Genomic DNA, 137,043 nt, shown 5'->3' on the forward strand with positions numbered 1-137,043 from the left:
AAGCACTCACGCTTCAGCGGCAATAATAGGAATGAAGTGGGATGGGACTCTAAAGAAAAATGGACATTGGTTTAACAGTTAAGGAGGCGAAACACAAGCATCTTCCCTCTTGATTTCAGCAGATTAAGGCAACAATGTAAACACGTGTATATTTGAGGCCAGAGCATGTGACCAATTGTTGAGTGGTGCACAATTATTTATGGGATTATTTTATAATGCAGTGGTTGGTGTTGTTAAGGGGTTGTGGTCAGTCGTGGATACCAGCACTGTCTCTCTGTGTTTTAGGGTTCTCAACAAGTCAATAATGCAAAGTTATGTCTTGCTTATGCCAATGCCTGATATCTGAGAGGGCTGACATTAGGTTTTTGAATACTGCACAGTGGACGGACACATGCAGGTTATTGGACCAATTTAGAGCATGTTGGATTAATTTTACTGTCTTCTGCAAAAAAGGGCTCTCTGTGAGTCCTAAAAGCAGCTTTGTAGTAACATTACATTTCATTTAGCTGACGCTTTAATCCAAAGCGATTTACATTCATACACCGTAGACACAGCTACGGGAAGCAATTCGGGGTTAAGTGTCTTGCTCAAGGACACATTGACATGGGCTGGCAGAGCCGGGGATCGAATCACCAATCCTCTGATTGAAGGACAGGTGTAGTGTGGTGTGCTCTGTCTACAGGTGGCACCTGTTCTGTAAAACAACTATTCAGCAGTCACTGCTGGGAAATTACGAGTTGTATTCACTGCTTGTGTAGTTCAAGAGAGAAACTGTTCAAATATATTCTGATGCATGCAGGAGATACAGAGACATTTTAAATTAAAACAAATGTTACAGACTGTAGTTTGTTTGTCCTTCAAGATAATAAAGTCACACAATGTCAGTTTTGTTTGCATTGAAAAGACTTGGCCCTTCATTATAGCAATACTTAACCATCCTGTTGATGCCTCTAGTTGATCTTAATCTGTTTAGCACATGCAAGCCCTCAGCACGAACACAACAGGGAGTTCCAACACTAAATCTCACAATGAGTGAACTCAGTGAAGCCATGACGATTATGCCTGAGAAATATATGTTAGACATTAATGAAGAGTATTTATCACAGTGGCGTCAGGATGTTTTGGTGGGCAAGAAACTGTAGCATCGCATTAGCTTTGTATCAAAGGGAGCAAACAGAGAGTATTTCCACTGATATTTTTATTATGTTTGAGACGTGTCAATGGATAATGTGTTGACCATTTGTGTGTCCAAAAAGTATCCCAAAAAAAAGTTATTGTTTACAAATTTAGCAGTCTTTGCTGAGCTTTTTATATTTACTATGGACTGAGGTTTGGACAGCTGGCATCTGAGTCCATCTACCAGCACTGATTCAGTTTTGGCCAGCTGAGCCAGTCTATACTCGGGCTTCAGCAGGGGGGGGTGGGCTGTACCACCACACACATATACACAGGGGTGTCAGGGATGAGCTGCAGCACCCGAGGCAAAGGCCCAGTCTGAGTCAGGTTAGCTGTCCTAACAGTGTTGAAAAGTTGCCACAACTGTGGTGCTATTTAAAGCAGTCCCCTTGTTGTAGCCCTTAGAGTTCACAGAACAGACCAAGAGGTTTTTACTTTTTTGCAACCAAATACCTTCAAGTAGTCTTTCTATTCTCTCATCAATGTGGTCCCCGATGTTTCTATTTATTTCTCTTTCAATGATGCTCTGGCTCTCAGATTTCACTTCTAAGTATAGCTACAGTATTAGCCTGGGCTTTGACCCTCTTGTTGGGGGGGTTCCCAAAGCTTCAACACTCTAACTGGACACACTGAGTATTGCTGAAATTAAGTTATTAAAGTTAATAACGTTAGCTGTCTATCCATTTAAACTGTATCACATTATCATTTTCAAGCGAACCATGTAATACAGTGTGCCAAACAAGATTTTCAGTATATTACAATTGATTATTTAGGCAGCGCTGCAAAGTACCAAACATCAAGATCAATAAAGAGGTGCGCCAACTCTCAAAAATCTCTATTGCATTCCTAGAATACTTGAATTGGAACTTTACTTGGTGGATTTTCTGCCTGCAGTCTGTTTGGTCAGTGAGTCAGCAGCTGTGCATGGAGCCATTAAAGTAGACAAAATGTGTCTGCTGCAGAGTTTCTATTTACATCCACAAGAGAAATTTCTCGTCTTAAAGAAGACTCACCAGTGTGGTGCAGACTTGTATACGGTATGTTTTCCTACAATTGGTGATAGGAATGTATATATAATATATAATGTATATAATATGATCTCTGATTAGATGTGACCATATTGAAAAACTGTTTTTCTGAGGTTCTTGGCATGACGATATGAGTTCCAACCGTCACTGCATAGCAGATTGAGAGCAACCTCTAGATTAGGCAGGAACAACAAAGGACAAGTTGGTGTCCCTCTCAACTGATAAGTCAGGAATGTCAGCTCTAACAGGCCCATAAGCAGATAATAATGTCTGGTCAAGTCTGTTCAACCCAAACAGACTTGACCAGAATTGTGCACCACACGAATTAAACTAAATATTATAAAAACAGGAAATGAAAAATGCATGATGTAGCATGGCAGGTAGGTGAGGGTATAGACAACAAATGCACGGAATAGCCTATTTAAATGATTCTTAAATCTGCCCGTAATTTAAGATAATGTCCTAAATTAGAGGATACTTATTAGTCAACTAACAACTAAACAACAAATACATTATATTATAGATTTCACAGTAATATTAAGTGTTATGGTCACTGTAAACTCACTGATAGCAATAGCTATCATACGTTAAAGTTATTAAAGACATACTATAACTTTGCATCGTGGCCATAGTGATCAGATCATAAAAGTATCACTCAAGCCATTATAACGGTCATTAACCTGATATTAGAATAAACACTGAAACTGTTAAATAAATTACTGCAAATTAACCATTAAAACACAATAATAAGACCTACAACTATTAACAGTGTTTATGCAGCTGCGACTGCAAATGATCTCGATGAGTCTTTGTGGGTGTGTGTGCGCGCACGCACACACACCCACGCGCGCACACGAGGCAACAGCTGAACCTGCGGCAGCCGCGCGCGGAATGCAGTATCCGGTTGAAAGTAACGGTACTTTTATGGAAGCGTCTCACCTACACGCAGCCAGCAGCCAGTCGAGTTGGTGCAGCCGGGGGTCTCATCTCGGATTGTCCTGCGTTTCACTTCTTCTGGTTTCTGTCGAAGCCAAGGATTTTTCCCAAAAGTTTAAAACAAGAGGACGTCAGCAAGCTAAAGAGGTAAAATGCCATTTTTTTTTAAATAAATTGCGTATAAGAAGAGGTTTATAAAACCCACATGTAGATCTGTTCATCCTCATGTAGCAAGGTCAACGCTATTAGTTGAACCACAAGTTGCCACAAACAGATCATAGCCTGCTTCTTAATTTAGTCATCACGATGGCCTAAAACAGTTAACTATAAGTTATACAGCAACATGTGAACAGACACACAGAAACAGAGGCACAATCATTTTGATTGGCTGTAGTCCAGTAGTTGATACATACTACATTCATCTATCTGTATTAGTGTCAAACTCATTTTTTTGTATGATACACTGTGATCTTGTGCCAGCTGAGTACAAAAATAGGACATACCCACCCAAAGCTAAAGTTTGTCATTTAACTAGATTTGTTTTTGTTCAGAGTAACTTGCCAGATGTGACAATGAGTCTATATATATATATATATATATATATATATATATATATACATATACATACACAGATTCATTTGATATTTTTTGGGCTGACTTTCTTCAACATCAGCCCAACGAGTAAGTTGATATCCTTCAAGTCACACAATACTTATTATGAAAGGTTATGTAGTTGTATATTCTGAGTCCAAAATGTGTGTAATGGTAGGTGAGGATTTGAAACAGCTGTCTGTTTGTGCTTCGGTCGGTCTCCTGACATTCACCTCCTTGTCCCTGGGTTTGAGATTAGAGTCAAAATAACCCTAATTAATAAGGAACCTTTCATAATAAACATTTAGCAAAGTAATATGAAATCAGATGTACTGGCCTAGTTATAAAATCAGCATTTGCATTATTATTCTGATGAAAAAACTCATGTCCTAATGCATTGAATCTAAAAATGTAATGGGTAATTATAAGATCCACTGACTGCCACATAATTCTACATTTCCACTTTTCATTCCCTTCAATGCTGAAATGTCAAGCTCCGTATCAGCGGCATCATGTTGCTCTATGATCTTCATGCATGCATATCAAAGGTATTTGAGGACAAAATATCAGAGGATGAACAGCAATACTTTTTTGTGTTGGATGACTAACAGTCCAAACAGCTCTCGTTCATCCAGTTGTCTCGCTCTTTGTCTGGCCATTTTGTCATGGGCCTGAAGGGCGACATGTGGGGGCCAACTTGAGCTCTGTCCCACTGCCTGTCACTCTTCAGAAATAGCCATGATCACATGTCCTGGACCCACAAGTGAGCTATAAATAGAGGGCTTCCATTGCACTCTTTCTTAACATACTGGGAAATAGAACAGCTTTCCTTGCCCTAAACTTCAATAGTTGCCTGTTGCACATCCCAGCACCAGACAATGAGAATAATGACATTACATAATCATTTATTAATTAAGAAAAGTAGAGGATATGCATGGCCTTTCAAATGGCTGTAAACTGGTTGGTTTATATCCCCGGTTAAAATAGAAAAGTAGAATAGTAATTAAATAGAAAAGAAGTGAATCATGTGTTACATCTTTATTGTTGAAAAGGGTGCCAAAATGAAGGCACTGTTCACTAAAACATTCAGGAAACAGCCAACAAATGTTCTGGTTACATTCCGCAGTGAATGCAATTATTAGAAATAATAATAATAGTTTTTTTTTTTTAAAGTGCCAATCAATAACATTTTGCAAGGGGTAAAGATACAGTGTTGGAAAAAAAATACTTCTGAGAATTCAATGAAAATGTGATTGTTTATGTCAGATGGGGAAATTCCTGTTGCATTCTTCACCTGTGCATAATGTAACAAGGAAGTTGACATTTGAACTCTCCTCCTTCGCCTTGCAGGTAACATTGGAACAGAGCCTGTTTGTCAACTTGTCATTGTGGTACAAAAATGACTGAGGTGGCGCAGGTTGCGGCTGTAGTCGCCCACGACATGGATGATGTCACAAATGAAAGCGAACTCAACATGAGCGACAGGGAAGAGGATACGACACAGGAGGAAGATGACGTGGCGGTTGATGACGACAACGCAGCCGAGGAGAAAAGCGAGAAGACGTCACAGATAGAAGACAAAGAGCCTTGCGACATGAACGATGAAGAAAGTGGTGAGACTGACAAGACGCTTGTGAACGGTGTGAATCATGAAGAAAACACGGCCGAGGAGAAAAATGAATGCTCCGAAGCTGTTAATGGTGAAGAAGAGGACACAGAGACAAAGGAGGATGCTGACGATGACATAAATGAAGACCAGACTATTTCTGAGGTGACGCTGAAGAAAGAGGTGAGTGAGGAAACTAAAGTTTACAAGTGATGAGATCCATTTTTGTGGATGTGATTCTTGTCCACACGGATATTTCCCATCACAGAGAGCATTTCCCAATAACGTTATCGTCCCTCTCACTGTAAAAACCACAGAGACTCCTCCGATCCAGAAAGCTGGTGGCCAGAAGCTATGTGCCAAAGCTGAAAGACAAGGGGGATGTGACGGGCAAGTTTGAGGCCATGCAGAAGGCCAGAGAGGAGCGCAGCAGGCTGAGGAACAAGGACGAGCAGCAGAAGAGGAAAGAACAATACGTCAAGGAGAGAGAGTGGAGTCGCAGGAAGCAGCAGGTCAAAGACCGATAACCCCACTAATCTCCGACCGAGACCTGCATTGCATGATGAGGCATGACGGGCTGACGAGGCGGCCGGTTTGAGTGAGAACTCACTGTCTTCTATACACCACACAGTATAGTTTTATCGAATTACCCAGTTAATACTTATCAATTTGTGTAATATTCAACTTTGGTTTGGCTTGACATCAAAAGGTTGTAATTGTAACTTTAATAATGGACTAATACTAAAGGACTGAACCACACTGACTCTAGAACAAATTCTCCATAATTCTAAACGCATGTTTAGAATTATGGAGAAGATGTCGTTCATCTCATCGAACTTTATTTTATTTTGTATTCTATGTCGCCACATTTTCCACACACCAAATATACCAAATGGAATTACCGAAGAAAGTATGTAAAGTAGTGCTAAAACAATTGGTGGAATGACAGAAAATGGGGAACTCCACCTATTGTTATGCTGTAAATTAAAACAAACTTTTATCATCATACATTAAATTGTACAAGTACAGCGAACTTTGCATTTAACCCTTCCTTAGAGCGGTGGGAAGCAAACTGGCTCCTTCACACTGTTAATACTCTGTACTTTGTCCTCGCGAGGACTTGAATTGGTAACCCTGCAATTCTCTGACCAAACTGTCAGTGATCACATTGCATTGTGGGTAATGTAGGCACCAGGGTTTGACAAGGAGGAAGACTGTGTTGAGAAAAAAATACTTTCCCCTTCTTCTACTGCATCACATTTTAAATTATGTCCAACAGGTGTCTGAGAGTGTGGTAGTGCGCTGCTAAATTATTATTATACTCGCAACAATTTGCGACAACAGAGACAACAGAGTAATCTTTTAGGCAAGGAAAAACGACATATTATTATTTGGTTCCAGCTTCTCAAATGAGATGATTTCCTCTGTTTTATATCATTGCAAATCGGTCAGACAAAACAAGACATTTGAAGACATCACTTCGGGCTCTGTGAAATTATAATGGCCATATAATATAATAATAATTAGCTGCACCTCTAGTATACAAAGATGCAAATAACATCTATATTTTATGTAACGTCAAACCGTTAAAAAATGTTGTCTTGGATTTTCTTCAGTGGAGGAAATATTTTGGTGACGGAGAAGCTACATATGAGAAAATGAAAGGGGAATGTCAGAGATCAAGAATTCTTGGTTAAGACAGCTTTTCTTCTTTGAGATTGACTGCGGTGAAATAAACACAGTGATATGGTGTTGTGTGAGTGGATTATCAGTGATACTCAGAGAGAACCACCTCCCTGTGTACAGCCGTGCCATAGCTGGCCAGGCTCGAGCACTTGCTCATCTCCTGCCTGCATGTGCAACAACCCCACGGCCCAATCAGAAGCCCTCCTGCAGGTCATATGACCTGGCTATTAGAAGCGATTAGGCCCTTGTTCTTGCTGGGACCAGCATGGCTCCTGAGTGCCAAAGGAGATGATCTCAGCTAAACCGTAACCTCACCACCACTCTTTATCTGCTCCGCCACAGATAAAAGAACTGCTCGCTTCCAGTGATGAGGAAGAAGAGGTGAAGCCAGCAAAGGTAGAAAAATCCTACGTCCCTAAAATCACAGGTAAGAAGTGCAAACGGGAGGAAGAATAGGTATTCAGCGAGGGATTCTGGGAGGAAGACGAGGCTGAAGGCTTGTGTTGTGCTCTGTGAAACCCTCAGGTAGTGTGAAGGGGAAGTTTGCAGAAATGGAAAAACAAAGACAAGACGTGGAAAGGAAGAAGATGGAAGGAGAGAGAAAGAAGAGGGAAACCCAGGACAACATGGAAAAAGCCAAAATAACGAAAGATTTGGCTAAGAAAGCATCGGAGGTAAGTGAACCTGGCCTGAATTCTTTGTATAGGGTCTTGGTGGGAAGTGGAGAGCCTGTCTAGATGGTGCAGTGCTACCTTACTGATGGAAATGGGTTAGTTGTATCTGTAATCATTCAGGTAATCCTCAGCTGCCACTTGGATGAGTTATTTTAGGTCGCACAAACAGTTGGCAGAGGCTGGATATAGGTTTGAAACTACCAGTAGCATTGTTGACATGACCAGAATGTGAACTCCAATGGGTTATTATAGCTTACCGTCTCAGGCTTTAGAAAACAATGTGTAAATCAAATGAATATTTAATTAAGTACAGAACAGATCGAAGGCCTTCATACCTTCAGACAGTGTATCTCTTGGGAATGGTTACATAATGTTTTCTTGTGCCAGATAGCCAATTGCCTGCTACGTCTTTGCCCTAATTCTGCTCTACTGTAGTACAGTCAAACGTTAACAAAGTTGTATATGTTCAACAGCAAGACAAAAGACTTAAACAGGACAGTGTAGTAGTAGTAGTGTTGTTTATGTCTTTTCTACTCTGCCTGTATCATCATCAGTAACGATCAGGGCGGTAGCTACGATTAAAAACAACTGTTTAATTAAAATAAACAATTGCAGAAAATAAAATCTAAGAAATAACTTATGGACATTTTGGGCCAATGACTGATGAGCTCAGTAGTTCTAAAATCCTGGCAACCACTCTGGCAATGGTGCAGGCCGCTGTGTGCAACATCAATTCTTAGAAACGTAGTTCCTTCTTAAGGGTTACTCGTCTACAATTATGTAGACTAGAGTGCTTTTATGTGTATTTACTTTATACATGCTTTATACAGCAAATAACTCCCCCGTTTTCTTTTTGCTTGCCCTTTGACTATTTTCATATGAAGAAAATGAAAATGAATTATGCTTTATGCATCTTATCAGAAACGAAGCAATGTTTCAAGATCAAAATTATCCTGTTTGAATATACGGGAGGCATGAATTGAGGACTAAAAAACAGCTCACTTTCAGTCTGCCAGGTGGAGACAGCATATGACTGGCAACTGTTTCCCACACCTCCCAGTAACTAAATTAGCTCTAGACCTCCTTACTGTGACTAAATTAGACTCTGCTATCTTAGACTGACACCCAACCCCTAACCTGCTGCAAAGGGCGACATTAGGCCAGTTCAAAGTAGCATAGAGTTTAATGGAAATACTCAAGTAAAGTACAACTTCCTCAAACCTAACTGTGTGCCTTTGTCATACCTCGTATAATCCGACATTATCAAACATATTTTAGGATGGAGATGACACAATCCTGGTCCGGGTGGTTCCATCGAAGTCATCACGACCTCCAGGCAGAATCAAGGTGAACTTTGAGGACATGGAGAAGAATCGAGAGGAGGAAGTGAAGAAGAAGGTAGAGGAAGAGAAGAAGAGACGGTACGATGAAAACAGACTCTCCTTCAGGGATGCCAAGCGGCGCTCGGTTGTCCAGGTAGAGATATGAAGAAATAAACGTTATTGTTATAATATTTTGTTTTGGACCAATTACGACAAACTTAAATATTGTGGATCATATTTAAACAATGCATTCTGACTCTCATTTGGATGTAGGATGAAGACGAGAAGCCTTCAGACAGGGTGCTGGTGACTCCTGGAAAGCTGAAGATGACATTTGAAGAGTTGGAGAAGGAGAGACAGGAGCACAGGAAGAAGCAGGCTGAGGAGGAAGCAAAGCGACGCCTGCTAGACGAGAAGAAAGCCTTCAAGGAGGCCAGGCTGGGAATGGTAAACCAAACTTCATTTAAATGGAATGTTGAAAATTGTATTAATCGCTTTTTATTTTTTACAATACACAATATCAACATCCTCGTATCCTGATCCTGATTCCAACAAGTACCGAGTATAAATAGTAGAGTCTCCGGTTTCTCCGAGTCTCCGGGTTCCGATTACTTCCAAAATATGTTGCATTGGGAATGTTGATGTTTGATCGGTGCTTATAATCTGTGTGTGTGTGTGTTATCAGGGAGAAGATGAGGAGGACACTCAGTCGGCTGAGGACGACAAGGAGGAGGTCCGACCTGGAAAACTGAGGTTGAGCTTTGAAGAGGTGGAAAGGCAGAGGGTCGAAGAAGAGCGCAAGAAAGCAGAGGAGGAGTACAAGAGACGAATGGAGGAGGAAAGAAGAACTTTCGCTGAAGCCAGGCGGAGCATGGTCAGCATGCTTCCCATAAATAAATACAAAATTATATATGAAAAATGTATAGAACTCAGAAAGATTTCTTAGATAATGAAAATAATCTTGCAGTGTGAAACACCTCAGTTACTTAACATATCTAGTGATAATATCCATATAAGTTAAATATATATTTTATCTTAAATGGCCTTGAAAGAATGGTTAGACATTTAGAGAAATACAGTAATTCCTTTTCTGGTAAAGTTCAAGTTCGATGAGAAGATTTGTACCACTGTTATGTCTATACGCCAGATATAATGCTGCAGCCAGTTGCCTGGCAACTGCTCAGAGCCAAACAATATTCAGGTTCATGACCCCTTGTAAAACAGGGAATTGTCATCTTTACACTTACACAAACAACATATATCATCTTAATTAGTGAACTTTAGAGGTTTAGGTTGATTATTGTTGTACACAGTGACGTCACTACTTCTTAATTCCAGTCTTTGTGGTAAGCTAAGCTAACCGGCGGCTGGCTATAGCGTCATATTTATCAGACAGATATAGGAGTTGAATGCTTTTGTCATCTAATTCGTCGCCAGAAAGCAAATAAGATCTAATTTCCCAAAATGTCGAACTATTCCTTTCGGGAAGTTTTCACCTGACCTAGCGGTCCTTAGCAACCCTTTTATCTCCAGTACACAGAGCTTACTTACCTTGCTGTGTTCTGGCTCAGCTTGTAGATGAGGACGACGATGTGCTGATGGCCTTACTGAACCTGGAGGGCAGCAAGCCTGGGAAGATATGCGGCAGTTTTGAGGATCTGGAACGTCAGAGAAGAGAGGAGGAGCAGAAGAAAGCGGAGGAGGATGCCAAGAAGAGATTAGAAGAGGAGAAAAGGCTCTTTGCTGAGGCCCGCAAGAGCATGGTAAGTCTACGAGACTCAGAAACCAAATATGTGTGTAGCTTCCTGATATATAATAACAGAGCACGAATGTTTGCTGCTCAGGCTTTAACTCAATTCGCTGCTCCCGAACTTTCCCGAGTTATAACTACATATTAACATGCCCAGAAACACATACAAACAGCACATACATATGCTTATGATATGCATGTCATTATGAATAAATGAGGTTAACTTATTACAAAAGCAATTTAGTTTTATGTCAAGCTGGTTTAACTTTTCCCACTGACTGCCTAAATGTGATCTACGATTGGCTCTAATTGGGTGACAATTAATGGACTGTATATCATTATGATGGGCTCAAATGGTACACCTGCATTGCTGTTCCCTTATCCAAATTATTTCTTAAAGAGCCCTGGCCTGGATCAGGAAAATTCTGCATATGGAGATGAAACAGTAAGATATTTTAAAATTTCAGATGCATATTTTTCACAGATAAATCAGAAGAAACAACAGTTATTCATACTTGAGTGTATTCCATATAAGCACAAGGGCAAACAGGTCGAGGGATGATGATGGTGATGGGATGCATGTTGTTGTTCTGAGCAATGGCTCCTGCTTTGTGTTCGCTGCATTATTTAATGTTGGGTAAGTAAACATGAAATGTGACGCAACCAGTTACTTCACCGCTACAGAGAAATCTTGTCCTTTGTGTGTACTTGTTTGTATAGGTACTAGATGAAGAAGGAGGGATGGTGAAGAGTGAATCCCAGGAAGCACTGCACCCCAGAAAGCTGGAGATGAACTTTGAAGAGCTACTGAAAGAGAAGGAGGAAGCTGAGAGGAGACGCAAGGCCGAGGAACGCAAAAAGAAAAGGGAGCAGGAGAAGGAGGAATTTGAACAACTCAGACAAGAGATGGGCGAGGTCAGTTTGGAGCAGATGAAAATTTATGTCCATCGCACACTGTATAACTTTATCAGCCAATAATGCTTGATAGAGTACTAACATACATTGACCCATCTTAATGCAACAACAAATGTAACCTCTTGTTTTTTATGCCACATTGTTACATTTCCATCATTTACGGTGTTCTTGCAACAATGCAAAAGAATGGTCTTCTATCTCACAGGATGAAGTGAATGAAAGCTCAGATGTTTGTAAGCAAAGAGTATCAAGAACTGACCAAACTCAAGAGGACCGGCTCCATCCAGGCCAAGAACCTCAAGTCCAAATTTGAGAAGATCAAGCAACTGACTGAAGAGGACATTCAGAAAAAGATAGAGATGGAGAGAGCACGGAGGAAGGCCGTTGATGATGAAATTAAAGAGAGAGAATCGGAGAGGTTCCAGGAGGCAAGACATTAATAATTCAAGATGTTTAAATTACCAACAAATGTTGAACTTCCTGCTATTTTGTTATATTAATGTATCTCATATATTATAATTGCTGTGTTTTTCAGGAGGATGGGGAAAGAGAAGCAACTTCAGTGAGGGCCGAAGAGTCACCATTCAAACAGAAGGTGGACATGAAAGCCAGATTTCAACAAATGGCTAATGCCAGAGAGGAAGAGGAGAGGAGGAGGATAGAAGAGCAGAAGCTGCAGAGGATGCAGTTTGAGCAGCAAGAGATTGATGCTGCCCTCCAAAAAGTAAATGTTCCATGTTCATGACCACATATGCAAGATGGTTCCTTATGACAGCATATTAAGCATTTGGTTTCAGGTGGCTTTGTCCCTGGTAACAGTTTCTTATTTCTTTGTAATCTGTTTGCAGAAGAAGGACGATGATGTGGAGGACGAGGGTAGCATCATCAACAGCTCTGCAGCCTATGAAGATGAGGAGGACCATGCCAGATCGGGGGCTCCGTGGTTTAAAAAGCCTCTTAAAAATCAATCAGTGGTGGACTCAGAGCCAGTTCGGTTCACCGTTAAGATCACAGGGGAGCCCAAGCCAGAGGTAACCTGGTGGTTTGAGGGAGAGATGCTCCAGGACTGTGAGGACTATCAGTACATAGAGAGAGGGGAGACGTCCTGCCTCTACCTGCCAGAGACCTTCCCGGAGGACGAGGGAGAGTACATGTGCAAGGCTGTGAACAGCAGAGGCACAGCAGCAAGTACCTGCATCCTCACAATAGAAAGTAAGATCACCTTGGTGTGACTGCATGCCAGCATGATACCTCCTGTGTGGATTTCAACCTCTTTCCATGAAGTGGATCGCATGCTCCCAATCCTCGTGAACTCATGCAGATTTGGATAACGGCTCTTCTGTTTCTTTTTTGCAGCCTATGACTACTGATGCCCTTCCATGTTGTGGAAACTTTTCCTGTTGTCTCTCACTCCTTTTGTAAAACTTCATTCCTCATGGTATGGTCAAACAGCAGAGGGAAGAAAATAGCAGTATGCTTGGCATTCCTAAGGGAGGGATACACAACACACACAACAATTGTTGTTTACGTTTGTAAAGCTGCACTCCCGGATGATACTTGTGCCAAAACCAGACACGATTCTTGTTACCATGCCGAGGGTTATCTTTGCTGCGAGGCCCTTACGATATTTGTGAGACCGGTAATTTTTAAGTATCGTAGTACTGTATTGTAAATATCACACTTTAAAGTCCATACATGGTACACATTATGGTTGAGGCATTGAAATGTAAACAGTAAGATATTCTTGTGCACTAATCTTAAAGAACAAGGTACAAGAATATCAGTAAAACATCTTGCTTCAGTATTCTACGACTGCTCCTCAACAGTTTTCTGTAGTCTCTGCCATATTAGTAAATGGTACTGTGATACTTGCCTGGTATTATATCAAGGGGTAGCGTCACTTCATTGAAAATCCACAGTGAAGCGTGTGTTGACAATATTACAGAAACAAAACGTATACATCCTGTCTTTCAATAAAACTCTTTAGGCCAAGATTACATGTTTTTAAACTGCAGCATATAAAAAAGATTAATATGTAGATTTTTCATGTTCGAACCCCCCTTTTTTTCTTTTTGAGTTAAATGTAATACTCTTGGTACAACTGTCATACTTCAGTTGACAATAGGTAACTGGTTTATGGTTTGATAATGAAAAAAATAAACATAGGCTAGCCTGAATAGTTGTCATATATTATGAATAAAAATGTTTTAATAAAATGAACAAAAAATTTACTTTTGTGGCATCTCTTGTTGCATGGGGAAGAACTTAAAATTTGAGGCCTACTGTCTGATCTGTCGCACATTTTACTTGCTCTGTTTTGGGTGAACTGTTCCTTTAAGGATTACATAACTTTATTGTTTTGGGTTTACATTGTGTTCACTTGATGCATTTTCTTGATAACATCGTATTTAAAAATGTATTTCAGTATTATATGTTGCAAAGGAGTATTGGTTGTTCCACTTATAGAGGAGATAAAGATCGTACTGTATTGAACACAGGGTGTTGGTTCGGGGACCGATAGGTGGTTACATTAGTTCACCAATTGTTACTTGTTTAATTAAACTTAATTGTCCTTCAAATCAAACAAAAATAGTATTTTCACAAGTACATAATTCATTAGGGGCTGCACGGTGGTGTAGTGGCTAGCACTGTCGCCTCACAGCAAGAGGGCCGCGGGTTCAATTCCCGGTCGGAGCGGTCCTTCTGTGTGGAGTTTGCATGTTCTCCCCGTGGCAGCGTGGGTTCTCTCCGGGCTCTCCGGCTTCCTCCCACAGTCCAAAGACATGCTGCAGGTTAATTGATCTCTAAATTGCCCATAGGTGTGAATGGTTGTATGTCCCTACATGTGCCCTCGATGGACTGGCGGCCTGTCCAGGGTGTCCCCTGCCTTCGCCCTATGTCAGCTGGGATAGGCTCCAGCGCCCCCGCGACCCTAATGAGGATAAGCGGTATTGAAAATGGATGGATGGATGGATAATTCATTAGAAAAATGCAAAGATATCTTTCTATTCTGTTAATTATCATGAGAGCCCGTAGATTTATCTTGTTGATCCAGACCCTAAAATTGAGAAGCACTGAATATAGCCGTAAACGCTATTGCAAACATTGGCAAACATTTAAGTATGGAGGGACTGAATAAGTTGTGGATGTTACTCAATAAAGTTTGGAAGAAGGAAGAATCACCGAGAGCCGTAAGGAAGCAATAATTATACTGAAAAGGAACCAGGGAAGGATTCCAGTAAACCAACAAACTGTGTACCTATTGCCTTGACATCACACATCTGTAAATGTATGTAACAGATGGTAACAGATGAGAGGCTCATGCAATTCTTGGAGAAAGGCGGTAATGTGGTCACACACCAATGTGGATTCAAGAGAGGAAAGGACACTATGGATCAAGTGTTGTGTCCGGAGGATGAGAGGAGCTCAAGTACAAAAAAGGAAACAAGGCAGTGAGGTCGTTTCCATTTGGGTTCCTGCTCACACAGGCATTCTGGGTAATGAAAGAGAGGGCAACCCAACGAAACAAGCTGATACAAACAGAGAGAACACAAATGAGTCTCTCACAATCACAAGGGAAGGGCATGGCATTATATTGAAAGAAACAATAAATAGTGGCTGCAACACTGGGGTCAGAAGATGAGAGGAAGACATTTAAATGACACGCAAAAGAGAGTTGTGATTGTGAGAAATACTGGAGAGAAAAAAAAAGACTATCAGGCTTAGATTCAGAATAAAACAAAAAAAATCTGAACAGCATCTTTCACATCATAGCATCCACACGGTTGCTGTGACCATAAAGGTACCATCAACTTTAGGAAAGGAGAGAATAACATGCTGGAGAGGAGTTTGCGTCAACTAACGTTAACTCCAAAAGATGGCAGTAGTGCAGCGTTAAGGATACAGGCTGCCTTTAAAAAAAAACAAAGAAGAAGACCCGCTTGCCCATCACCATGGTAATGCACATCGCCGAAACATAATACATAGACACTTGTTGTAACGTATAACTCACACAGATGGCGCAGCACACCCCGCAGCCGTGTAGCGGTTCACCGGACCGTTAGCTAGACGCCCCCGTCAGAGCCGCGTCTCGTCGGTTATCTTTGGCACAAGGAAGGTCGACCCACCACCATGGCCGTGTCCGTCGAAGAGGCGTCTTCGTCCGTTGTCCGGGAATACCTGAGCCGGAAGGTGAGTTGAGCTCACGTGAGTTAAGTTAGTGAGTGAACTCAAGGCGGGGCTGAGCTAGCGTTAGCCCCCTCCCAGCCCAGCAATGTGGGGTTAGCTCAACGTTAGCTCAGGTGTTACGATGACGTCTGTGATTCTGCACGCGCTGTGCCACCAGCAGCACGAGAGTTCACGCTGAGATAATGTGTGACTCTGTTTAGGAACAGCTGTGGTCACAATGTTGTAGCTCGCTGCTAACTTTAAGTGGTACATGTGTTTCCCCCCACTATAAACGCGAGCATGTTAAACCCTTGTGGTGTTGCATAATAGGGTGTAACACGCTCTCCATACGCAGGGACTCAGGAGGACGATCGCTTGTATGGATGAAGAACTTCCGCGCACAGAATCCAGTGTCAACAACAGATCACATTTGAGGCAGATCCTCAACATGGAGGGTCTCTATAGAAAGAATAAAGTAAGTCGTGCAGCTGGAGGCTGGCTGCTGTGCAAATGGGTGACATTTAAAGAAAAGTCTGCTGCACACCTCTCTCTCTCCGTGTCTTTACAGGCTCAGCTCTCCCCCCTGAAAACATTACTGGAGATTATTGTAAAGCATCAGGTTGAGGGCCTTAAGGATGACCAGATCCCCATCAGTAAAAGTGATTCCCTGCACTACGCTCAAACTACGAACTTGATTGCTAATTCTCCTGCAGTAACACCAACATTGATGAGTGACTCAAAGACAGAGGATCACACAGCTTGTGTAATCGGCAAAGACACCAACTTATGGTATTTCTCGAGTGTGCTTTTTGATACATTATTTTGTGCTGTTTTGACTTTTTGGTTTGATCATATATTTATCTCTCTAACAGGTCTGATATAGGAGAGATCTGCCCGTCTCAACCGATGCATACATCATTATTGCCTGAGACGGATAGACTCTCCAGTCAAAATAAAACAGGTTTCAGGTCTCATCACTCAGAAGATCATAAACTCCAGCCACTGATTGCTTCCGTCCAAGACAATGAGAGCTTCATCAGAAGAGAATCAGAAAAAAAGACTTCCACCACTGAGAGCACCCAACGGAGCAAAATGAATCGAATTAGACGTGGCATGATTGCTGGACCAATAGCTAGCACACTTCAGGTACTAGACTACTGATGGAGCTCTTAAAAGGGTATTGATTCATTATATTACTCGCATTCATCATACTCTGTTCGATTACTGATGTTTTTCATTTCAGGAATCAAACAAAAAAAGGCAGACTCGAAGGCTAGAAGGGCCCCAGCAGCTGCTCAGAAGAGAAGAAGAAAACAAGCAGTCTGTGGATGGACTTTTAGTGAGTGGCGTACATCAAAAAAGCTCAGAGAGCGGAATCAATTCAGCTGACTGCTTAGGAGGGCAATGGGAGTCGTGGAGTGCACCAGACAACTTTGAAAAAGTGCAACAAGACATACGGACAACTACAAAGTAAATAGCTTTAATCTAATTATAATTTGTCTATGGCAATCTCATGGTTTTATACTGTTGAAGTAATGTCTCAGAGATGTATTCACGAGTGTATATACATTGTGTGTGTTTCTTAGAGTAAAGTCTTTGACCAGGCCAAATGGGGCTGATTTGAATGTGGCTGAGATGGTTTTAGGTGAGTATGTAGAAAAAAAGGCTGCATCGATTGTATTTGCCTTTTATAAAAAAAAATTGTATTTGTCAAAGCTGGTGGTGTATTAATCAATTTCCAGATGACATCGATGATGAGGATCTGCGAGAACTCTCCAAAGTGTCCATCCAGAGAACTGTCGCAGAGCGTAGCTTCGCGGGCGGCCCGATGGACCAACACACTGCCGTGGTCGGTGATTTACACCAGTGCGCCTTTTAGTTGCTCTATGCTGGTAAAAGTCACTGTGTCTGTCATAGATTTTTGGTTTGTTTTCTGTTCTTGTTTTGCTCCAGGAGTTGAAAGTGATTCTGATTGGTTCCAGCCTGAATTGTTTCAATGTTGAGTGGAGGAATCAAGGTTTCCCATTCTCAGAAATGCACGACCTGAGATATGGAATTGTGCAGAAAAAGGTTGTCATTACTGAGCCCTCCTTCTAAGATTCTGTAGTGCATTCACTTCATAAGCTTTATTTATGATATCATGTACCGTGTTTTTATTTTCTAGGGGGGTCCTTGTGGAGTTCTGGCATCCATCCAAGCCTTTGTTCTAAAGAAACTGCTATTTGAAAACGTTGAAAGCAGTAACACAGGCCTTCAGTACGTTATCCTTCAGTTCAGAGCTTTGAGCCATCATGTTAACCACTGGGTGCCCTATTGTAATCACTTGGATGCTTTTTACAGCCGTTAGTTCACATCAAGGCATGCTTTGTAGCCACTGTTAAGTATTGACCTCCATTGCATTTGGTATTAACTGTATTATTACACCACACAACTCAACTGCCCCTTTGTTCTCAGGAGGTTAAGACCTTCCAACACAACCAGAAGAAAGTGTTTGGCTTTAGCGGCGGCTGAAATACTGTGGAGGGCTGGCGAGGAAAAACAAGCCACAATTGCAATGTAAGATCATACTTTTATCCTCTTAATCCAGACCGGTAGACATAAACTCATTACCAGTATTCAAGTAGGTTGATTGCACGTGAATACCTGGCTTAGCTGTTCACCCAGTGAAGCCAAAAATCAAACCCATTGATTTCTGAAATGCCTGATAAATCTGATCAAGCATCGATTTAAACTATTTCTTTTTTGTTTTACCTCTTATTTCTTTTTTTAAAACAGAAATTCCGGGAGAAATCATTTCACCCCAACTGGACAATACAAATCTGAAGGAGTGCTTGAAAAGGTTGAGAGATGCAACACACACCTCCTGACAGACAAACATTCTTCAACAGTATTTTATTGAGCCGTTTTTTAATGGGGTTGAAGTTGTGGAATATTACTGTCTAAAATATTATTGTAGGAGATTCATACATAATTGGATTCACAATTACAAGTACAAAACGCATTTGTACATGTGTTGGTTTTTATTTGAAATTAAATTAATAATGGTGTAATAAACAAAAAGTAGCTTTGTCCATACTATCAATTTACAAAATGAACTTTTTACAAAAACAAATCTGCTCTGGAAGTTTTCTAATCACACTTTGTTTTAGATAACATGTTTCACGGTGGATAACGTCAAAGACCTGCAGTATCTTCTGGAGCGGCATATCAATCAGGCAAGAAAATTAATATTGACTTCCTCAGTTTAATTTTGCCTGTCAAATGTACAATTTAGTGCCAACCTTTTTGCTGTAATCTGTTGTTCCACAGTTTGAGACCGGGGTGTTGGGATGCATCCTACTCACCATATCTGCAGTTCTCTCTCGATCCATTGAAAAGTATGTCGTTGTTTTTTTAGCTGAATAACTGAACTAGATGTGCTGTGTAACAATCACTATTAGTAAGATGATGAAACATCACTCTTATTGGTCTTTCTCTTTCTTCTGTCTTTAGAGTAAGGGACGATATGGACGTGCCCACCACCACACTCATCGGAGCCCACGGCTACTGCACTCAGGTTTGTCATGAAACTAGAAATTGCGGGGTTAATAGCTTCAGAGCACTTGGTATTGTGTTTGGTTTGTGATTTTAAGAATGACACATTTGAATGAATAATGGAAGTGCAGGAATTGGTATCGATGGCATTGGTTGAGGGACGTAAATGCATGCGGGACTTGGAGTAGGTTGTGCAATAAAGGGATCTGAGTGTAAGACACACAACAAGAGTAAGAGGAGTAATACTACTTAATGTTACTGCTGTATACACAAAACATATTCTGGTTACTAAAATGTGTGTCCACCAGGAGCTGGTCAACCTGTTGCTCTGCGGCAGAGCAGTTTCTAATGTCTTCGACAATGACATGGAGTTGGACTCAGGCAATGGCAACATGACTCTACTGAAGGGAGTCAAAGGCCACTGTAACGTTGGCCTGATGTCCTTGTTTGAACACTATAACATCTGTAAGGTGAGTAACATTGGTGGCTGACTCTGCTCACTCAGTGATGAACAAAACTGGGATCAATAATGGAGCAAACTTGACGAGCCTCATTTGTCCTTTTATTTGAGATGTACGTTGAAGACAACAACAATTCTGAATTCAGAGAAGATTGGGGTACAGCTCACATAAAGTAACGGGACATTCACTTGGCTTTATACAGTACATCCCGGGGAGCAATGCAGAGTTAAGTGTCTTGCTCAAGGACACATCGACTAGAGTGGGGATTGAACTGCCGACCCCCTGATTGAAAGACGGACATGCTAACCACTGACCCACTGTCGCCCCACTTAACCCCCAGAGACCCAGATTCTCCTCAAATATGGCACTCAAAATGTTAAGGACTCTGAGGATGTTCAAAATATCAAACGGACGACAATGAACGAATATTTAATTTCTTTATCTCTAAAGAAATTGCTACAGAAAAAATTAAAACACAACCTCAGGGGGCATTCTTTACTGTAATTATGTAATCTGTGCTTCCCATAATTACAGGAAAGACTGTTCTTCAGCCTATTCTGGGCTTTATATGATAGCTAACAACACATACACTGCATTAACATGTTTATTAAAACTACTTTTCTCATAAGAGAAGGCTAACTGGAGAAAATGGTGAGTAACAGGCTATATTGTTATCAAATCAGGCTCTATTGTTGTCAAACTGTAGCATTGCAACAAATCAAATTGACTGTGTGAAGTGAAATGAAATGTTTACTGGAAGCAAAAGTTGAGAGGAAGTAGAGCTATGAACCTCCCTCTCGTTTTGGAATGAAATTTGTCTGCTTGACATTTTCTCCTCGCTATATTTGTGGGGTTTGTTTTGCCACTGTGTCCGCCATTATCGTAGCTTCCTCTTGAATGCATGCTTTCCATTTTGCCTTCTCCTTGGTTGCTATGTTTTTATAGCGGTTGACCCACAGCAAAATGAGGAGAAAAGAGAAAAAACAGGCAGCGGGCCGCCTCTCTGCAGACACAGCCACATACTTGCTGATTGAGAGGGATTACGACAATTTCTGTCTAGACATTGTTTTATTTTTTTAAGAAAATCCTTCTCATTGTTCCCTTAATGGAAGACCTTGGAAAAAAGAAATGCTAAATATCTTTCACATTTTCAAGTTTTCTACACATTATTATAATAGACACAGTAAACACCAAAACATGTACAGGATGTATTATTCCAAACAAAATGCTGTTCTTACACCCTGGAAAACTGTGTCTTTACACTGGCATGCACAAATGACAGTTTTGATTTGACTGCTCTCCCAATCCTGTAGCAGGAAGCAGCTTGAGATTGTGTGCAAGGCATTTAACACGTTACCACTCACTGGTCCTGGTATTTAATAAAAGACTTTGCTCTTTTGCATTGTGCTTTCCTCTCTCTCAGGTAGGAGCTTACCTGAAGACTCCCCGTTACCCCATTTGGGTGGTCTGCAGTGAAAGCCACTTCAGCGTGCTGTTTGGCCTGCAGAGGGAGCTGTTGACCAATCGGTGCCAAAGCCTGGAGTTTGAACTCTACTATTATGATGGACTGGCCAATCAACAGGAGGAGATCCGCCTCACTGTCTGTATGTAACATCACTTGTTCTGCAGTGCACGTGTCCTTTTTCTTTTGGTGGTGGTTTATGTTTCTTGTCATCCTCTCATGCCAGTTAATGACCACTCAGAATAATGTGTATTAGGGTATAGTTTCTGGGATTTATGATTTGATCTTGTTTACCTGCAATCTAAATGATCTGGGTCCTTCTCTTTTTGATGCTTAAGTAGGGTTCAGATTCTTTGCTGTTGCCCTAATTAAATATCTTAACTGAAAATGTTAATTAGGTATTTGCATTTTTAGCTGTTGGCGAATCGGCCCTGAGCTGTCATGATGCCGACACAGATCTCATTCCTCCACTGGAGCACTGTATCCGAACAAGGTACCGATGTTTTGGCATTTCAAACGCACAGACCAACACCCGCATGCACAGTAATGTCGGAAGATCTTATACACAACCAAAGAATGTGTTGCAGTTCAAATTCCTTGCATACTTTAAATACAGCTTGAAGATGTAAGTAACCATGCATGATGTACTTGAGTCAGCACTAAATGCCTTAAAATGTTTGTTTTGTTTCAGGTGGAAAGATGCATTTGTCAATTGGAATGACACGGAGCCTATTCTCTGACTGATCACATTTGCATCACCAATAAACACTATTGCATACATATTCTTCATATACAACATTTACTATTTACCCATATAGTTTAGCATTATCATGTTTTTTTCTCTTATTAGTGAGACCCAGTGTCGTTCTGCCAATTGTTTACATGATAGAATGGCGTCACACACTGAATGTACGGCTGGAAGGGGTTGGGCCCAAACTGGGATATAGAATGTCATATCAGCCATAAAGTGTCATGCTGTTTGCTTACAAAACAATGTTTGAGATAATGCAATTCATTTAAAAAGTAATAAGCATGAGGTAACTTTTTCCTAAAATATACAAGTTTGGAGGGAAATATACTTTTGTTGCTGATGAAATGTAAATTACTGCCAGATGCAATATTGACCACAGTGGCCTTTTACTTTTTTTTTTACAGAAAGATATAATGGATTATAACTAAATTAATGAGATCCCTTGTAATATCATAAGAACACACAAGACTGGTGTGTGCGTTTGTCAAAGAGAGTGATTGTTATGATAGACCTCATGTGGAACAGAAAATAGTCAAATTAGGATTGATTTATATTGCGACAAATCAAAATAAAGTTATCTCATTACACTTTTCATGTACTGTCGCAGATCTCGACTGTATTCTATATTTCAGAGTTAAAGAAAGTCGTTCGGACCTCTACTGTCTCCACACAGTGGTTGTTGTCTGGGTTCAATTCTGTCCTTTTGGTTTTTGTCCTGCTTTTAACTTCCAACACAATAGAGGAAATATTGAGAAACTACTGTTGTGTATCCTCAGTAGTTTTAGTGTCTGTGGCTTTATAGGGACAACATTTTTTATTTAAATTGTCTGAGCTGGGTCAATGTAATATTAGTGTGTTTTCCAAAAGTCGAGGGCCGACCCTGCTAGAAACATCCCTGTGCTTGGTGCTATGCATGTAGGACTATATGTTCATGAAGAAAAAACACCCCTTTGTGCATTTGAGGAACTCTTTAATAGTTGAACATTTATGTGAATCTTACACATTTTCCCAAATAAAGAAACAGACTCTAAGCTAATTGTGAATTAATTCAACTGTGTCACATGTCAGGGTGAAAATACAAATTCAGCTGAAAGATGCCTTGCAGTTAATGGTGCATTTAGTCTTTTTGCCATGGCAGGCGTCAGAGCACACACAGTGTGGGGCATGCAGAGTGGGTGGCAGGGAGACCTGTGCCAACACCTCCAGCACACGGGATCAAAGACACTTCAGCTGGCACACAGACCGCTGCATTAATTTCCACTTCCCATCAAACTGTCTTGTTGTGCAAATTGGACCAGAGTCCACATAATATCTTGGAAATGCATTGTGGGGAAGTCAACGCATACAAAACATATTGGCAACAACAGAAGCTGCTTTCTTTATTACATCTGTCAAGTCCATAATATGCATGACATTTCCATTTTGGTGCGATGTAAACGCTAGAAGAGCTCTGACGATTACAATTCATTCATCTTTCAACTGTCAAATTCCTAATGGAAGCTGTATTATCTGCATGTATATCATTGGTGACTCATGTAGGGATTCATGCATTTGAAAAAAGACATAGGAAGAGCCATGAATTAATCATGAGACATGGAGCGAATCAATGAGCCCATAACAATTTTACAGCCATCAAGACTACTGCAATCACTATAAATAAGGTGGCTTGTTGAATGAGGCTTTGGGGTCCAAGAAATTGGATTAAAGTGTTTACTTTTGCAACAAAATTCTTGTGCGGATGGAGGGGGGGGTTGATATACGTCATAAGGGAGCCATGTTTAGGTCTTGGGTTATATTCTAGTCATAATCTTCCCTGAATAGTAGAATGTAATATTTTAGTAAGTGCCAATAGGCTAATCAAATTACAAATGTGTGTATTATTGCAAAGTCAATTAAAGGGAATCTGGGAAAATCCATTTACTTGGAGAGCTGTTGTCAACTCAGAACAGTGTTTTAGCTTGAAAAGGTCCAAAGTCTACTGTAAATCTGGTGTCTGTAACTCTGGTGTCTGTAACTCTGTCTCTTACCCGATGTGTTTCACAGTGCGCTTGTTGAAACATTGAGGGGTGTGTTCTCTCTGCGGCTGAGCTTTGGTGCATCCGGGTGCAGTCTGACAGGAAACAAATGGCCCAGCTTTGGTCTCTATTTACTATTTATCGGCCCAGCCTTCCTCAGAGGTTTCATAGGAGGGATTTAGTGCTTGTGTGTAATTGTGTTAGAGTCCTCCCACATGCTGTCCCCAGTGCATCTTCTGTCTCCTCTCCTAATCTATGCTGTTTGTCTCCAGATAAGTGATATCCTCCTTAGATTAGGATCCGGTGTCCCTGCCTTGCCCACCTGGAGGGGAAGGGATCCCCAGTGCATCCCTGTGAGGTGCAAGCTGTATTTTTAGCTCCCTAATCCTTTTATAGCTCACGCCGAAAACACCACCCGCTTCCATTAATTGTCCACGGTAATCATGATACAATATGACGGAGAGGAAGTGCGGGTTTTTGCAGGTTTGAAAATATTCAGGAATTTAGGCTGTTCTCATATCAAATTGGAAACCCTGCATGGATTGAGTTTTGCATATCTAAAGAAAATAAGTTCTCAAACTCAATTACAGTTCATCTTCCTCAAAAGCCCTTTAAATGATCTCACAACACGCCACATTTTGTTGAAAAACGCACGGTCAGATTTAATAAACTGTTCCTGCTTAGTCTGTAGAGACATGCTGGCGTGAGAACTGAGCTGCTCTAATCTTTGGTTGAGCGGATGTTTCCTTCAGAGTCTGTGAGCATCCCTGTGTGTGCGTGGCTCGATATTTATTGCACTACCCTAAAAACAATCACGGTAACTATTCCCCAGGGACATGTCTCAAAACAAGATGATACAGCATGACAAGAAGAAGAATGTTGGATCCTTTTTATTGTGTCAGGACTGTATAGCACTGGGTTACTGTGAGAGTAAACACCCTGCAGAAACGCACAATGATCAACAAGTCGCATTAAATAGCAGCTCTGACGCCTTTATCGACCATCAGAACGCCACAGAGGGGAAATTATAGCTTTTTTATCTTTTCAAGTTGGACGTTATGTTCGCCGCATAATACTCATGTCAAGTGGTCTGAGGCTTGAGGTCAGTTATATCAGCACACTACATTCACTGGATTATGTTGATCTGGAAAAGGTTTGCTTAATATAGTTACGCCTCTTAAATGGCATTCATCAACAAGAAACTCTTGCCAAAGCAATTTTGAAAAGTCAAAAAGAGCTTCTCAAAAAGGAAACTGATTATCCATTTACATTGAAATATGGTGCATCATTTGATCTCAGAAGAATGCTAATGTTTAAATTGCCTTGCACGTGTGAGGAGTTTGTTCAGCTTTTGGCGATCTTATCCAAAGTATTGTATATTTCGTGCCATTGACCTTGAATTGCTCGACATCTGTTGAGTCCTGTAGTCCTAGATATAGGACAGCTTTGGTTAATTGCCTAATCATTGCAACAAACTCCCAATAGAGGGAATACAGCAATGGAAACATCATCTCAGAGGAGCAGGGACCGAGAAGGCTGCATCAGTAAGGTGCTGAAGAATATTCCAGTTTTAATTAGTGCTATTTAAATGACACTGAGCGGAGGACAAGCCAGTAGAGTTTGGGATACATGTTGGGTCGTCGTTAAAAGACTGCACACACCTAATCTGAATCCTCTTTTATATTGCCCCTCATTCCCCTCATCTCCAATAATATTCAACATTTGCTGTGCTTCAATATTCTTTATTGTTCAATACTGCAGTGCATAATCACCACTGTTCCATATGTTTTCATTGTCAGCAATCACTCAAGTGCCAAATAAAATGTAATGAAGACAACAAAGGAGCATGACAGATCTTTCAGACCAGTTTACAGAATATAATATCAGCATAATAGTGTAAAGGTGAGAAAAAAACCAAAATATCCTCTCCATCAGATATGACTTTTATAAACAAAATAATCTGATGTCGAATGATTGTGAAGTATACATACTATAAATAAATAGGTGTATTTAGTTTGATGTTTCACACAGGTACATTAAAATAAAAAGCACATCCATTTAAAAACCAACAATGTCCATCAGCATTTTCAATAATGACAAGAACAACAAAAATAGAAACGCTTTAAACACAACAATGTTCATATGACTGCTGTGGATTTGAAGGCACTTCCTTGGCAACACATTGATCCCTTTTATGGACCTAAAATAAAATAAGAAAAACAGACTTGATAAGAGTTAAACATTTCTGCATGCTTTGAGGCTGTATTTTAGAGAAGAACATATAACTATTCTATCTAGTAATGGCAAAGACACATCTTGACATCTCAGCCTTTCTGAGAAAGTTGTGTTGTCGGCTTCTAAAGAGAGTTATTACTGTTCTGCCATTACTGGCATTGCTCGATGTTATGTCTATTATCAGGAGGACTAAATAATAGAATAATTAATCACGCTTTCAAAAGCCCCTCGATTGCGACATACATTTGTTAGATTTCTCAGAACAGTACAGACAGGATTATCCGATTCACTTGAGAAACTGAATACCTGAGAATGTGTCAGCCTCTCTATTTTTATAATCACCAGAAGTCCTAAACCACCAAGAACTCAAATTAACCTAAATGGACACTTGTGTAGAGGAGCTCTCTTGCAGTAATCACTCAGTAGAGCTAATTGCGTTCACTGAGAGCACATGTTGGATTTAGGACTAGATGGTAGTGAACCCATCAGACCTGCTGTCATGGAAGATCTCCTTAACAAAGGGATCTGTCCAAAACCACTGCACTGACGACCGTCTGAGTCCTCGCGTTGTCCTGTGAATGTCTATGTTGAGGTTTAGTGTGTTTCATGTGAGTCAAAGAAGCACGTAGCCGGGTTTTTCATTAATAAAGAATCCACCCTCATCTGTTGCTGTTCATCTACTGTTCTCACTTTGCTCTCATAGTGTGTACTTATAACATGTTTGATTTTAAAGCCACTGATAGATATGTGTAATGTTTATAAGAATCAGAGATCAATAAAAATCAATAAAATACTTTTCGTGTCAGTCGACCAAAAGGTGGCATGACATTGTGAGTGGCATTAAAACACATGCAGTAACTGTCGTGGAAAACAAATTTCCAGTTGAGATGAAATGGTTGATTAGTCACTTAGTCAGTCGACAGAAACAGTCATTAACAATTTTAATAATCGATTAATCATTGCAAGTAGGGGAAAAACACGAAACATTCACAGATTCCAGCTTCTCCAATGAAAATATTTTCATTATAAACTGAATATCTTTAGGTTTGAGCTGTTGGTTCAGATCAAAGAAGACATTTTAAGATTTTAATATTTCACTATCATTTTGAAATTCTAAAGACAAAGAAAATTATCAACAGATTAATATATACGGTATATATATATATATAAATAGTCTATCTTAATTAACCATTTTACTTTACCGCAGGGGATGTTGGCAAGAAATCAGAGTGATATGAACCCCACCCAAGGAGAAAAAAAACACACTTTTACTCACATGAAATATCTACGATTGCATGCAGAGTGGACTCATTGCTAATCGTGTTAGCAATCTTGCACATCTTTTGTAATCTGAAAAAAAAAGAAAGTGGGGAAAAAAACATGAATATGTTATCATAACATCTTGTCTTTCAAAGGCCCAAAATATAATTTGCCTCATCTTGAAAATTCAAAGCAAATGACAAAAAAAATCCAAAATAAAGTTTTGAGGTCAGATATATTTATATTTACACACGTGTCTGATGTTTATAAATAATGTGAATAATATGCACTACATAGTACTCAATAGAACTGACGTCAGTGTTGCAATGTTTCTTTAACAGAGCAGCTCTGCATGTAAAGTACACACTCGCTCATGTTTTCTAATATCATCAGCAACATTAGCGTAAGAGATGAGCCATACATTCAACAATACTCTGCGTCATCCCAATCCAACAGACAAATGAATCCTGATTGTGTCCACCATGTCAGTGTGTCTAGCCCAAACCACTGAAAAGGACATTTATTGCTTGAAGTCTGACTTGATCACAGAGGGCAGTAAAAAAGAGGTTCTTATTTCTCTCATTCACTCTGTCCTCAATAAAAGTGTAACTAAGACATCCATCTGTGACAACGGAGCATTGTCTGCAATAATTCTCCTATGTCTCCTTAATTCCCAAATGTATAGGAAGGATTGCTCCATCAGTTGCAAACTGTGGTTATAGATCTGGTTACTTCTAGTCCTACGCTGGGGTTCAAGACCCTCCATCGGGTTGCAGGGTAAATATACTGTGGTATATAAGTGGTATATACATGGAATATGCTACATTTCTTCCAAAAGGATAGAATATGAACTATTTATTTTATTTTACAAAAGTTTTGAAAAAAAAGATCCTAACCTCCATCAGAACTGTGTGGGTGTTTGATTTGATTATCAGTGTCAAACAGACCAGCAACTGTCATCAGATTTGGAATAAAATATTGCTAAATCCTGATATAGTATGTGAGATATACTATTTTCAACTAAGCTCAGCAAACATACAACCAATAAGAAGAGCATAAAAAGGGTAGAAGCAAAAACTCCCACCTCAATAGAAACAATCCAACCAGGTGTCTGAAAAGTAAAGCCAATGCGGAAGTGCCTTAAACTTGCATTCTTTCTAATAGCCAGCAGGGGGAAACTCTTCTGTTTGTATAGAAGTCTATGAGAAAATTACTTGATTTATTACTTCAGTAAACATTGTAAACGTTAGTGTATGGTCTCAATTGCTAGTTTTCAGTCTTCTTCAATGCGGTATGATGTTGATTTAGTAAATTATGGTCTCATTTAGAGTAAATTAGACCATAAAGCAGCACGGCTTTCGGGCGTGGCTACCTTGTGATAGACGGTTGCTGTTATGGTGTGTTGTCCGGTCTGGGATTTGTCTATCTTAGAACTTTAACCCTTTCACAGTGCGTTTTCATTTCTAAAAGGGTATTTTTCAATGTTCGGTTGTAATAATCTCCACCCTCTCGTGTCACTTCAGGATGCAAAAATCCAAGATGGCGATGGCCGAAATGGCAAACTCAAAGCAGAAGTCCACAAACCGATGGCCGACGTCACAGTGATTAACGTCCACTTATTGTATACAATCTCCAACTCTGGCAATGTTTTTTTGTTTGTTTTCACTCACTCAAATAAATGTTCTGGGCCTTTAAAGCACATTGAGCACATTATAAAATGAGCAACAAGAGAGGCAAAGGCATACATACATGCTGGTCTTGAGCAATCCCTTGTGTTGTGATAAAGTCTATGAAAGTGTGTTCTGCACTCCGACGAGAACTTGACTGGTCCTGCTTAATAGAAAAAGTCTCATCAGGGCAAAATTATGAATATTTCAAGTATTATTTCCTCTTTATCAACTTTACTAGCACAGTAAAACTATTTAAATAAAACACGAGAAGGTGACAGTTTAAAAAAAAGGCATACAGAGCGTTAAACAGCAATATTAATAAGGGGGTGTGAGAGTAAAATGTCCTACTGACTGTGGTTATTGATACGACAACAGTCTAGAATGTCATAGATGGTATTGCAAACACAAACTCAGTTGTATCTTGTCCCTCCAAGCTGGTAAATTTATCACAAATCGACAAATTGGAAAGGTGTGGTATCAGAGAGTTTGTGCTGAATTGGGTGAGAAGCTATAAAGAAACAAGCAACAATTTGTACACATAGGTGAGCAAAAATCCACATGCATGGATATTACTTGAGACTCCCTCAGGGGTCAGTATTTGGGTTTGACCGAAATTATCATTATATTTCAACAAAACCATGCTTATGCTGTTTGGAAATTGTAGGATAAATCTTAACTTACACGTTATGATAGACAATGTTATCATAGACAATGTTATCATGGATGATATTATCATAGAAAGGGTTTACGAAAATGCAAAATCTGCTGGAAACCTCATTAGATATGCAAAGTACAAGCAAAGTTGGAGCATTGCACTTCTGGGAAAAACAAGGCAAGTTCTGGATCATAAATCATTACACCCTCTGTATTGTTCACTTGTATTACCGTATCTGTGTCACGGTTTTGGGTAATGCATACAAAAGCATGTTGCCTTTATTATGCATCCTACAAGAAAGAGCCATACGGATAGTAAACAATGTATGATATCGCAAACACATCAACACGTTTGTTTAAAGTCACAATCTTTGAAGTTCTTGGATCTGGCAGAATTTAGGACAAATGATGTACAAAGCAAGAAATAAAGTAGTTTCTTATAATAGCATTACACACTAACTTATTGAGTCTAAGTATTTATTATTTATTATGGCATTGTTAAATAAGCTTGTGTATTGTTTTATTAAAATTAATGCATATCTTATTATGCATTTATAAGCTGTTAACTATGCACTCATTAACACTAACAGTCTTAACACAAAATAATGTTGATGAGCATCCTATAAGGATGTATAAGGGCCTTAAAATCAACTACCTTTGTATGAAGCGAAAGGGAACAGTGCAATAGCACACACATGGTTAAGGAGTCAGGGTTCAGCTGGACAGCACAGAGGACACAGCGTAGCCCTCCTCTGACCCACAGGAGTGCCAGTATTCATGAAGAAGTATGTTGGCTTACAGGAATGATTTTCTCAAAGGGGTGAAACTAAGAGTGTTCAGCCAAAGTTTGCATAGGGAACGTAACTACTGTGCTCCAAAACATGTCTTGAAAGTAATCTTTGCACTCTTGATACGGTCTTTGATTTTAATTTTCTTACCTGTGAAATGCTGAATGAATTTGCTTTTCATGTTCACATCTCTAGGAACAATTTCTGAAAAAGAAAAATCACTGTTAGCTTGTCAATCAACAGTCATTTGACAACAATTGAGAGAGTGAAAACAGTTACACAGTCATCATGATAAATACGATGATGTCAAAGTCGTCATCCTCCTCCTGCATGCATTATTGAAATGCAGGGAATTTATCAATATATCCCCTTTTAGGTCAACATGTGGCTGCACTAATATTATTCATGATTAATGTGCATTAACATATTTCTAGCACTGCATCTTACAATGTCTAACTACAGCAATCTAAATGAACATGCATCATTGTGAATCATTATTCTCTATGGAGATCTGTATTGTCAGTAAAGTCTCGATGGGGTTATTACATCCAGTTCTCCCCCTGTCCCTCAATGTCCATGCAGGCAGCTCACAGAGGTGTGTGATAACACACTGGCAACTCTAACAAGCTAAAGTGATTATTGTATGGGAGTTTAATACTCATCAGATTAAGTCCTTGCAAGTAGTTACTGGGCTAACATTACATTAGCCCCCAGACCCAGGACCAGACTACGCTACTGCAGGACGAAGAAGAAGATTTAGCCAATTTGAAAGCCAGCAGAGGAAGTCATTTTGAAATACATATACATTCCAGATATACAGTAAAGCCAAAACAAACCACCCTACCCAGACTAGTCAAACACAACTATATATTTTAATATTCTACAAAGAGTTATGGACATGTAAGAGCAGACTGTGTCATCAAGCTAAAACCGAAATGTGAGGAGTGAAAATGGCAGCGAGGATTACACAAAGCCAGCTAACATGATTTATACTGCACCAGTGTACTGTATTTCCAAGGCATTCATAAGCACATGTCAACACAAATAAAACAAAAGTCTATAGCTTCCAGTCTAAACATGATTTCTTGTTCATATACAGTACATATGACAGAAAAAACTGCTTCTGAGTAAACATGCAAAGACAACACACACTCACATCAGTGGATTTGGAGTTGTTTCTCATTCCCCCTCAGTGTGTTCAAAACATCTATCCTCGCGTGACCATGGATCTTTTGGTAGTGTCCCACGCACCATTTGCTAATATGCTGCTTTTTATAACCTCAAAGATAAATTCCATCTAGTCAGTGGTCTGAGAAAGGTACTTTTCCAATTGCATAAGCTGGGGCCAACACTTTGAGCTTTACGATGCCTGTGCAACATCACTAAAACATTATCTAACTGACAGTGATGGAAAAGATAATCTGATATGGCAGACAAACAACACTGTATGTTCACTCTGCTCTTAATAGACTCCAATTGCACATGCCACTGAGGCACAATCCTACACCAAAAACCTCAGATGATTGAAGAGGTATGCGTCAAAGACTTTGTTAAATGACTTAATCCCACTCTGAAAATAATGCTTCATTTAACCAATAAAGGCGAAGATGCACCAAACTTAATCTCACTCGTCAGAGACCTTTGATATGGGTCAACGATCGTTTATGAGAGGAGAAATTAACACCTATCAATTTTATTGAGAATCATTTTGAAGGTTTATTGAAGGTTTATTTTTGTAGGTAATATTTAGAGCTGAAAGTCTGTCAGCTGGACTGGACTATTCTTAAGCCTCCTCGTATGGACTTATTCCGTAACTACATTCACAAAGAATAATCTACATGAATGTGACTCGACGACAGCCAGTCCTGTGTCTCTGCTCTGCTGGATGCGTCTTGCAGGGATGCTCTTGATTGGAGATGCTTTCTGAGTCGTCACAGTGCGTTTGTGTGCGTGCAGGGCCCCTGGTCATCATTCATGTTTAAGATTCCACAATGAATCACACTGAATGAATCATTCACAAGTGTGGCACATCGATGCTCCTCCCACATGAGTTCCTAGTACCCATCATGTCTCAAGTTCATCGATCAATCGCAGTTTGAACGATGGAGCAATATCGGGTGAAAAGGAGAAGAACACCATGTAAGATGAATGTAACACACTTTCTAAATGAGAGTCTATGCATATAGCCCTTTTCACCTACACAGATGAAGTATACCTTCATTGCATGCATTATATAACTAAACTGAGTTGGACATTTGAGGACAAAGAGATCTGGATGCTGTACTCTGTCTTTTAAGCATATTCTTGCCAAATACCATTTATGGGAGGCAAACATTTTTTCATTCATTAACTTGCACACACTAAGTTCCATATGGCTCTCATAAAGTATACAGCACAGACCAGACTAAGGACAGCTGTCTCCAACGGTAAAATGGGGATTATGCTTTCATCAGAACCTAAAAATAAATCGTATCAGCTTACCTATGAGTCTACTGTTATCCAGCCTAGGAACATAGAAAGGCTTTTCATGGGAGGAGAATTTCATGTCTTGGGCTGAAGTGAAGAGTCCACTGCTACAGCGCCTGGAGATGGGTTTGACCCGGTGCTGGCGGTCTCTGATAACCTGTAAGATTAGATCCAACAGGGTCCTTCTTTCTTTCTGCTTGACGTCCTTGCTGTCCATGCACTGGCCCGAAGTGATGAGCAGAAAGAAGATTGTCAACAGAATGTGCCATTTCCTCTCCACCTGCATGACTTCACTGTCTGAGAACATAAGCAAATACGTTTTTCTTTACACATGCTATTGAGTTTATCTAAGTATGACAACCAAAAAGAAAGCTGTACACTTTGCATCATGCTGAACCCCAATTGCTTGCCATTTCAGATCCTTGACATTCCCAACATTACTCCAAAAATAAAATCAGTCAGAGAGAACATATACATATAACCTCTAAAAGTGGAATTAATCACCAGAATGCACTTCACGCAGCAGCCGCATTTCCTCTAGAGTAATACATGGGGAAAGTAATTCAGTCAATCGGACTTTGGACTTACTTTAGGAGTTAAATGTGCGTATGTCCTGGAGAGGGGACACAGTTGTCTTCAGAAAATCCTTCCAGGCGGTGTGTTCCGGATAGAAGAGAGAGTACAGCCGGCAGATTGTGCTCACCACCGTCTTTCTTGAAATAATGCGTCCCTATTTATACGAGGAGCCACCTTCTTGAAGGTAATACAATCGATTTCGTGTGGGTGGTTAAGCAATGTTGACATCTTTGGTGAGATTTCTTCCAGCGGCATTCGCTCACTTTGCCACGCGCCCCTCCTTGACGCACCAAAACATCACTAGTTGTAGTTTTACAGGACAATTAAGCTGCAAATAAAAACTATAATTTACAGTTAAAGTAATGGTTAAACATCTAACAAAAAGAGCCCCACTGAAATGTCCATTGAACAAATGACTCGATAAAGACCGTGGCGCGGCAGCGCGCAGGAAAGTAGTTTTCCAAATGGACCAACTTGTTGAACGTTGGATGCAGAGAAGATAAGAATCTGCGGGCCTGTAAGCTTCTAGCTGACCTGTCAGCGTGTCGATGTTTTTGCTCAACGATGTCCAAGTCTTGTGACCGCCAGCGCTGCAGAGAATGCGCCTCCAGGAGCAGCCATCCGGCCGTTTCGCACCCTTCTTGGATAGCAATATATAATTGTGATAGAGCTTTTAAAAAGCACGAGATTTCAGGGTACATTTAAAAAGACATTTGAAGGGAGTTAAACAAAAAAGTTGGTGGACTTCTGATTCTGAATTAAAAGCCCAATTTAAAACACAATCAAACAAGTGCAATGTAACCAAAATGAATACGATATTTAATGCAATCTTTGAGTCTGCAAATTGATTCATATTTTCATCCTTTATTTCTGCTTAGATGGCAGCTGGACTTTGCATGCATCCTATTACATTATACAGAGAAAAACTCATCTTTACGAAGAGACTTTTATGTGTCTGTAAATCCGAAGGAAGGCGGCACCTGGTGTCTCACTTGGTCACAGAAACAGTTGGCCTATAATATTACCACATGCGCAAATTTGATAAAGTGGTTAAATGTCCAACGGTTAAATTATCATTACTATTTCTTGAATAAATAATACATGTAGAAGCTTCCCCGTATACCTCCAATACATTCATGTAATTACTCATCCGATACAGCAGAAGTTTTCCTTGGGAAAAATGAAAGGCGTCATTCCTCAAGTAAATGAGGATTTCAGAAACGACTGAGATGCAGAGCTCTAAAATAAGTGCACCACCTCTCTTCCGCCTGCAGTTGCTTTAGAAATACTGTCAACAATTTAAATATCGAACAATCGAGTGCCTTTGAAAACCAAATACTCGTAAATAAGTTGACACATGATCAAACTTGTTGAGCAATTTCCAAAGGCAATTCCGATTATTGAGATTTACTTTCCAATGCATCAGTTTCACTAGTTACTGGAGTTGGTTGAACAAGTGTACATTGTTAGCTTTACACGACTGCCATCTCGTGGCGGAATATGGAACTGCCGTTAAAACGACATGTAAATACTCAAGGGTGCATATTACAAAGGATCCAATATTACATTATATTTATATTTGGAACAGAAAAGAATGAATGCAAATCTAGGTTATGACATTTTTGGTCGCATTTATATGTATGGAAATACCTTTCAAGGTGCCTTATCCAGTTTACTCTCTTCATATCTTACAAAAAACATGTAAGCTACATTTGGAAAAATAATCAAATTATTTGAAAAAAGCTCCTCGGTCTTGTCTTCCCTCTGCTGTCTTTCAAGTTTCATTCATGTTTATGTTTTATTATTACTCACATTTCTCTCGTTTCAAACCACTTCCCTTCCTGCCTGTGTGTGTTTTCCCTGCAGTTTTGTTTTGTTGTGTTTATTAGTTTCACCTGTTCTCCACACGCTTGCTTCATTCGGTAGATTAAAAGAGCCTGCAACGTGGCGCTGATGTGTGTGTATTTATGTGCTTTCAGAGAAGTAAAGACGTTCATGCACGCTTGGATGTCCTCTGTGTCCCAGATGAAGCGACCATTACATCCATGCAATCTCAGAACAAGCGTCTCCACCACCGTGTGGAAGACCTCCAGGTCCCGACGGGCCAACCTCCGCATGGTGAACGCAGCAGAGGGCAGTGGAACTGATGGAGACTGCAGGGCCGGAGGTGTTCAACACTGTCTATAGTGCAGCAAAAATAAAACTGGATTTCTGTGTAATACTTAATTTATTTTACATAGTTATTTGTATGCATAAATGTATTTTGACACAACCCCAAGTGGTGTTTTATGAGAGTATATTAGCACTATAGAAATCACAAACGTATATGCTCTGACAAAGTGGAACAACACAACTAAATAATATTGATGCCTTTAAGTAGAAGGGTTAGGGTTCATTTGGTGTTTTATTAACATGGTGTGCACTTTATTCTAAAGAGCCCTAAGCCGCTCCTCCGAGATAAGGAGCCCCGGGTCTTGGGGGTAAAGAAGCCATTTTACAATACTCTTGTTATTATCTGGGATCAGTTCACACTTTTAAATTCGTCCCCTAGAATAAGTTCGAGTCGACAAATAAGGCAAACATTTTACTTTCTTTAAAAAAAAAATAAAATAGTTGTCCCTTATGATACAATCACGCTCTAAATGTGTTTTTTTATTGAGCATACTTCGCGTGCACATATTATTTATATTGACGTGATATACATGTACCACTTCCGGAATGACGGTTACTATGGAGACGGGGCGAGTGCCATGTCAACTTGTTGAAGCTGACCTCGCGTTTGAAGGGCCCCGCTGCTCACGTCGGTGGAGCTTCACGCGTTGTAAATTGCGTGGAGATTTGATCATAAACAGGAAAACATGTCGCAAAGGTAAGAGTCCCAGCAGCCTCCGTCGTTATTGCACCGTGAGACTCCTGGATTCATGCAAACAGCACGAGCAATAGTGTGTAGTGAAGCAGGCAGAGCATAACACGTACACATAATACGTTACATTTCACATTAGTCATGACGCCTAACGTTACTTACGATAGTGACGTAATGTAGCGTTTAGAAAACCACGCGTACAGTTATGAAACTGCAATTTGGAAATGTTAAATGAGTTAAACTTAAGTTCAGCATCCAACAACACCACAGTAATCAATGCAGGTAAATCATAACATGAGCAATGTACCGGTATTTTAAAGTATAGCAGCAGGATCTGTGGCAACAATAATGACAAGTGCCACACTGGCTCTCCCAGTTGCTTAAAGGAGACAGACTCCTGCTGGCTCCATGTTTGTTTCTGTTTCATTGACTACTGAGCAGTCTGGCTATTGTTTTCTGGCTTTGTTGCCCTTTACATTCCTCTCTGTGTTACCTTTTATGAAACCAAGTTACAAATACCACAAAAGACACACACAAGGTACAATCTTAACATGCATATCTTCCATCTTGGCTTATTTCCCCATGAATAAGGTATGGCCTGCAATAATAAGATTTTTGACTATCGATCACCCACCATTGACAATCGTTTCCCGGCCTCAGCTCATCATATGGTTTTCACTATTCCAGGACATACAACCAGCTGTGGGCAGATGCTCAGTTAGAGTTGAGCCGTCTGCTAACTGAGGAACTACCTGCTGAGCCCCGTCGCCCAGAGAAGGACAGGGTGGTGTTCTTCCAGCGGCTGGCCATGCTTTTTGTGCGCTACATCCAAGTCTTCAGACAGCTTGAGAAGGTCTATGACCAAGTGGTCCACCCTCAAAAGAGAAGAGTTATTCGGGCAATTCTTGAAGGTGTGATTGGGAGGGTGTTAGAGCTGAAGAATGAAATGGTGGAAAAGGAGTTTTCAGAGTACCACTACATGGATGATGTCCTTCACGATTTGAAGCTTACACCTGTGAGTTTTTATGATATTGGATTGCTGAGATCATCCAAGCAAAATGATGTTTACTCATTCACAGCCGGCATTGACGTTTATCTGGGACGGCGCCTCAATAATGATGTTAACTCAACAGCTATTATTTTCTTTGTTGTCCCTCCAGACAGACCTTGAGATCCCGATCCCTCGCTATTTCATCAGTGATCGCAGCAAAGAACTACAAGAACGAAAAGCGATGCTGACAGAAATCCTTAAAATGGTGTCAGTCACTGAAAGCCCAGAAGTGAGTTGAAAATAAACCACATCTTCGTTAACATATGTGCTTGATATTCTTTGACTTCATTTCATTTTAGTACTTCAATACAATATGATAAAAGCTTAAGCCATTTAGGTACACACAAAAACAAAAAATATTGTTTTAATTCTTTAATTGTTATATATATTATATAATATAATAATATTTAATTAATAATGTAATACAATTGTTTCAATCATTTTGTCCCTAGCCTCTAACGACCAAGGACATGAGTCAAGAGGAGGCCATTAAGATCATTCAAGTGGCGGAGAGGGCCCGTCAAGGACGCGTGAGGGCCAAGTTGAAGGAGGAAAGCAGAAAGCTGAACAGGATGCAAAGGACCAAGGACCCTGGAACAGCTGACATTGAGTTGGCCACCGTCAGCATTCAGAAGGTTACCAACATAATCCGACTCACTTCTTTCTCAGCCTCTGTCTTTGGCTTGTGTCGTCTTTCATGCTGATGGATTTGTGTGAATGTGATTTGCAGGTGTGGAGGGGATACATACAGAGGAAGAGGGCCAAGATTGCTCGGGAAGAAGAAATGATTTTTCTGGGAATGGTGAGTGAAATGGGCCATCAATTTGACTAATGACCTTAAACTGTGAAAATAGATTGCCACTTTTTACTAAACCACCGGTACTTCTACTTAATCCAATCTAAAAGCTGAATGATATATACTTTAAGACCTTTTTGTGTTCCTTTGTCTTAACAGTAAGTTAAAACCTGCCATTTTTCCAATTTGGTTTTCGGTCAAAAAAGGAGCAACTAATGAAAACTGTAAATAATCGCTGTATTCCACTTCAGTATATAAAATGATATAGCACTTTGCTCTGGTTATTTTTTTCCCTGAAACCGTTGACTTTCTTTTCCGTGATTTATCATTTCCTTTTTGTTTTTAATATATAAAGTATGTTTGGTCTCTTTAATGCCATAGGCCATGGATCCAAAATACGAGGTGCCATGCTCTGCAGTAATCAGTGCCCAGGCTAGTGAAGCTTGCACACGGATTAAACGGGAGGAGCACAACGCGGATTATCAGAAGTCTGTGGTGGCGGTCACAAACCAACTACGAGATGTAGAGGGTCATGACATGAGCAAGTCCATGAAAGACCAACTCCGGCAGTGGTTCATTGAATGCCGGTCAGGTTTCACAGAGGGACTTTTTATGAATTTTAATATTTAAGAGCATTTCCACATTTAATAAATCAAATAGTTCTCTTCTCACTTTCTTCCTTTTCTGTTTGAATAATAGTGATGCAACAGGATCGTTTCCAGACTACCCAGATGACGAGGACGGAGGCTCGGCCCTCATTTTTGCTGAAAAGACCCCTACACAGGTAAAATACACCGTCAGAAGTCAGATAAATTATTTATTGCATGTTTATACTGTAGTTTGGTGTGCACGTATGTTTTTCAGTTATTGGAAGAAATTGCTGCAAAGGAAGAGGAGGATTCCAACAGCAAACCAAAAGGAAAGGATGAGAAGAAGGAAAAAGGGAAAAAAGACAAGAAGAAGGAAAATGAGGAAGTAAGTTGTATTAAATAGTTGTTTATTGGTTGATATTATATTCAGCAAATTCTGGTGATTAGAGGAATTTCTCTTATTCAAACCAATCCTTGTCGACAAATTCAGTGAAGCAAGGTAACTTTATTCTGAACCTTAGGAAGAAGAAGCAGGATTGAAGATGCTACCTTCAGCTTTTCTGTCAGACTTGGAAGTGGAAAACAAAACCTTTGCAGGTATGTTTACATAAAAAAAGTTACAAATAATATATATTAGATTTTATTATCATTAAAGTGTAGCCCCTCGACTAAATAAAAGTAATCACTTGTAGGATATTCACGAGCACTTAAGGTAGAGAGAAGCTCTATAAATGCATTCTACAGACTCATTCACAGAAAGCCTGGGCTGAATGTTTATCGTCTTTAGATTTTTGGAAAACCCGCAATGAGTCCAGCAACTTCAACCAAAGGCACGAGGTGGAGCTGATAAAGGAAGAAAAGAGGAAAGTCATTGAGGCAGAGATTCGAGTACAGGTAATGCTGATTACAGGAAATAAAACATTTAAAATTCTAAACAACACGTGTTAAAAATGTAACAGGAAACCAATGCTGTAGTTTGAACCATTCAGTGCCCGGGTCACTGGTGTTTAAAAGTGATAACTGCACAACATGTAGTTGATGTTACGCTTCTTGGTCGGTTCTGCTTTCATCAGGTAGATGAGCAGATGAGGCAAGAGTTGGCTGAATGGAAGCTAGCTGTGGATAAAGACAGGGGAGGTAAAACCAAAGGAAATGCCAAGGTAATGAGTGAGAGGACAATCTACAGTGTATACGTCTGGGAGTCGGTCAGATGGTTTAGTTGAGATGTGTCCTGATGATATTTATTTTCCTCCACAGAAAAAGAAAGGATCGAAGAGTGGGAAGAAGAAAAAAAAGGAGAAAGATTTGACAGCTGATAGGTGAGGTCACACCGAGGAGGCACTTGTGTAATACATTGTTTTCATTAGATAATTGATTCGTATGAAGTCAATGAATCAGTAAATACAGTTGCTGGAGAAAGCGATTAAATCATGTGTTCACGTCTGATAGGACTCTTGAGTCTCTGTGTCAGGAGCTGGTGGAGCAGGGCTTGTTGAAGCAAGCAAATACTCTTCGGCTGCAGGATTACTTAGGTAAGATTTTGTATATTGATTGTACAAACTAGTGTTCCATCTTTCAGATGTCTCTTTTGATCATTAAAATCATAATTGTATACAAGCTCTTAATCTGATTGCAATCAGTGTGTAGAGGAAGTGCAGAACTCTCTCAATTGAGCACTTTGTGACAGTCAAGGTAACTGGAAACTGTATAGTAATGATGTGCTGCCCTCTGCTGGTTTGTGGTTGCAAAAACACGATGAACAATTTCTAATTGGCACAGTAATCTTTGCGGTAATATATTTTAAAGTCCTTTCTTGCTATTTTCCCAATGCTTCACTGTGCAGATTATGAACTAATGGACTAATAGTTGTTCCACCCTGTTGCTAGGTGACTATAACTACCTTGGGACCACACTGAGGCAGAATGACATTGAGCCCATGCCGTCATTGTCGGATGTGCGGCAGGTCTTATCTCTATATGCAATTTTACCATTAGGTATGAAGGTTATTTAATTGATATTGTAAATAAATATAGCTAAACAGATTGTTTGTGGATTGAATAGAAGATGTGTGTTGTTGCAGGCTCTCAGGTGGTACATGAGAAGGCAACTCTGATAAAGGCCATCCTACTGGCAGGGCCTGCAGGTGTAGGCAAGAAGATGTTGGTCCATGCAATCTGCCAGGAGACAGGTGCCAACCTGTTTGATCTGTCTCCTCTGAACACGGCAGGAAAGTATCCGGGCAAGAGTGGCCTCGCCATGATGCTCCACATGGTGTTTAAGGTAAAACAGGTATTTCCAGGAAAAGACTCATGTGCCATTGACATTTAAGTTCATAATGGTGGCGGTTAAGTTCTTTTAATGACTGCCGTTCAACCATTTGAGTATTCTTTCTATTGTTTATTTTCACCTACAAAATTGAAGCATAAGTATAACCCAGCCTATACTGTACATGCAACACTTAATCTCGTCAGTTTTTCATGATCACTTTCACATAGGTTGCAAGATTACTTCAACCTTCTGTCATATGGATTGAAGACGCTGAAAAAATGTTCTACAAGAAAGTTCCCAAGGAAGAAAAAGAGGTGCAGAATAAAAGCTGAACAGCATTATCATGTTGTTTAAATGGAGTAGTTTTTTATTTGCATGGTAATTGAAACCTTTTGTTCTGCGTTTGCAGTTAGACCCCAAACGCTTGAAGAAAGACTTGCCCAAGTCTCTCAAGTTGATCAAAGGGGAGGATCGTGTTCTGATAGTAGGAACCACTAAAGACCCACTAAGTGCTGATATCAAGTCACTGTGTAAAATGTACAGCAAAATCCTCCTCATCCCAAGACCTGACTACGGCTCAAGATACAGTAAGAATAGACACCGTGGAGAACACTTTGAGATTTAGGTGTTGGGATGAAAAATGACCTTTGACTCTGTTGTCCTTCAGTGTTGTGGAAGCAACTGATCAGAAAGCAGGGAGGTGATGTAACCAGAGCGCTGGACCTCAGCTCTCTCGCGAAGATTTCTGATGGCTACACACCAGGTCACATGGTGCAGGTGGTCCAGAGCATTGTCACCAAGCGTCGCATCCTTCAGCAGGCAAACAGACCCCTGAGTGCTACTGAGTTCGTTGCTCCATTAGCGAAGATTGACCCTGTGTTTCAGCAAGAAGAAGAGGCCCTTAAAGTACCGCAGATATATCATATCTTGTTTTTATTTTTATGACTGTAACTGTTTGTTTGCATATTAATTTAGTTTTTTTTTCTGTATCACCAGAACTGGTACGCAAAGACCCCCCTGGGAAAGAAGAGGATCAAAGCTGCAACAGGAAAGGAAGAAGAACAGGCATCAGTTAAAGGCAAAAATTCAAAGAATAAGAAAAAATAGGTTTGTCATGTTTTTATCACAACTAAAGGTAGTGATATATTTATTGAAGCTTGTATGTGAATTGCCATCTGATGGCTGTTCGATTTACTCCCTACAAAATAAATACAAGTAAAAGCAGTCTATATGTGTTTGTTGTGTGTTTTTAATTGGAGGATGCAGCAGACAGAGCAATGAACTGCTTACACTAGTGTCTGGTGTTAGAAATACAATGGTGAAATCTTCTTGGCCACAGCTTCCATGCTTCACAAAGGACTTTGTGCAGTCTATAAGGAAGGGTACTAACTCCTGTCTTGTAACCATGAAGAGTTATTCTCAGTACGACAAAATTACAATTTAGTCCAAAAATAGAACACAATTAGTCACTCTATTTCGGCTGTTAGCGATACTCAAATCCAGAGGCGGCTGGCGGAATTTAGTTTTTGGTAGGGTCCTCCAATCAATTTCAACAAACATCCCAGTATGATTCACTGCAAAAAAAGGATCAAACACACATTTCTATTTAACATTTATTCCAACACTGACATAATAAGGACATCTTATTCATACAATCCAGTATATTAATATATATATATATATATATATATATATATATATATATATATATATATGATATATAAATAGCATCTAATGTAAATATACAATATAAATATATTATAATAAAATATAAATATTGTATAATATAAATCACAGATCTATATATATATATAAAATAGAATAGAACATGTATATATATTAAGATGCCCCTATGAACCTTGTTAGGGTTAAAGTGTGCCTGTTTTTATCCACCTCCTCATTGTGTTTCTTCACCGTAATCCTTTGTCCGTCGTCCAGCTGGTAGCGATGTTCACTTTGCCCAATATGGCTGCTTGACGGAATTCTGCATGTGTGTCCTGGTGTTCATGTTTTCATAATTTTTCTGACAAGTGCTTCATGTCCCTTACTCCCGTAACTGTCCATGCTGGATCTGTACCCAAGATTTTACCGGGTCGGGTCTTCTTGGAAGAGAAGTGCTCTTCCAAGAAGGGTTAGGGTTAGGCTCACGCTCGCTGTTGTCATGTCTTTTAAAAAAGCGCCTGATGAGATCACTCATTTATATATTTAATCAGTAATAGGTTAAACTGCTGTCTCTTCTAGGCCAAAATGATTCGGCCCCAGCACTGCTGAGACATGCAGACAGGCAGAGAGGACATGCAGGAAAAGCATATATTTTACACAGATATCCTATTTTACAAATATTACTGGGTATATTCCATATTTCCAAAACACAAATATTAACAATTTGTATAATTTATAAATATAATTAATATTATTATTAGAATTTCTGTATACTTTTTTTTGTGGCTCAAGGTGGGTGGGACCAGACCCCGTGGCCCTCTATTCGCCAGCCGCCACTGCTCAAATCTCATCTTTGTGTCCCATTTACATGTTTGCTTTATTTTTAGTCTAAATCTTGCATTACGTGCTTCTACTACATGTTATTTTGCCTGGAGTTGACTCTTGAATTGAGTTGAAATATTTACCTCTATAACGTCACCCATCGCAGACGCTCATAAGCAGCCAATCAAACTACGAGCTATTTGAATATGAACTGAAATAAATTCTGCCCGGCTCGGGTGGACAGAGTCCTATGATTGTTATACTCAAGGCCACACTAGTTAGACATACCAAGACTGTCAAGGGCATCTAATGTCATTCTGCTCTGTGGCTACCTGGTTATATGGTTACATATAACACTACATTTGGAATGTGGCTTACAGAAATAACACAGAACTAACATCATGGTGTTACACAGCGTCTGGGTCATCTAATCTGTGCTCATGATCAGATGTCAACTCTAGACATGTTTTTGTTATCAAATGTATGTATGGAACATTTCTATTTTCCTTTACTATGACCCCTGTCAGGTGTAGAGAGTCTGGACCAGAGGAAATGTGACACACGGGAGGGAGGGAGGGGGGTTTCAAACAGGGTTCCAGAGGCTTAGGTGGAGTGTTCAGCTGTTTTGTCGAGTTCTAAATTCACTCAGCACATCCTCACATTGCCTTGGTCCCTTTCACGTCACTCTATTTCTAGCCTATGTGCAGCATCAGTAGGATGAGAAGGCCCACATTTCACAATATCAAGTTGATCCGTTTCCACTGTGACACGATTTGGGGCATTTTCTCAGATCAGTTTGAGTTCAATCTTGATATGACGGCCCGTTTAGAAATTAGCTTTGAAAGCCATTAAATGCCCCGATTTCTAATCCAATATATGGTTTGTTGGTGATTCATAAATCCAAAGTCTTCAAGTATATAGTCTTTATCTTTTCCCACTCAAATGTCCAAGAAAGCTGTTAAAAGCTTCATAATGAACGGCTGCTGGAGACCGATCCCCTCTCTGTGACGACAAGCGTTTTTTTGTGCCCCAAGAGATTATACTGTCAAGTTTCACTGGACTTAGAAGTGCTCAGTGGCACATGGAGCTGTCTATCAATGCGAGGTCAACACAATGCTGTGTAGTGCTCCTTTTGTTCTGTCTGGCTGTGTGAATTAGGGAATCCCACAAAATGAAACCTTGTTGTTTTAATTTAAACAAACCCCTCAGCTCAACATATGTTCGAGATGGAGTAGCTGGAGGAATTAATATAAATATTGTACGGGTGTTATGTCACGTTGGATGTTTTATGTGTATTTTTGGTATCCAGAGCTCTGCAATACTGGTTTGCAAACCACCTCGTCACTTACTCTGATGTCAGTAAATGAGCTCACACAGGAGTGCCCATCAAGGTTATACATGTGTGTCTTCATATATATTGTTTAATCTTTTGTGACCTTTTAACCACAGCAGTGGTGGAAACCCACTGTGGTGATCCATGGACTAACCTGAGGTTTAAGACACTGACATATATGGGTCAGCATTGTGGGGAGCATGTGATTAATCTGCATCTAATGGACAGAACGCTCTACTTCTGTCTTGGGCCAGTCGTTTTTGGTGGAATAGAGATCTAAGTTCAAGCAACCTGGTAGTGAATTTGATTGTAAACAACAGACAGTCAACATGATGTAGACACTCACTTACATCCCGGTGCTACATGAAGGTAACTTAGCTTCTGCACTGAGATGCGTTCAAGTCATTTGTACTAAGCTTGTCTCTCCCTCACTCAAGCCCACCAGAAAACCATCAAACACACTCAGCCTATTGTATACATTTTGATGGTTTTTGATAGTTCCATTGATGCTGGACATGAGTTGCCTCACACTATTACAGCCAAAGCTATCTTTGCCCTCGTACTGACAGAAGGCTATTTTGGAAGTTAGTATGTGAGGAGAGATATGTCAGCTGTTCAGCACTATCCTCCATCAAAGCAAGAAAAAAAGAGTAAGCGCTATAGGCTGTCTGCATTGGGGACGGGGACGCAGCTTGCAAACCTGGGCATGCTCTCCTTTGGCTAAACGTTTGTTGTTGATCTTAAAGGCTTTGTGTGAAACAAGACGAGACTCGGACAGATCCGTTGCCATGGTGGAAGTTTTTAGTCTTGTTTTTAAGTTGAAGATTTTTGGTTTTCTTGTCATCGGTGCAACAGGAGAACACGCAAGGATTTATTCTCCCTAGAAAACCGTTGTTTAAGTTTAAGGTGGGTGCATTGCTGCCAGTGGTCTGATATAGATATATATACATATATATATGTATTTATTCTTGTTATTTCTTTGTTTGCATACTTTAATATGAGAGGCCCAAATCGTCAACTCTCAGTTGTTTTAAGTTTGCTGAACTAATGTCAAAGATGGCATTTGTTTTATTTGTTATCATATTTAGTCATCTTTCATGCCATCCTGGAGAAGATCTCCCTGGTTACCATAAGATAAAGGCCTCTAGAGGTGGTCTAGATAACAGTTGGTAGATTCAGTGTCATTGTGTGACGCATTATGAAATGTCATTTTAGCGGTTAGTTAATGAGAATGTCCCTCCTCTTAGAATACTTAGAAAACCTCATAATGATAGTGGGAGGAGGCGGAGTCTAAAAAGTGTGCCATGATCTCACATCTCATCATATTAATCAGTTACAGATTGTCAGTTCTCATTTGGTCTCTTGTTTGTTTTTTTAAAGCTTCCCCTTCTTCTCCGTTCAGTGCATGCAGCCTGATCACAGCTGAGTCTATATTGGTGGTGCTGAGCTAAGACAAGTGAGGTGACAGAGATTACTCTGCTCTTCATAACTGAGGACTGGCATGCCATCGCACCAGAGATCTACCACATCAGAGTGATGCCATGTGTATCCATTTTGATGGGTACATGGTCCCATTTTGGAAGTCATGGTTTATGTCATTATTAGCCTGAAAGGAATTTATTTGGCATGTCAAATTAAGTTGTATCCATTACCTGAAGTAAGCTGAATAGCAGCAAATGTAAATGAGGCTTGAATGAGAGTTTTTACAGCCAGATTGAGTGTCCTTGAAAACAATTAAACTCATTTTGAATTTTGACCGTTACCTGACGTATATATTTTCCTCATCACCATTCTAGTTGTAGCGCTGCTGTGATAACTGTGGTCAAAAGCAAACAAGATCCTCCAATCATAGCGAGAGAAGAGCTGGAGGCATGGGAGACAATATACCTGGAGGAATAGTAGCTGCTGCAAGTAAGTTTTCTTCTCACACATACATTTTGGTATAGGAGCAAATAAGCTTTTGAATCTCTAATGCTGCATGTGTTTATGTGCCAGAGAACCGTCTGCAGGTGGTCAAGGGCTTGGAGGATGTGGAGGTGTCCGAGTGTGAGATCTGCTCCTTTGAAGTGAACCTCAACCTAGCCTATATCGAGGGTCTGTGGACCAGAGATGGGATGCCGCTTAAGTCCAAGCCCAACTGTCGCATCAGCACGCATGGGAAGAAACACTCCCTCCTACTGAACAGGGTGGCTCTGGGAGATGCAGGCTTGTTCTCTTTTCAGGCCAACGGCATTCAGACCTCAGGCAGACTCAGTGTCACAGGTAAGCTGGTTATGTAGACTGTGCCATGTATTCTATTGTGTCTATGTGACCAGGACAATGGTCAAACACAGTTTAAACGTGTCCAATACATTGTTTTATGGTCCTAATTACATTTCCATCAGCCTCAGTTGTACTTTATGTTTAGTGCTAATTAACAAATGGTACCATGCTGATCTGCTAAACTAAGATGGTTAACACGGTAAACATTACATCTGCTCTACATCAACATATTAGCATCATTGTGAGCATGTTAGCATGCTGATGTCAGCATTTGACTCAAGGCACTACTACTGTTAGTACCGTGTCTTATTCTTGTTTTAACACTGTATAACTTATTCATCACCTTTAAGAATGAACAAGCAACACTAAAAATACGAAAAGTCATTACAGGGCTATCTTACAAGCAACTTTTCCAAAGATCTGATTAGTTGCATTTAGTCACGGTTTGGTTATCTTTTGCCAGCTAGGGACATCCACATAGTGAAGGAGCTGGAGGATGTTGACACGATGGAGCGTCAACCCGTGAACTTCCTGTGTGAGGTTAACCAGGTGGATTTGGATGGCCGGTGGTACAGAGATGATGGCCGAATTCGACCTGGAGACAATATCAAGATCAGACAACAGGGTGAGAGACCAACCCTGGGTTTTACAGAAACTAATACGCCTCAAGAGTATAAATACTCCTGGGCCTTGCACTTAAGTTTGCTAAGAAGCTGTGTCTAAATGGTCAAAGTGGTTGTTTCTTGGAGTAAATGTATAAAAAAAGAAAATAAATCACCTGGTTAAGCACACTTTATAATAAAGATAAAACATTTTGATTTGATCTGATTGCAGGTAAAACTCACAGCCTGTTCTTCAAGTCAGTGAGGCCACAGCATGCTGGAGAGATCAAATTCACTGCAGAGCGTGTCTCATCCTACGCAACTCTCACAGTGAAAGGTGAGCCACACGATTTAACATGGGTTTATGGAAAAAATAATTTCAGGTTTACAGCCTGTGCCTCCCTTCTTCAGAGCTCCCAGTCCAAATAGTGCGTCCTCTAAGGGTCAAGATAGCTATGTATCGCCACCGGGGTCTGCTGGAGTGCCAGGTGTCACGGCCTAATGCTCAGGTCAGGTGGTACAAGAACAGGAAGGAGCTCCTGCCCAGTAAGAAGTACCAACTGATCAGCCAAGATGTCTACAGGCAGCTGACCATCGATGACATCTGCTCTTCAGATGAGGACACCTACACCTGTGATGCAGGAGATGACAACACCTCTTGTCAGCTTCTGGTGGAGGGTGAGATGGCTGCGATCACCGTAATCAAATTAAAGAAAATAAGGTTTATGGCCTGTTTCACATTCATGTACCCACACAAAAATACTTAGATTATGGGTAATGTGCACATGTTTCTAATGTGCCAACTATGCCATTCAGAGTGTTTTTTGTCCTGTTTTTAGTCAAAAGTTGGGTCAGTACTGGTTAATGTGTTTTATGGCTGTGCATGCAGAGCAGGCTATCAAAATAGTGCGAGGGATGAGCTCACTGGAGGTGATGGAGCCAGAGCCAGCGCTGTTCCAGGTTGAGACCAGCCTGAAATCAGGAAGGCCTCCACGCTGGACCCTGAACGGTGAGGTGCTGGAGCCTTGTGCAGCGGTGAACATGAACAGGGAGGGCACCCTCCACAGCCTCTGTCTCACCTCCACGGAAAGCTCCATGTCCGGGCCCATGGTCTTTGTAGCTGGCAAGAGTCGTTCCACTGCTCAGCTTACTGTCAAAGGTGAGTTGGCTAAACCTTTGTAACAGAATTGTATTTTTTGTAATTTTAGGATTATTTTATCATTATTATTGTACAGTAACAATGTAACAGTCAGTAAGAACCACACTCAGTGCAGTTTGGATTGCCTTTTTTATTGAGGTAACACTATATTTTAATTCTTCTTATTTAGCCATATACAAATATATAATAAATGATTCATAACACACTGTAATGTATACAGTTGTGCACCATTCTATGAAGAGCTGAAGTCTTCATTTATGTACAGTATTTGTCAATAATAACTTTTCCTATGAAGATATATTTCACATTTTTACAACAAAGGAGTTATAGGTGATGACAAATATGTAATAAACACTTATAGCTACATTACAGTGTGTCATAAACAATATATTGAGTGCTTATATACCGCTTATGAATGCTACATAGAGGGACTTAAATAAAGTGTTGCCGTTATTGTTCCTTACAAAAATGTCCTTTGTCCCACACTGTTGGCCTACCACAACCACATCCATCCATATACATAATATAATTTAAGTTAACATAAATGGGTAGAGTGAGTGAATTCATGAGTGTTTCATTAACTGGCTGTACATCTCTCTCCTCTAGAGCGACCTCTTCGGGTTGCCCACCACTTGGATGATGTGCAGGCGAAGGAGAACAGCTCTGTGACTCTGAGCTGTGCGTTTGCCCCCTCTCCCAGAGTGGTGCGGTGGTTTAAAGGCCGTACGACTCTGAAGACCTCGAACAAGTACAGCATGAAAAGGGAAGGGAAACGAGCACAGCTGACCATTCATGGCTTGGTAGGGATGGATGCGGGGCAGTACCGCTGCATGGCTGGGGGTTCACAGAGCACGGCACATGTTGAGGTTGAAGGTAGGCTAAACATGGTTTGGGGGAAATTGAGGTGGAGCAATAACACGTTCTGTATTGGATATTCATTATTTTCAGATGATAATTTATATCCTCTTTCATTGTAGTGCGAATGCTGAAATTGGTCAAACACCTTGAGCCAAAGGAAGTTGAGGAGGATGGCATTGCCACATTTTCATGTGAGCTCAACTATGTGGTCGCCAACGTGGAGTGGCTCCTCAACAATGTTCGCCTCTATTGCAACGCCATCAACAGGATCCAGCACATGGGCACGATGCACAGTCTCACGATCAAGAAGCTGCGGCCACAGCAGAGCAGGGTCACCTTCAAAACAGGACTTCTCTCTGAGACAACCACTTTAAATGTCAAAGGTCAGCTCAGGGAATAACTGAAGTGTATGATTAGGATTTTTTTTCTTGCATTTCTGTTTGTTCAATTCTGAGAAACATGCACACTTATGTATGATGATCTTGGCTCCAGAGCGCCCAGCAGTGTTCCTGAGATCTCTGGAGGATGCAGTAGGGGAAGAGCAAGGGAATGTCTGCCTGCAGTGTGAAATTTCCAAAGAGACGGTGACCCCTGTTTGGAAGAAGGATGGTATGGTCCTGACCGCTGATGATAAACACGAGTTACTCCAGTTTGGGAAGTCCATGGCACTGATCGTCCATTCCCTGAGCAAGGATGACGCTGGACAGTACACCTGTGACCTGGGCACCAGCCAAACAAAGGCCAAAGTTTCTGTACATGGTGAGTGGTAGTGCTCTCTGTATTGGTTCTCTGTGAAGATCTATTTTCTGTAATAAGGCAGTGTTGTTATATTTGCCAACAGACTTACACATCACTATTTTGCAACGTATGAAGACAACATCTGTTCTCGAAGGCGAAAACTGCACTTTTGATTGTCACCTCTCTCATGACGTCGATGATGAGCCTTCCTGGATTATCAATGGCCAGATGGCGGTCACCAATAGCCGTATTCAAGTTATCAACAATGGCCGTAACTATAAGATGACCATTAGAGATGCTGTCCTGACCGATGCTGGAGACGTGGTCTTCACAATTAAAGACCTAAGTTGTAGGACCATGCTCTTTGTTAAAGGTAAACACCTGGTTGTCTCAGATAAAAGGGTTCGCAATGTTTTATCAGTTTAAAAAAAAAATATCTCTGTGTTTTTATTTTGAAATATATATCTTTTAGAGAAGCCAGTGCACATCTTCAGGGAGCTATTGAATGTCAAGGCGGTCCCGGGCGAGGACGCAGAGCTGAGCTGTGAGATCACCAAACCAGAAGTCGTCATCCGTTGGCTGAAAAATGGCCACTTGATCAAAGAGAGCCCCAAGTATGAGATGAGTGTGGAGAAGAACCTGGCACGATTGGTCATCAAGAATACCATCATCAGAGACTCTGGAGAGTACTGCTGTGAGGCCGATGGCGTTGCCTCGCGTGCCAAGCTGGATATTAGAGGTAGGTGAGGGCTGTTAAAATAAATGTTGATGATGGTTATGAACACTACAATGTAGTGTTCATAACTGTAGTGGCATGCAATACTAGCTTCAAGTGATATGTCCCATTTTGAATTGTGGATCGGTGACTGGTCGACTAAATGTGAAGCTTATTATTGCTTAATAAAAACATTAATTCTTCATTATTCCTTTCAGAACTCCAGCACACATTTGCAATCGAGTTAAGGGACATGCGAGCAGAGGAAAAGGGTAAAGTGACCCTGGAGTGTGAAACCAGGCGGCCAGCCAAGCGAGTGACCTGGCTGAAGGGCATGGTGGAGCTGAGGTCTGGTAGGAAGTATGTCATCAGGCAGAAGGGCGTGGTGCTGTCCCTGACCATCACCTGTCTGGACAAATCAGACACAGATGTTTACACGTGTGATGTCGTTACCATGCAGAGCCGGGCCCAGCTGACTGTGCAGGGTGAGAACATAGTGAAGGGAACACTGGGCATTGCATCACTGTGGTTCACGGACATGGTAGTCGAGCTAAAGGTACTGTGTGCGGGCCACATCAGGACAAATACTGCACGTCAGCAAAAAAGTATCTTTACTGTGGATATACATGCTAAGCTAAACTTATTTGCCAAAACAACCCTTAAAATAAGTTTTATTATTCAAGGAGATGTATTTAAAAGCCTGAGCATGAATATGGCAGCAAATAGCTTTCAACAGATATCTACCTGAGCAGAGAAGGAAGACGCTCTCCCTCTTTGTGTGTTATTATCCAAACTTCCCTGTGCTTTGTTGACATAGCTGTGCATTGTTTTAGTGCATTTTCGTGCACAGCTGATAAATGGAAGCGTAGCACCCCTCCTCTGGTTCCTTCAAAGGGAAACGCTGTTAGCTCTGTCAGCACTTCCGCCAGTGTTTGCTCTGTTAGCGCTGCTAGCACTGTTAGCACCTGTAAGCTGTAAGCATTTGCCATGTTGAGTCGTACCTTTAAGTGTAATGCTTAGTGAACTACCAAGGCCATAATTGATGTTTATAAGAATTTCAACTTTTCAATCTGTTACATGTTTCTCTCAGGTGAGAAGGTGTTGATCCTGGATGAATTGGAGGATGTTGAGTGTCTAGAAGGCGACACGGTCACATTCAGGTGTCGAATTTGTCCCAGTGACTACATCGGAATCAAGTGGTATCTGGACGAGACTCTGCTGTACACCAATGAGCTCAATGAGATCCAGATGGTGCCCGGAGGCTACCACACCCTCACATTTAGACAGCTTGCTCGCAAAGACACCGGCACTATCTCGTTTGCAGCAGGGGACAAAAGATCGTATGCCTCACTGCTGGTTAGAGGTGAGTTTTTAATCTGCCAGAGTGTTTTATTGTGTGCTTTCACGGCACATTCCTTATTTGGGGTTCATTTCTTCATGTTACCAGAGAGGCGTCCCACCATCACTAAAGCCCTGGAAGACTGTGAGGCTTTTGAAGGAGGCGGTTTGGTTTTGTCTTGTTTGGCCTCCAAGCCATGTCACATCCTGTGGTACAAAGATGGCTGCCTGATGTGGAACTCCTCAAGGTACTTTGCCAGTCGTTCTGGCTGTGAGGCCCGGCTGACAATTCGGGAGGTCTGTAACAACGATGCCGGAGTGTACGAGTGCAGTGCTGGATCTGTTACAACTAGGGCTGTTGTAACTGTCAAAGGTATGAACAGAATTGTATTGACCAGTTATTACAGGACTGGTATTGCTTACAATTGCTCAACATTAAATGCCAAAGAGATGTGACTGATTATAATGGGTTTTACAGTTAGTATTTGTAATATTATTGTTGAAGAATTAGTATTGTTCTATTTTTCCTGTTTGTGGTTGTTTTTTTAGCCATCCCAGCAGAGTTCACCCAGTCTTTAAAGTCTGTGGAGGCCAAAGAGGGGGAAACCATGACCCTGACCTGTGAATACTCCCTGCCTGGGGTCCAGGTCCACTGGAAGAGAGGTTTTGAAAGTATCAGGTCTGGAGACAAATACCTGATGAAACAGAGGAAGACAATCAATTCTTTGACCATAAAAGCCCTGAAGCCTGAAGACTCAGGAGAATATACATGTCAGTGTAGAGACCACCACACTGCAGCAAGCCTCAAAGTACATGGTATGTCTTTAACTTTTCCTCAGCTTCATGTGTATTTTACCAAACCTAATTTTACCAATAAGCTACACAGTGCACAGTTTCATCAAAGTGTATTTGAAAGTCAATTAATCGTCTGATTCTCACAGATTTGCTGTTGTGCTCTGCAGTAATATTGATGCATGTACATTAAATCAGTCTATCGTTTATACTGTGGCCATTTGTCATGAACAGCAGCCAATGGAGCCAGTTCACCAGATTATTTAAACTAAAACCACCAGTGACATTTTTTTTTCACCTTATAGAATAACATACAACATTGTCGCTATGATTGTGGATGCTTGATTCTCTTCTCGGATCTGTCTGTATTATGACACTACTTTGATTGTTCAATATTTCCATTACGCAGAGGGAAGTTGTATTCTGTTATGAAGGGTTAAGGTATTTTATTGAGTCCTGTGTTGTATTTTCAAATGTTTATGCTGACTGGCTGCAATAGTATTCATGCAATGCATCCCCATGGATCAAACCTTGTCATCAATACTGTGCATAGTTTCACCATTTTCACTTTGGTCTTTACTGTATTATTTTCCAGCTATTCCCATCACATTCATACAGCAGTTAAAGAACATGCAAGCAGAGGAGGGAAGCAATGTCCTACTGCGCTGTGAGCTGTCGAAACCTGGAATACCAGTGGAGTGGAGTAAGGGACACGAGCTGTTGAAGAATGGAGTTAAATACCAGATCAGGAAAAGAGAGATCACCCTGGAGCTTCTGATCTGGAAGCCTGTTTCTGAGGACAGTGGGGTGTACAGCTGCCAGTGTGCTGATCAGGTGACATCCGCCACTGTCAAAATCACTGGTAAGATATAATTAACTAATGGGCTAATGGGTTTTAGGGACAAATAATGTTGATAATTATCAGTAATTTTGAATATACTTACCTGTGACTCCTCAGCTCTCCCAATAGCCTTCAAGCAGAAGCTGAGGAATGTGCTGATTGAGGAGGGCAACACCGCAGTGCTACGCTGTGAGCTGTCAAAGTCCGGTCACACCGTGGAGTGGATGAAGAGCGGGACTGAACTCATCAAGAGTGGAGATAAATATCATATGAGACAGAGAGAAGTGCTAATTGAACTGAGGATATTTGATGTTATGCCTGAGGACAGCGACATCTACACATGCATCTGTGGAAGCATAGAGACCACTGCAACGCTGACTGTTAATGGTAGGTGTTTGTGATTTAATTAGTTTTATTGTGTTTTACTTTTGAAATGGAGCAGGAAGACATATTAATAAAAGACAGAATTAGGTAATTAGGTAATTATGTTCTTTGTACGATAAGTTACTCAGGTAGCATTTATTATAACAAAAGGTAATTAAAAGAGCAATACAAAAACTGAAATATATTTTCTAAACAATGTGCATACAAGCCTTGCCAACTGTGCATGGGAACTTTGATTGCCACAATAAACTAAAGGTTATTTTTTTTAAAAGAGTTAAAGTGTAAAAATATTTTGGTTTTGATATCGAATCATGCTACAGATCTGAGCATTTATGAAAGGAAAATATAATAGTTGCAATGACAACTCTCAATCATTTAGCAAGATGCTAAACTTTGTTTGCATTCTTCTCATCAAGTCAAAGCACACCATTTAGTTTTAAGCAAAATAGCACAATAATACACAAACATAGATGGCAGTTCATTAAATTCTCGTGATTATCCATTTATTTCTCATGACCTGACTTCATCTTTGCCTGTCAGCTCTTCCCGTCACCTTCAAGCAAAAACTGAAGAACGTCCAAGTGGAGGAAGGACACGGCATCTCGCTGGATTGTGAGATCTCTAAAGCGGGTGTCCCAGTGGAGTGGAGGCTTGGGGGAGATCTGGTGGAGAACGGAGAGAAGTACCAGATTAAGCAGAGGGGCTCGGCACTCGAGTTGATCATCAGAGACGCTGAACCAGAGGACAGCGGGGTCTACACCTGTGTGTGTAGAGAGCAGAGGACAAAGGCCACTGTTAAAGTTATTGGTATGTTCAATGTGTGAGATGAGTGAAGTGAAGCACACCTTCTCGTTTCTTTGTTTATTGTGAATCTATCCTTTTTTACAAGTATTTTGAGCTACTTGTAAATCGCTTCAGACCAGTGGGATTTCCGTCCGACATTAGGACATTGAGAGGCTTTCCTTGTAGCAGGCTCTGATTTAAAGCTAGAATGAAGATATTGAATATGAAACTAGATGACTTCCGGCAACCAACCAAGCAAGTCCTAGCTAGCTTACCAGAAGGAGGCTAAATGACGTTTCAAAGTAAGGCTACATTTTAGCTTTCCAGACACGCCCACTAACATACAATTATGCTAATCGAATGCAGTTTGGGAACAAATCCAAGCAGTTTTTTGCACGTGGTATAAAAGTATTATTTTTGCATATACTAAAAACAGTGTATTTGAATATATCTAAGCAGTCTTGAAAGTGCATACATTGAGTAAGACTGGAATACTATGACTCTTGTGGATCCAATGAGCCCAATTGTAAATGTGATGATGTTAGTCCCCATACTAGCCATTTCATTGTAGCGAGGCTTTTTGACCTGTCATGACCTCTAACATAATCATAGCCTCATGGAACTTTACAACAATAAACTAGAGATCTTCAGCATTTAGAGGATGTATAGCCTTCCTAGGTATAGTGACAATAAGGGGGTTTGTGAGCAATTTCCAGAATAAAGACATAAAGGAGCACAGGGATGTTCTCAGCTTTCAGATGATGTAATCCACTTGTATGTGGCTTATGCTGTTGACCTGCTGTTAGATCCCCTGTCTGGGTGTATGAGTCTCTTGGGGTTAATGATCTTGCTTGTGTTCTAGTTCACATGTATAAGAGAGTATTTTTATTTTGCTCCACAGCTGTTCCCGCCACATTTAAAGTAAGTCTGAAGAGCCTGGAGGCTGAAGAAGGGAACAGTGTGACTTTACGCTGTGAGCTGTCAAAGAAGGGAGTCCCGGTGCAGTGGCAGAGAGACACTGAGCTGATATCTGAGCAGATATATCGGGGGAAGTATCAGATGAAGCTAGAAGGAAAGACAGCGCAGATGACCATTCTCAACGTCCAGCCAGAAGATGCAGGGAAGTACAGCTGCATCACAGGAGATCAGAAAACCACCGCTGAAGTCAAAGTGAAATGTAAGTTTGAAGCGTGCAAAGAACAATGAGAACACATCTGTTGGCCATATTAGATTTGCAGTACATTTAAGATAATGATTGTATGGTTATAAACAAGTCATTGTGATGAGGATATCTAAAAAGCTGTTATGGGTGCCGCTCTTGGATAGTCCATGACTGAGCTGATCTGTCTCAGTAGATCTCTTATTTACTAAAGTGACTTATTGATACATAACTACACATCTCAAGCACACAATTCCAAAACCCATACATATGATACCAAAGTGTTGTTTTAATGGTATTAAGGAGAAGTAGGAAAATGGAAGAACGTACTTCTTGTTTTGCAACAAAAGAAAACAACTCTAGGAATGAGAGAAGAGCATGAGGGAAGAGCATTTGATCAAGAGGAAGCGACAGCTAGCAAATCAACGACAGCTATCAATGAATACAGAGTTTTCTACTTTACCCACAACAGCACTGCCTGTGACATTCAAACGAGAGATCCAGCGCCTGGAGGTGAAGGAAGGGGACAGTGGAGTTTTCTGCTGTGAGCTCTCCAAACCCGGAGCTCCAGTGGAGTGGAGGAAAGGCAGGGCGATCCTAAAGCCTGGAGACAAATACCAGATGAAGCAGGAGGGACCTTTCACCAAACTTATCATCAACAACACTGAGGAGAGCGATGCTGGCAAATACATCTGCAAGACTAAAGACAGCCAGTCGACTGCTGAGCTCACTGTCCAAGGTAAGAGAAATTCAAGTCAAAACTCCCCAACATTTGTTGAATTCATTATTTTATGAAGCACATTTCTTGAATATATATATTTTGTAATTCTCCCAATGTATTCAACAGAATCACCTGAGCGCAGACGCCAAAGAGGTCAGCTCTAACGTAGTAATACAAAATAGACCCAGTGTGTATTAGCACTGTGTGAGCTCCATTATGTGGCTTCACTAAAGCTCAATGGAGAGATCGTTTCATATCTTGTCCTGCTTATGGATAATGTTACAGTACTTGGCGTGTACTGTACATTACTTCTCATCAGCTGGGTGAACAGATACAGTCGATGGGATGTGGATTCATGTCATGTGGGATGTATAGGCAATAGTTTGCAATTACATGCATCCCAAACTGTAACTAAATTCGAGCATCAGTATTAGCTTCAGTGTTTTTCACGTCAGTGATATTACATGTTTGATATGTAATATCATACCATAAAATTCATTCCACCGTCCAGTTTGAAATGAGTTAGTTTAGTAGAACAACTGATTATGAGCATGTCAGATTGTCTTGTGAACATACCTGATGTGTTGTTTACTTCACTGCTACAATGTAACTTCCATGTAATATTGATTATGTTCCTTGTCAGACAAGGAAATGCGTTATTGAATGCAGTAGAATTGTGCATGATCATATGACTATTACCATGTTTCCTCTTTAGCTGTTTTGGTCCAAATTAGATTAGCTCTCCAATCTTTATTTGGCTCTAAATCTTTATTTTCTGTAAAACGTTAAGCTGTTCAGGCTGCAAAAAAAACATTTTCATTTTGAGAATGAATTCTCATGTGATCATTAATTATAAGTGTCGGAAGTACTTTTCCTGTTTTTTTTCCATTTAGTTGATTTCAATTTTTTTTTAATACAAGATTGTACTATTATTGACAGATTTACCAGCACGTTTTAAGATGCCACTAGTTAACCAGGACGTGACGGAGGGCAACAGTATGGTTCTGCGCTGTGAACTCAACAAACCTGCCCCTTCGGTGGAGTGGAGGAGAGGAGGAGAGCTGCTGAAAAATGGAGACAAATATCAGATGAGGAAGAAGGACCTGCAGGTGGAGATGAAGGTTGCGGACCTTAGTCTGGATGATGCTGGAGATTACACCTGTATATGTGGAGAAGAAAGCACAAAAGCTAGGATCATTGTGAATGGTGAGTACTGCATACACTATTACAAGAAGTTACATTATTTTTGCTTTGGTGCTTTTGAATGCACTCAAAGAGCTCATATATACGTACAATATATGAAAAGCTAAAACATAAACATGCTAAATACAACTGAATCAGTAAAGAGTAAAATAACACATAACTAAATTGACAGAAGCAATGCACAGTTATTTTTGTTTCAGTGGATTTCACAAGTTGCATAATATTTGATTGGTTGAAAATTGTAATATATCAGTAAGTGGTAGAATAAGGGATGCATGTTGTTGGTATTATAGCACAGCTAAAAAAAAGTCAAGTTATTTTTGATGACACTTTTGCTGCCGTTATACTTGCCAGAACTTGGAACCATTGTGTATTGTATACGAGCTGTGTCTTTGATACCCTTTGCTTTTCTGTTTATGATGATGCTTCTGGCGTTTTGGCTCGTAACGTTGCAGTACCTTTTGTGTTTATCCCAAAGAAACCAACACCTAAAATGAGACCACGTGACATATATCTGATGTCAAGGCTTTGGTTGCGCTAACTTGACAACAAAGCAGCAAAACAGACATTCCTCATATGAACATGTTTCCAATCATTTAGATATTTCCCCCCTGTGGTTTACTCTAGAGCGGCCCATCAAATTCCTTCAAGAACTGAGGAATGTCCAGGTGCAGGAAGGCAACGGAGTAACACTGTGCTGTGAGCTCTCCAAACCTGGCACTCCAGTGCAGTGGAAGAAGGAAGACAACGCGTTGACCAACGGAGAGAAATACCAGATGAAGCAGAGTGGCTCCACCTTGGAGTTCCTCATCAGAAAAAGCCAGCCCGAAGACAGTGGCACATACAGCTGTGTCTGTGATGACATAACAACTACGGCCACCATCATCATCACTGGTGAGAGCCATTACGTAATCAGAAAATCTTTAATTACGCTTTGGCAATTTGCACATCTTATGCAGTATTTTCGCATTCATTCCTCAGCAATCCCGGTAACGTTCAAGCAAAAGTTGAAGAACCAGGAAGCTGTTGAGGAGGGCAGTGTGACACTGCGCTGTGAGCTTTCTAAACCCGGAGTCCCAGTGGAGTGGAGGAAAGATGCTCAACTTCTGACGGAGGGAGACAAATATCAGATGAAACAGGAGGGCAGGATGGCAGAGTTGCTGATCAGAAATTTGACTCTCACAGATTTGGGGGAGTATAGCTGTTTTGTTGGCACTGTTGTGACTTCAGCTGACATCAAAGTAAGAGGTATGTTTTATATGAAAAGACACTGTGCAGCTGGTTATTTGTTCTTTCCTAGAAAACAAACATTTGAGATGTTTTGGTCAATTATGTTCTGTTCAAATTAAAGTAAGAGTGCAGTATTCCAATTTGTCTTAATTTGTTTTCCCTCAGCAATTCCTGTAACATTTAAACAAGAGGTGGAGAATTTGGAGGTGAAGGAAGGGAACAGTGGAGTTTTCTGCTGTGAGCTCTCCAAACCTGGAGCTCCAGTGGACTGGAGAAAAGGCAGAGTCATCCTCAAACCTGGATACAAATACGAGATGAAACAGGAGGGACGTCTCACTAAACTTATCATCAACAACACTGAGGAGAGTGATGCTGGGAAATACACCTGCAAGACCAAAGACACCCAATCCACTGCTGAGCTCACCGTCAAAGGTAAAGTAGAAACCCCCACGCTGAAAGCCTTTCTTAGATTTAATTAAATTGAGAGAACTGACTAAAATAGGGTAAAGTAAAATTAGATAAATCAATAAAAGATGTTATACAATTTAAAATTAGGAATAAGAATTTCAAAGTAACCGCTACTGATTAACTGAACATTTACAAAGAAAACTACCAGTCGTTGGTTCTTGTCCTTGCAGCTCCTCCCATCACATTCAAGACAAAGTTAAGGAACCAGCAGGTGGAGGAGGAGAACAGCGTGACGTTGAACTGTGAGCTGTCGAAGCCCGGCCTTGCTGTGGAGTGGAGGAAAGGACAAGAAGTGCTGAAGAATAACTTTAAGTACCAGATTAAAAATCGAAACAGCACCATGGAGCTGACCATCAAAAACGCACAGCTGGAAGACAGCGGACTTTACAGCTGTGTCTACGGGGACGTCAAGACCACAGCCAACATCACCATTACACGTAAGCGAAGATTGCAATTACATGCGAGTGTTGAGGGTTTTGGAATTTAACAAAAAAAGGCATTTCTGATTATTATTCTTATATTATATTTTGTATTTAAAGGAATGAGGGAGTAAAATAATGAACATATTATCTTTCAAGGAAGCAGCCTACCCTACCTCTTGAAGTGTTCTTAATTTGTTGTTGTTGTTATTAATTACTTTTTTTTCCCCATGTGATATTGGCCATAAATATTGGCTATTTTTTCTGTTCTCAAAAGTACAGTGTTTTCACCTCATGAAAGTCAAAGGAAGGCTAACATAAAAGCAAACAAAAAACAATACAACACAAACTTTTTCCACAGCTATCCCCCTCACCTTTAAAATGGGTCTGAAGAACCAGGAGGCCCCCGAAGGAGGCAACGTGTCCCTCCGCTGTGAGCTGTCCAGGGCCGGGGTTCCTGTGCAGTGGTGGAAAGCGGAGGACCAGCTCCATCATGGGGGAAGATATCAGATGACACTGAAGGGGAAGACAGCTGAGATGAACATCAAAAACATCCAGCCCGAGGATGTCGGGGAGTACAGCTGTGTATTGGGAGAGCAGAAGACAACGGCTGAAGTCAACGTGAGAGGTATTTGACACGTTGCCATTTGTACTTACACTTCAAACTTTCCTTGTGTTTCATAGTTGTTGTTGCAGTCATCTTTAATGATCCATCTTTCAGCTTAAAAGTGTGGGAATAAAGCCGAACATATTTACGTCAGTATTTTGTATTTTCAGCAACACAACGTTTCCTTTCCTTCTGTTACCAGCGGCAGCATCAGTGTTCTTTGAAAAGGAGCTGGAAAGCCAAGCGGTGACGGAAGGGAAATCTGTGCTGCTGTCTTGTGAAGTTTCCAGTGCTTCTGTTCCTGTCACTTGGAAGAAGGACAACACTGTGGTGGAAGAAGGGGGGCAGTACATTTTAAAGAAGAATGGCCCCACACACACACTAGAGATCAAGAAACTTAATTTGGAGGATGCTGGAGAGTACTGCTGTATCACCAGAGGCAAGAAGAGCACTGCCAAGCTGATCGTGAGGGGTAGGTGGATGCTACAGAATGTTATCCCTTTTATACTGATATATTTGACTAACTCATTTACAGTAGAATACATGTGCCATGAATAAAAACAACAGGTCTCTCTCATCTAAAGTTGTTGTAAATATTTCCCATTCCATCTCTAAAAAGCCAGCTGCATATAGCTTCCTCTTCCTCCACAGAGCGCGTGCGGATTGTCACAGAGCTGCAAGGTATAACCGTGACAGCGGGTGAGGATGCCGTGTTTGTGTGTGAGCTGAGCCACGCAGACGTGAGTGAGGGCGTCTGGTGGCTCGGCTCCAGCCCTCTGCAGAAGAACGAGATGAACCAGATGACGTGGCAGGATCGCCATCACCGACTGGTCCTCACCATGACAACACCTGAAGAGACGGGCATTGTGGCATTTGTGGTTGGGGAGGAGAGGACCTCTGCACGTCTGCTGGTTGTTCCGAAGGCCAAAGGTGAGCATTCGCATGAAGCAAAGAGTGCTTTTTAAAATCTATTCAGCAGAATTCAGTGGTGTGTTATTTCAGCTAAATGCTTTCCCCTGAGTCATCCTAAAGTGCGCTTTGATTTCACATTCTAGTTGTATTTGAGGAGAAGCCTAAAGACACTGTGATCATGGAAGGAGAGACAGCCACTTTGTCCTGCACAATCTCCGATTTTACCTCGCCAGTTACGTGGAGGCTCAACCACATCCCCCTCCAAAATAGTGATAAATATGAGATACGCAAAGAGGGAAAAGTCAACCTATTGCTCATCCATGATGTGGATCCCCTGGATACTGGCACATACTCCTGTGATACAGGAGATGTGCAGAGTAGTCTCAAACTTACTGTAACAGGTACAAATGGAAGTAATGTTGCTTTTAGATAGATTGTTGATACACATTCTAATGAAAAAGAGGTAGAGACTGTAATGCTTACCTTCCTCCCTTGGAATGATAAATGTTACGCCTGCTTTAAAAAAAGATGTTTTAATTAACTTAGTCAAACTATACTATAATGCTACACTAAATTACTACATTATTAACCCACATAACTCTTTCTCTCCTTTTCCCAGAGCTCCCACCATTCTTCCAAGAAGAACTGCAAAGTGTGGATGTCGAGGAGGGAGGTTCAGCCTCTCTGTACTGCGAGCTCTCTAAACTGGGAGTGCCGATTCAATGGATGAAGAACAGGCTGCCACTAAGAGCCAGCAGGAAGTACGAGATCAGGCAGGACGGCTGCCTCCTCCAGCTCAACATCAAGGAGCTCAAACTGGAGGACAGTGACAATTACACATGTCAAGCAGGAAGCGCAGAGACCACTGCTACTGTGTCAGTGAAAGGTGTGTGCATTTGGCAGTGAACAGTAGCTCTGTTTGCATTTTACCACACAACACAATTCAATGTACTGAAAATGTTTACTACATCAGAAAATACAGATATTCACTACTTTTTAGAACATTTTCCAATGTAGAAATTGCCACACAAATGTTTCCAAATTGAATTGAATCAGTGCATTTTGTTGACAGTACTGAATGCAATCCAGCCCACATATTCGCAACAGTGAACCTCTGGTTCTGAAACTCAAAGGCTGCATGTACTATTATACTAAACGAACACGCTATACCAAGATGTATAAATGTGTTCTTCCTAACCCTTTTCATCAGAGCTACCTCCATTCTTCAAGAAAGAATTAAGAAGTGTGGAGGCTGAGGAGGGAGGCACAGCCTCTCTGTGCTGCGAGCTGTCTAAAGCTGGAGTGTCGGTACAATGGAAGAAGAACAGGCTGCCACTGAGAGCGAACAGGAAGTATGAGATGAAGCAGGACGGCTGCCTCCTCCAGCTCGACATCAATGATCTCAAACCTGAGGACAGAGGCAGCTACACATGTCAAGCAGAGAGTGCTGAGACCACTGCTACTGTGTCAGTAAAAGGTTGGTGCATTAAATGGGTTGAATGGATATTTCATTTTAAATGTAAGCATGATCTAAAGATAGTAATTTTTCAAAAATGTTTGTGATAATCAGAACTTCCTGAAAATATATACAGTATGATGTATTGTGATACGGAGCAAAGTCCACTGATGATCTATTACAGAAGTTGGCTGCAAAAACATTAATGTGCTTTCAACTGCTTATTTGGGTCTTACTTGCTAAAGTCTTAGATGTTTCTTCCATTACGCTAAGACCTTTTTCTTCATCATTCTCTTGCCCTCCTACTTCTCCCAGAGCTCCGAGCTTTTTTCAAAGAGGAATTGCATAACGTGAATGCTAAAGAAGGAGGTACAGCCTCCCTGTGTTGTGAGCTGTCTAAGCCTGGTGTACCAGTACAATGGAATAAGAACAAGCTGCCACTGAGAGCCGGCAGGAAGTACGAGATGAAACAGGATGGCTGCCTCCTCCAGCTCCACATCAAAGAACTCAAACCTGAAGACAGTGGAAGCTACTCATGTCAAGCACAAAGAGCAGAGACCACTGCTACTGTGTCTGTAAAAGGTTTGTTCATTTGGAAATCTGCATGGCACATTTTACAGTATAGCTCTACATCATGGAAAACTATTTTCAAATGATTAGTTGTTCACATGGCTGAAACATAATATTTCATTTCATAGTCAAGTAAATCATTTTTTTTAGCCTTAACTTGATTGTGTCTTAAAATTAATTTCTGCTCTCCAAAAACAAGCCAATATGTTACTCCCTAAACATTTTATATTTCACAGAACTCCCACCATTTTTCAAAGAAGAATTGCAGAACATGAAGGTAGAGGAGGGAGGTACCGCCTCTCTGTACTGTGAGCTGTCCAAACCTGGCGTATCTGTACAATGGAGGAAGAACAGGGTCTCACTAACAGCCAGCAGGAAGTATGACATGAAGCAAGATGGCTGCCTCCTCCAGCTCCACATCAATGATCTCAAACCTGAGGACAGAGGCAGCTACACATGTCAAGCAGAAAGTGCAGAGACCACTGCTACTGTGACAGTGAAAGGTGTGTGCATTTTGGAGAATTATGACTCTATCAGAACTCCATTTTATTCTGAAATTATTTCCTGAACTCTCTCTAGTTGATCTGGTACTCATTATGTTAGCCTACACTTGTATATGGTAACACCGTTTACTTAGAAAATAAGTTTTCCAAAAACAAATTTTGTGCTGGTGAGGTTTTGAGCAATTTCCCCATTGCATGTTCAATTCTGTTTTGCCTTGCTGATTTTCTCAGAGCTCCCTCCATTCTTTAAGAAAGACTTGGTAAATGTGGAGGCTGAGGAGGGAGATACAGCCTCTCTGTGCTGTGAGCTGTCTAAGCCTGGAGTACTAGTACAATGGAGGAAGAACAAGCTGCCACTGAGAGCCAGCAGGAAGTATGAGATGAAACAAGATGGCTGCCTCCTCCAGCTGCACATCAAGGATCTCAAACCCGAGGACAGAGGCAGCTACACATGTCAAGCAGAGAGTGCAGAGACCACTTCAACTGTGACAGTGAAAGGTTTGTGCATTTGGCAGTGAACAGTTTAGTATTGGCTTTGCATGCATTTGGGCACACAGCAAAACCGTAGTATACATTCTTGAGATTCTCTGAAGTTTATGGAATATGTTATGTGGCTGTTATTCTTTTTCAGCTATCTACACTTTAAGTTGGTTGAAAAGCTTTGATGATATCTGCATTAGCAAACACATTTCCTCCTTTTTCTTAGGACTCAAGCATTCTCCGATTCCCCTTAAGATGTATAATTATGTTTTTTTCCCCCAATCCATACCCATATTTGCAGAGCTTATGCTATTCTTCAACAAAGAATTACAAAGTGTGGAGGCTGAGGAGGGAGGCACAACCTCTCTGTGCTGCGAGCTGTCCAAAGCTGGAGTGTCGGTACAATGGAAGAAGAACAGGCTGCCACTGAGTGCGAACAGGAAGTATGAGATGAAACAAGATGGCTGCCTTCTCCAGCTCCACATCAAGGATCTCATACCTGACGACAGCGGCAGCTACACATGTCAAGCAGAGAGTACTGAGACCACTGCTACTGTGTCAGTGAAAGGTGTGTGCATTGGCAACAAAAGATCAGTTTTTGCAATACATACATTTAACCGCATGCCAACATTTGAAGTAGGCTACTAATGTTTGTCTAAACGTTCTTGTATATACTGAGCTGCTATTATTACAGTTCCGAAAAATCTACATTGTACCTTTGCTCACAAATCTTTATACATCATTAAAGACAATTTGGTCCTCTTCCATTTAGGTTTCAAGCATTTTCCCATTACACTAAAGTTTGTCCAATCCATATCTTTTTCTCAGAGCTCCCACCACTCTTCAAGAAAGACTTATTACATGTAAAGGCTGAGGAGGGAGGTACAGTATCTCTGTGCTGTGAGCTGTCTAAGACTGGAGTGTCGGTACAATGGAAGAAGAACAAGCTGCCACTGAGAGCGAACAGGAAGTATGAGATGAAGCAAGATGGCTGCCTCCTCCAGCTGCACATCAAGGATCTCGAACCTGAAGACAGTGGCAGCTACACTTGTCAAGCAGGACGTGCAGAGACCACTGCTACTGTGTCAGTGAACGGTGTGTATGTTCAAAATCCAGTGTTAACAATGTATTCAAACCTTCACAAAACAATTTTAAGTAATGTTCCTATGATTGGCTACAACGTGTACATATTATTTTGCCCATATTGCAAACCCAACAACATAATAAGTTGACACAAAGGTTATGATACTGTATGTATTACAAAATATAATGTTGTCCTTTTCTGGTATTAGCTATACCTTTTCCCATTACACTGAAGATGTATGCTTTTTACAATCTGCACTCATTTCCCAGAGCTCCCACCATTCTTCAACAAAGAATTACAAAGTGTGGAGGCTGAGGAGGGAGGCACAGCCTCTCTGTGCTGCGATCTGTCCAAAGCTGGAGTGTCGGTACAATGGAAGAAGAACAGGCTGCCACTGAGAGCGAACAGGAAGTATGAGATGAAGCAAGATGGCTGCCTCCTCCAGCTGCACATCAAGGATCTCGAACCTGAAGACAGTGGCAGCTACACTTGTCAAGCAGGAAGTGCAGAGACCACTGCTACTGTGTCAGTGAACGGTGTGTATGTTCAAAATCCAGTGTTAACAATGTATTCAAACCTTCACAAAACAAGTTTAAGTAATGTTCCTATGATTGGCTACAACAACATATTCTTTTGCCCATATTGCAAACCCAACAACATAATACATTGACACAAAAGGTCATGATATTGTGTGTATTATACCTTTTCCCATTATGCTGAAAATGTATGCTTTTTACAATCTGCACCCATTTCCCAGAGCTACCACCATTCTTCAAGGAAGACTTAGAAAGTGTGGAGGCTGAAGAGGGAGGTACAGCCTCTTTGTACTGTGAGGTGTCTAAGCCTGGAGTGTCAGTGCAATGGAGGAAGAACAGGCTGCCACTGAGAGCCAGCAGGAAGTATGAGATGAAGCAGGATGGCTGCCTCCATCAGCTGCACATCAAGGAGCTCAAACCTGAAGACAGTGACAGCTACACGTGTCAAGCAGGAAGTGCAGCGACCACTGCTACTGTGTCAGTGAAAGGTGTGTGCATTTTGATATCTAATTGGCAACATTACAGGAACAAGATACATTTAATCATGCTCCCTTTCTGTCCAACCTCCACCACACATAAAACCATTGTCAACAAAATATGTTTAATTCTCTTGTCTAGCGCTACAACCGACTCCACCAAAGGTAGAGCCTCCAACGATACTGCCTCAGGCAAAGAGCACGGTTTCCAAACCAACTCCAACTCCATTGGACCAGAAGCCTGAACTCCAAGAGCCCAAACCAGTTCCTCCAGAGCCAAAAAAGAGAGTGAATAGGAAAGCATCTATTACAAGTTTAGAAAAAGATGCAGAGCCATTGTTTGACCAAAAGCAGGGCATCCAACCTGCAAGGTCTACAGAGAAATACTTTGATGGTGCAAAGAACGAAAGCCCTAAGGAGAAAGACAATGAGGTGGTCAAGAAAGTTGACAAGTCAATAAGACTACTGGGGAAGGAGGATGGGGTAGACAGGGAGGTGGAAGAGACAGCAAGGCCTTTGGAAACAGAGAAAGACGTTTTCATGGAGAAGAGAAAACCAGGAAGGAATTCAGAGAAATTAGTCCAGGTTGATCATAATACAAGTCAGTCAGACCGGGTTCAAGGAGACACTGTGTTTGAACTGACGACCAAAGAAAATGAAGTTGAACAGAAACACGCAGGAAAGCCTTCAGAGAAAACAAGTGAAGTTGAGAGGAAGGAAAGCCATCCAGGAAAAGTCCAGTGGAAGAACAGTGAGGATGAGAAACAGCCTGTGAAACCATCAGAAAGGTTTATTGGGTATACGACAACACAAGAAAAGAAGTCTACAGACAAGGAGGGCAAAGTAGAAGAAGAGGAACCTTTTAAACCACCAGTAAGGTCTAAAGTAAAGGTAACAAGGGTAAATGAACCACCAAAGGAAATTGAGGAGATCATTGTCCACTCAGTAAAGCCTACTGTAAATTATTCTGAAGGAGACCATGTGGAAATGCCTGTGTCCACAGAGTCAGAGAGAGAGAGGAAGCCACTAAAAGTAGTGCCATCTGTAAATAATCAATCAGTAGAACAACCTGTGAAGACGTTTGAGAAAGAGGCTGCATTTGCTCCTCCAAAACCCCCTGTGAGGATAAAAAGCAAAGCAAAGGGAGCAATGGAAAAGCAATCATCAAGGGACACAGAGACAGATCAAGATGATCAACAGATGACAAGAGTTTTCGTGAAAACAATGGAGGATCAGACAATTAAACAGTCAATAGGGTCTTTGAAAAAGGAGGTTGAAGAAAAAACAAGAATCCAGAGGAAACTATCTGTAACATCAGACACTGAAATAATTGAGAAAATTAAGAAACCTGTGAAAGAGAAGGACACAAACACAAAACAGGCGATCAAACAACCAGTAAAACCCATGAGGAAAGAACCTGAACTGGATCAGGAAATGAAACGGGCAGTCGAGCCAATGAGAGGGGAGAAAGAACAACAAACAACAAAGATGACAGAAGACATTCCTCTCCTCTACATTACTGAAGATGAAACCTTCTCAGAGGCTTTGACTAAGATAACTGCAAACCACAGCAATGCCCAGCCCCCTGCCTCTTCTGCTGAAGGGTTGACCCAAACCGCTACTCTTCCTCCAATGAATGTGCCCCAGAAGGTACAACCGCCCAATGAAGCTACACCAGAGATTGACATCAGCGTTGAGGATGAACCACAAATGCAAGAGGCTGCAGTCAGGATCCAAGCTGCCTTCAAAGGCTACAAAACCCGCAAAGACATGCGACCTGTCTTTAAAGAGGTGTTTAAAAACCAAAGTGCAGATCTTCATGGTACAGTCACTCTAGTGTGTATTGTAGAGGGGAAATCCAGCACAGCACGCTGGCTAAGAAACGGCCAACAAATCATTAATGACCAGCGATGCCACATTCAGACTACAGAGGATGGTGTGTGCACACTGGTGATCAGAGACCTGACCACCATTGACAGTGGAGTCTATACGTGTGAGGTGATGAATAAGTTTGGTATGACATCGTACAATGGAAATGTAACAGTAGCACAGCCTCAGAAGCCTACCCCGATAGTCCAGAAGCCTTTACACCCGCCACTTGCAGCCATAACCCCTCTGCAACTCAACCCGCGGCAGGCTGAAGCCCAGGCCAAAACACAGACTCAGGATCTGCCTCAGACTCATACCCAGATACCCACTTCAGCTACAGATTCTGCAAACTATGTCGAAAGTGTGAGTGTCTCTCTGTGGGAGACCTACAACCTGACTGAGCCGGACACTCGGATGTCAAGTCTGCAAGAGAGGCGAGGATCCTCACTCATTGCTGCCAGCTCCAGTGAGTTACACATATATTCTCCAAATGTAATCACAACAAATATGGATTTACTTATACCATATATTTAGAGGATAGTACTAAATGGTTTCTGCTTCCAACAGTGTCGAGTCCCTCGGATTATGACACAGCTCCAGATATGATGGAGCCTGATGGAACTGGCCCAGCTGTACCAAGGTCAGAGAGAAGATCTGTGTTGTTATCTGACTTTTTTTTATTGCTAGTCTTTTATCTTGTGCTCATAAAGATACACAAAATGTATATGCATATTGTTACAGGGAAGGGATAAAAGCATTAGACCAAGTGCCTCCAAACGATGATAAAGAACAGATGGCTCCTACGCAACCTGCCAAACATCTACTGAAGGTCAAAGGTCAGCTATATTGATATCTTTAAATGCTGTGTTTAATTCTTCCTCTTCCCACTAAGTTTCCCATTAGGTATATTTTAGCAAATTTCCTCTGTAATTCATAGGAGGGGCTCTTGATTGTAAACTGAGGACGCCATCCCCTAAGCACCACCGCGCTCACACACCCTTAACTAGTACCATCTCTGGATCAGAGTCAGAAGGGGAAGAGGATAGACGAGAGGTACCTTTTTAAAAATGTTTTTTTCAATTTTGGACGTATGCACTGTATTAGTATTAGTTATAGAAGTAGTAGTAGTCCTAATCTGAAAAAGTAACACTGCCCATTTGATAGTATGAGCCTTATATTATGTAATGTATTTTCTTTTTTCACTCCAGACATTTGAAATGTACGTGGCTTGTGCGGATTGTAGTCCAAACAGTGAAAATAAGGACAGTTTTGTTCTGAAGGAGGGCCAGTTTGTAGAGGTCCTGGACTCTGTTCACCCTGACAGGTGGCTGGTGAGAACCAAACCCACCAAAACCAACCCTGCTAGACAGGGATGGGTGTGTCCAGCCTACTTGGAGAAGAAGAGGAAGGTATGGTGTATAAATCTTGGTTTCTACACTAATACTGCGTAAACATTATATATTCTGAATCATTAATCTTAGCAGAGACAATTTCTTCAAGGAATGAGAAGTGAAGAGGCTTTTGATAACAACAGTCTTTTGAATAGGAGACCTTCCCGCAACTGAGAGCGCCTCAAGAGGATCTTGATGGAATAGGGTCTACAGGAGAAGAGTATAGGAGAGCTTTGAGGTCCGTTATTGTGCAATTATAGACTGCCAGGTTACATAAACCGAGAGCAACGTCACAGAATACTGTTGTTATTGGATACATGCATTGTTTAATTGCATTTATGTTTATTACTATTTCTACTTTTTAGTTATTATCTCACTTATTCCTTCCAACATGTTGATAATTTGGCTTTTGTGATGATGGAGTACTTATTTGTTCGAATAAAAAACAGTATAAAAAAAATACAGTTGCATCACATCTAATCTGTCTTCCCTTTATCTTTAGCCAACTGATCCAGGGCCTGATTGATGGAGAGGAGGAGTTTGTAAAGGAGATGAAGATGTTCACCTCTCACCAGCTCAATTATTTGGACTCTAGCCGCCACGTCCCCATGAACATTCTCAACCAGAAAGAGATCATTTTCAGAAATGTCAAGGACATTGTGTTTCTGCACGAGAGGTAACGCACAAGAAACGCATTGTACTTCTTATTAGTTATTTCTTTAGAGATATTATTGGATGTTTCATGTAGAGATTTGTGTGGACAGCTGTCTGCATGATGTTTTCCAATGTTCCTTTTGAACTGTGTTCTTTTCTACTATCAAAGTCTGATGTTGGCATTATTGTATCAGGTCCCTCCTGCCCGGGCTGAGGGAATGTGCCACAGACGACGACGTGGCCATGCATCTGATCAAGTACGCTGAGGTCTTTGAGAAATACCTTCACTACATGGTGGGACAAGCACAAGCAGAGGCCTGCGTCACTGACATGACTGTCCAACAGTATTTCAAAGTATTCACAAAATCAGTTTGCATTTCAACATTAACATTTAACACTCGGGTGAATAGCAGCATTATTACACTGATCTACGGCTCTTTGTCGCTCATTACACCTCAGGAGTTACCGAAATCTGTGGAGCCTGGCGCACCTGTCATGGATGTCCTCACCTTCCTCCAGAGACCAGTGGAAAGGATTCAGACCTACCAGGCTTTACTAAAGGTCAGCATACAGTGTTATTGTTTACATATACATGTGTGAAACCTTGATCATTTCCTTATCTTGCAACTCTGAATCAAACACTTCCTGCTTGACATTTTATTATTTCCATAAAATAAAAATATTTTCATCTTCACATTTAATCTTGTTTAATCTGTTGCACAAATTGCTGTCTTTCCTTCAATGTGTGTCAGCTGAATGCCTGAGATGTAAATAAAGTGTTTATTGGCAGGAGCTGATCAAGAACAAAGCCAAAAGTGGCCAGAGCTGCTGTCTTTTGGAAGATACCTTCTCCATGGTGTCCTGTCTGCCCTGGAGGTCTGACAACCTGCACCAGGTGTCCCTTATTGAGAACTACCCGGCTCCTCTAATCGCCCTGGGCGAGCCTGTGAGACAGGTAACTACAGATGACTGACAAGGGTTCATTATGAACATAAACACCTAACCAGGGGTTTCTTTAAGCAAAAATAAAGTGCCACGGCAAAATAGTTATAACAGTTTTTGTCACAAGTTTTTGATTTCATTTATTTGAGCTGAAAATAGTACAAATTGTTCACCAGAAAAGTGTAATATTTAGTTTTTATAACAGTGTGTAAGGCAGCCTTTTCTATTACCAAGTTGTACTATTAAGTCAACTAAAAACTCTGATAAAAAAAGATTGTCCTCATTGTCCTTTAGGGAGTCTTCACAGTGTGGGAGGAATCTCCAGAAATTAAGACGGCCTCTAGAGGGCACCAAAGACAAGTCTTTCTCTTCAAGGAATGCATTGTACTGTGTAAGCTGAAAAGAGACACCAGTATGAACAGCGACACCTACACCTTCAAGAACAAAATGAAGGTAAGATCTGTTCTCCTGCTGTCTCACAGACTCTGCTTTCTGACAGTAGGTAAAGCAATACACTACAATAAACTTAGCAATACACAGATGTGATGATAAGTCCTCTTCTGAATCTCACTTTTCAATCTACCCAGCTGAATGATGTGGAAATAAAGGAGACTGTGGGTGGAGATGAAAAGTCTTGGGGGTTGTGGCACGAGCACAGGGGTTCAGTGCGGAGGTACACACTGCAGGGCCGCTCCACCCTGGTGAAACTCTCCTGGCTCAAAGACCTGAAGGAGCTACAGCAACGATCCAGCCTGCCCACTAACAGTAAGCGTGTCAATCATACGACTATCAAATATTTTTGTTGTATCTGTTATCACTTAATATGCTATTTTCTTAAAACTACAATGACACCTAAAGCTTTATATTGACCTCTGATATAACGGGTTAGTCTCGTCCTGTGTTTGGGGGATTGTATGGCATAATATTTTCAATGCTTGGTGAGTGATTTCTGCATTTGCGTTTGTGTCTCTCAACAGACCCACCAGTGTTTGAGTCACTGTTGTCTGACTGCACAACAAAGATAGGACAGACAATCAAACTGACCTGTAAGGTCACAGGATCGCCAAAACCAGTGGTCAGCTGGCTCAAAGGTCAGAAATAGCATATGTAGATACTCTATAAATTGTACAAAGATGTCCCATGAATAACCTTTATCTATCCAAGGACACTCTATAAATCTGATGTCCACCTCTTAGACGGCCTTCTTTTAGAGGACGACCCCCATCACATCATCACAGAGGACCGGTCAGGCATCTGCAGTCTAATCCTGGACAGCATGACTACAGAGGACTCTGGACAGTATGCTTGCTATGCTACCAGCTCCATGGGCAGTGCTGGTACTCTGGCTAAGGTCGTGGTGCGCGGTGAGTCTGTGGATCTTGAGCCATGTCTGTGTTTTGTAGGAGAACATTGCACATGCATGTGCCGTCACAGAGAAACACAGAACATCTATACTTTTATTACTGCTACATCATATAGTATTATGACTGCAATTACAGTTACCAATACTACTACTAGAACTCATACTGCCACTACTACTATTATTAATATTTAGAGAGAAAAAACATATATTATTTAAGTTGTACATTTACAAGAAGAAACTTGGATATTCTGTGAGAATAAAGTGGTAATTCTACTCCTCACAAATAACTATTCTTTGAGATTAATAAATCATCAATTTGCAAGAAAACAACTCTCCACAAATGTAGCCACCGTCTGAATGTTATTGTGAGGAAGTGCTCTTATGGCAAGGATGGTCTCTGAGCAAGGCAAAGGTCCTGAAAGATACATATACACGTTTTATTTCGTGTACTTTATGAACATAAATAAAAACTAATATAATTATTATTGTTGCACTCTGAGGCTCATCTTATCACAGTGGTTGCTTCACAAAAAAACTAAAAGAACATAACCCACAAGTTTGTTTGTTTTTTTTCTCCTACATTTGTGACTTTAATCTCAGAGAATTTTCAGAGAGTTTTTCCTTATAAAAAAGAATGGTTATATAATCCCAAAGAATATCCAAGCTTTCTCGTAATTTTGTTTTAAACCTACAATTGCACTAATACACCGTTTCAATACTACTAAATTACTGTACTGCAAATTCCATTTACTATAGCTGCCACTATTGGTCTATTCATAATCATATTTCTTATCCTATCCAGCTCCACCCAGATTTGTGAGTCGGCTGGAGAGTGCTTGTCTGATAGACGGAGAGGATATACAGTTTACTTGCTCCACGCTTACTACTCCTTTACCACGAATCAGGTATGGCCAAACAAAGAAAACATAACCACAGTAGTTATTTTGGTCATTGTGTGTTTCAAACACATCCACCTTTGGTTGAGCAGGTGGTTGAAAGATGGAAGAGAGTTGACTGAGCAGCAAAAATACTTCATCCTGAATGATGCTCGGAGTGGAATCTTGTGTTTGACGGTCCTCAGTGCAACAGAGGCCGATATTGGGCAGTATGAGTGTGAGGTATGAAACTCCAATCCATAAAATCTACAGCGTATCAAGATAGTCAGATACATAACGTCAAATGTGTTGTGTCGTTTAGCTTTTGAATGACTTTGGCTGCATCAAGTGCAAAGCAGGGCTGTGCCCCGCTTACGTACCAACGATCGACATCGAGGACGACCAACCACAGGACTCGCCCCCTAAAGGTAGGACAGCCAGAGCCACTGAAGGTAAATATCCTCCACACAGGATGGAAACCCGAGACAGGGTTGTTATACGGATGCGCCTCACTCTCACTAGTTCAGCTGTGTTTGAGAAGGGATGAAGCACATGCCATTGTCCAGTTTCGCTCCAGTTCACCTCACATCCGATCCCGTGACCCTTTTTTACTCCACATCATATGACATCTCTTCACTTTCCAACAAACTGCAACAATGTGCATCAATGTCCACTTTCAACCACTACCACTATCCATTCTACCCACTTGATGCCATTGTGAGATTGTTCTCACATTTTCCTCTTTTCTTTTCATTTCACACACACTCACACCATATGTAGCTCCAACTACCAACCCAGTTGTCCCGTGATCCCCAGGGAGTATGGCATAGACTGGCTTTTCTAATGTGAAATGCATGAGCTAATAGCACTCTTTTCTTGTCATTTAAAGTATTTCCATTTAAATAATGTGATCATCAAAGTTACTTCACTTAAAGGGCGGCATGTGATGACTAATGCACACTTCATACTGTACCCCCATGCCAATCCACAACTTTGAACCCCATTAAACCCATACCTAAACATAACCATCTCTGACCTGATACATTACATTTTTAATCTCTCCTCTTTGGTCTAATGTTTCATGGCTCACTTTGTCTGTTCCTCTGTGGTGAGTGCCAAGAGAAACTCCCTCAAACGTAATACCTAACCATAACTGTGTCTAACAGCCTTCTATGGCCATTACCCAGCGGGATCTCGTGGCTGTCATTCAACGTAGACACCATAGTGTACTTCTCAGCATCCTCACCCATGAAAAGACATTAATACATTTATTGTATGGAATGTTTTTGTGTTTTTCATCATGTTTCAACTTTCCACAGAGGGCATGCATTGGAACAGACTAGACTGACATTAGGATACAAAAGTCAGACGAACCTCGAGGTGCCAGAAACTAACGGCACCAATTTGAATACAGAGATAGAAAGTAGTACTATAACTGTCCAATATAATACATAGTGATTTTACAACTGTACTACGGTAGAATACAGTAGAATATGTTTCAGCCCACTTTAATTAAGTTATTAGATGTTGATAACAAAGAACTGTAAGTGTTACATATGATATTCTATACATAAGCTATAAAGTTGTCTCAGTCATATATATATATATATATATATATATATATATATAAAATTTCTTCTGTATTTCCGACACCAGTTCACCATGTTTGCCCTTCCATTTTCCATAATGTTTTTCCATCTTCCCTCTACTATTCCTAAAGCAGGAACTTCCTCACATGGACCCTTCCATGTAAGTCATCATCGTCATGATAACATATAACCACTCAACATTCCCCTTTCTCCTCTTGCCAACGCATGCCCAGCTAACTCTTCACTCCTACGAACACGAGATGGTCATGTGCTGGGCAGGTGTTCCCTTTACCTCCATGCAGGAGTGGGCATACGCTCATGTCCTGTTGATGTGTGGGGTTAGTGGGTTTAAACCCTCACGTACTGAGGTAAGAAAAGCATTATTACTCTTCCCGGTATGTAAGGTAATGTATTATTTTCACTTTTCCAATGATTCAATAAAGTACAGCCAGTACAACATAATAACTGCTTAACATATATTTCAAGAGTACATAATCATTGTAAGTGTCACTTTGGTCTTCATAGATGCAGACTCAGAGGGTTGGTCCACTGCCTTTGTGAAGAAATGGCTCCAGACTGATTTCAGCCCCACTTCTATTGCTAAGATGCTCTTCCCTCCTGGACACCCTGATCAGTGAGTTTAGTGCCCCTCACATTACTACATGAACCTCCCTTTAAACAGGCATCTGCCTCGACCTGGTACACTTTGTTTGTGGTTGGTTGATTTAATAGTGTCCCAATTGTAAGATTAGAATTGGGTGGTTAAAGAGTAAACAATAAAAATTGTACAATCCAATAAGTAGTTTTGTGAATAGATAGTGTGTGTGTGTGTGTGTGTGTGTGTGGGGGGGGGGGGGGGGGGGGGTTCTCCTTGAATGATCGTATTTTATTCTTTCCTTTTCTTTGTCTCCAGAGCTGAATGTAGTGCTGAAGGGGCTGTTCCTGCCTTAACCTCCATGGATCAGGTGGTCCAGCAGCCTCTGTGTTACCCCGAGGAGGAAGAGGAGATCTACATCTCTGAGCAAATGCAGGAAATTACAGATGGTATCGTTGTCTCTTTAACATAAGTATGACTTCTATCAAACTCGGTGTGAATACTAACTGATCTTTCCTGCTGCTCAGCTCCTCCCTCCGTCCAGGTACCCACTGAGGACATGTGTGTAGAGCCTGGCCAACCGGCCACATTTACTGCCATCATTACAGGAAGGCCTACTCCAACTATACAGTGGTACAAGGTAGGAGCACTTTTAGATCAGTGGATCTACCTGCAGGGTTGGTTGCAGGAACATTTTGGAGTGGCTGGGTTGTGACATGATTTAGATAGAGGGCAGAAAAAATATCCTATTCCTATTATGCAAGTTACTTATATACGCAGTACTATTTTATGTGCCTATATTTAATAAGGGAAACATGGAAAATAATTATACCTTGCACCCTTTTATTTTATTTCAAGTTTATATTTTCTTCATGTAAAATACTCACTAGGGGGAGGGTATTGTGTTTTGTCACAAGACAAAGTATGACCATATTTTGTCCCTAATAAAACTCCTTCCTCTCTGATTGGAGGATGGAGAGGAGCTTGCAGCCAATGAGAATGTGGAGATATCACAGCATGGAGCCCGCTGCTCAGTGACCATAGTGTGCCCTGAGGGTGAGGACAGCGGCATATACACCTGCTTTGCCTACAATGACTCTGGTCATGCCTCATGCCAGGCTGAGCTGGCAGTGGAGGAAGGTGAGACAACAGAAATGCATCATTATTTTACTTCTAAAGACAGATTAATTCATCAGATCTAACTGAAATGGCCTAAAGCATGTCACAAAAGAATATTGCTCTAAGGACGTTAAGGAATCTATCGTGATTGATGTTTTATTCAAAGGATTTGTTTCCTCTGCAGGTCCACTGGAGTGTCAGGAGAGAGAGGTGGAGCTGGGGAAGAGAAGGAAGTTATTCTCCGTCTATGATGTCCATGAGGAAATTGGAAGGTGAGTTTGCACTTTAAATTGATGAAGTTCAATCTGCCCACGAGCGCTGTTAAGATTTCATATGATCAACGTCATCTCCTTGTGTTTTAGGGGAACCTTCGGGGTAGTGAAGCGTGTAGTCCACAGAAGAACAGGGGAGGTGTTTGCTGCCAAGTTCCTGCCTTTGCGGAGCAGCACTCGGACCAGGTCCTTCCAGGAGAGGGACTTGCTCTCCCGTCTGGCTCACCCCAGAGTGGCCTGTCTGCTGGACTTCTTTTGTACCAGACGCACTCTGGTGCTGATCACAGAAATGTATCCTTTCTGTTCAAAGCTACAATATATTCAACAAATGTTTTCCTCACAGTGGATTTAGTTTGTCAAGTTGCATTTGTATTAAAATGAAGAGCTCTTTAACACCAGTTATAGCTGCTGTTCTCATGGACTACTGGATCATTTATTACTGAAAGGATCAGTTCCAGAGAGAGAGGTGAATCTTCTTTACAAAATTATTTTTATCTTGCAAATATTATGTATGGCTCTTCGCTAATATGCTACATTTTTATTTCAGATCCAGTTATACATCCAGCAAATCCTTGAGGGAGTTGGTCACATTCACAGCATGAACATGATGCACCTGGACATTAAAGTGAGATTTCGGGTTCAACATTGCATTATTGACTGTCATTATTTGCATGCGTTTCTTAACTTTTACATTTTTATTTATACTCCCTTCAGCCTGATAATATCCTGATGGTGTATCCGCCCAGAGATGAGATCAAGATCTGTGACTTTGGCTTCTGCCAAGAAATAGACACATCCAGACACCAATACAGCATGTTTGGTACACCAGAGTTTGTTGCTCCGGAGATTGTTCATCAAGAACCAGTCACTGTGGCCACTGATATTTGGTAAATATAATCACTATTAATCTTAATTGAGACTTGCATCAGATAGTATTTGTGTGAATTACAAGGATATTTAAATATAAGATAAAAGGGATTTACAATAAACCGTGTACAATTGTAAAATACAGAGCAAAATAAGACATTACATTAATACCCCTTACTCTCTTTGCTAGGTCTGTAGGTGTTTTAGCCTATATATGGTATGTATCACTGCACTTTTGATAACATTCTTAAATTCATCACAAAATACAGTATTCAGTGATCAAAAAGCTGTGCATACGACCTGAGTTTCTTCAACTATTTACACCACACTTTATCTTTTTCTTGATAGTTTGGTGTGCCGATGCCCTTTCGTGGGTGAGACGGACCGTGCTACACTGCTCCGGGTGGGGGAGGGCACCCTAAACTGGGATGCCCCTGACGTTACGAACAGGAGCCCTGAAGCCCAGAACTTTCTCCACATGCTCCTGCAGCCAGATCCAGAGTAGGGAACCTGTTTTATTATAGCTGCCACTGCCACATCAATCCAGTCCCTCAAAGGCATCAAACATATTTTCTCCTATACATATTAGTCATTAAACTTCATGCAAATTTTAAAAAAAATGTCATGGGACAAATGAGCATAAAGTGATAAGCATCATGCTATTTCTGATTCAATACATCAAACCCATGTATGTATTCCTGTAAAATGTAGCTCATTTGAAACCTAACTGATCAAAAGTGAGATGTTGTGGGGCTCAACCAAAAATCTCCAAAAAAACACAGTTTAAAACGACTGAATGCTGCATTACGTATGCTCATCATTCTGTGTGGCTGTACTAGCACCAACTTTCACATTACTGACAGGTGTTTGATCCAATGCTAATATTAAAATACCACTCTTAGAATAAGATAATATTTGCAACCACCTCCAGTGGTAAGTTCTCACACAGCTGCAGTGATGGAGTGGTGGACTCCAGCTCACCCTGACAGCACTAATAGATGTGGTTTCATGGTGCAACATAACACACGTCTGACTCTTCCCAATGTTCCTCTACCCAGGAAGCGACTCTCTGCCTTTGAGTGCTTGAGCCACGAATGGCTCCAGGTGAGAGGAAATACAGCACAATCTACTACTGCAATCTACTCTAACACGACTAAACACACACACACACATCTTGTGTCCACAGGACGAACATGCAGGTGAAGATACAGAGGAAATCAACACAAAGATTTTGAAAATCTTCATCTCAAAAAGGAAATGGCAGGTGAGTTACCAGTCTTCTAACCACAACCTCGGAGCACAGCAGGAAGTACTAACTGGTTTCCTGTAATGTTACATGAGTTACATGAGTTGAATTCCCAGTAGATCATGTATTGTCCTTGGAGGAAAGCTGTTGTCTAAATCTGACTTCACCAATATCTCTTCCCACTATTTCTCCAGCGTTCTTTGACTTGCATTGGGTCAGTTCTCACATTGAGGCTCATCCCTGAGCTGCTGGACGGTCCTCTCAGAGACACTGCAGTGACAGTGCCCCGCGAACCCCAGGAGCACAGCAGCACCTCCCCGAGCAGTGGCTCTTCTTCGGAGTACGATGAAGCCGACTCTTTGGACTTTTTCCAGTACTGCAGCCCGACTGAAGAGGAGGAAGACACGGAGGAGGAGTATGATCCTTTAATGGAGAGAGCGCAAATCCCTGAGACTTTAGCCAAACTCCACCTTGATGCAGAAGAGGAAATTACATTAGAGGAGGAAGAGGATGGGGAACTGGTAGGAAGGAGGAGTGTACTCGAGCGAAGTATGAGTAGGCAGTCAGTTGCGTCGTCAGATGTATCCGGTCCACAGACGCCTCAGAGGGAACGTAGGTTCAGCAGGGACAGTAGTCAATCTCTCTACCTATCAGATGGGGAGGAGGGTTCAGGGAGTGACGGAGGTCGTATCCCTCGTGGCAGCGTCATCCGAAGCACTTTCTACAGCACCTCTCATCAGCTTTCACCCATGTCCGCCAGACACATGACATTACGGGACAAATTCCAGGCCAAAAAGCAGGAGAGAGGCCGCAAGCCACTCCGGAGAAGCTTTTCAGGACGTCTCAACGAGCCTCTTATTGAATATGTGGAGGATGAGACGGAGACCAATCGTGGCCAGAGACGGGGATCTGTCCAGCCCACAATGCAGAAGTCCTGTTCCTTCGACAGTGGTGTTGGCCTCGTCCACACCAATGTACCCCCTCACAGGAGAAGCAGGTCTCTTGATGAGTATTCTCGGCGATCTCCCAGTTCACCCAAGCGCGCATTGTCAGGTGAGGAAGAAGGCTCTCAAAGTCTGAAGGAAGATTTGACAGATGATGAAGTGGCCGGGAGAAACTTGTTAGCCATTCCAAGCCCACGGCGACCCACAAGAAGAAGAGGCTCTGTCGCTCCTATACATGGGGCCGGCATGCCGGGTGGATCATCTGTACCCTCAGGCCTCCTTGCTCGAGACAGAATGAGCCCCAGGCTGGATCAGGAGCAGGCAGCGAGCGACACCTTCGCTGGCTCACAGGGGTCTCTGGCTGAGTCGTCTATTTTGGAGCATGGTGGCTCTGAGTCTTCAAGTAGACTCGGCTCTTATGAGGAGCTGAGTCATGCTCATCTCAGAGGGAGATCCAGATCAGGAGAGAGTGAAGGGTATGATGATCGAGGAGAGCCTCGGATTTCAGCATCCCCATGTTCATTCCAAGAAGTTAAACCTCGGAGCTTGTTGCCACAGGCACCGCCACGTAACCGCACCCGCTCCAACCCCAATTTATCCACAAACAGCAGAGGTCAGCCGGGGACACCACTTACAGCGAGCACTAGTCCCAGCCTCTCTTCCCTGCAGGCTCCAGAGAGGCCTCCCAGAGCCAGGGACAAGAAGGAGGGATGTGGCCTCCAAAGGCATGGATCCGCTCCAGCCCTCGAAGCCCGACCACCTACAGGAAAGTCACCCAAGCTGGGACTGATGAAGATCTTCCGCAGGCAGTCCTGGACTGGCCATTCATACTCCCAGCTGGATAACATAGAGTTGGGACCCACATTAGGAGAGATCATGAAGCCAGATACTCCCACCATGTCTCTGAGGAAGAAAATGAGAGCTTCCGCTTCCAGCTTGACAAAGCTGTTTTCCAGGTCATCCAGTGCGGAGGACGTGAGTAAAGAAGGTGAGCTATTGCAAATAATTGCACATTTTTCAATAAACAGAACATTATGTTAACCAGCATCTATATTAAGAAAAAAATAGACATTAGGATATGGGCATGATTTCATTATTTTAATTTACTTGAGCCGTCGCTAGCCTCAGTTATGTTTTAATGTACATGTACATTGTCTTTTTTATTAAATGTAATTTTTCTTCTCTTTTTGTGTTTTGTTTTTACAACAGGGCCAATAGTAAAGGGATCAGCTCCCATCCCACCTGAAAGACAGCATAGAACTGTTCTTGAGAGTTCAAAAAAGAGGACCTCCAAACTATTGCCTTCTTTTAAAATACCTGCTTTCAAAAAGTCAAAAGGTAATTAATAGGCTACATTCTGTGTACCAGGTATTTCCAGTCCGATATGCCCTGAAAACCTGGTATTGTCATTTTGCTTTAAGCTGTGTACGTTTGATCCTCTTCATAATATCCAGATCTGCTCGTCCGTCCCAACAAGGCTGAAGTCCTCCAGTTAGATGGAGGTGGAGTCCTGCTGGTTTGGAAACCAGTCCAGTCCAGTGCCCCCGTCACCTACTGTGTGCAGTACTGTACAGACGGTGGGTTCTCAGAGATGATGCAGCACAGGAATTCAATTAGTGCTTTGTGTCTTTCCGCACTTAGAAATATATCCCATCAAGAATGTGCCATGCATAGTGTTTGTAATGACGCACTGGATTTTTTCAGACATCATTTTAGATATTAATTTAGATTCTTTCCAATAGTGTGACTGTTTTTTCTTTTTTGTTCATGCACCTCCTCAGGTGCGGAGTGGACGGTCCTGTCGGAGGAGGTGACTGAAAGCTGCTTTGTGGTGAAGGACTTACCCAGAGGAGCCTCTTATGTGTTCAGGATGGGTTGCATCACCAAGACAGGAGCAGGACCTTTCAGCGAATGCCTTCAGCACCTGTTGTTATGGCTACTCATCCTGAAGGCAAGAACAATAACTCTGATGCTGCATGTTTGCTGTCACTGGTTTGGTGTTTTCAAGATTATAGTAATGGATATGCACGTCAACTGTGAAATGTGCCAATAGCTGCGACACGAAAGGTGGCAATGTTTTCACTTGCATTTATTCTGCTGTACAGAAATTCACATTCCTCTAATCCAGACTGAGTCACTGGGGTCAAAGGTCACTGGGTCAGAACGACAGAACTACAATTTCCTCTCTGAGATCAACAGGTAGGGATTTTAAGTAGAAGCTGCGATTTTTGATCAGTACCTTATCTTTGATGAACTGTTTTATTTATTTACTGAATTTAGTTTGTTTGCACATTATATGATTTTCTTCATGAGAGTATTATTTTGAAATGTAGGTGTGTCTTTTAAGGTTTCTTGAGTCTGTCACACATTATGTTGGGGGTGAGAAGGGTAGTTTGTGCTGATATTCAACATATTTCAACTCGTCATTCTTATATGTAAAAGAAAATCAAGTATTTCCCAACAGACTTTAATTCTTAGCGTTAGGATTAGTGTTTTAAAGAATAAAAACAACTCTACAGCAGCATGAATACCATCATCACTTCTTTACCTGCTTATTCAGTGTTACACCGGATCCAGTTCCAGGATGCATTAGAAAAAGCATGCTCTAATCTTGTTACTCCCACTCTCTTTCAGGCACTAATATTCCATATTCCTCGTTTGTTTTGTTCCCTCTCAGAGGTCGTTTCAGCGTAGTCAACCTGTGCAGGGATGCTGAGACCAGCCAGGTGTTTGTGGCCAAGATCACCCCTTACCAGGCGGAGCAGAGACAGTTGGTGCTGAGGGAGTACCAGCTGCTGAAGAGGCTTCATCACCCTCACCTGGTGCAGCTGCACACTGCCTATTTCACCTCCTGCTACTTGGTGTTGGTGGAGGAGCTCTGTCCCGGCAAGGAGCTGCTCTACAGTCTGGCATCTAGGTGAACTCTTTATTCTGCCCTCAGGGGTCTGCAGAAGTCAAAGAAGACGTGTGTGTGTGTATTTTGAGATCATCTAAACAAATACAACTTAATACTGATTGCAGAAGTCTGACCTGTGCGAAACAGACACTTACTGTAACTAATCAATGTAATATCTTAAAAAGAAAATAATAATGATCTATATAATCACCTTTGGCAAGATCCTCCTCAAATCGAACATCAATAAACCTTGCACCGCTGTCACTTTATACTTTAGATACACTGTAGACTCTTTCATTCTTTTATTTTGATATTTTCATTTCCTTTATTATTTAAATTCTAAAATGTAATATGCTTTGCTATTTGATTTTTTTGCAAGTAATTTCCCCATGGGGATGAATATAGTAACATCTAATCTAATATCCTAATATATAGTTTCCTTTACCAAAACAAGTTTGCAAAATGCATTTTTTAAAATCCCTAACAAAGCTGTCTGTGTTTTGTGCCCTCTCAGAGATCTGTATGCAGAGACTCACGTCGCAGAGCTGCTGGTTCAGATCCTGAGTGCAGTCGACTACCTACACAGCCGCCGAGTCGTCCACCTGGACCTGAAGTCTGACAACATGCTGGTGGATGACTGTAACCACCTGAAGATAGTCGACTTGGGCTCGGCTCAGTCATTCACGCCCGGTCAGCCTCTCAACATCGAGCACATCCATGGCCTATCGGAGAGCAAAGGTACTTCTAGTTTAATATCAACAGGCAAACTAAAGTGTGTAAGATTGTGATGCGTGCATTGTTGTGGATTCTCCGTACTCCATGTACTAAACCTTTCACTGTCATGGCCTCCAACAGACTGCCGCAGCAAAGGTACACGTTCTTTAAGGGAGGATGGATTGATGGATGGAAATAATTCAGCCTAACTTCATCCACCACAGCTGATCCTATCTACCATAGCCTAACGCATCCAAGTCCATTTTCTTATCTTTTTTTAATCCATCTCTCTTGTTTGAGTCATTTTCCTAATTCAGAAAATTAATAGTTTGAGTGAATGTGGCATTGCCAGTAACAGCACAACTCTTTATGGACAATATCCTGTGTCTGTCTGTTTTGTCAGTTTATATTGTCCTTCCTAAAGCTCCGGAGATCCTCGAAGGTCAAGGTGTTGGGCCTGAAACTGATGTTTGGGCTATTGGAGTTCTGTCATTCATCATGTAAGTATAGATATAGAGGGGAAATTGTTACATAAAATATTCAGTTTAAGGAAAAAAATATTTATCTTTTTTACATTATGTAATAAATGTGGCTCGCACTTTTGCAAAATAGCTATAACAATATCAGAATCTCTGACATTTGTCTCAATAGCAGGTATGAAAATAGATAAAATGACAATTCTAAAGATTGAATCATCCACATTCTCTCTCGTAAGATTGAATTATGTAGGCTGATTAGTTCAGTCCAATAGTCCTACAACTGCTACTGACTGCATCTTCTGTAGTTCTGAGATGCTGAATCTACTAATATACTATACTGTTTGTATTTGTCCCTGTCTTCACTAGGTTGAGTGCCGACAGCCCGTTCCATGCCGAGCACGGCTGGGAGCAAGACAGAAACATCAAGAAAGGGAAGATCCAGTTTGGACGCTGCTACCCCGGTTTGTCAGAGGGAGCCTTAAACTTCATGAAGAGCAGCCTGAATAACAAATCCTGGTGAGTGTCTCTCTGAAAATACAGTTTGCATTAAAGAGTTGATTTGTGTGATAATGTGTAAATCCTAATCTGATTTAAAAAAAAAAAAAAAAAAACTTGTAGGGGGAGACCCACTGCAGCCGAGTGTCTCCAGAACGCGTGGCTGCGCGCCCATCGCGCCCCACACAAAGGCCGACTGTCCAAAGTGTGTTTCTCCACGGACAAGCTGAAAGATTACCTCAAGCAGAAGGAGGAGAAACGAGACCAGGTCCGCACCAAGCTTCAAGGCCCCTTTTTCCAGTGAGGCACCGCTGTGCTCACACTTCTAGAAACTGGCTGATAGTTTCCTGTGTGGCTCATTTCTGGTTAGCTGGAGCCAGAACAGATCTCTAAAATCATTTTAGTATCCTCTGATTTTGAAAATGTGATGCGTCTTAATGAGTTTTCATAGTGTTTCAAAGTGTGTTTACCCATTGTATATGTTAGTGTGCCTTAGTTCATATGGAAAAGAAGATCTAGTCTAAGAGTGCATGAGATGTGACTGTTGTTTTGCTCTGAAGTATCAGACAGATGCACGTGTTTGGCCTTAAAGGGAACACAGTTGTCTGTGCTATTCTTCTTCATACGGAAGGCAGATGTTTTTTTCTGAGTGATGTAATGTATTTAAAAATGTTCACGTGTTGCCTTGAAATTAAATGTACAAATGGGAAGTGTATTAGCTTTATAGGTTTTACCGAATGCTTCTAGGTTTCATCATACTTAAATATTGGATCAGTCACCCAGCAGAATGAGTTAATGGATGACATTAAATGGCACAAAAGTGGTCAGTCAATGTCCTCACGTTCTTTATTCAGTCTCATTTGCAAACAAACACACACACACACACACGTACATGGAAATGTTTCAAATGTAATATATGCAGTGATTTTATCTAAATGCACAGACATCCTTCATATTAGTTCAATTACATGCAGCATGTGAGTAATTATTACACTTAACTAGTAGGGAATGCATTTCTACTGTATCAGAACTCCACAACAACTATTTTGCAGGTGGTACTGATGTAGACTGAGTTTGGCAGTTGTACCTATTTTGATGTTTCATGGCAGCTGAGCCAGCTGGCACAGTGTCACGTGTCAGGAAGTTCACACCTAGATATCAACGACTGGTTTTATTAAATCTAACATCTTTCAAAGTCTCCATCTGAGCATCGGTGAGCATGAAACTGTACTGTACTATAGATGAAAGTTTATTTTAGATGTGGTTATTTGCATCCAGTGAAGGTTGGTCACTGTTTCCTTCTTATGATTTCGCCTCCTGAATTTTCTGGATTTCCTGTTCAAAGAGAGAAGATGATATTTGTTGTGCCTTCCACCAATAGTCTTGTCCAGAGTGTCATGAATGTACAATGGTCTATGCAGCAATAGCTGCAAAGTATTTGTTAAATAAGTACGAGAAAGTATCATTTAGGGTTTTACTCACATCCTTGAGGATATCTTTCAGCTCCTCGTAAGCCTTCTCTAAGTCATCATTGACGATAACAACATCAAACACTCCGGGCTCGTTACCTAGAGAAGAGAATTGGATCAGCTGCAATGGTAATCTTTATTTCAGCATAATATCCATGAAGAGCAGCTGAGAAACTCACTGAGCTCCATATCGATGCGTGCTGCCTCCAGGCGCTTCTGTAAACTCTCCTCTGTTTCTGTCTGTCTGTCCCTCAGACGAGTTTCCTGAGAAAGACAATAAAACAATACATGATTTTTGAACCAAGAGCTGCTCCACAAAGTAACACAACAGCTGTCATGTCACACATTTCACAAGGCTGTATTTGTTTTACATTTACATTTTTGTCAGACCAGCTTGTAACTCACTATTTAGGAGTATTTTCAAAGCAAATCTTGGTATGAGTTGGTTATGATGATTAAAGTATAAACTAAGAAAATAAATGTCAGAAATTGGCATCTATACCACTCGTTGACAGCCCACTTTGCACAACAGAGCTCAATGGATGCAGAATGACATTAATGCGTCATGTAAAGTTGGATATTTACCAGGATCTCCATGGATGGAGGCTGGATGGAGATGTAGATGGGGTTCAGGTCAGTCTCTTTAATCCTCTTCACCCCCTGGATATCCACATCTAAGATGCAGATTTTGTTCATGGCCAGCACGTCTTCTATGGCAGCTTTACTGGAGAATCAATGCGTTGTTACATTTTTTGAAATCATATGTAACAAGATGCTCTTTAAACTCTCATGACTATACATCTGAACATGGACGAGGCTTGGCGGTGGTCAACCAGACGTGTTATTGTGTTATTTTGTGTGCTTGTCACACAAAGTGACAGAAGCCGATCGCTGCATTAATCCAAGCGGCTCACACAGTTAGTGTGTGTTGCCTTCAGAATAAGAGGGAGAGATTAAACGTGATGCTGAGCCGCAGCGTAGCTCTTTTTGAACTGAGGGGGGAGGGGGAGGGGGTGAAGATCTGCCATCTGCCACCAGACTAACATATATCCTCTTGATCCCTGAGGCAAAGCTTGATTGTATTCTTGTATGTAATGCAACAGTCTTAATTTCTATTGAATTAAGCTTAAACAATATCACAGACACTTTATTGTATTTTCACTAATATTAACTCCATATTGTGTTTGGAAAAGCTATTGAAACAGCATTTAGAAAAGGAAAAAAAACACTGAAACCATACAGATGATGTTCTTTCTTTTGTTTGGCAGGTGAGAAGCCTTAAAAGGTTATTGAAAGTGGTATGCCTTTTGTCTCCAAAATGAATGCATAGTATATAAATAAATCAAATGTTTACCAAAAGTGATCGTGCATCTAAATCATACACATTTTCCGAGTTTGCTCTTGATGACAAAAAGATGGGGGCTTTCCTCAAGGGATGCACAAATGTACCTCGTTCCATACAAATTTCCGGAAAACTCTGCATTTTCAATGAAGTCTCCATTGTCAATTCCCTCCTGCATGACCTCTCTCGTTGTGAAGTGGTAGTCTGTAAGAGGCATCATTCATGATCAATACAGCTCTGCCATGAAAACTTGGAAAGAAAGAAAATATTAAAGCGAGGTGATGCAAATCAAATGAAATGAGTGAGAAATGCGTCCGGTTTCACAGTGAACTCAAAATGACAGAACGTCCAGGCACAAAGGCTAAACGTGTTTACACAATGTTTTCTTAGCTGACAGTGTGTCTTCAAGTGTATGATGTTCTCCTATTAGGCAGCTTTGAGACTGTGTGTCATTATCTAAGGGAAAAGCCTGGAAAGATGAGAAAAAAGTTTTTTCTTGTCAAATACCTTAGTATTACTGTTACAGAGCACACGATATTGTCCATAACAGATCCATAGGCCTAAATATTTACTAAATCAAAACCTCTGGGATCTAAAACTGCAGTTTAAAAAACAAACACGTTACTACTTCTAACACTGCGATAGCACACAATCATGAGCACGAGAACATGAAGGAGTCCGCTCAGACTGAAGAAACCATCTGAAGGGAAACGCTGGATATAATAGGAAGTGGCTGTAAACAAATAGATAATAAGCCTGAAAACATGGCAGATAGTACTTTTAAACAGCACTCAAGAAAACTGCACCAAGATCAAAACCTCAGTTTGACCCAAAAGAAGCTAAATCCATTGACTAATAATTATTTTGATAGTAGAAATAAAAACAAGAACTGACAGAAGAAGTATTTTAACACAAAAACTAAATGGACATGACAGCAGTGTTTGAAAAGCTCAGAGGGATCCTGTAAATTCCAAAATAACTTTACAAAATAAATCTTTCTCCTGTGACGCTAATAGTTGCTTGTAGGTAATGGGACACACAAGACCTCACGGGACTGGAAAGGGGGGGGGGTCACTACCGAGGCATCACAGGGGGCTATTTTCAAAAGCTTTTTACTCCAAAGTGTAAACTGTCTGATCCAGATTCCTCAGATCATTAAATGTGTTTTGGTCTTTTCTCTTTTTGTTTGTCACGTGACAAGTTCCTACACAAGTCCAATGGCAGCGTGCCAGGATGATGAAAGTAACCCCTCTGCCTTAAAAACTGTGATCAGGAATCACACTGAGGTCACCTTGATCTGTGATTTCTGATTCGTTTGGACACGAAAGGGAGGGAGACTTTTCTAAGTCTTCATTGGAGAAGACGGCTGCTATGGGCAGTAAAATGGCCCCCAGAAGCATTGGGAGCTTGTTCAGCCCTATGGAGAAAGCAAAAAAGGTACAGAACGAGGTTTATCTCTTTATATCAAGCGAGTCATACAGGAGGGACAAAGCCATTTGTGCAGTTCACTTGGGAGTAAGAAGTGTTGTGAGCGTTACTTTAGAACGTCCAGGTAGGAGGGGCTGGGAAACATGGTAGCGAAACAAGAAGCAAAGAGGTGTAAAATACTCTTTAATCAAAGTTCTACAGATTCAAATCACAGAGCATACTGGTCCTATTGCCCTGTGGGTTTGCTCAGGACATCAAACACCCACTCGCAGGACTTGTGCTGTTTTGACTGTACCTTTGCCATCTTCCTCTCCCGGTCGAGGATTTCTCGTTGTGTCTGCAAGGAGAGGATTTCATCGTTAAAACCCACCCAGAAATAAGGTAAAGGATCATCAGTTATGTTGCTTTTGATAGATATTAAAGTGGAATTGCTGCAAAGTCTCAGCAGTAAAACATTTACTGATTCAACATAGCATATATTGACATGTTCAGAATTGAATCTTCACTCAAGCTGAGAGACTCCTGAGAGGTACACACACACACACACACACACACACACACACACACACACACGTACGTGACACGCTGAATCCGAAGATGCCCTCGTGGTCCCTCATCAGCCTCTTCATCAGAGTACTCTTCCCCGCTCCAGAGGGGCCGCTCAGCACCACGGGCCTCGGTCCTGACATCGTCCTGAGACGGCCGGACAGGTGGGAGAAAGACAGGGACAGGGGAGGCTCAGATTTATGCCAAGAGCTAAAAAAAAAAACACGTTCAGCCGCCGTAAATCTAGCGGAAAAGGTTTTGCCGACCATTTCTGCACGAATAGGATACAGGGCCTTTTACTGAATATTAGTATATTACATTATTTAATGAATGATTTTTGACAGAGACACCATTTCTATTATAAGTAATTAAGCTCACCAACTATCCTGTCAACGAAAGGTTAAGTAAGGTTAATCCTTTGATCCAAGCTCTTAACCACTACACTGTCAGGAAGAAACATCACAGAAATATTTCAACACGTCCATGTGCTAATTGCTGTCTTGTTAGACAGCCGGAGGCCCTGATTATAATGTTAAGAGTGCCTGTTAATGAAGCCACGGCAGGTCAGCCAGCAGGATTAATTGGATCGAGGCCAGGCAGCACAAAAGGTCCAGAAAAGGTGACCCATTTACCTGCTGTGCTAACGAGAGGGGGATATTGCAGGGACACTGCTGAATCAATTCATTTAGAATCCCCATAAAACAATTACTTAATAATACAATTAAAGTCGGTAACATTTAAAACACATCAAACCTTCAACATCTTGTTTCTACAAATAATTCCCAATACAATCACAAACCATTTCTTTTGTAAACCCTTTTTCTGAAGCGGGTTAAACTTTTAGGTTAATTTCAGATCTAAAGGAGCCAAACATCTATTTTAGCCTAAAGTAAAGTAAAGTGTTTCCCTTAATGCAAGATTTCCTCAGAATGTGCAGTATGACAGGCTGCACTTGAGCTGTACAGCGCGATACAAATATAATGCTACTTTCCTTTGGCTTTAGTTGAGGTTTGCACCTGAACTCAAACTCACGATGAATCACGTTAGTAATTGAATGTGTTTATTATGCAGTTCCTTACCTTTCCTCACAGTCTGTGTCGTAGAAACGTTCAATAGCAGATGAGTCTTCAGCCAGGCTTCCTAATGGACTACAATGTGTGTGTGTGTGCGTGTGTGTTACTCTGATTCACTGAAGCAGCTCACTGTCAGTCTGAATTACCACCACCTCCCTTCAGCTCATTGACCAATCAAACGTGAGCATGTTGGCTTGTTTTTGTCCGCACCATCCGCACAGGAGCAGGTCACGAAACCGTGTGGGCAAGGTCGAAGGTTTTCGGAAATAAATGATTTCATACACTGCAGCAAAAGCTTTGTTTACATTTATTTGTGAATGTGTTTTTGTTGTCCATCCAGAGAGAGACTTGTTTCTTAAGCACCAGAGTTTGAAAGGTTACAGTTAAGGAGGTAAATATACTTTAATTATTTCCGGCCTTTCCTTGTATGAACTTGAAAATCAAACAAAACTACACAAAATTGGTCTAGAAGAATACTTTTTGTACCTTTATTTATCCAGGATAGGTTCAGCAAAGCCCTGTTAACACTCATAAAGTTTTACATACTCATACCTGGAAGCTGCCCAGTGCAACCACAGTCTATTCAGCAGCTCCACGAGAGCAAGTCGGTGGTTAACTGGTGGGAATGAGAGAAGCATATGAAACCATGGATTTTAAAACAGCTGACTGCTGATGGACTCTAAATGACATCATCCTGCTATTAACTAGAATTAATTCAGGATTTTCGTGGTGTTTTCCTCCTCTGTGATTGGACCTTGTAGTCTTCTGTCTCACGCAGTAAAAGCTCAGAATAGCAGGGTTTAGTGTCCCTCAACTCCAGGTGAGCTGTGATGGGCTCTGCCTGACTAATCCTGCACCGACCCACTTCTTAAAAGGGCGACTTTCCCACAGAGTCATCACAACATGGCTGTGGACATGGCCTAAACAACGTGAGGTGCTTCCTGTCCATCCACGCCTAAAATCCACACACTCAACAGATGAATATTCATGTTACCCCCAAATAAGATTCCTTGTGAAACAACAACTTTTTAGACACACGTTTTATTGGAGTAACATTGATAAAATGTGATTTAATGACCCTATACAAAGAATTACATCAATGAGAAAGACAAAATTAGCATGAATGTAATAAGATTACTGTGAATGTGTTCAACTTACTGAGCTAAACAAATAATAAATGATCTAATCAAAGACAAACTCTGTACAGTAAATACAGTTGAGTTGCTAGTCAACATCATATACACACACACATATCGATCCAAACATACACACAACTATGTACATGTGCTTTGCATGTGATTCAATTTTTTTTCTTCATAAAACAGAAAAAAGGGTTACAAAATCGATAAATATTGTCCCAAAGTGTCGTTTTTTTTCTATTTGTCTTTCAGTGCCTGAGCTCAGTTGGTTTTAGATGTTTCTTCTGCTCAGTTGGATATTGCAGCAGAAACACAGATATTATACAGGCCTGTAAAGGAAGGTCAAAGGTCACACTTCAAATTGTCAGGGGTTAGTGGTTGTTAGAAGTACACTGACAGGTAGGACAAGGAAGGTGACAGGAGGAGGAGGAGGAGGAGGAGGAGGAGGAGGAGGAGGAGGAGGAGGAGGTTGAAGGAGGGAGTCCGTGCCAGGCCAGCTGACCACAAATCCACCCCTGATTGGTTAAAACAGAATAAGCCCCTCTCCTCATTGTGTGAGTGGCTGCGTCACAGGTAGACCCGCCTCAGGTCTCCAGGTGAGGTGATAGTGTTGCACTGAGGACACAACTTCTTTGCTCCCTAAAGTATAACGTAAGACAAAAAAAATATTTTTTTCAAACATACTTTTGTTATAGGCTACTTTGTTATTTTGTTTACTTCATGTTACTTCATGTATGTGAATCAACACAAATCAGATGTTATACCAGCGTTCGAAGCCAACACTCCTCACAGTGAACATGCCAGCACTGGATGGAGGTGAGAGGGGTTGTGTATGTGTCCTGTAAAAAGAAAACACAGGTGATGATTCCTTATGCAGTACATACAGCTGCCACTAGATGTCCATGTGAAACTATACAATAAGAGCTTTAAAAGAAGCTTCAAATCAGCTTTCTATTCAAACCCTTTTTTACAATAGTAAAGGTTTCAGTTTGGATACATCGTAAAAATACAGATTTTTTCAGTAGCTATCTCCATAAGTTAAAATCAAAAGGTAAGTCGCACCGACTTGCCTCCTTCTGCACACTCCTGTTAGTGCGCTTGTATTTAAATAACCACAACATATATTTTGTTGTATATAAGAGGGCTGTTATGAGATTGTTTTCATTATAGATTAAACCTCTTTTTTTCTATTAATCCGCAAACCATTTGCTCTATAAAATGTGAATTAAGTTGTGAATAATATTCTTCACAAGTCCTCAGAGATCAGCCATACAGTCAGATTGTTATATAGTTTCTTTGTTCAGTCAACAGCCCAAAACGATGATATAAAACCGAGCAATGGGCTGAGTAAACATGTGGAATCCATATCAGCATAATACAGAATTTCCATTAAAAAATACACTATATCTCAAACTGATTTAATTGAGACTTAGAAAATACTTCAAGTGGTTCCCATATTTGCAAAAAGCACATATCATAACATATCATCATCACCACAATTACAATAAATTCCATTTAAAGAGTATGACAGAATGTATTGACTTATTGCCTGAGGTCCCTTCAGGAATATATGAGCAGTTTCTGCATCACTGCGCTGTGATCTCTATTTTGTGTGTCTGCTCTGTTGATTTGATTCGGCTTCGTACTCACCATGCAGATGAGGCATTTAAATCTGTCTCCTTTAGACAACTGTTTCTCCAAATCCCGTATCCGCGCTTTAAGTGCATCCAGAGTTGTCAGCGTGGAATCCTCTGAGAGTCTGCATGCGCACACACACACACACACACACACACGGATGGACGGTAACAGGAGGGGAGATGGGAGGGTGCGTGGGTTAGGCAGACACTGGAGAGTCATTTATAAATCGAAGACAGATTAAATTATTCGCTGGCCAACATGGACACTGAGCATGAAATTTAGCAGCAATCACATTGCCTGCATTCGCTGTCTCATTTATCATAGGCAGAGGGTGTCTGTGTGTGTGTGTGAGAGAGGTGAGGGAGGGTTGGGGTGGGGGGGTGATGTCAGGATCCTCAGAGATAGACTTACACATAGACACACGTACAATTACAGGATAGAATATGTGCAAACATACTGTACAGCGAGGCAGACAGGCTGCGATGCATTAAGTGTGATGAAATGTGTGTACACGCCTGCTATGACCTTGATTGATGATATCATCACATTGATATAGTATTCTTGTGCATCAGGCTCGAGGGAGCAGGGGTAGGTAATCTGAACTGATTCCACAAAGAGAGCCTGGCACCCAAAATACACTTTAAAGAAAGAGATGGTATATTTTCCTCAGCTCTGATTGGCTGATTCACACCTGATTTTACACGCAGCCCACTTTGTTTATGACTTAGTTCTGAAGTCTAAACTGTGTGAGTCCACACCCAAATAAAAGCTTCTATATCAAACGTATTACACAAAGAGACAACAGCTTGAACATGTGCTGACGGTAAAGCAGACACCCAGACTGAATGACAAAGAGGACTATTTTACTCAAACAAAGGAAGGTACTTTATTCTTTATTCATTGGGAGAAGAACATCAGTCTTTACTGTCTTGTACAATATTACAGATTAATGCTTCTGTTGTTTGACATAAAACAAAAAATCACTCAACCCTTTGGACCACTTGTTTTGCATGTTTGTCTCTTGCTGTCGTTTTCCCCGATGCTGTTGTGTGCTATTGCCCGATGCTAGTGTGCATGTCTTTATTGTAATGCCTGTTGTGATTGTATGCCAGTAACTATGTGTTGGAAATGTTTGGATGTGTGTTGCTGTCTTTTAATTGTTTATATTTCTTTTAGACCCGACCCCTTTCAAGAGGCTTTGGCTTTTTCCAGATCGCCATTGTGAATAAGAATTTGTTCTTGATGACTTGTCTGGTTAATTAAGGTTGAATAAAAATAAAATTGGGATTATTAGCAGTGATGCCATCTCTGACGCTGAGAGATGTGACACAAATGTGTTCGCTGCGTATTGTAAGCTCCAAGTGACAAACTTACGTTTCTATCACAGAGTTTTTGCAGGTTTTGGGTAGACCAGCTACGCTGCCGTCCACTTTCTCTCCACTGCTGGTAGAGGGACTCCCTGAGAGAACAAACAAATAACATGGATAAATAACAGACAGGCATCTAACTCACATCTTGCTCTTATACAATTCATTTTTTTTCCTCATTTAAATCAATTGATTCATTCAATTAAAGTTTTTCTTAACTCACCATCATTTGACCATTTGGAAAATTCTAGATTTACTCTGGAGTCACTGCTGCTGCTGGAAAAACACAACAAAAGCAACATTTGAAATAAAAAAAAATGTCTTAATGAGCTGTGATAAATAGTAAAGAATAGATGTTCTAATTTGAACATCCACTGTGAATGAGACCAGGACAGATACATACTTTACTGTTGTCTCCTTGGAGCCTTCTCCTGAGCACAGGATTACATCTGTCTCTGTGTATCTGAGATCAAAGGTCAGGAAACATAGAACAACACAAGAATAGCAAAAGGTGAGACACATTTTACAAATGCTGAAACATGGTAATAGTTTGACTAAAGCTAAGTGTGTAAAGGAGTTTGTAAGAAAACCACAATCCATGAATGAGTCAATGAAGTGAAGATCTTCTGTTTTCAAGACAGCCAGCATTGCTCTTCACACCAAAATGTGAATAAGTAGAAAGGTAAACTCAAATATGCAGTGTTGCTGATGAGTTCAAGGATACTGCGCTCTGCCGTACTCCAGAGTATCATCTCCATCCACGTCCAGGTCTGCGTCGCTGTCTCTGCATTCTCTAGACGTCGTGCTCACCAGCGCTGCACCTGAGGACACGTTTTCACAACCAGACAAAGGTTTTAACAACGGTGGTAAGAAGCCGCTTGTGAAAGGATATCGTAAAGGCATGGGCGGGGGGGATTTCTAAGGTCGGGGAGAATTTCCGAATCACAAATGTTATGTTACGTTCCCCGCCTGCTCGTTTCTGTCAGTCAGTGTGTAACAAGTTTGCAGGTCAGAGAATCTCATGTAAAGGAAACCGTTACTTTCAATCTAACCTTCAAGGCTTCCTGCTCCGCTGTAATCTGGACTGAAAAGTTCAGTGGTTTTTCAACTGTCACTCAGTCACATTATTCACCCTGCACTGAACAAGGGTCACACACACGGGTACCTAGATGGCACGCACACACACACACACTCTTATGACACACACAGATGTGTGCTTACCTTTAAACCCCCCCACTATAGACGACATCTGCATCCTTCTCCTCTCATTCCACTCGTCCTGCAATGGCACCATTTCTGTTGAACCCTCCTGAAACGCGCACATACACACACACACACACACGCACACACATAAAACATAAAGTACACAATATCACTGTCTTGGTGAACATGTCCATATGCCTCCTGTAGCCTGGAGCTATGTATCTGCTTCTGTGTTTTCATAGCTGTGAACCTTTGCCGGCAGTGTTTTCACATGGATACACAGTGAGCTGACAGTGACACTGATGCTACGTGAACAATAGCAGTCAACAGTGGTGGTCGATTGCAAGAAAGATAGAACAAGGATTTTCATCTGTCTTCTTGGGAGAAAAACAATTAAGTACACACCTGTCCACCTTCTTGTTTCCTCCTCTTCAGCTTTCCGATCCTGGCTGGGGACAGAGAATAGAAAAGAAAAGGTTGAGATGGTGATTAAGATACTTTGAAACCAGGCCACAGTGACTTCAGCTGGACCTTTTATGATTTTTAACTTATCCTTTAATTCCTGACTGCATGAATAAGGTGCCTGATCCCATGACATTTTGAGTAGTCTCAAAATACAAATGTTTTCCATTTGATAGACATGTGAACTCCTCCCAGAGAAGAAAAACATAGGCAGGTTAGAAACAGGCAGGAGTTTGTGATGGAAGTCAGGGACTGTATAGAGGGGAGGGACGTTTTCCTTTTGGCTGAAGGTTGTCTGACATTCTTTGAGGGGATGCTCATTGTTCCTCATAGTAAATGTGTTTATATATTTTTTCAGTTCCACTTCCTTCATTCCTTCATCAAGCTCCTACATCGTTCGGTTTTAACAAAGTCCTCTGTCTGCCTGGGATCTCTGCCTTACTGCTTACTCAGTCTATTTCCCAGCTCTCTCTGCCTGCCTGCTCCACCATGAGGCTCCGTCCAAACCTAACGAACCCCATCTCTCTAACCACCGGAATACATTCCCTGTGAACAGTTACCAGAGTTCTGCTTTTGGGTCCAAGAAGGTTTATGGAGCATAACAGTTGCAGCAATTTGCAACACTGTTATATTATTTTGACATGTCGAGGGAATGGTGTTGCAGTTTTATTTTAGGGAAGAGGAGGATTCAAAGAAAACAATAATACATCTGGGAAGGGCCTTGAAACACTATAATTTGTTAAAAAACAATATATATTGTAGTTTAGTTAAGGGATGGATAAATTGTGGTGACTGATAACAAATTGAAAATAGGAGACCAAGCCCAAACTCAGAGTTGTTATTATGTGCATGGATGCAACAATTATTGCTACATTATCCATTTTTTTTAATGTGTAGTGTTAAATAGCATCACATTTAAATTAAAATGTTGAGATCTATTTTAAGTACAGTTTATATGTGAATGACCCTGTAACAGAAGAAGTTGACCACATTCACACACAAACCCTGAAAGAGCCAGAAAGCACAGATGCAGGTTTTACATATACAACAACTGCAGGATTTTTCAGCAATGGATGCAAAACGTTCCTCTCGTCCCCATTGTGTACCCCGGCCCTCCTCTCCCAAACCCCCCTCTCTGATATAAAAGTTAACATGGCAGAACACCAACTGCACCTCCTCTTTCCCTCTGTGACCTGACTGACTGCAGATTGCAGAAGAGGACATTAAGTTTTAGGGCCCTCTAATTCCCGCTGGATGACAGTGAACCCCTGGAGGAGGGACACGCAGAGAGCTGGTGGCCGTGACCCGAGTGCCGCCATCCCGGCAAATATAATGAGGGTTAAAGAGATGGTCATAGATGAGGAAGAGCTCATCAAACAGAGAGAAGAGAGAGAGAGAGAGAGAGAGAGAGAGAGAGAGAGAGGTTGATTAATCAACAGAGGAGCCCCCCCTCCTCCTCCTGACATGTATTTAGAAGCTCATTATGCTGTCCTGTTATAAAGCCCAATAAAGGCTAACAGACCTCGACAGCACTGGCAGTTTGAAGAGTCAGCTAAGAGCTGGAGAATCTCAGTGTTAATAATAACTGCAGTAAGATGTCTGCAGTGTCAGCCGCAGCTTTAAGGACGCTCAGCGAGTCTACGTGTCTGTATCAGTGCAGAGACTCTATTATATCCAAATTTAAATTTAAAATAGTTACTATTGTTTATCTATTAATGTGTTGTTTAAGTAATCTTTTTTGCTACCACTTGGAGTATGTTATTATGAATAGTTTATAAGTTGTAAGTAATGGCTTTCTTAATTAATCATTCACTAATCATTTGCTTCATAGAAGAGTTTGAAGTCATTAATCAGAACCACAGGGTGTTTATTCCACTATAACGTGTTCATCATCACTAGATAGATTATGGTAAAATGTCTTCATTAATTACATAATAACTTCATTCGACTGTGGCAATTAGTAAAACATTTATCAACCATTGATAAAACCATTAGTCATATCTTATAAGCCCTTCAGTAGAAAGTCATATTCTTTCTTTAAATTTAGGGACTGAAAGCCAAACTCAACAGCTGCTCGTCCTAGTGAAACGTGATGATGAAGGAAGTGCTTCTCGGTGTGTCTTACCAGCTTGTGTGCAGTCTAGGTGGGCTCCTGCGCTGTGGGGGCGTAATGGGGCAGATTTGACGTAGCACCTGCACCAGCAGAGGTCATCGACTGTTAACATATCAAGAGGTCAAAGTTGAAAGGTTAATAGCTCCTCTGCTCGTGTGGGCGCTAGGCCGGTGTGAGATGGTGTGGGAAAAAGTGTGATATCTAAACCACTGGTGAGGGGTGACGGGGCGGGGGGAGGGGGGGTTGGACGAAACACATAACTAGTCGCATCAGTGTGAACAAAAGAAACTACAATGTTTTTTAAAGACTCTGAGTCCTTTTTCTTTTCTTTATTCAAAGCCTATTAAAACAGAAGACACAACATTTGGGCCACTCTTCATGCATCGACATACCATTTAGTCGTGTGTGTCTGTTGGCTCGGACACGGAGAAACGTCTGCAACAGTCAGAAAGGACAACATCAGAATTCATTTCTTTCTCAAGTAGGACTTAAACAATATCTTTTATTCACATTTCTATTGGAATAAATGAACAGCGGCCCAGTAGATCGTGGTACGGTATTAACACACTGGATATCGGTATTTCTTACGATAGTCACCTTTATTAGGATGGAAAATTGAGCAGCATTAAAAAGTATTTTTTAGGGAAAGTACTTAACCGACACCTACATCATCTTTTATGCTTCATATCTACTTAATTTTCTATGTTTGTACTACATTTGCTTAATAATGTCTATTATTTTTCTTTGGTGGAATTCTTCCTTATCAGGATTTCATAAGCCTTTATGTTTTCGAGCTATATAAATGCAATTTACTTGACTCCTGATGAACCTTTTATTTATAAGTGTGAGAGTAAACGCAGCATTTGATCAACCCCGGTCCATAATACTGGTGCCACAACAGGAGAAAAATAAAATGTTTTTATTATGCTCCTAACTACTCGTGTTTAGTGATTTTATGGTGGCCGAATCGAAAGTATCAGATCACAAGTTTGTGAAAAACAATCAAAAGAATTGCACAAATTCACTCAGTGATCCCAAGTAAATTAAATAATAAATTAACTTAAATAATCATAATATTAACTCTTGTTCTGGCACATTAGGTTTCTGTACATCTTCAGGAAAAGCAGGATGCATTTACACATTTTTACTTCTGAATCTGAGCACAAGTGGTAACACAAATGTTCAATCATGTCGTTTTGTACATCTGGAAATTAGATTAGTTATCATTTAACTCACCTGGTATCGGTCCGAGTGGGCATCCTCAGATGTTCGAGGGGGCGAGGTGGGAGAACCTCCTTCACGCTTGATATGAAGCGAGAGTGACAGAGACTGGAAAGAAAAAGGAGAAAGAACAGAAAGTCAGAGAACCTATCACAGCTTCTGTGTTCTCTTTAAACTCACGAGGGTAGCAACTGTTTACCTTCGGCGCCCTTATGAGGTGGTTGTGCTGCACCGGAGTGGCACTGCAGAGAAAAGAGGAAAATCATACAAAAGCCCACGAGACACACACAAGTCAACGACACAATGTTCCCATTAAATTTACAAACACAATATTGTCTTTTAAATGTCATCTTGTGAATACCCACTGCTTTCATCTTGTCTGAATTTGTGTCTGAATCTGTGTTTAACCTCATTTAGCTCTTTCTCACTTTATGTCTATCACACAGATACTGTACACACGCACACACGCACACACGCACACACGCACACACACACACACACACACACACACACACACACACACATACAGTGTCCCCGTGGGCCAAGTTCAATTTGAAACCATTACTGTCCACGGAGCGGTCGTTAAGCAGATTTGGAGTGTAATGTCTTTATTGGAGGAATCATTCTTCTGGTCTAAGCAGCAGGTAATGTGTCTGTGTGTCTGTGTGTCTGTGTGTCTATGTGTGTGTGTGTGTGTGTGTACTCCTGGTCCTTGTGTATATGTTTTAGACTGTGAGTGTGCGTGTGCTTAGGGCTCAAAGCAGCCATTAGAAGGACATTATCCACACGCTGTTTGATTGGTCACCTCAAGGCCGGAGGCTGTAATATGAAATATGTAGGGAACAATGAAGCAGCTTGTAAACACTGCACGCAGGTGACAGAGGAGACAGGAGATACCACCTGGGGAAACTAAAGGGAATGGTGGTGTGTGTGTGTGTGGAGAAGGGGGGGATCCTTTTGGCTACAAAATCTGTCAACGTTTATTATCCCCTGAAAGCTGAACAGAAATAGAAAGTCTGGGATGCAAAACAGTAAGAAAGTGACAAATGGATAACTGAAGGAAGTGAGAAGAAAATGGTTTGAGGTAGCATGTGAAGATGTGATTCTCAAAAGGTGCCGTGAAGAGCTTTCTGAATAAAACCACGTAATGTTGAATTAAAAACAGGGGAAGAATTATAATGAATTATAATTTGAACATGATACCTGATATGTATCTGGGCCAGTTCGGTCAACTCCTGCTCCATGTGATCCTGCAGCTCTCCTGGTCGCAGAGTCGCTTGGCAGACTGGACAAACTGGGGCCTGAGCATCATAGAGTCCCTTCACTTTGCCTGCATAATAAGGAGAGGGAAAGCGTTAAAAGAGACGTTACAAGAACAAGTGTTTCAGGATTCTCCCATGATGGCGGTTGAATAGTCGTGAACTGAGATGATCAAAGTGGCAAACATGCTCAGAGCTGTTTGAATTCTCTAAATGCTAAGGAAAGGTGCGTTAATGCTTCCTTTCTTATCACTTTAGCATAGGATACACCAGATCGTCCTTTACAAAAGAGAAGGAAATAATGCTGTCCCACAATTCCTTGCGGCAGCCGCATTTAAAGCGGCACACCATTCTGCAGTCAATAACATACGCCGTCGCTGTGTAATTGTGCGCTATGATAAATGGAAAACCTCCTTCTTAAGGAGGTGGGAATCTGTCTGGACAGGGATCCTATCTTTTCTTTTTAATTTAATTCTAGAGCATTTTGCCCTCATTTGATAATTTTCAACAAAGGCCTCAAGCTGGACTTGAACCGGTGATCTTACTCTCTAGGCCGCCATGACACCTAGTGTAATATTCCTGCAGTTGATAACATTCTTCACTGTGTGTGTGTGTGTTCAGGCAACTATCTGTACTATTGACTTACAGTGGCAGTGAGAGTAAAATAAGGTTACACACACATATAAACACATAGACGACTGCTATGGCCCCCTGCTGTCAGTGTGTTGACATCATAGGCTGTCAATAGGAACATTACCCAGGAGGGCCACTCGGCCCATTGGGCCCCACTGATGGATTACTGCTATAAGCAGCCAGCTGGGAACCTGAGGAGCTCTACTATATCAAGATTTTACCTAGTAGATGAGGTGATTTACTCCTGAAAGACATCAATCACATGTAGAGAGCTAGTAGGCAAGATGCACCTAATTTCCATCACTGCACAGTCAATGCAAAACAAATGACAGAGCTGGCAATCACAATTTAACATGTTTTAATACAGAACATTACAAACAGATTAGTCTTTTTTTTACAGTTTCTCAGTTTCCCCCTCAATGTGACTGACTGAACTACCTTGAGGACCTTATTATCCGAACACCGGACGAAAACTTTCCCCCCAGCTCCACTCCAAATGACCAGCGACATGACAAGCTCAGATGTCTGTCGGCAAGTGCCGTCCCCTGACATCAGTTGAGCTATGAGCTCTCACAATGAGGAACCAAATAGGACAAAATGGCCTCTAAATAAAACATGGGATGGAAAATAGAAAGTGGAGTCAGGTGTCCTTGGAAGAGTGACAGCTCTCCTGGTTTCACCTCTCTCTCTCTATCTATCTCTCTCTCCCTCTCTCTCTCTCTTTCTCTCTCTCTCTCTCTCTTTCTCTCTCTCTCTCTCTCGCCTTTTTTGCATCCCCTCGCGGAAGTCTAAATGACTTTTCCCGACACGCATCGAACGTTCCCGGGCTTTCTGCGCTCTGCCGCCCGGAACATGCAGGCATCAGTAAACAATGAAATCTCTGGGCTGAAATTGAATTTATAACCACATTACCTGGACAGATAACGTCTCTGAATGGCGCCGCGATAAGAGCAATGGGATTTGATTTTCAGGTGTTTTATTGGTCCACTTTTTGGATAAGCCCCCCTCCTCCGGCTACAGCCTCTCCCCCACCCTTCACCTCTGTCCCACACAAACATCAGATTTAATTATGAGCGGGCATGTTTGGATGTATGGATGAGTGTGTGCGTGTGTGTGTGTCTGTGTGTACATGCTTTTGCTACAACCTGACTCTGGGCTTGTGCTGCGCTCTCATAAGTGACAGTTGTTGGTTCATGACCACCTTTTTACACGTCTCCATCCCCCCACCCCCGCCCACATAAACCCTGTCAGTATCAGTCAGCCTCAGCCCCTCTTCAGCCTGGGGGGTCTCAGACACATAACAGGGGGCTGTAAAACCTGCCTGTGGGGCTTGTTAACTGTTCCCTCACTAAGGCAACTGGCTCGGATGGATTGGCCCTCTCTGGCCGAGCTGTGCTGAGTTTGACTGGCTCATCTCCAAATGGATTCCCTGTGTCTCTGATTGTTTCCTTTTTCTGTCTTTCTGTCTCGCCAGTTCAGGACTTTATTTTCCTGGATGTCTTGCCTTTGTCCAGCTGTCATTTGCTCTCTTCGCTTCAATTACTGTTCCCACTTGGGAGGAGGCTTCTTTGGCTAAATTCAAGGCTTTTTTCTATCCCTATGTTGTGGTCACTTCAAAATTGACTACACTATTTTCACAATAAAATAAAAGTCCCACTGTGGACTACAACGGTGCTATATGTACAAGTGGAACACCTTTCTAGAAGGAATCACACAGATGAGCATACACAAACATACCTTTATACGATCTCTTATCTCCCCAATGGATTTGAAGAGAACACACCCTTGGGGAGAATTAACCATCAGAGCGCTGCGATATGTCTGTGCCGTGTCTCCACTATCAAGAACATCACAAGATAGTAAAGTTCATGTTTTTTGTAAATAAACGAGCACTCGTCCTTGTCCCCCGTTGTATGATTGATGGTCAAATCCAGTTTCTGTTGTTCTGCATCAAGACGTGGACTGTGACTGTCCTGCGTTCAGTGCTCGCCACTGCAACAGAGAGATCAGAATCCCGCTGACAAATCCTGAAAGCTTCGAGTCCCCCGAGGGCCTGGGTAATGGCCGATTGCAGCGCCCATATGACGGCTGCCAGTTCTGCTGATGCAGACAGAGCGGAGATGCCTAACGTGACCTTTAGTGAATGCCACATCACATCAGGCCTGGATGTCACTGGCTGACATTATGCTGGGGCATGAAAAGGCTGTTCTGCAGGAGAGACATGGTGACGAACGTCCCCCCGGTGACAAACCTGTGGACGTGGCATAATTCTGATTGACGTGAGGAGGATTGGACGGCTTTGAATGGCAGGGGACGTTCAAGCAAGCATCCAGAGGAGCTTGTGGAGGATGTGCCGCTTGTTTTGCGTTGGCTGGGTCTGTTTTTCTCTATGTTCGCTGGCAATAAAGTGCTGAGACAACTCACTCCAACTGGCATCATTATCCCAATCATCAAACAATTCTCTAAGCACATCAGAAATCCCTCTATAAAGTCATAACAAGCACAGACTCTATATAACCAGTAGGCATGTAGAGATTGGCGGGGGGAGTAAAGTTAACGCTTGGCGGCTAACACTGCAGTGGTGGGTTGTGTAGGCAGGTCCTTGGCACACTTTCAGAGGAGATTGAGGGCTATAAAAGCCATTGGCTCCTGCCACACCTGTACCCCACCCTATCCCGCGGCCTGCTTCCTTATTAAAAGCATCACATGCAGGATATTAGTCAGGGTTTTTTGCCGTCTGTGAGGTAGAACTAACCTCTGAAGCGGAGGGGGGAGAGGGGAAAGTATGCAGGCCGCCGTTTGTATTTTATTGGGGAAATAATGGCCTATTGAGAGGTTGGGTATTTAATGAGCAACATAATAGGCCCTGTAGTAACACATCTGCTATGAGCAGAGTCATTTCCTCAGCTTTCAAAGGCTGCTGCTCCAGCCTTTGAAAGCTGCTTAGTTGCCTTTGACTTAGTACTTCTAGATATCTGCTTTTTATTAATTGCAGAATTGCTACACCGGTAAAACATAAAATACAAATGTGCTGCTTGGATCCATGTTCATTCCTAACCACATTCAACACCCGATGAAGACAAACTCCCTCTCCTGGCTTGACCTCAAATTTCTCACTGTCCAATCTAATTCCAGCATCCTTCAAAAATATCCCTCCTACTCTGCAATCAATTGTGTTTAATGTATTAAAGACACTCACCACAACCACCGCAACCTTTGGCCCTTCCACAAATCAATGCCTCGTTAGACCACTAATGATCATTCATTGACTAATAAGATCTGTATCAACCTCTTGTAGAACATTGATTGGCCTTTGGCCTCTGTAGTGGGTCTGTGCATTATGTGGACAACGGGAGACGGCAGTCGTAACTCCTGGGGAGTCAGATGATGAAAATGCTCCTGGTGGGAATGGACAGAAATCCTAAACCCCAAATAGACTCATTCTGAAGCACCTCAGGCCAAATCCCTTTTCTTCTGCCCTACAGATCAATGGACATAACCTCTCTGACCACAAGTCAATCAGCGCACAAACCCCCAATTTCTCTCGTTCTTTCTCTCTCTCATCTTCTCCATTAGTCATCACAATTGTTCCATCAGGTGCGGGCGCGGCACAGCATGTATGTGTCCAATCATCTCACTGATGGTGAGTGGACTGGCTAGCTGTGCGACTGTCTCCCTGTGACCATATTTCCCTTCTCAGGACCTTAGGGCAAAGATCGAACCCTGCCTCCGCTTCGCTCCAACCAATCAATCCGGCCCTCATTGAGATGCATGGCTCAATGATCTTTGATAGTGACTTACAGATTGGAGAGAGGGAGTGGAAGTCAGAAGGCAAAGTTAGGACTGTCCTTGGGTATTTGTGGTAATATGAGGCTACTTACAAGCCACATCATGGGGGAATGTCTGCAGGTTCATTTGAAGACTGAAATATCTGAAAAAACATCAAGTCTGCTGATTCATGGTGGGTGCAGAGCTTGTAAATGCCAATTTAATGTTGTTGTTTTTTCAATAATGAAGTCAAGAGGTCCGCTTGGTTCTGTAATTGATTGATAGCCAAATAAGTCATTATGATCAGCCTGACTAGATCAGGTAAGGTCCCACTTTATTGTTGCGAGTTTGGGGTCTGTGTTTCTACCTGAGAAGAGAGTGGAAGAGAAGAAGTACTGGGATAAGGAGGTTAACATATTTTTTGCAAATAATTGACAACGGTGACAAACAAGGTGTTGTTCTGTCTCTACTTGGGTCTGTTCAGGTCTGGTTTGGGCATTATGGATCAGGCCAAATTATTCTCAGGCCCTCTGCTTTCTTTGAGATCCAGTCTCTTTTTTATGGTTTGGGGTAAGTTTTCACAGGTTTGTTTTGAATCAGGTCCAAAATTATGTTTTCATGAGGAAGTCAACCTACCTAGTTCGGGTCCCACCTGGAGCCTTTGTTGTATGTCTTCTCTCTGTCTCTCCTTATTCATACTCTCATCTATCTACCGTCAGCAGTTATGATCCTCCAAAAGCTGAGATGTGATCAAACTCATACTCTGGGCAGCAAATGCCAAATCCAGACTTTGACATCCATTCTCTGACTGTTGTCTGTCAAAGTCAGTGCTGTCGCGTTGGATCAAGAAGCCACTGACAGTGGACAGTGAAGGAGATGTTCACCGGTGGCCTGTCACTCAGGCTGATGCTATCAACCTGCACTCGCTAGGCAGACTGGAATATACTGTCATACTATATCGCACTGCCATGACCTGAACCTCTCTCAACACACTTCAGGCAATCAATTGCCATAATCGGTTTAGGTTTAACCGGAGTTCATTTTTGCCAGGAGGGAAAGGTTTTTTCCATCAGCTACATTTAAAATCCCATTTTAATGATTTTACAGTCTTGTATGGGTTTTAAAATCTACCACAATTGGATTTGGGAAACACTTTTAAACCAAACAGTAGTGGAAAACATAATGGTGCTTCTATTAGCTCCTGAAAAGTTGACATTTTGCAGAAAACGGCAACATCCACGCCCCACTTGTTAACAATTTGAGCTGCAATGAAACCCCGGCCAAAGTTTGTAGGGTTTCAATGAGTGCCTTCCTCTGGAAGTAAGTAACTCATGAAGTCATGCGTTAGCCTGCTGTGAGGTATTTATATTCCATGTACCGGCTTGATTGATAGTATACATGTTCTTTTCTTTTTTTGTATGGCCACGTGGGTTGAAGCAAACATGTTGATTCAAAACTATACATTACTCTGGTCACGATCGTCTCAACCACCAGAGGGAGAGAGAGAGAAAGAGAGAGAGAGAGATCAAGAAGCTAATAAACAGATCACAATCCCTCATTAGAGGCTCATTAGATTGGCTCAAAAAATAAAGATCACCATTAGCTGGATCACTGATTAATACACATTAATACTCTCTCTTTGTCTCTCTTCCTCTCCCACTCTCTCTCCCTTATTATTTGATCGTCTCCTCATCACTTCTCTCTCATTTTCTTTTCCCCTCTCGCTCCTTCTCCCAATTAGTGGTTAATAAGGAGAAAATGAGCGGATCGCTCTGTTGCTTACATCAACTACTCAACTTTTGGACAAACAGTGTGTCACTATGTGTTGAACTCACTGAAGAGTTTAATTGTAGCAGGACTCATCAGTGGTACAACAACTGTACAGACTATAACAATTAATCCATATAATTGTTCAGTTGGGACCATTATCTTACAGCAGTGTCCAAAACAGAGAGCTCTTACAATGCTTCAGTTTTTGTCTGCTTCTCCTGAGGTGAGGGATTTTCTATATTTCCCAAAATGCCTTAAAAAATAAACTCCCCAGAGATCACGCCTGAGCTTTTTGTATCAAGTAGGCGACTGTGGTGCCAACTCTGACGCATTCAGCGTTGTAGGCACACATACCGGGTTCTCTGTCACACGCTCTTCAACTCCCTAAACAAACATCACAGCGTCATGTTGGCAAATTTAAAACAACAAGATTTAATAAAAGAAAAGTGAACTCTTTGAACACCTCCAATAACATGTTTTTTAGAAAGGGAAAACGGTGGATTTACTGCGTTCTTACTGTTGCCGTCAGATTCTGAAAATGTCGATGAGTTTTCCAGATGGTGGTGAGAGGTTTAAAGTAAAGTTATTTGCATACATTTAACAAAAACAATCTCAACATAAGACGTATTATTATGACTCCAAATGAGTTTGCTGTGAAAAATAAAAAGGGGTAGAAAGAAGGAAAGACTTAAAAAGAGAGGAAAAGAGAGGAATGACGCATTGTATTACAACACCAGAACCACCTTGAGTAAAGCATTACATTAGGTTTGCTCTATAGGAAAATTAGGATTTTTGGACAATTTGCTCCTGCCCCCTCCTTTTTTTTTCTCTTCTCCAAAGTCATTTAATTGATGTACTTTTCTTGTGATTTGTTAGCTTGTACATACATCACTATGTTAACTATGTTGAACTGGCTTCATTTCATGGAAAACGGCACCAACTGCGTGAACACGAACACAGTTACAATAAAAATACATATGACAAATAAAAGAAAGGAAGGAGAGAGAAGTACAATACAAAGAGCAGAAAAGAGTAACACCCAAAAGAAGAGCAAGCAACAAAGTGAGAGCCTTACTACTCCTTACTTAAAAGTTGTATTGCATAATTCTCTGTGTTTTGCCAGAAATCCATAAGAATAATACATTTAAAAAACTGACACACCAAAAATCCCAGAAAAAGAGATCATTTTCTGTTTTTGTGTAGTTATTAACATGTGTTTAACTACATTTTCATTTTCAGCTGATAACTTGACACACACTGTCCTGCTCTAGCAAAGAAAACACACCCACCTGCTTCCCCTCGCACACCTGTCCCACATACGTTGTGTGCAGTGCAGGTGAGCGTGGAAGTCTTCACCATTAGAGACACACTAACACACTTCAAACAAAATCTAAATTGTTGTGTTCCACCTGCAGGAAACATGCCGGGTTTAAAGCCCCGCATTAGGCCTTAATCACAGTGCTAGCAGGCCTCTAGTCAGAACCTTTCGGACACCATCTCCCTTCAGACACTGAGCAGGGATCACAGATAACCCATCTGCCTCCCCCTCTCCTCCAGATAACATCTGATACTGTCAGAAACTGTGTTGACTGCTGCTGGTACGAGGGGACCACAAGCACCTGGCGCTCTGTGATACATCTGTATTTGGGTTAGTCACACTTCCTAAATGATGTTATTGCGTCTGCCTGGATGAGCAAACAATTACGGCAGATGACGATGGTTCAATCTTCAAATAGTGGAAAGATACAGATGATTGAGCAGCTTATCTTCAGTAACCCACACACAAAGGAAAGAGTAATCGGGGCATTTAAAGGCCTTAGCTTTGAAGATTACTTCATATTAAAAGGTGAAGAAATCTTGGAGGAAAAATATATATTTTCAAATATCTAAGAAAGCTCTTGTGTAAATGTGAATTATTATTTTAGGAAAGTCTCAGATTTACATTATACAGACAGATATACATACACTTTATATGATTCACATAAAAATATGCATTTCATGAAACTTTCTTGTAGCTGCCTACATTTTCTGTAAATTTGAAGGATGTTCTATTAAAATAACTGCAATAACTCATTTTTAATCTCTTTTTCATGTGAATCAGAGTGTGACGGCCCCGAAAGACATCAAATCTAACTAATGCCATCAACAAAAATGTAATAATATAATGTAGAAATATTTTTTTTGCAGGTCTGTTGTGTTGAATTAAATAATATTGTAAAGACGTTTAAGTTATTGTGCCCCCATCTATGTGATGACATACTTTTAATTCAACATTAAAAATGTTTCAAGTAAATTGCCTAAATGTTGAAATATATTGTGCGGTTTAAGCTTTACACCGCAAACAAAGGTGGGCAGTAAATAATGCTTTTATGGTTGTTTTCTTTTGAGTATAAAGGGCATCCTTGCATGTTGTGTGTGGTATCCCAGCACCAGACTGACTCCACTCGACCCTGAAAGCTTGTTGAGAGAAAGATATATTGAGCTTTAATACAAAACTCTCAAGTGGAGGGACGACCCTCCACATCAGACTTGAAATCACTGTTGTGAGAGTTTTATTGTGTGCGTGTGTGTGTGTGTGTGTGTGTGTGTGTGTGTGTGTGTGTAGATGGATTAGTCAAAGAGCAAGTGTGAAGTGAAACTAAAAGTGTGAACACGCACACTTTGTATTGGTTTGTGTGTGAGAGGGAAATGTGTGTATGTGCTCGTGTTTGTATCATTTGCACAGTTGGACTGTGCAGCCCCGGTGAGCGCAGCGCAGTGTGAGCCCCCGTCGATACGCCCATCCGATCTCCCCTGTCAGCAAACACAGGAGAACAAAGAGGCCTGTGGCAGCGCCAGCGGGTATAGATCTTCTCTCCTGTGTTCTCGCTCAGCGGGGTCACACAGGAGCCGCTCACAGTTCAATCTCCTCTACTTGACTGATCAGGTCAGCCACTGCTAATGAGACTGGACCCTCTCCAGTCTGCAGGACCCTGGACCAGCCCACCCAGAGTAAAAACAGGAGTCCACTCAGATAAGAGTAGCTAGTTCAAACTGTGATTCAAGTTAAAACTAATTAAAAGGAATTATTGGTTTGACATTGTCTTGGTTAAAGCCCCTTTTAGTCAAAATGTACTTAGTACGGATACACCGATTCAGTGCGTGAGCTATGGATTTTACACTAAAATATGTGTCTCAGAGGAAAAAGAGCAGTACATGTAGGCTACCCTAGAGTTAAATACCCTACAGTATTTATTTTCAATATTATAACATACTATTTTATACCAGCATGAAAAATACTGAAATACTGACACAAACACATGTTTTTTTTGTTTGTTTTTTAAATGTAAGAGTAATATCCATATTTTCCAAGAGGGATTTAAAATAATCATATTTTGGTGGATATCCGATAACTACAATGTTTTATAAATTAAAAAATATGTATTTTTCAGAATGGAAATGTCACAGTATATTTATACTTTACAGGGCATTAAAGTTTCCTCTTAAACACACATTATGCTAAAAAAGAAAAAAAGTTAGATTATAGCACATATCCATTAGATTTTGATTGAGTCAGCATTATAATCAGTTTAGGTTAATGAAAAATGATAAGGCAATAAGACACCTGTTTTCAATCCAAAACCTTTACAATTCTAAAAACAGGTAAAACTGCACTGGAAACTTGTTTGATCCCACTGGACACATTAGAGGTCGCTTACTGGACTGGATTATCATGGTGGATATTTTACAGTGTTGAAGCTGCTGTGTGACTTTTCTTTTGTGAAACTCTGCTCCAGTAGCATAGCAACTTGAGGTTCTATAATGGTGTCATTTGCATTGAAACAATCCACAGCATGTATCCCATAATCATTCAGTGATTGATTTGTAATTGCACTAATAGGGTCACGACCGAGACAATAGGATGTGTGAGGCAGAGTCCTTGCTCTTACCCAGCCTCACAGACTCGCAGCGGGCCTGCTGAGCGCTGCCTGTGTGGTCTGTGGGGACAATTAGCACAATCTCCATACTAATGGCAGCCTGTAATGGACACTGCTGAGTCTGCCAGCTACTGTGTGTGCGTGTGTTTGCATATTATGCATGTGTGTATGAAGGAATGTTTGCATATGCGCATATCCTTCAGCGTGAGTGCCTTCCTGTGTGTAGTTGAGCGTCTGCCTGCCCTCTGGTGTGTGTGTGTGTGTGTGTGTGTGTGTGTGTGTGTGTGTGTGTGTCTGAGTTAAGTGCACACAGTTCCTGTGTTTATGTATTTATGTGTGTGTGTGTGTGTGTGTGTGTGTGTGTGTGTGTCTGCCTTACAAGTGAGTGTGTGTGTAAGTAGTTGGTAGCCTGTATTTTACTGAAGTGACTCCCTCACCACCAGCACCCCCTTTGCTCGCGGCTCTAACCCTGATCCGCGTCCAGTCATTAGCACCATAATAAAGAGTTGAGACAACACGTAAAAGGTTATATACTGCTGGACTGCTGTTATCCTATCAATTATCAGGCCCGTGATTTATGGCTCAGACCCAATGCTATTCTCTGAGGAGAATTGGGGGAGTGTTTACACCCCTACACAGCGGGGTGAAGGGTCAATCCTGGCAACCTTTGACCTTTCAGGCAGGGGTGCACTGGCACTGATGGGAGTGTGCGAACAGCACTGGAAGTGACTAAATCGATAAGTGGATCTTTAAAGATGCATGTGTGAGTAATCTGTACTGTTTCCTGTGCTTTATCATATTTGAACTGTACCATGTGCATACTATAAATAGCTGTCTCTCCAAGAGTTTAATTGTATTGCTTTTAAGTAAACTGTTGAGTGGCAATAGTATAGGGAGAGGAGAATGAGTAAATGAGGGAGTCCACACTCCAATATGTTCATGCTTTCAGAAACGTGTCTAGAATCTCTTCCTTTTATTCAAATTCAATAACTTTGCACCAAAAAAATAAAAATCACATTTGATCATCTACAATGGCTGCCAATCCTGCTTAAGAAGCCACTGAATAATGTCAGGACGTCATGTATTTGGGAAGTAAAGCTATCACGCCTGGCATGCCTTTGACATGTTTTTGTCAAGCTCCTCCACAGCTGGGAGACTTGCAGCGAGCACAAGTGACATGCTGTAATGAGGTCTGTGTGTAACACAAGGCATATATATACAGTATATATATATAAATATATACATATACATATATGTGTACGTGCAGGATTGGTGTGGTCTTGCTGTCTGAGTGCGCTGCTCCTCAACAGCATGTGTTTAACCCCAGCGTTTGGCCTCGCTGCCCTCTCTATCTGCCTGACTGATTTGTTAGGCTCTGGGGACAAAACGGAGACTGTGCGTGTGCGTGTGCGTGTGTGTGTGTGCATGTGCGCGTGTCATTTCTGCGATTCACTCTACAGACATACCCCCTCTGTCATACCCCAAGCCTTTACTATACACACACACACACACACACACACACACACACACACACACACACACACACACACACACACACACACACACACACACACACACACACACAGGTCTTTGATGTGAGATCAGAGGCAGTGGTGATGCAAGTCGATCAGGTGTGTAGAGAGAAGTAGAAAGAGGGAAAACGGAGTGAAGGGAAGAAGGAAAGATGGCCTCTGTTAAAATAAGGTTGTTGTTTTAACGACCCCTGGGCCCTACACTCATTCTGACCCTCCCTCTCTCTCTCTCTCTGTCTGTCTGTGTCTCTCTCAGCACACTTGAGCCTCTCTCCCACTTGCACACAGGCAGCGCTGTTCGATCACAGTAGGCGACGCAGCGATGACAAGATGTGACTCGTGTTTCGGCAGAACATGATATTGACCGTCAAACAGGTGCTGATGGTCACCACAAAAAGACCCCCACAGCCACACACAGATTTCCCCATGCTACTGTAAAAGCCGACTGCCAGACTTGTAGAAATCCTGTCTGTCTCAGACGAGCCGTGTGGTCCACAGCCTGACACTCTTGAAGATACTTCAGCCTGCATGGAGGCCGTAACACACACAGACACACACACACACACTTCATCGACAAACACACAATGACGTATTAAGACAACATGTAAACCGAACAACATGGGGGGAAAACGTACATATTGCCTCTCTCCAGCCCTTATAAGATGAAGGGAAGGAGGTAAAAAGCCAAGAAGAGTTTCCCCTCCTGCCAGGATGAAAGCCTCTTTTACTTGGGAGAACATTAGGAGAACAAACTACCATCACAACAGGAGGGGGAACAGTCAACCGCGGAGTGCTCTCACATCAAACACAACCACCATTAATATTGTAATGCTTCCTCCCTGAGTGTTTGATATCAAGAACAAGACTACCAGTGTGGCCAGTACAAGAGCTTGTTGCACATGTCACTCATTTGAGAAATTGTGGCTTTAAAAACCGAATGAATAACACAGTGGCTGCAGTATGCGATGCTGTCAGACAACAATAACTGATCTGTAGGAACCAAGAGTTTAGCATCTTGACTTTCAGCGTTCTTTTATTTTCTGTTTTTGAATCATCAAATGGTTTCTGGAAGGATTAATCAAAGCTGGTTAGTATTAAACTTGATTACAGATGAAAAACACTCAGATCAACTGTAGTTTCTTTTACAAAACAATATATTGTGCGTCGTCATGATTTGATGAAATACTTTAGTATGAGTTCACTTTGGATGCTTGTTTCACTCGTCTTTTTGCTTCTTTCTTTCTATCAGCCAGTCGTGTTGTTCATATTTCGACCTTCTTTTTACTACATTACTTCAGTTTTCTTTCTAAAGTTTGTACGTGACAGATCACACCGACACAAATCACAAACAAAAGGAACATGAAAAAAATAGGCGTAAGCATATGGTGAGTGTGACTATTGATGCATGGAGTGCACACGCAAGTCCGCCTGATAAGGAGTATACACCCTGGGAATAATAGCGGGCAGCGGATACTATATGTGTATGCATGAGCATCGAGTGGTTGCTATTGATCTCCTGTGGCCTGCCAGTGGGATGTAAACACTGTGTCTTTCAGCAGGAAGCTCCATTCAATACAAGCAGCCGTCAACGACTGCTACACAGAAAACACAGCGCACAGACTCCCTGTTATCAAATCAGCACACACAGCTCGAGTTTACAGCCTGGTGGGTGTGTGTGTGTGTGTGTGTGTGTGTGTGTGTGTGTGTGTGTGTGTGTGTATGGGTGTGTGTGTGTGAGTGAGGGAGAAACATGTCAATATACCGTACAAACTTGTATGCATCAATAGGTGTATAAAAAGTATACAAACATGCACTGCTGGTGGGTGAAAAGCGTGTAACAGCATAATTGTGATCATTTTACTGGTTTAATGGCAGCATGACCACACGCTCCTGACAGCAGTAATATAATAAGATCTAACTCACATCCATCTGAACGTGTGCCTGCATGCATACACTGCGCACACAACGCATGTAAGCTGTGTCTGGCACAAGCTCAAAGTCTTCAAACTTCACCACTGAGATAATCCATGTGCCAAATCTAAGACGAATCTATGTAATATTGATTCTGTTCGGGCGGCGCACTAGTCCGCTAACAACCCATGAATAACCGACTGTAGAGGACACTTCCACTTCGGAGCGCATCTGGTGGAGAATCCTCAATGTGTTTTACACTTACATGTTTCCCCCTATTAACTTCCTGCAGGATTTCGGCCTGTGCTTGATGTGCTTGTTGTAGTGACGTGTTAAATGTTAAATACCTGTCGTCACTTTCATTACTAATCTATTTAAGCTCTCATGTTTTGCTGTATCAAAATGGACACACGCAGACTCACACAGGTGATACACACGTAGATAATAATACTCACATTAATTGTGCATGTACAGTACGCTTTACTGTTGATGAGCATGGTGCTAAAAAATACAATAATTATGTCCCTAACACACTGAGAAATTGTCAATAATAATTTCCTTTCTCATTCATTTTGACGCGTTTCACTGATTATGAAAAAAAATTATATTTGCGGCGACTCGTGTGTGAGCATGCAAGAGACGTGCACGCTTTACTGCAATTTGCGGGCGACAAACATTTCTGAACCAAGATTTGCACTTTCAAGAAACTGGCTTCAGGTCAGTCCAGTTATTTGTTACAGTAAAGAAAATAAAAGTGAGATGGCTGTACTAAATATGTGAATTCACTGATACAATAAGCAATATTGCTGGTTGGACAACACTTGACTCCTTTTTGTTTGGTGGTCTCCGTGGATCTCTTTGTCTACTCTGCAGGTGAAGGTTTTCACTTTTCTGACAGCCACAACCAGGAGTTTAGCGTTTAACAAGCCTTACATCACGGGGGCTCTCAAACATCTGGCTCCAGTTATCAAAGCTCTCACTCAGCTTTGCCACCACAGTAAGATACAGACACACACACACACAGACACACAGACACGCGCACGCACACGCACACGCACACCGCTCCTTCAGCGTCTGGCCACAGTGTGTTTGCCACTGCACTCCTCTGGTTTCCCAACTCCTGTTTATGATAAAGGGCCATTTTAGTTCCAGCTCAGGCCTGCGGCGGAAAGCATCTCCCTGAGGAAAATAAGCATGATTCGCTCCAGTGAAGACATCTGCCCTTTGAAAGCGAGCGTGTCTGTTTGAACAGCTGTCAGAGCACACCGTGCGTCTCAGACATTCCCTGATAAAACAGAGGCAAGTCTGGGAGGGAAGATCGACAGAAGACAGACACTAAATGGACAGAAGGAGACGTCTACTGGCAGAGTCTACTGGTGAGGAGGTGCCCTACCTGCATGCTGTGTAAGGAAACGTGAGAGGAACCTGTGTTCAGCATTGGAGACGACGTGTCATGTCAGAGGACAGCATTTCCCTCTGGGGTCAAAAAATACTTACACAAAGTGTAACTGACCAACTCCAGTTTTGAGGACAGTGCCTTGGTGAAGGGCAGTTTCAGGCCTAATACCTGACATCACTTGGAGGAAGCCCATACAGACACGGGCAGAGCACGTAACGCAACACAGAAGGTCATTTATATTATAAAGAAAACTTATAAAGTATTAAAGTAGGTTTTCATGGTTTAGTTTGTACTTCAGCGAGTATTTGCATTGCCATCGCTGCAGCAGTATAGCAGGAGACACACTCTCACGACCAGAGAAGATTTCAAGCTTAACAGTTAAGACTTTTGGTCCTGAAGTGACTGTCTGTTACCCAGTCAAGAGGAACAAGTGGATGTCAGACTTAGAAAAGTGCTGGGCGCTCAATTGCATTAAAGCTCTTAGTTTGCCTGAGCTCCAATCTAATTGGATAAAGCTGGAAAAGCTGCTTCCAATGTGCACAAATACATTTTTTTTTCTCCAAACTCTTTTGGAGGAGAGATGCTCCCCATGTTCTATTCCTCCCCGTCTTTTGTCCTTGTCAACATTCCCCAAATGAGATTCCCAAAATCAGGAGGTGAGGGGAGCACGCATGCACGAGTGCACAGAGCAAACATTGTCAGACAGACACACCTCTCACGCCAGCATGCTGGCTGGCATCTCTTTCCTTTCCCGTCCTTATTAAAATTCCATATTGAGATTCCTTCCTGCCACTCCTCCTCCCTGGCCCTGTCACTCAGCCACCAACCAGCGACAAAATCAGCAAGTTTCAACAAAGACACACACATACACACACAGCACACAATCCAAACTTTTCTTAAGACAACTTGTCCCTGCTCCCGCCCTTTATGTGTGGGATGAAAGTTTCCTTTAGGTGATATGTATGAAAGCGCGTATCAGCGGCTCCCCCTCCTGCCTTCGCCCCTCTCCATCTCTGCCCCCCCCCCCCCCCCGCTTCTCATTGTCATTATTTTCAATGGTGTTCCCCTCTGATCTGCCGGGTGCTCTCTCTCCTCTCTGTCTTTCTCTGGTCCCTTTCATCTGTCAGGCGCTTCTCTTGGCGACCGCCACTGAGGGGGTTTGATTTCCCATCATGCCTAGCATTGCCTCCCTGACTCCGGCTCCCTCTCTCCCCACCCCCTCTCCCTCTGAGGCGAGTGTTGTGCCCCCGCGTCGTTGGGCAATTATCCCCGGGAGTAATGAGGAGCGGCTCTCCCTCCACGCCGCACTGACTGACACCTCTCCCACTCATTTGTCAACAAATCAGACGGCTGGTGTGGGCGGCCATATTGAGCTGAGGGTTGTCGTTGGAAAGCTAAGGCTGAGGCGCATCGCCGCGTCTCTCTCTCTCTCCCTCTTCTTCTCTATCCTCCTCCATCCCTTTCTCTCTATCTCTGCCACCTCGTTATCTCTGACAGGGTGTCATTCGTTCCAACTCTCACTCCTCCTGTCTCAACCCTCCACACGCTCCGATGTATTTGTGTTCCTCAGCCGCCAAGAAAAGTCAGACTTCCAATAGGCCTAATGGCCATATGTGGATAATGATCACTAAGCTGAATAAGTGACACTATTCAATTTATTTGTGTCGAAGTCAGTCACAGCCAGTACCTGTAAACACTTTGTCCAACTACAATAAAGACTAGAGTGCAAAAGGGAAAATATTTACAGATATGTCTCACAAAGGCTCCTTTCAATTTGTCAACATAAGTCGATGCAGGTGTAGAGGGTATGTAAATCTCACCTGCCATGTCTTTCAGGGTGAGCAAGATCTTTGATGTGCCAATTAAACTCTGTATATTTCACTGCATTCTTTAAAGGTGTGAGATCAGAGACCGTGCATGAACTTTAGATGTGTACATGTTAAAACTTGCCTCTGTACTGTGTGTGTCTGTGAGTGTGTACTCACTGTGCTCTTTGCGCTCCTCCGGGCTCGATGATGCCTCTCCATCAGACAGCAGACCGGACATGGAGAACAGCTTCCTCCCTGAGTCCTCCCCAGCTTTGAGGGAGCCGCCCGGGGAGCCAAAGTCAAACTCCTTCCCCTCCACCTCCGGGAAGCAGCTTTTCAGCCTCTTGGCAGGGGTGAAAGCGGAGTGGTAAAGCCCCGACTCCCTCTCCTCTTGCGGGCAGGAGAAAGGTCGGAAGGCGCCCACCCCACTGTGGTTGAGCATGCTCAGGGTGGAGCAGTCCAGGTTTGGTGGGGTGAACTGTGGGTGCAGGTGGAGCAGGGAGGCTGGGAAGTCTCGGGAGGGAAAGGTGCCTGACATGGGGCCCTGGCGCTGATACATGGAGGTGAAGGTGTAAGAGGCCGAGGGGAAGGGAAGGTGGAGTTCCTTCTCCACGGAGGTGGGGATACCGAAGGGCCTGGACGCCTGGCAGGGGACAGAGGCGTCTCGGCCGGCCTCGGCAGTGGAGGCGAGCACCATCAGGGCGGGGGAGGCCAGTGGAGCTGGCAGGTAAGAGGAGCTGTCCATCTTGAAAGGGCGGTGGAGGTCCATTCACCTCCCTGTTAGTGGTCCTGAGGAGACGGAGAGGAGAGGACAGAGAGTCAGAGGAGAGTTATGCGGTTGAGTGTAAAAGCTGAGCTGCAACATGAATATGAACACAAAAATTAATTATAAATTGTTAAGGATTTAGATATTTTTTTCTTCCATGCAAAAATATATTTTTTCTTTGTACCATTGTATTTAAAAAAGAAGTTTGACCTCTCTTAAAAATGTATAATTTTTACAAGTTCACAGGAATTTTTTTCATTATTCCCAATGTCAAAAATACACACAGAGTTGCAATTAAAAGCATTTTTACAATTACAGTTTTGGACTAATTTCAACAGAATAATGTTCTATGCCTGCAAACAATTACGACGGAATAAATTGACAGTAAAACACACGTAACCAAAGCCTAGATGTATTAGCAATTAGATTTAGGAAATCGTTCATTTTTTCTGTGTAATAAATTGATTGTCTTAGTATCTTGTCTTATTGTGTGCAATACAATACAACGCGAGTTGGGTCTTTTTAAGTATAATAAGCATCCCGGAAAATAGGTTTCTCTATATTTCTGTTCTAAAATGTGAAACTGCAAAAAAACATCAAAAGATAAACTGAATTTAATTAATTGCAGCTTATTTAATATAATACCAAACAGCTTGAACAATAATATATTTGTGTCGGAAAAAACTTGCTTCGCTCGTTGACTGTTTAAACTGGAATGTAATGAATATAATTAGTTCTTGGAAAACAAAAGAAACTTCGAGCACACCGATTCTCCTCAGTGAACTCCTTCAATGTGTTTTCTTAATGAATAAACATCTCTTCAATTAAACAGAATGAGAGTCAAAGTGTGCGCGCTTCAGACTACATCCACTCAAAACACTTCACCTGCACACATTGAAAATAGTGACTTTTTATATCATCTAACTGCGCAAAAGTCAAGATTTGAGCCCGTTGTATTCGAAGCGTTCTCCTTTTCTCAAAGTCTTTACATCGTTTATAACCGAACAGTTTTCCAGCCGAAGCGCACAAGTTCCCCTCACTTCAAGAAAAGAAAAATATACGACAAAGCTTCACAGCCGTCGGGAACACACGCAAACAACCAATTAAAAACAATTAAAACAAACTCAGCTGCGATCACGTGCGTTATCGCGCAAGCATCACGCCGCACTTACCGCGTAAAGGGAGCGAGATGTATTTCGCCGTCAAGCAACTCTCTCTCTCCTTCTTTTCAACTTCTAATGTCAAGGACGCGGCACTTTCTCTCCCGGTCGCGCAGGAAAGTGAGAAGAGAAGAGGAAGAAGAAGAAAAAACGTGCAGCTGCGGGCAGCGCCGGCTTTTCTAGTCCTCCTCCAGATGTTGCGGGTGTCGAAGAGTGAGATGAGTGGAGTTTAGAGAGGTGTTAGTCGCTGCGTCTCTGGGCTGGATGAGAGCATCAGTGAGTGGACTGACTGCGGGTCGGTCGGTCTCTGTTGGTCTCTCCTTCATGCGCTCGGTGTGACAATCCCCCCCCTTTCCATGCCCTCTTTCTCTGTGCCTCACCCCCCCCCCCCCCCCCTCCGTTGCTCTCTCCCCCTCGGACACATTCATTTTCTTGCCCTCGTGTGTTGACGAGTGAAATTGATATAAAAGAAGAAAAAAAGACAGTACTCAGTTTGGCCAAAGAAAAGACAAGATAACTTTGAGGTGCCAGAACATACCTGGAAATATAGAATTTATTAAGAAAATCTGGAAAACACATGTCGTTTCTTATAATGGATTATTTTATTAGTCTAACTTTAATGGGATTTACACCTGTAAATACTTTGAAATCTGGAGGATCACATCCAACCGAACAAATATAAACATGCGCTATATGAAGACATTTCACCGTAAGAACAAGCTTTACAGTCCAGGTGTATGTATATATATATATATATATATATATATATATATATATACACACACATTAACCCCCCAAGTCATCACTTTCACCGTGTGTGTGTGTGCGTGTGTGTGTGTGAGTGTGTGTGCGTGTTGGTGCCACTGCTTTCTGTGAATGGCAGGTGATGGAGATATCCTCTCCTCAGTGGCTCACTGAGCCTGTACAGTCTCCAGTATGTGATTGACACTTGGGAACATTCCCTTTTGATGAGACACAATGCAAACCAATGGTATTATTTGTCACAGATAATCTGCTTTCAACTCCAACACATTAGACACAGCGTAATATCTGCATTATTCATATCTGATTTACAGCACAATGTCAGAAAACACAGCTCAGAGCGCCACAAATCAGACCAAATCACTCTTAATTTGTTTTTATCGGTATTGGTATTGCTTAAAGACTTTTTGGAATAATGTAATTGAAATAATTCCTTATTCCCCGGAGCCAATCCAGAGGCTTTACACTGCTAATCTAATGTGACACGCAATTTCCGTCTCTCAGACGATTGCTTCCCCTCAGGTCCCTGTCTTTAATGAACAGACATTTGGCTGTGAGTCTGTGCGTGTGCATATGGGTGTAAGTGTGTGTGTGCATGTGCGTGTGCGTGTGCGTGTGTGTGTATGTGTGTACAATCAGAGAGCAAGAAAGAGTCCTGAGATAGGAAATGAGTGAATTGGGAATATCAAAGCCAAGAAGAAGATACAAGGAGGAGGCTTGTAGCTGGAAATCAGTGGGGGTTAGCACGCCAACTCAGCCTGAAAACCACTGGATAATTGGGATTTTAAAAAAAACTACAAATATTGACTCTCTTGCCTACGTTGAGGAGAACCAGTGCCTGGCCACTTCATCTGCACCTTACATCCACATTGTGTTCCCTGGGATGAAACTTCCCATGTGAGCCACTTCCTCTCACACCTAAAGACAGCCGGCTGGCCAGGAGGCAGAGGGCCAGACAGCAGATGCAGACCTTGGATATGGACACATAAACCGGAGTCCAGACTGTCTCTGTAACAGTCTAGCCCTCGGACCAATATGGGAGCATGTAACACATGTCTTCCTTGTGACAAGGCAAGGTCATTGCTCCGCTTAAGGAGCCTTACACATTGTTTTGTGGTTAGACAACCACATGCCACCACACACACTGTCAAACAGACAAACTCCCAGTTCAGGGTTAAATGAGACTGGGACAACATGGGGGCTGAATTTAAAAAAAAAAAGGCTGCTCGGGGCAAGGATAACCTGTTTCCTTACAAATTAATAATCAGATGTTTTCTCGGTAACCGGGACTATAAAAATGTCAAAAAACACCTTCAATTGCAAGTTGATCTGTAAACACACTCACCACAAGTGGCTCATTGACATTCTGATTATTATTTCCACCCTGTTCCTCCAATGTGCCCCGTTGTGCTAGTGGCCGTGGGTGGTGTATAGTGGATGATGATGGGTGTGTGTCCTGCAGGCCCAGTGAAGTGTTAATGATGTCCCCGCTGCCTCAGCCAGGTTATGGCACAGGGGCCGTTAGCCGCCCAGGGTAAACTGCATGGCTCCCAGAATAAATTGCCACCCGGAGCCACGCAGGCTGGTCAGCCAGCCAATTACAGGCCTGCCCGCTCAGCTGAGGATGATGGGATACGATGTTAATTGTATGTCTTCATTTTCTGGCAGGAGGTGAGTCACTTGGCTTGTCTTCTTGACTGCCATACACACACGCATGCACACACACACACACACACACACACACACACACACACACACACACACACACAGAGCGTTACATTCTAATGTATGCTGTTTATGCTTTGATCTGGTCTCTTTCTGTGTCTTTGTTCTATTTATCAGCGTGGTCACATTTCTCTGTCCTGTCTCACAGATTTGAGTTTGGAATAATTTCCAGGCAATGTTTTACAGTTCAGTCTCTGTCGTCGTCATCCCCAACTAGTAAGAGCCGAGTTAAAGGCAAATTAAATCAACGTGATGAGAGTTCCACACTTCTTTTATTAAGATGCCAGAGGTCATCAGCGGAGTCTTTTAACTTTCACAATGCGTAATTGGAGTGGTGAACAGTAAATAATCATGTCTTTATTTTTTTTACTGTCCTCCTCTCATTTCTTGTTTTCGGGGCGTGAAGCAAACTAAGTTACTGCTGTAATCATTTCCACAGACCAATTAGTGATAATTACCTTTTGCTGTGAGACTCACAATCTCCAATTAAAGCAGATTGCTTTCAAAATTCATACAATTTCCACTAATCAAAAGTAGAAGAGCATGAAAATGAAACAAACAAATAAATGATTTGTTTTTTTTAAAGTGATTGTGCCTGCTGGAAAAACTAGAGAGAGAAAAAGTGTACAGGACAACAGAGTGGCCCAGCAGGAGCCTCGCAGTGGCAGCAGCAGTGGTAGAGATGAAGAGTGCACAGTTGTGTGGAGTCGGTTGGGTAGTAGTTGTCTGGTGGAGTTCTGCACTCTCCTCAGTATATCAACATAGAGACTGTCTGGTAGCAGTGCTATGGAGAGAGAGAGGTTAGCTACTATATTAACATAGGGAGAGACAGCGCCAGAGCAGCGCAGTCTGCCAATGACTGAGCAGTGGAAGTGAGACGGAGAGAGAGGCCATCGACCAGACAGCTACAAGATGGAGTGGAGGGGAACGTGTGAAAGATGAGCTGTCGAACATGTGACAATGTGTGTGTGTGTATGAGGGAAAGTGGAAGTATGTGTGTGTATGTGTGTGTGTATGTGTGTGTGTGTGTGTGTGTGTGTCAGCTCCCCAAAGCAGCCAGTAAGCGTGAATGTGAGGAGGAATACAGAGAGGTGCATTATGGTCTCAATCATTGATCGCTTCCTCCCAAGGGGGCTGGTGACTGCCCCTTACCAAACACACACACACACACACACACACACTAGCATCCTGTATGTTTACACATTCACAGCACAACCGTGTCGGCGGGCCGATACTGTTTGCATGTACTCAACTTTGTCTCTGTACTGCTGAAGTTAAATTCCCTGAACTGAATACAGTTTTATCAACACTGTGGAGTTAAGTTGTCATAAAAGAGGTAACATATTCTACAGGGATGGAGAATGAGCAATGCATGCTGTGTGACTTCAGATAACATTCTGTCCAATTATATTTGTGACTTAAAGGATGTATTTTTTTTTTTACTGTCAACAAATCCCATGAAGAAACTATAACCACCAGTATGTTAGTCTTCCTGTCTGCAGCACTCAGCTTTTTGTTCATACCAAAGACATACAATTTAAAAAGGCCGGTCATAAATGTAAAGTAAAAAAACTTAAAAAAGCTAAGACATTACCCCGAAAGACTCACTGAACGCCGTTTGTTTTCTATGAGATGCAAATGAATAATTCAGAAGGCATTGTGCTTTTCCAGGTGACCCAGGCTTGACCAACAATATAAAAATAGAAGGGTCAGACAATTTGGACATTTAACTAAATGTTTAGTCGTCATTTTCTTAGTAAATGTCTGCGGAGGAGAAGATCAATATACTAGCTCTTTGGATCCTTAAGACCTTGGCCTCAAAGATTACAGACTCAAACAAATAAAAATGCAATCACATTATTTGTTGGAGAAAGTGAGTTCATTATTGGGTGAATTATTTACACAATGGTTGCTAGGCTAATCGCTAACATGCCCTGACGGAGGTAATCTTCCGCTGTGTCTTCACGTCCCACCAACAGAAGGACATGGTGCGTTTGTTGGGGACTATTTTCAGCTGTGGATTGAGACACATCTGATGTGGAACTGACTGGATGTACGATTTGGGTGCCGTCCATGGTTTCATCTCACAATTTTACTTCTTTCACAGTGTGTTTTCAATTCATGAACATTAATTGTAACATTTCGGTTGCCTAAAAATGTTTTGTTCAGCGCTTGATTTGTTCTTCGCGCCACTATTGTGTCAAATCCATAGTCCACAAACTAATGGGTGACGTCTATACGTCTCCTTATATGCAGTCACAACATGTAGGTCTATCACTGCAGGCTACACATATAATACTTGTCCGAGGGAAACATGTATTGCCATATACTTATCTACTTATACTTTAAGACAAATATTTTCAGGACAGAATCACGAGTGACAAGCAGTAGGAAAAGTGGACACCAATTCCTTTTCTTCCGCTCACCTTAATCTTTAGTCTTATGCAGCCAGGAGGCGAAGAGTAAAGTGCAGTGACAGCATGTGTCCTCAACCCACCACCACCACTACACACAAACACAACACTGCCCACCACCAAACACCAAACATCACACCCTTTCCCCTCCCTTCCCTCTCCGCCTCACCCATCCAGCCGGCCGGGGCCCCCGTCCTCTCTCCTCTCTCACTGCCACGAGGCTGACACTAATGTGACACTCTGGAAAATAATTACCAACAAACGCACTGCTGACTGCAAACAGCTCGCTCCCCTCAGTGGACTGTCACTAGTCATTAGTCTGAACCCTGGGAGAGGACAGGACCACCGAGAGGGGGGTTAAGGGGTGTGGATGAGGAAGAGGGCCATAGCATGTGTGGAGAGAGAAAATAAAGAGAAGGAAGGGAGATCTGACAGGTGAGATAGAAATAATCTGCTTTCCAGATGTAAAACATGTAAAACAATGTTGAGAGCTTACAAGTGTGGTGGAGTTGAAGTCCTATCTGGCCCGGTCTTCATCATTGGCCCCCTCTGGTGGTTTACATTATATTAACTGTGGCACGGCAGGAGAAAGCTGACACAGACTGGGTTAGCACTCTCGGTATATTGGTTCCTAGTGTGAGCAGTCTTCCTCTGGTTTCCATCTGAAGCAGCTTGCTTTGAGGGATTTAAAGGGGAAGGTAAGCTGGAGTTGAAGAGAAAGTAAAATCCAACATTTGAGGGTGAGAGAGAGCAGCAACAACCTATGATCCAGGTAAGCAAAGACGTAAAATAAAGAAAGGGCCCTCAGTCTGAAAGCTGTTCAAGGTGGCAGCAATTCCAACACAATTATCCAAATGCCAAAGGGTACATCCATTCTTTGAACACCAACCCCCCTCCTGAAGATCGCTATTTGAGTTGCCTTGGGGGGCAGCAGTGCCAGAGAGAGATTACAATTTTTTAGAGCTCACACAATGGCCAATATTAAAATGTCTCAATACATCTGCCTGGCTATTTTGATTGGTAACTTAACCCTTGACTCCTGAGCGAAGAAAGACCCATTCTCTGAGCTATTGTCAGCGGGCTGGAGTCTAATTTTTGTATGATTCAGGCTAATGAGCCGGTAATAGGTCCTGTGTGTGTGTGTGAATGAGGGGGATATTACAGTGTAGCGGAGAGCGGAGAAGGGCAGGGGTGGAAGACTCTCATTGTTCAATAATCGGAGGGTACGAGGTTTAATCTGTGGGAAAGAAAGTGTTTCTTCTCTTTAAAATACAGCAGGGGTTTTCATTGATAGTCAGTTTCCACATAAACAGACTTGATTGAAATAAGGGTTCACACTTCTCATTCTGGAAGTCAAGACAGCATGCGAGAGCGAGAGACAGGGAGTTAGAGAGAAAGGGTGTCTGTCTGTGTGTCATCCAGCCAATGGCTTTATCCAGCCTTATCCTGAACCATGAAACCATAGTGCATGACACCCCTCTATGCTCTGCACAGATATGGCTATTCACTGTTAGCACAGAGATTTGACAAGCCAGACTGCTCCCACTCAACAGCCTGGGTCAAATGGATGACTGTCACAATCTTTTTTTTATCTTTCTCCCTCCCTCTATCTCTCTTTTCCTCTCCATTCCATGCTATGCACCCCCCCCCCTTTTTTTTTGCTCCCCACTTCTAACCAATCTCCCAACTTTGCCTGTTCAAATTGACAAATTCAACCAGCTAAGAAAGAATAAATGAAAGAGAGGGAAGATGCCTCTGAAGGGTATAATATCTTTACAGAGGGAAATATCTGGTTGAATGGGAGACAGGAAGGTGAACACATTACTGTTATTCACAATGTAAACATTCTGTTGTAAATGTTTCTCACCACTAACAGTGTTAAAGTCAAAGACATAGAGACATTATTTAAATCGGAAATTGTATTCAAAGATCTTGTGAAAAGTGCTCAGAAGAACACAATACTTGATTAAGAACATTTGTAACCCATAACATGAACAAAGCTCGCAGCTGTGACGATTACATCCTGCACAGTGTGAAACCAAAGCAGAGCAATGTGCCGACAAAGTCAGTAAAGAGGCTAGCTAGCAAACACAAATACATTAAAAAAAAAAAAAGTTTTATGAGGACGCAAATGCATTCAACATGTCGGCAAAAAGTCAGATCAATTTATTTTCCATACCTTCCTGTGTTTTCCCCGCCAGTTTTGAATGTCTGCCCCACACTAATTAGTTTCACCTGTCCCTCGTTAGCCTTGCAGTCACCAGACCTCCTCACCTGTTCCCACTTCCTCATTAGTCTCAATAATTATACCAGCCCCGGTCATTTATTCCTTGTTGATTTGTTTTTGCTGCCTGTTACTGTTGAGCCTGAACCCTTTTCTTTATTAAAGTATTTTCATTGAATCTGCACGTCTCAGTCTGCATTACCTGCCTGACCTGTTATCCAAACCATGACACATTTTACATCATTAAATAGTTCATACTGATGCATACATGTGTAAAAGGAAATTCTACTGGTGAAGCTGGTCACAGGGAAGCTAATTTGAACTTATTTAGTCTTTAATGATCCATTATTTTTCATTTTGTCACATTAAAATCTTCATCAGAAAAGTAAACAGGAACTATAACTCTCAAATGTGGAGTAGTAAAATGTACTTGAATCCAGTACTTGATTAAATGTACTTTCAACCACTGGAACATTTACGTTTCATCATGTTTAACACATATGTTTGCCCTCTTTTTTGCTGTGTGCATACTGTGGTGTTGTGAAAACCCACGTGGTTTTTTTTATGACATTTGATTGAAATACAGTGTAATTTTGCCACAGCTTCATGCAAATCTCCACCTCACAAACCCTTGTCTCTGCGGCTGTATGTCACCTCTGTGTATGTCTACCTCTAAGCCCCATGAGGACCTTTCATACAGCCTGTGGTTTTGTGTGTCAAAATCCTAATCGGCACACACTCACAGACACACGGTCTATCGGTGTTCAGTCAGGTAAAGGTCTCTCAGTCGTGCTCTGTGAGTGGCCTCTGCTCAAACAGATCAATAGACGCTGGCACGTCCCTCCACCATCCAAGAGAAAACAATTAAAAGCCATCGATCCTGTGCCAGGCTTCCCAATGAATATGCATGTGTCCTTGACCTTCCCTTGTAGAGGGGGGGAGAGGGGGAGAGGGGGAGAGGGAGAGAGAGAGAGAGAGAGAGAGAAATAGACTGACAGACAGGTGTAGGAGTGCTCTCTTTTTCCGCCCCTTAGTTGTAATGTTAACTGCTTTGTGACTGTTTTGCATATTGCTCTTTTGTCTGCGAATTCAAACAGGCCTTGCGAGCTCACATGATACGAATCTTCGCATTAGAGCTTGTGACACCAGTTGCTCTTTTATAAGCTTGTTTTAGGCACAGGCTGCTCTTTTCAGAGCCGCGTCGGGAACGGAGATCCAGTGGCTCCACGACAACTGTCCCCTGCAGCTCTCCCGTTGCCTGCCTCTTTTCTAATTACAGATGTGTGACATGCACATGGGGACGTCTCCATGTTAGCACATCACTGTTCCTGTCCTGACACATCCTGTGGTCACAACAGCAGGGGCTGCAGGGGACAGCCCTGCCCTGTCCTCCGTCACTGGGGATTAGCATTAGCATGCTAACAGGACCCCCGGGGGAGTGCTGTGCTAAGGGTCACACTGACAACTGTCAACATCCCGCTTTAATTAGCTGAGCCTGATCATCGTGAAGCTATGCTAAAGCTGACTATACGTTCAAAGTCCTGTTTGCACATTCTGCACAGCTAGAAAAGTACAACGTTGGATTTAGATTGATGGCAACTAAAAGGATTCAAGCGTGACAGGTGTTGCAATTGTGTACACAAATATGAGTATCCTGTATCTCCTCTAATCCATCATTCATCATCAATCCCCATTCCTCCCCCGACCTGGCCTCCTTTTGCTTTAATATTGTACATCAGGAGTCAACTGTGTGAGTGCTGACATGTCACAATGGCTGGCCCCTAACCTGACAGTATCAAGATGGCATTGTCATGGGCCCAGAGACGAGGTGAGAAGCAGAGTGTGTGAGAGGTAGAGTGTATCGTCAGTCAGACAGTGCATTATCCAGCTGTTCTGTGGCTGTCTACCTTTTTCTGTGGCGGGGTAATGGGAGTGTCACACACTAGCAGACAGTTGGAGTCTCACTATTCAGCTGAGAGGCCACATCCATATACACTGCCTGCTAACTGACTGCCAACGCTGCCGAGGCTGTCCTGTCTGCCCCACAATGACTGTCAGTGGCAACCTGGGGGCTGGCTGGCGTGACTGTCAGCGACTGGTCACAAAGCATTTACCTGCTGACAGAATTGCAATTAGTCCGGGGAATGTTGTTACTGGGAGAAAGAAAAAGAGAGACAGAGGGGAGCCGGAGAGGGGGGAGGCAAGAGGGACAGGTAGAGGAAGGACAGGAGGGAGGGAGGGGTAGGGGTGGATACTGTGAAAGGGGATAGGAGAGTGAGAGGTGGGTAGATGGAGTGTTGGGTAAGAGATGTGGAGACAGCAGCAATGGAGAGTGAGGGGTGAGTAGATAGAGGAAGGTAAAAGACAGGTGTGGACAGGTTTGATCTCTGAAGCAGCCTGTGTGTGTGTGCAGCAACATATCAGGGGAGTGTGTCTGTCTGTCAGGTCAACTACATTTACATAGTGACACAACCCTAATGAATCTCCCCAGTCAGATCACCTCATCACACACAACGAGATATCACCAGTGACCTAGAATAACAATAACTGTGTCTGGATGAAAGGAAGCTTGTCTTTCAAAATGTAAGCTCTTTTCAGCACCATGGACAGCGCTGTATGTGTTGTCTATCTATCGCTTGAACACCTCCACATTTTCCCGGCACAAAGATTTGCATTGAAGGAATCAACGTCGGCCAGTCCTCTGATGTCACACGGCTACCCAACGTACCGCAACCTCGCACAAAGCCAGTGCCGCTCCGCTTTGTCTCAAACTCTGTAACTCATCACTATCGACTAATGACCTCTCTCCCTTTCTCTGCAAGCTCGTAACACTCCCCTCGCGCCTTTCACTCCCCATCTTTCTCCATCCCACACACTCTTTGTGTGTGTGCTCTCTGCCTGATAAGAGAGTGGCAGGGGCTCCTCCCTGGCCCCTAAGGGAGAGACGGAGCGTGACCGAAACTGTAGTCCCAAACCAAACACAAGTGGAAATTGGTCTATGGGCCAGGATCAATAGTGAATTAGCCAGTACGCTGGTTCTATGGAGGGCTGCTCAGTTCTGATTTGATGATCCATAGTAAAAGGCCGCGAGTGGAGCCTTGAGACGAGCACAGAGGCAAAGAGGACTTCAGGGTTGTAGTGTTGGGATCCACTATCCAGTGGTGACCGACTCAAATTGTCTCCTCAAGAAAACGTAAGAAATAAACTAAAGTATGTAGAGCACCACGACTCAGTATGTAGAGCACTTAGTATGTAGAGCACCCCGACTTAGTATTTAGAGCACAGCAACTTAGTATGTAGAGCACCCCGACTTATTATGCAGAGTACCCCGACTTATTATACAGAGCATCGCAACTTATTATGTAGAGCACCTCGACTTAGTATGTAGAGCACCGCAACTTAGTATGTAGAGCACCGCAACTTAGTATGTAGAGCACCACGACTTAGTATGTAGAGCACCGCAACTTAGTATGTAGAGCACCGCGACTTAGTATGTAGAGCACCACGACTTAGTATGTAGAGCACCGCGACTTAGTATGTAGAGCACCGCGACTTAGTATGTAGAGCACCACGACTTAGTATGTAGAGCACCGCAACTTAGTATGTAGAGCACCACGACTTAGTATGTAGAGCACCGCAACTTAGTATGTAGAGCACCACGACTTAGTATGTAGAGCACCGCGACTTAGTATGTAGAGCACCGCAACTTAGTATGTAGAGCACCGCAACTTAGTATGTAGAGCACCGCGACTTAGTATGTAGAGCACCGCAACTTAGTATGTAGAGCACCGCGACTTAGTATGTAGAGCACCACGACTTAGTATGTAGAGCACCACGACTTAGTATGTAGAGCACCACAACTTAGTATGCAGAGCACCGCGACTTAGTATGCAGAGCATCGCAACTTAGTATGCAGAGCATCGCAACTTAGTATGTAGAGCACCGCAACTTAGTATGTAGAGCACCGCAACTTAGTATGTAGAGCACCACGACTTAGTATGTAGAGCACCACAACTTAGTATGTAGAGCACCACGACTTAGTATGTAGAGCACCACAACTTAGTATGTAGAGCACCGCAACTTAGTATGTAGAGCACCACGACTTAGTATGTAGAGCACCACAACTTAGTATGTAGAGCACCGCAACTTAGTATGTAGAGCACCACGACTTAGTATGTAGAGCACCACGACTTAGTATGTAGAGCGCCACGACTTAGTATGTAGAGCACCACGACTTAGTATGTAGAGCACCACGACTTAGTATGTAGAGCACCACGGACAGTCGTTCCAGCAAATCCACACAAATGACATAAATTAACATTTAAGTGAAAGACCTCTAATGGGCACAGGAAGTATGGCTGTGGTCAATTGGAGGCAGATGGCTAAGTTGTTCTAGAGCCACAAAGTCCATGTAGGAAAAAGGTTGGGGTGGATGGGTCACGAGACTACACCTAACCAAAACTTTAACCAGAGCATTGTCAAAAAACAGTATGTAAGGCACTGACAAAAGAAAATGGCGTCCTGCCGATAGAAAAAACAAATGTGTCGTTCAAGAGGGCGTGGGCAGATGCCTTATTACGCCATTTAATTTGGAGGACTTGTTGGAATCTGCTTGATGTAACAATTATGTTTAACAGCAGCATGTAACCATGGTTAAAGTCTGACAATAAATGTTTGATTTATCTCCACACGTCCGTGACATTGGTGCAATTGCGAGAGACGAATAAAAATCAAAGCAGCAGAGGATGAGATATTTTGACTTTTAGTCCCTGGTATGGGTCAAGCTCCAATAATGCTGGGTCATATAGTCCCCATAATGCAACTCAATAAGTTATTTCGTTAGAACATCCCTGCCTGCTTTTTTACACTCTATTCCCCCAGTTTGTATCGCAGGCTATCGCTTATAACTTTTTTCGAAAAAACATCAAGAAAAAAGAAGAATAAAGCTTAATTTTAAAACAGAAACATCTAAATACAAGGATTTTTTCTCCTGCCTTCAGGAGGCCGTCTGGGGCCACAGTCATGTCCAAGGACGTGTTGTGTCGCCTAGTGCCGACATGCTCTTTGTGGTGCAGGTGTGAGTGCTCCACTAAACTAACTCTACTGTTCATCACTGCCTGCCTTGATCCCAACGGTGTGTGTGTGTGTGTGTGTGTGTGTGTGTGTGTGCGTGTGTCTCTCTGGTGATTAATGAGCGGCAAGGCCTGATGGATTGTCCTGATCACAGAAGGGACACCATGTTGAGGAGACACACACAAACTGAGTGGGGATATAGGCTGCTGTCCAACACACACACACGCACACACACAAATATATGCAAACACATGCAAGCATACATTCACAGACATTTAGGCACATATACAGTACATGCACCCACACACATTTTCAACCCGGCTATGCACACATACACAGACGGTTACACACATACCTCTATCAGTCCATTACATCAGGAGGAGTCATCTCAAGCACATCTTCCCATCTGCTGCCTCATGCACCTGCACACAGACACACACACACAGACACAGACACAGACACAGACACACACACACACAACTCAACCTCCTGCACCTGGTCCATTTGACAGAGAGGAGAAGTTTCCAGAGGTGAATATCTGACCCGAGTGGGCAGACACCATCATCATCTCATCTCTCTCTTGAAGATCGTGATGTGATCATGAGATGAGAGGTATTTCTGTAGCTGTGGAAGAGACACTGCCAAAAACACACACACACACACACAATCAAGGTGGCTTCTTCCCTCGGGCCTCAGCAGGGAACACAATGCGCCTCATGTTGCCTCGTGGTCATTGGTGTTTCTTTGCCTTGCGAAGAGGGTTTTGTGATCTGAATCCACTTTGCGGTGCTTACCGTTTGACTGAGTTCTTAAGGTGATTTACATCAATAGAGTAGGGCTTTCCGGGGTCCAATGAATCGCATTTGCAATATCCCATTTTACAACACAAACACATGCAAAGGTATGGCCGCATACACACACATGCACATTCTCCCCCAAGCAGTCTGATAAGGTTGTCTTATCAGAAAAGAAAGGGGAGGGAGGTAGAGGGGGGTAGCTGTGTGATAATGGCTTTCACCAAATCCCTCCTCTGTCACAGATTAAAATGCCTGCTTGGAGAGCATTAGCAATCTTTCTTTTCATCTGTCTCCTCGTTTTTCCCCCTCTGTCGGCGAGTGCCATCGGATTTCTGGGCCAATCTATTGTCACAGGCCTGCCACACATACAAGGAGAAGTCAACCTCAATCTGATAGGCCATTGTCTTATTCTCCCCATCGCTGATTCCTGCTCATGGTATTGATCGCAAAGCTGTCCCCCTCACATCTCATCACAGCGCTCCGTGTGAGGGAGTGTGTTTGTGCCTGTGTCAGTCAGTCTGAGAGAAGATGTGGTCAGTGTCCCAGTGGAAGAATCTTACGATCGGGAGAAAATACCCAAATTAGAACTATTTTCTGTAATTACGCAGATCTATTGGTGGCCGGATTGCACGCTGGAGCTATGTAGCATTAAACCCAGTGGAGTCCCTCCTAATCCGGTCACTCCAGGTATCAAGAGATCACAGAAGTGGGTAGAAGAAGCCACTCGAAACTAACTGTGACACTGCTCAGCCACCTTCCCAGTAAGACCCCCCTCAACCTTCGCCTCCTCCTTCTCCTCACTCTCGCGCCTCCTCTACCATGCCTCACAGGCCCGTCTGTCACCCCTCTATAATTATGAGGAGTGAGAGTAATGTGTTGCAGTATGAATAGGATTGTCGGCCTGATTGTGATGTATAGGCTTTCATTACCATGTCCAGGCCTGTGCCCTTCGCCATGTAGGAAATCCTATTTAGGCCCTAATTTGGGAGGCTCCCCGACCGTCCCGCCTGATAGCAATCACACACAGTAATTGTGTGCTGGGGCAACTGACAAGAGTGGAGGTTCAGACATGGAGAGAGGAAAGAAAGAAGGATTGGGGGAAGAGACGGGAGGAGCTCCTGACAATGATATATCTGCATAGTTTGGTACATTATTCAAGTCATCCTCTGCAGAATATGTATGTTTTTGTGTATATCTACTTATTTTAAGGTGGCATGTTGGGAATAATTTAGAGGCACTTACAGTAAGACTGGAGATATTCGCAAGTGGGATTTGATCTGAATTTATAATAGACAATTGGAGGGCTTCCCCCTCTCATTCTACATCAACAATACTACATAGCTAATTGGGAGGAGAGATCATGCTAATGCAATAATTATGATTTATGAGACAATCTCCAGTGGATATCTCCCCTGATTTGACGACAACATGTAACCACCCCTCCAGCAATCAATATTTGTACATTTTCCATGTCTAAGTTGTTAACTTTTTTTATATTTCATTAGTTCCTTTGTGATTCTGTGCACAAACATTAAAGCAGATCTGACTCCACTTATAGGCTTGTAGATAATGAATGTCTAATTGACTCATTTAAATACTGTTTGCCTGCAGGAGGGCCTTTGCATTAAATGTTTGATTGCCCTCATATTAACTGTCATTAATCCCCTCTGCTCTTAATAAGGACTTTATGAGGCTTTCTTAAAACATCTCGCCTACCTCACTATTGCCTTTGCATAATTAAGTAGAATATTCAAAAATATGGAAATGAAGGAGCTCTCAGGATTTGACTGATGGTCTTTGTGCTACAGAACTGTAATTATAGGCAAACCATTGCATTTTCTGTTCTGCATCGGGTCATGGTTCATTAGCCCGGCTCCATAGTTAACTCTTCTGTTTAATGTGGCTTTTCACAGCGCACACGGCATTTGATCAAACCGATAGAAGTTCTTATACCTGTTGTGTTTATCGACTGCGGTGTCCTTTAAAAAAGGAAGATGTATGGCGCTGAGGGAACTTTTGACAGCCATTACAAACTGTCACAGCACCAGAGTGGGTAAGAGACACAAACTTGTCTGTGTTTATAGCTTAACTGATCCTCTTATTCCTGCTACTCCAGTCTCTCTGCTATGCCCTAATCTCTCCGGGGGTCTTACTGGCCCAGGATGACAAATGGGAAGGAGAGGCCAGCCAAGCGTGGGCTCTGTGGAGAGGCTCAGGCCGAGGGTCTCACTAAGCCCCCTCAGCTCCGCCCTGGATCATCTCTGACATGGCCTGCACTAACCCCGAGGATGGAGAGGCCACACACATCACACATAAACCCAGGTATGTACACAGGGCCACACAACCACACACACATGGTTCCACACATGTAACCATACACACAGAGAAAAAAGAAGAATCACTCTGATCAGTACACTGCGCCAAATTGATTTGTCTCATTGACACACAAACCTTCAACATCTCACACTTCTGAGTTGCACCAACAATCCAACAATGTGAGCTGTGAACGGGTGCCACCAGATAAAACCCAGCCAGCTCTATTTTAGTAAACACAGTCCAGCTCAATGAGAGCATGCACTAAATGACTGCAATGTGATGAGTGGCTGTACTGTGACTCTGTGACAGCGCATGAGAATGTAATGTGCTGAAGCCTCCTTCTCTTCCCCCCTTCGCTCTCTCCAGCGCCATGCTCCTCTGCGCCCCACTGCCTCTCAGCCACGGGATCAGCTGCAGGCGCTAATGAAACGTCAGTCAGGTAATTGAGGCTCTGGTGGTGGCGGGCCAGCCAGGCAAGCAGTCAGCCCGTGTGGGTGATGACACCGGGACGCTAGCAGCTACAGGATCTCAGCAACCCCCCCCCCCCCAGACGAAGCATCACAGGAAATGCTCCAGGACCCAGCGGGGTGAACAACATTGCATTTATTCGGACATTTTCCCCATGTCTTCCTGTTTGTGTTAGGGAGAAATATGAGCGACGAGTCGCGAGGTGTGTACCGGTAGGTCGAGTCTTCAACTCAACCGGAGATTGTTAACCAGCTTGGTGAAAGCTGCTGTTAGTTAGGAGGATGTTCTGCCAGCAGCCCGAGTGAGAGAGTCAGAGGTTAAAATCCTTTGTTATTGCACCCCAGAGTGATGTTACCATACCTGCCATCCGCTGACCTGCTCGGCACCCCCCAGTGAGTTATGGGTAATGTTTAATTCCCCTGCCGTGACAGCTGCGGATCCTCATGGTAAATTGGATTTTTTTTCTTTTTTTTTTTTTCTTCTTCTTTGTTAGAATTGTGCTTGTGCAGGTGAAGAGAGGGACATTCGCGACACTGGTTTGCCGAGGTAACTCTGTCACATATAGTTCAGAGGCCTCTCTATCTCTCACTGACAAATCAAATCAAACCTGGTCTCGTTTATAGTCA

The 137,043-nt window shown here is 42.0% G+C and overlaps 7 protein-coding genes across 7 annotated transcripts; 4 read left to right on the top strand and 3 right to left on the bottom strand.

Moving 5' to 3' along the window:
- The first annotated feature begins 3,103 nt into the window (after positions 1-3,103).
- nexn (nexilin (F actin binding protein)) lies at positions 3,104-13,861 on the top strand. Its single transcript, XM_034531169.1, is given in 16 exon segments — positions 3,104-3,287; positions 5,082-5,520; positions 5,655-5,849; positions 7,366-7,450; positions 7,549-7,697; positions 8,976-9,173; positions 9,293-9,466; positions 9,705-9,893; positions 10,591-10,782; positions 11,170-11,214; positions 11,490-11,684; positions 11,890-11,916; positions 11,918-12,112; positions 12,220-12,408; positions 12,533-12,896; positions 13,041-13,861. Coding segments are annotated over 15 exon segments (2,601 nt in total). The 5' UTR covers positions 3,104-3,287; positions 5,082-5,130; the 3' UTR covers positions 13,055-13,861.
- A 1,318-nt stretch (positions 13,862-15,179) lies between these two features.
- On the top strand, positions 15,180-23,974 carry mindy4 (MINDY lysine 48 deubiquitinase 4). The gene is made up of 18 exons (XM_034531170.1): positions 15,180-15,875; positions 16,207-16,326; positions 16,420-16,640; positions 16,724-16,997; positions 17,095-17,321; positions 17,438-17,496; positions 17,594-17,700; positions 17,805-17,921; positions 18,016-18,107; positions 18,306-18,407; positions 18,627-18,690; positions 19,001-19,066; positions 19,161-19,228; positions 19,344-19,407; positions 19,694-19,855; positions 21,270-21,450; positions 21,723-21,801; positions 22,000-23,974. The coding sequence occupies exons 1-18, from the start codon at positions 15,816-15,818 to the stop codon at positions 22,046-22,048; spliced, it is 2,112 nt and encodes a 703-aa protein (XP_034387061.1). The 5' UTR covers positions 15,180-15,815; the 3' UTR covers positions 22,049-23,974.
- A 3,620-nt stretch (positions 23,975-27,594) lies between these two features.
- Positions 27,595-33,433, bottom strand: alkal1 (ALK and LTK ligand 1). Its single transcript, XM_034531692.1, has 4 exons — positions 33,163-33,433; positions 30,832-30,885; positions 29,319-29,402; positions 27,595-27,659 (listed from the first exon to the last, which is right to left on the bottom strand). Exons 1-4 carry the CDS (start codon positions 33,431-33,433, stop codon positions 27,595-27,597), a joined length of 474 nt encoding a protein of 157 aa, XP_034387583.1.
- A 3,148-nt stretch (positions 33,434-36,581) lies between these two features.
- Positions 36,582-42,398, top strand: zgc:153738 (uncharacterized protein LOC558115 homolog). The gene is made up of 19 exons (XM_034530415.1): positions 36,582-36,592; positions 37,274-37,601; positions 37,747-37,866; positions 38,090-38,272; positions 38,368-38,439; positions 38,815-39,020; positions 39,133-39,217; positions 39,298-39,408; positions 39,545-39,620; positions 39,811-39,917; positions 40,097-40,183; positions 40,281-40,342; positions 40,473-40,555; positions 40,910-41,017; positions 41,104-41,303; positions 41,519-41,605; positions 41,701-41,878; positions 41,959-42,197; positions 42,288-42,398. Exons 1-19 carry the CDS (start codon positions 36,582-36,584, stop codon positions 42,396-42,398), a joined length of 2,454 nt encoding a protein of 817 aa, XP_034386306.1.
- Positions 42,399-46,979: 4,581 nt separating this feature from the next.
- On the top strand, positions 46,980-86,018 carry obscna (obscurin, cytoskeletal calmodulin and titin-interacting RhoGEF a). The gene is given in 80 exon segments (XM_034530416.1): positions 46,980-47,019; positions 47,104-47,370; positions 47,834-47,995; positions 48,205-48,309; positions 48,384-48,650; positions 48,862-49,131; positions 49,738-50,004; positions 50,109-50,372; positions 50,482-50,748; positions 50,831-51,100; positions 51,200-51,466; positions 51,661-51,927; positions 52,533-52,805; positions 52,890-53,153; positions 53,330-53,452; positions 54,168-54,434; positions 54,531-54,800; positions 55,338-55,559; positions 56,482-56,757; positions 57,212-57,478; positions 58,400-58,666; positions 59,291-59,557; positions 59,645-59,911; positions 60,059-60,325; positions 60,532-60,798; positions 61,142-61,408; positions 61,590-61,859; positions 62,039-62,317; positions 62,443-62,700; positions 62,919-63,185; positions 63,510-63,776; positions 64,071-64,337; positions 64,562-64,828; positions 65,060-65,326; positions 65,610-65,876; positions 66,137-66,403; positions 66,662-66,928; positions 67,150-67,416; positions 67,547-69,739; positions 69,841-69,913; positions 70,015-70,109; positions 70,211-70,326; positions 70,482-70,682; positions 70,820-70,902; positions 71,167-71,340; positions 71,513-71,687; positions 71,781-71,879; positions 72,109-72,273; positions 72,555-72,713; positions 72,848-73,025; positions 73,238-73,351; positions 73,457-73,624; positions 74,426-74,528; positions 74,612-74,741; positions 74,821-74,926; positions 76,613-76,721; positions 77,001-77,131; positions 77,210-77,322; positions 77,654-77,822; positions 77,986-78,073; positions 78,164-78,364; positions 78,479-78,539; positions 78,621-78,698; positions 78,788-78,960; positions 79,131-79,157; positions 79,289-79,441; positions 79,999-80,044; positions 80,127-80,204; positions 80,381-80,760; positions 80,809-82,118; positions 82,340-82,468; positions 82,585-82,707; positions 82,912-83,042; positions 83,045-83,081; positions 83,236-83,329; positions 83,808-84,047; positions 84,541-84,764; positions 85,144-85,240; positions 85,586-85,735; positions 85,838-86,018. Coding segments are annotated over 80 exon segments (18,342 nt in total).
- Positions 86,019-86,959: 941 nt separating this feature from the next.
- guk1b (guanylate kinase 1b) lies at positions 86,960-90,642 on the bottom strand. The gene is made up of 7 exons (XM_034531020.1): positions 90,531-90,642; positions 90,249-90,290; positions 88,633-88,729; positions 87,769-87,907; positions 87,363-87,447; positions 87,197-87,282; positions 86,960-87,049 (listed from the first exon to the last, which is right to left on the bottom strand). Exons 1-7 carry the CDS (start codon positions 90,640-90,642, stop codon positions 87,017-87,019), a joined length of 594 nt encoding a protein of 197 aa, XP_034386911.1. The 3' UTR covers positions 86,960-87,016.
- Positions 90,643-92,662: 2,020 nt separating this feature from the next.
- On the bottom strand, positions 92,663-120,739 carry rnf220b (ring finger protein 220b). Its single transcript, XM_034531017.1, has 16 exons — positions 120,651-120,739; positions 118,890-119,501; positions 101,919-102,045; positions 100,915-100,957; positions 100,731-100,823; positions 99,887-99,929; positions 99,507-99,596; positions 97,325-97,368; positions 96,938-97,025; positions 96,441-96,537; positions 96,120-96,179; positions 95,940-95,992; positions 95,724-95,808; positions 94,362-94,470; positions 93,476-93,550; positions 92,663-93,350 (listed from the first exon to the last, which is right to left on the bottom strand). The coding sequence occupies exons 2-16, from the start codon at positions 119,479-119,481 to the stop codon at positions 93,279-93,281; spliced, it is 1,671 nt and encodes a 556-aa protein (XP_034386908.1). The 5' UTR covers positions 119,482-119,501; positions 120,651-120,739; the 3' UTR covers positions 92,663-93,278.
- Between the last annotated feature and the right edge of the window lie 16,304 nt (positions 120,740-137,043).

Source organism: Cyclopterus lumpus, chromosome 4 (assembly GCF_009769545.1).
Source record: "Cyclopterus lumpus isolate fCycLum1 chromosome 4, fCycLum1.pri, whole genome shotgun sequence".
NCBI lineage: Eukaryota > Metazoa > Chordata > Actinopteri > Perciformes > Cyclopteridae > Cyclopterus > Cyclopterus lumpus.

What these genes read in the sequence shown, in the direction of transcription:
- mindy4 (XM_034531170.1), top strand. Translation starts at nt 15,816, where the DNA reads ATGGCCGTGTCCGTCGAAGAGGCGTCTTCGTCCGTTGTCCGGGAATAC. An exon ending in GACATACGGACAACTACAAA is followed by an intron (nt 17,322 to 17,437) that starts GTAAATAGCTTT and finishes TGTGTTTCTTAG; the next exon opens with AGTAAAGTCTTTGACCAGGC. An exon ending in TGGACCAACACACTGCCGTG is followed by an intron (nt 17,701 to 17,804) that starts GTCGGTGATTTA and finishes GTTTTGCTCCAG; the next exon opens with GAGTTGAAAGTGATTCTGAT.
- alkal1 (XM_034531692.1), bottom strand. Translation starts at nt 33,433, where the DNA reads ATGCAGGTGGAGAGGAAATGGCACATTCTGTTGACAATCTTCTTTCTG. An exon ending in GGATAACAGTAGACTCATAG is followed by an intron (nt 30,886 to 33,162) that starts GTAAGCTGATAC and finishes TTTCTTTTTCAG; the next exon opens with AAATTGTTCCTAGAGATGTG. An exon ending in ATTCATTCAGCATTTCACAG is followed by an intron (nt 29,403 to 30,831) that starts GTAAGAAAATTA and finishes TTTTCTATTAAG; the next exon opens with CAGGACCAGTCAAGTTCTCG.
- zgc:153738 (XM_034530415.1), top strand. An exon ending in AGAAGAAGGAAAATGAGGAA is followed by an intron (nt 39,409 to 39,544) that starts GTAAGTTGTATT and finishes TCTGAACCTTAG; the next exon opens with GAAGAAGAAGCAGGATTGAA. An exon ending in TTCCCAAGGAAGAAAAAGAG is followed by an intron (nt 41,606 to 41,700) that starts GTGCAGAATAAA and finishes CTGCGTTTGCAG; the next exon opens with TTAGACCCCAAACGCTTGAA.
- guk1b (XM_034531020.1), bottom strand. Translation starts at nt 90,642, where the DNA reads ATGTCAGGACCGAGGCCCGTGGTGCTGAGCGGCCCCTCTGGAGCGGGG. An exon ending in CTTCGGATTCAGCGTGTCAC is followed by an intron (nt 90,291 to 90,530) that starts GTACGTGTGTGT and finishes CTCTCCTTGCAG; the next exon opens with ACACAACGAGAAATCCTCGA. An exon ending in TGAAAGATATCCTCAAGGAT is followed by an intron (nt 87,050 to 87,196) that starts GTGAGTAAAACC and finishes CTCTTTGAACAG; the next exon opens with GAAATCCAGAAAATTCAGGA.
- rnf220b (XM_034531017.1), bottom strand. Translation starts at nt 119,481, where the DNA reads ATGGACCTCCACCGCCCTTTCAAGATGGACAGCTCCTCTTACCTGCCA. An exon ending in CTGGCCCAGATACATATCAG is followed by an intron (nt 100,958 to 101,918) that starts GTATCATGTTCA and finishes TTTTCTCTGCAG; the next exon opens with TGCCACTCCGGTGCAGCACA. An exon ending in TCCAAGGAGACAACAGTAAA is followed by an intron (nt 95,993 to 96,119) that starts GTATGTATCTGT and finishes GTGTTTTTCCAG; the next exon opens with CAGCAGCAGTGACTCCAGAG.